A 107,662-nucleotide genomic window follows, 5' to 3' on the forward strand; every position below is an offset into this window, starting at 1 on the left:
GGCGATATTGAAAGGCAGTGTTGTGGCTTAGCTCTGATCCAGTGACTCGGTTCTCCTTCAAGCTTATTTGTTTGCAGGCAGTCGTGATGGTATGGCGCATGTATAGATAGTATTAGTACACTAGCTCAATATTGTCAATTTGTATACGTAGCATTTGGTAGACTAGTGCAGTATTATGAGTGTGGCGTGGCGTCGACTAACGCCGTATTATTATTACGAGTGCGTATATGTGTCGTTGTGAAGACTAGCGCAGTATCATGAATGTGTCTAGGTGGCGTCTCATATCACGCAGTATCATGAGTTCTAAGGCAACATCGCGTATACCAGTGCAGTATCGAGGATTAAGACCAATTGATTGCTTAAATCGCAAGTTTATCAGGAATTTAAAAGCAAACCCAAAAATTAATCATTTTTTATTCGAGAAAACATTTCGGAGCCCAGCTCCATCGTCAGTTCAAAAACCTATAACACAAGTACATACAATAAGCGAACTAAAATCATTACAATTAGCAAACATTGAAGATATTAAAACATAAATTTTCAAATGAAAACAAATACGAATGAGGTAACTTGAGCAGATAAACCTATATATTTACGATGGGATATGAACTGAAGACGGCATTTAGACTAGGCTTTTATTTAAAAATATTCCGGACTGAAAATATCTAAAATATACAGGAAAAAAAGAAATATATCTAACATCACTATCGGACTCGGCATGAACGCGCATTGCCGAATGAGAGGTATGCGCAAGCAGGTTTGCTGTTCTAAAACTCCTTCATTTATGCTCCGCCAGCCTAGTATAGGAATTGCGTGATGTTGTACCGGCATCCGCAGATGCGCACTGCGCACAACTATATTGATAAACTAGGAACGATCGCATAGGAACAGGGAATGTATCTTTATTCTTGCAAACAACTGATTTCAAAATTATTCTCCAGGAATATATGAAGATTTACATTTGGGTTTTTAGGTTTTTGAACTGACAATGGAGCTGGACTCCGAAACGTCTTCTCGCATAATAAATGGGGAATTTTTTTGCTGTTTTCTTCGATTTTAAATTATTGAGTATCGAGGATGTGTAGGCAACAGGATGTTCACTGTTGGTGCATAGGCGACATAATGGGATGTTAAACTAAGACTGGTGCAGTATCTTGTGTGTGTCGGATGTATTACGTAGACTGGTGCGGTATCATGTGAGAATGATGTTATATTAAAAAAAGTTCAGAACCAGCTTACAATAAAGACTCATAAAACCGGGGTGCTTAAAAAGACGTGGCAGAGTCAGCTTCTTTGTGCGGATGTACTGAAATTGCTCACTGACTATCGAGGCCATCGGACCTGCCGAAATTCGTTTACAGGAAACAATTTAAGGTTTCGCCAAAACTGGCCAAGTTGTCCGCAACTTTGAGGAACTTCGAACTCCTTGACGCTTGTCGGCCGTTAGTCAAGTCGACAAAATGAACCTCAATCCTTTGTAAAAAGCCCCAAAACTACCAAAGACGACCTTAAGTCAGCCGATAATGATTATACCAGCTTTATATTAGAGTGACTTTATAGGCAGGAGAGAAACGAAACACAGAATTGAAAATGGACCAATCACATGGAAGAATTCCCAATCAATTCTGCTGCCTGATTTTCACTGCAAGAAATATAATAAATATAATAGTAAAAGAGATTATTGAATTTAATAGCTTTAATTGATTTCTATTGTTTAAAAAACTCGTTTCTGCCTCCCTCGATTCAAACAATCTTAATTTTAGGTTCCCTCAATTATCATCGATTCGTTCGGGCCTCCCACAATTCAAATTGGATATTGTTCCCCTCCAATCGACACAGTCTTTATTTATCACAAGAAATTAAATATTTTTTGCATCATATTTTGTCATCTATAATTACGTCTTTCCTTTTTACGTCTTTCATACAATACGTATTTCCTAAAATTACGTCTTTTCCTGCATTACATTTAACTTGCTCATTTGTTTTCTCGTTCTCAATAAACTTGTTTTCGTACTTCATTGTGTACGTGAGTTCGTTTTAAAATATAATTACTACTATTTGCGGTGGAATATTACAGGGAAAACATTGCCCTGCGTAGAATTGTCTCTGGTCCAATTAATTTATGCACACGAGATTTTTTTTCAACTTAGTCCCAGACTATAAAAAATGTCGGGGCCATATTGGCATGCACTTACTGCAGGGGAATGAAAGTGCATTGAGAGGAAAGAAATTTAAACATGCGTTAGGTATGAGAGGCAAAAAGGTTTGATGGGTCCAATATATATATAAACGTTTACTTTAACTATTACGATGAGACTAGATACCTGCACTTATGTGAAGAAAAATGACTGCGCGTTCCAACACTCATGAATCAAATAATGATCAAAATTACATTTATTGTTGATTGAGAAATGAGATGCGAACATCTAAAGAAAAAAATTTTGGGTTGTTTTTTATACCGGTACCTTCAAATGTCAACCCAGATGGACCACTCCACATTGTTGATGGTTGAAGTTCGTAGGTACACCTTTGTAGATATAACGTAAACGCTACCGTGACATTATTATCTACTCCTATGCAGTGAGAATTACGTTATTAAAAATGTTCTTGGCAAACAAATATTAACACTGACAAATTTTCTATGGTATTATGTATCAGGAATGAAGAATGTGTTGGTGTTCATGATATAAAATTTTTAGGGTATTAAACGTGTTTGGTATTAGTTATTGAGAGCGCATGCATTTTTATGGTTGAATATCTAATGAGAATTCAGTATGTTAACAATTCAAAAAATAATATTGTTAAAGATTATCTTGACTGCAAATATCGATAAAAAAGAGCGTGTTCTTTCCGTTGAAAACCACTTAAGAGTGCTAGAAATGTTTCTGGTGTAAAATAGAAGAGTGGAATAATTGTTCCTGATTTGATTAGAAGAGTGACAATATTTTCTGGTTTAAAATGGAAAAGTGATTAAAGTGTTTTTGTCATTAAATAATGAAGTGATAGGAGTGTTTCTGGTACAAAATAGAAGAGTGAAATAACTGTTTCTTCTTAGAATAAAAATAGAAGTGTGATTTGATTTTTTCCGGCGTTATGTTAAAGAGTGATGAAATTATTTTCATTATTAAATAAAGGAGTGATTGATGTACTTCTGGTATAAAATTAAATTTTAATAGAGGTGCTTTGAACTGGGATACGAGTAAAATAGTATGAGTGATAGAAAGGTTTCATGTATAAAGAATTAAGAGTGTGGGATATTTCAAGTGCGAAGGCTCTTCATAGCGTAAACTTTCTCTTTAACGCCATGCCTGACATGAAAAAGTCTGAGCGTTACACGAGCTCTTCATATAAATTTCACTGTGTGTTACAAAAGTTTACTCTCCTAGTAATTACAGTCCGGATAATTTAATTAGCAAAATCAGACTTGCATTACTGAAACCTTGAATATTGATATAATAAAAAATGCAATTATATGTAAATTTATTCATGATTTCTTCCGTTGAGTAAAGAATCATCTCAATATTTTAAATATATTACGGAAGCGTTGAAAGTTTTCGTTTTGCAATAAAATGGTTGTGAAATTTTCAAGATTGGTTCTACCGATGAGATAAAATAACGCAAACTTGGGAGATCATTGCACCACCGTACCATAGATCGTCCTCTACCAGTACACTGTACGGTGAGTATTGAGCTGGATTATGCATGCCTTTCTTGGTGACTCATTTAGAACAAGTATTCATTTAGTTTGAATAGCGAAGGGTATTGCACACATGCATGCCAATAATTACATGCGTATTTGTAATTATTTTTTAAAATCTTAGTAACTGATTAATAACATTATATTGTTATTTTGCGACGATTGTCGTTTCTTTCAAAAGTCTACGGCTGCGTGCCTTGACGTTTTAGTTACTCTAAGTCTAAGTTGACAATACCGAATGCTTTTGCTAGAAGATGTTATACATAAATAAGCAGAATTTTATTCTCATCGTGGGGATTCATGTCAATTTTTGGTAAGTCCATCTCGTTGCATTCGTTAGCCTCAAATGGGAAGCGATCTTTGAACATGTCATCTGATGGCTAATAAAGCATAGGCACATGACCGATATTTACCTTGTACCTTCTCAAATGGCGTCTTGTATTGGCGTCTGTAAGACCGTCGAGCACTTTTTTGCTCTTAAATGTCAGTTCTCACGGACCTAGCGAGAGTTTAAAATTACAGTGCTGCATTGGCTAGCCATTACTGCTTGGTCGTAATGTGGAGGCTACGGCGCAAGAAGTTGAATATTGTCACGCTAGAATCATGCTTGTGTTGGCAGTGACTGCTGCCTTATCTTGAGTCTATATATGAGTATATATAGTGACTTGACTGTGCGCTGTGACACTCTAGCCTTCCAGCCACATCATATTCACCCTGCTAATGCCGCTCCGACACAACCGCCACGTCAACCTCTCACGCCGCTACCGCCAAATCCCCTCATCACGGCCAATGTTGTCTCTTTAACTTCACCCGACGCAGCTACCCCAACCAATCTTCACGCCACTAACACCCACTACTTTTTGGTGTCACTAACAAACTAACAAACTATAACTTCCTCACGCTACTACTACTCCCTTACTACTTACGCCACTACCGCTAACTAACTTCTCATGATCCTTTAACCTCACGCCATCACTGCCCATCAACGTCACGCATCGCTTCCGCACCACCCTTTCTTCACACACGCACCACCCCCCACCTTTCTAACAACTTTAAGTCCCCACACCGCCTACCCATTACCCTTACCTCGACTACCGCACACCACCTCCAAGTGCCGCAACTGAACACTACTGACCGCACCTTGTAAAATAATCACTAAAATTTCAACCACCCTCCCAACCTCTTGACGCCCCTACTGCTCAACTTTAACTTGTGAAAGGCAGTGAACTTACCAGCTCTGAAAATAATGTCAATATTCTAATTTTTGACAGTTTATTTTACTACAAGCGCAGAGAAATAGAGCCCCTTTTGGAAATTCAGGAAGCATATTCTTCAAAACTTTCCAGTGCATATACGATCTTCTCTAATTACAACACTTCTCTTTAACTTCACTTCTTGTTGTTTGTTTGTTTGTTTGTCTGCTACAAATCTTATAATCGATATTTAACACACTTTGTCTGTTTTCACCTGTCCAATCAATCTGAAATTTTGAACACTTGCCTAAAGTTGGAAGCAATGCTTGATCAATTGACAGGATAATTAATTTAAACAATTGAAAAACATTTTATTTTTATCTATCTATTAAAAAAAATTACAAATACATTTTTTCAATATTTAAAAATAAAATAAGGAATTCACTGTACATGTATAACATCGGAGACGCTGGCCTCTCTTGAAGTGTTGTCTTTAAAAAGTAATTTTTAAAGGCATGTTATTAAAAAAGTAATTTTTAAAGGCATGTTATTTTTCAATACAGTTGTGAGGATCAACGTAAATTTGTTTGACGTCACGCCACTTCTATACTAGATTGGTGAAATGTACAGACAGGATTTATTGTACTGCTGCACCCACCCCATGGGCTTTGTCTGTATTCACGTCAAACGGCGCGAATTCCCGGTTAGTTTTAAATAGACGCGATCAAATGACGTTAATATTTTTTCAATTACTTCCCAAAGCAGCTTCCTGACCATGACCTTTCCATGGGGAACATCCACTCCACAATCCGCTATCACAACTAGTGATCGTTCCACCACCTCAGTATCCACTTGCCATCATGGACAGTCCTTCCATAATTCCCACCATCCACTTGCCACCTTATCACCACCTCTATATCCACTTGCCATCATAGACAGTCCTTCCATTCCCTCCAGCCCAGCGTCACTATGCGCCTCTCTCCCTCCGCCACCTCATCACCGCCTCCGCACCCACTTGCCATCATGGACAGTCCTTCCATTCCCTCCAGCCCAGCGTCACTATGCGCCACTCTCCCTCCGCCACCTCATCACCGCCTCTGCACCCACTTGCCATCATGGACAGTAATGTAAGACAGCCAAGAGACGCTGCACGGGGTCACGATTCAGGGTGCTGGCGGCGTCTGACAACCACAGTCTGACAGACATGCTTACTGCTCAGGCTGACAGACATGCTCACTGCTCAGGCTGACAGACATGCTCACTGCTCAGGCTGAGGCTGACAGACATGCTCACTGCTCAGGCTGAGTCGTCCTGTCCCTTCCCATCCTTCCATTCACACCAGCCTATCGCCACTAGCGCCCCCTCTCCCTCAGCCGCCTTTTTATACCACAATAGGTTACGGATCATCCTCTCATCTCCTCCCACCCCCGCACCTCAACATCGCCCACTCACTCGTTACTCTTTCCCTCACCCGCCCACTCACCCACTCTTTCCTTCTTGACGATGTTTTGACCAAATATCTGCGCGCAAAAGTAAGGGCACTGCAAAAGTATTTGGAATCCAGCCAAATGGATCAAGTGTAACTCTAAAAATAAGTATTAGTGTGTCTCGTCTGAAACGTCTCATTTGAAAACGGAGAAAACGAGTGTCCTAGAATGGCTAAAATTTCATAATATGAAGGGCTTTAATTTTTTATCGAACAATTAGAATGATTTATCTACTAACGAAATTTTTTATCGCTCTGAAATTTTCAAAAATATTAGAATTTTATGATGTATTTTTAAGCTGAAAATTGCTGCAAGTCTTGAATTTTTTATCCGATCTCGGATAAACGATGCCATGTGATCCCACCTGTGGAAGTCGTATTCCAGATCCAGCTAATATCCAGCTCGATGCTGTGAACTGGATACGCGTTCGAAAACCCCACATTCATCTATAACACGTGGCTTAGTTGTCCATCCAGGTAATATACCATACAACTATATGATTAGGATAGTTGTCTTATTAACTAAATCCTTTTATTATCACTTTGAATTGTTCCACCAATATACCTGCAATAAACAAGCGGAAATTTTTCGACGAAATAAGTGTCACTTTTCTAATGAGTTTGCAGGGTGCAGCGAAGAAGCCGTTGAGTTTGACGTGATGTTGTCTACGGCGTACTCCGATTGCGCCGAGCTGAGTGCAGACGCTTGCCATGATCGGCGGCTGCGGCAGTGCGGCCTGCGCTCACCCGCCAGTGTACTCTCGGCTTTCGTGGTGTGATGTGCGCGCTGTAGTCGCTCCGCAATGTTGCGGCGGTTGGTCACCTGCTCACAGCGGCGTGTCCAGCCACCCCGGATAGCAGCTCGCCTGGAAACCTAACACTGAGATCAAGATATAACGAGGCCTTTTATTCGAGAGCTGCTTGATAAGCCATGACATTACCGCGAGGAATCCGATTAACCTTGCCTCCTCAAACCGTTATATTGATGGCTATTTGCGACCGATCCAGTGCTTCCTGCATTTGAATTACACAAACCGTCATTTCTCCCCGACATTCAGTGAAAGTTGTGCAAGTAGTGAAGTGAATAGCGTGGCCGTAAACTCTCATTCTCGATCTGGTTTATATGTTGAAAGCACTAGGCTGAAGTGGTATACCTATGTCTCTTCATGAGTATCATAATTGAGGAACCGTTTTGACTTCTGTCAATTTAACATTTTCACGAAAATATTATGATAAGAGTTTAAATATAGATAGTGTATTCTTCCAAAATATACTACATTTGCAAGCTTAAGTCAACCTGATAACTACTATTATAGATGTGAACGCACCATATTGCACCATTGTAGCGCGATGTCTTCCGTAGTTAATTCCCGTGTATAGTACTGCGGTATATATAATTCCTTCGCACTTCCTGCAAGAAACCCTCTCCTGAGAATTTGTACAGGGCCTTAATTTCAGCAACATTTTCTTCATAAGCTAAGCCATCGATATCGATATTTTGTACTGTATGCGATTATCTTTAATCTTATGGTTAATTGAAGCCTCTGAAGTAGCACATATCACATGGGCACCTTGAATTAATCCCCCAATTGGGGAAAGGATCCAAGAATGCCCCTAATCCAAGGATACCATTTGGTATCATTGGTACCAAAGATACTAAGTATTTTGTTGTCCTCAGCGACCGAAAAAAATTCCTCAATGATTTTATTTCTCCCCACATAAACTAGAAAGGCAGACGAACGAATAAAGCTTCGTATGGCATGCCATTCGCCGGTCCGATACTAGGCCATTATAGCGCGCATAAATCATGATTAATGTCTTCGAATGACGTCTACACAGAGACCATTAAACAGGAGCAATCCGTATAGTTTGGGCTACTGAGTTGACTGAGTTAATGATGTTATAGGCACGGAGACGAATGGTCTGAGACTCTGAGTTACTAACAAGTTACTCACACTTATTCTAAAAATGTTTATTTCATTGCTATTGATTATTGTTGATTACTGATGGCGACTAGTGTCTCGGTAGTTTAGTCGATTCTTGGGTTACATTGATACCAACATATTTCCTCTGACATTCTTCATTATTTTTTTTAATGCAAAAGAAAGAGTCTCGCAAATCAAATCATGTTGATAGTAATAAATGTGCGAAAAAAAAAAATCCGTTAAAAAAATTTGATGAATATATCAATTTAGAAGAGAGTTAGGAAAATTAAAACAATGATTTTAACATCACGGTAATGCCTTGTTCGTCTCTCACTCAACGGCTTGTGAAGGCCGTGAAATCTTCCTTTCGTTTGCGTATCACGGATACGAGCAGAGCGCTAGGCCAGAACCAGTCGACGATGTCCATTCCTGCACAATTCCTTCCCTGGACAAAGAAACCCCGTAACTGTGCTTAGGTTTTGGCTGCCTTGCGGTGACCTCAGCGCCGACACTTCCTTCTGACTCTCCTCCTACGCATTAATATTCTATTACTGCCCCTCGTGCCCATCCTGCCCCTCCTACTGCCCCTCGTGTCTATCCTGCCCCTCCTATTCACCGCCGCCTGAGTCGTGACCCCAGCCTGGCCTGCACCACCCAACCTCCACCCCTTCCACCCCCCTCGCTCCTACGCCCATCCACCTCATCCACCCTGTCAGCTTTACCCATCCACCTCATCCACCCTGTCACCTTTAAGTTTTAACCATATACCTCATCCACCCGGTCACTTTCTTTACCATCCACCTCTTCCACCCTGTCACCTTTAACCATCTACCTCATCCACCCGGTTACTTTCTTTACCATCCACCTTATCCACCCTGTCACCTTCTTTAACCATTCAACTCATCCACCCTGTCACCTTCTTTACCCATCCAACTCCTCCGTCCATCCATCCCTTCCACCCTTCAACCTCATGTATACCCCCTTAGCCTCTTAACTCCCTTGTCTCGTATCCTCTTGGCTCTATTTAAATATTTGCTCATTTACTCGCCTTGACCTCGCTGTATGCGGTAGTTCACAGTCTATAAATTACAGTGCAGCGTGACAGAGCAGTCATGACAGTGCTAACTAATTACAGTGCTAACTAATTGCAGTGCAACATGCCAGGTTAGTCGTGACAGTGCTAATTACAGTGCAGCGTGTCAGGACAGTCGTGCAGTATGTCACGGCTGTCGTGCAGTATGTCACGGCTGTCGTGCAGTGTCACGGCTGTCGTGCAGTATGTCACGACTGTCGTGCAGTGTCACGGCTGTCGTGCAGTGTCACGGCTGTCGTGCTGTGTCACGACTGTCGTGCAGTGTCACGGCTGTCGTGTAGTGTTATAAGACTGTGCAGTAGTCAGGGCAGCAGTTGTACTGCGTCAGCTATAACTTACGAGGAAGAAGTCAATCTGTCCCACTCAGCGCTTCCTCTGCTGCTGCTGCTGTTGGTGTTGCTGCTGCTGCTGCTGCTGGTGCTGCTGCTGGTGCGTTTGCTGCTATTGCTGCTCTGCTGTTGCTGCTGAGGCTTTTGCCGCTGAGGCTATTGCTGCTGCTGCTGTTGCTGCTGGGGCTGTTGCTTCTGTTGCTGCTGATGCGTCTACCGTCTACGTGTGCTGTTTTCATACGTGCTAATATTGCTAGTGTGGCTTGGCTGTTAACGCTATACTAATGCTAATTCTTATGTCGCTGAATATATCGCTTCTGACTGTACTGTTGGTGCTGTGCCGCAGTTCGCACTGTTGGCAGCACTGCTTGAGAAGCATGCATTCCTCAGCTTCGTAACGTCATTCCAATTTTTTTACGTCATTTCGCTGTTTGTATACGCGGTGACGTCATCGCATCTCTCACGCATGCCGCGACGTACGTTGCAGCTCGCGACGCACCGCGCTGTGCCGAGCAGCGATAGCTTGTTTTGTGCGAGAAAATTGACCAATTTTATTCAATCATTTGGTAAACTATATAGCTTTTTATTTTTTTACGTAAATTTTTCAAATTTTTGTTATTTTACCCCTAATAAAGGCGTTTTTTACGATTGCTATATTTATCAATTGGGAAACGTATTCGTATATTTCTACGTGACCTCAAATGTGGGAAATGAAAGCGGTTACATGTTTATTCATATTTAATTAAAAATATATTTTAAGATAGAATATATATTTATTCAATAATTTTTTCTCCCTGTTGAGCTGTTTTCAGAGAACATACGATCCAAATGCACGCAAATTTGTGTCAGTGCCGGACGAGCTCAAAATTTCCTTAATCAATTGAACTGCTGAGTTCATTCGTCACATCTTTATTGAAAATTTGCTTAAAAAGCATTAGCTATTATTATATTGCTTTATTTGTGTACCAAAGAGTTCAAGTTCAAATAATATAAGTACCTTAATACTGAATACATTACATTGAATGTTTAATTGTTTTGTATGGTTTCGTTGAGTTACAATAGAATTACGAACAACAGCAACAGTAGGTTGCGGTAATCATCTCACTATTGCATCTAACTAATTTGATTAGAATTTATGAGGGAAAATTGTCGGTAGGTGGTCGGTTTAATGCTAACAACTCTGTAATAAAAAGGCAGGAAGATGCTTATAAAATTTCATTTTTAAAGCTCTAATTGAAGTTTTTGCCGTTACATTCTCAAGTCACAGCTATAGTTTTACAATCAATCATCAATAGATGTATATAACCGAATTATCTGAAGTGAATACAATAAACTAAGTATAAGAAGCGTTAAACACACACAAGCTCGCCACAAGTTGTGCTCAATTGGCTTGACGTGTTGGTGGTGGTGGCAGCTGTATGCTCGATTAACTGCTGCTCCTAACTGAACCTCTCTGCTCACTTGCTCACTGCTCAGACGCTGACAGACATACTTACTGCTCAGACGCTGACAGACATACTTACTGCTCAGACGCTGACAGACATACTCACTGCTCAGACGCTGACAGACATGCTCGCTGCTCAGACGCTGACAGACATGCTCACTGCTCAGACGCTGACAGACATGCTCGCTGCTCAGATGCTGACAGACATGTTCATTGCTCAGACGCTGACAGACATGTTCACTGCTCAGACACTGACAGACATGCTCACTGCTCAGACGCTGACAGACATGCTCACTGCTCAGACGCTGACAGACATGCTCACTGCTCAGACGCTGACAGACATGCTCACTGCTCAGACTGAGGCTGACAGACATGCTTACTGCTCAGACGCCGACAGACATGCTCACTGCTCAGGCTGAGGTTGAGAAGCGTTAACCGTTAACCTCAGACTATTGAGGCTGAGACATCAAATTTATACAAAACGCGTTAGTTAGTTGTCCGACTGGAGTTGAACTCTTATGAGATACTCATTAAAGCTTTTGAAACCAATTTGTAGAAAACAGGTTTTGAAAGGCTGAGGCACGAGAGAAGGCTTCTTCACCATAAACCAATATTCAGCTCAGACGTCATTCAAGTGTCGACCGACATACAAAGCGTCTCACGTAAAATGGACTGCATGGCTGTGTGATTTTCTGCAGTGTGTACACGTAGATTGTATATTGTATAGTCTATATTCGGTCGTTGGTAGTTTCTGTTAATAACATGAAGAGCAATCGAAGATGTTTTTATATATGTGCATTCAACCAACTCCAAAATTAGCCCACTTTTCTCTCATTAGTAGCCGTAATGTCAGAGGAGTAACCGTGTGACCGTACTGTCAGAGGTGTAAACTCGTCCGTTATTGAAAACTGCTTATCGACTAAACCCCGTTAATCAATAACCTTCGCAAAGCGCTACCAAAGGTCGGTCGACCGTTGCTAATTGTGTGCCTGTGAATTAGGTACTCCTACAATGGGTATCGTTCACGCCTCGTTTCCATTCTTGCTCAATATATAGATTATCTTACTCATTCTTATTCCGTTTGCGAGTCATTCGTTATTTCGTTATTTCCTTGAAATTTTCTTGGGGCCTTTTTCACGGAACGATCGACTTCACTGTGATAAAGAAACAGGAATAAGCTGCAGAATGGGCATCTATCAACACGCATTTGTTTTGCTTTAGAGTTTGCATTTGATTGCTTTGTGATAGGTTACGTTCATATCATGCGTGTACCGTGCCTGGGCGTCATGCGTGTACCGTGCCTGGGTATCGTGCGCGTATCATGGTGTGTTGATGCAACACATCATGATGGTGATGACGATTGATGCATCAATCATCAATCGATCATCGTTCTGTGGCAACAAACTGATGCTATACATCCTGTTTTCATACTATATTACTATTTTGTACTTTATAAATTACTTCTCTGCGTAACCGGCCTGTATCGCTGCTCTGCCTAACCGGCCTGTATCGCTGCTCTGCCTAACCGGCCTGTATCGCTGCTCTGCCTAACCGGCCTGTATCACTAGCTGGCCTGTATCGCTGCTCTGTACAACCAACCTTTATCGCTGCTCTGTGTAACCAACCTAAATTGCTGCTCTGCATATTTGGTCCCTATTGCTGCTCTGTATATTTGGTCCCTATTGCTGCTCTGTATATTTGGTCCCTATTGCTGCTCTGTATATTTGGTCCCTATTGCTGCTCTGATGCTCCCTATCGCTGCTCTGTATAGCTGCCCTATCGCTGCTCTGTATGTCTGCTCTAGAGCTGCCATCAAGCTGTAGCCGCGACAGCTGCCTGTCGTGACAGTGCCACACGAGAGCCACGATGGCCGTGGCACACTTCTCTGGTGACGTCACTCAGCGCCTCCAATAATAACCTTTATCATGCGAGCTTCTGCCCTACAGTTTCCCTCTAGTTATAATTCTGACAGATTTCTATTCTTAAATCCTTTATTACCTATTCAGTATTTTCTTCTCCAATATTCATTTATATTGTGTTGGTTTTATACCTGGTGTTATAGGTCTGCTTTCTTTTAGAAAGTACCGTTAAATTCTTGATTGAAAAACTTAAGCTTTTTGAGAGTTACCGTTAAGTTTGGCAGTGTCGTTATCCGTCCTCGGGACAATATGCCCACCTATTGACCCAGACCTATTGAGCCCAGGTGGGTTGTGGGGGAGGGGGTATTAGGTCCCGCTGGTCTGCTCATAACAGGCGTATTACCGCCCATATTACGCCGATAATTGGCCACACCTAATTTGCTAATGGTATCTTGGATTATAAATACCTATTTCTGTGTTTCTTCATGTCATAAACTTAATTTTTATTTTCAATGACATATTTTTGTTTGCATTTCGTATATTTTCTACCTAAAAATCAAGGCTGTCGCTCTGCTGGCATACTGTCCATTTTCACTCTTTATAGGCGCTTTAAATTGCTGGATAAAACTTATTTACCTCATTACTCCGGCATGAATGTTATGTCTCCTTGCTCACTTTCCCCATTCTAAGAATTGGGCAATCAATTGCCATCAGAAAATGAATATTGTTATGTTTGCTTCTGCTTCTGATGAATTACGCTTTAAGAAAACGATAAGTGTTATGATACGTAGGTGAAATGATTGACAACGGATAGTTGCAAGATAAAATTATAAAAAGATTACTTAACACGTTGACTCCGAAGTGGTACATATGCGTACCACAAAATGTATTTCCCCCGGACGTAGTGGTTCATAATTCAGGTTGCCTAAAATCGGCCAAATCCGAGTACAAAAAAGGCCAAAAAAGGCCGATAGCTCAATATATACTAGTTTATTTGTAGGTTCCGCTATAAAAATTCCATTTATTTTCTTTTTGCAGTATTTAAAATTTAATTAGGAAGTACCCCTGTCATAAATTTTAGCCGGCCAACGCAATTGATAAAAACTAAATCACGGAATTTGTCCGGAAAAAATGACTGTCTGGCAACCCTGTTTAAAACAGTACAAAAAGTGAAATAATAGTGCAAGATGAAGCAATCGGAGTCAAAGTGTCAAAAAAAAATTCTAGGTTTAAAAGGCTCGAATGGTAGAGAAAAATTGCTTGTGCTCACGCAGTAATCGTGTAGGGTACAGACGAGCGAGCGGCTTCCGAGCAAAACTGTAGGTCAATTTTTTTCTCGACTGCCGGGGACGCGCGCTGCGCTGTAACCGCAAGCCTTCCACGTTACGACATACTCGGTACAATAAATGGGTCATATGGTCTAAATAGTGACACACTTTCTGTAGTGCTAATATGCTCTTTTACCGGGTCAAATTGGGTCATAATGACGCACAAAAGGGCGTAAGTGTATCGTTATTTGGATAAATTATCAACAATTTCAGAAAGTTTGCAAGCGTCGTTCAGTATCTCCCGAGGCCTGCAGCCTGCGGTGACCATTAAAAGTATAAGGTTGATTTTAAAAACACCTCATCTCATTTGTTATATCATGCAAACATTTGTTGTCAATAATTTATTGAATTTGGTCTACCCATAAGTAACTGAGAGCGCTGCATCAAGGGTGTATTTAGGCCGGAGAGCGACTTCCCTGGTTTGGAGTGTCTTACAAAATGAGCTCAAGTATAAATATAGCGAATATTATGCTTGTAAATTAATTTAAACGTATTTCTACAGTAAAAAAATGATGCTAAATAAGATATAAAGAAAATGAACATCTTGCCTTATTTTAAAATTTAAATTGCATGACAAAGTCAAATCCCGAATGACATTCTATTATTCAAAACGGGAAACGGCAGATGCACGGAAAACGAGGCATCAAACAGATAAATGAACAATATAATCATTAATAATAATTGAAAATGTAAATGAAAAATTATCGGCGTTTAGTAATTGCTGCCATGAGCATCGCCACTTTTCGTCAGTTTTACAATGTTCTTCTGATCGTCAATGATAATCAGTTCCCGATGATAGTCTGATCCACGATGATCGCCTGATCCACGATGATAGTCATTCCACGATTAACTTCTGTCCTCTGATGATCATTTGATCTTCGATCATTGCCATCTCGCCCTGATCGTCAGTTCCACAATGATCATCACTGCAACGATGATCTTGAGCTAGACGTGATAGACGTGACTCTACCCGTCGACGAGCGGGCGCCGCGGAGACGACTGATGGCTCGTGCGATGTCAGGTCGCTGTCACGCAAATTTATTTACGCGTGGAAGTTTTCCGCATTATTCCGACCCCATTAGAGCCAAACTAGTATTTGGGAGAGAAATGTGTTGTTTGAAATATTGTATCTAATTTTCTGACATCGTTATTAGAGTTGGTATTCACATGGCACATAGAGGATGATTGACTATAAATGTAGCAGTGCAGAACAGGCCGAATTTCGAGTCTCAGTGAAATGAGATCGCGTATCTTGAACTCGCAGGAATTTTCTACGTATTAAAATGATCTTTTATTTGTCTATTGCATTACTCAACTGGCGTTCTCAAGTATTTTTAAACATGTAATTTTATCCAACTCGAGATTTAGACACATATACTTGAGTATCTGGGACAAGTTCATTACGAACCATTGCGAGACGCGCGCGTCCATTTGCCAGCCTCGATCATTACTCTTAACTAAGCCTGACAAGCGCAGTTAAGCAATAGAAACATTTATAAATATACCGTAACCCTTGCCTAAAGTTGTTCATATTGTGTCACGCATGCAGGAAGATTCATGCTTCTTTTATCGCAAACGCAATTATTCAGCGCCTATATATGTAGGTTTTAATAGTTAGAGTAAGATCTTTTTCTTGCAATTCCAGTTAGGCAAAAATTGATAACTTAGTCGATTCTTTGCATCTCAATTGTCACTAATTGCTCCGTTATTATTTTTGTGTAACGTTTCAGCTTTATCCTCAATATTCTCTTATTCAATCGAAAACAGATCTCCATTAGGCTACACCAGACTATTAAACTTTTTACTATAATTTATCGAATTCGAAGCTCATGTAAAGTGTTCATTGATTGTGTGAAGCCAAATGGCAGACGTAGGAACAGAGCTACCTTCCTGTGTTTAACCCTACGAAAAACTACGGGTGAATCAGCGCCGGCCTTTCGTTGGCCACTTACAAACCACCTGTGACTGTCACCAGTGCAGAAATGACGACGAGTAAACGCGAGAGCTGCTACTTAGAAACGAGTCTCGATGCTCCAGCCGACGAAGCTAGAGGACGCACTGACGCTGTGCGTTTCATCGTCGGCAGTCGAGACGGTCGCACGCCATCGGAAGTCAGTAGTACTACGTTGGCTCACGTAAATAATCCTGATCTCACACGTAGAGTTAGTAAAATTTCGAACTGTAACGAGACGACCCACGAAAACGAAGAAAATAAAGGAACGGTTGATAGAGTCACTGAAGGTGAGAAGGGAATTAATTTTCCTTGCGATAATTTATCCGTTAAAGTCAATCCCTGCACTCACAGTCGCCAAGAACAGAGATATTCGCCAATAACGAGCGATTTGTCTAAACAGCCGACAAAAATAAATGAAAAAACTCTCTCTAAAAATATGTCGGACGTCCAGGTAATAGAAAACCACCAAGCTGATTCTTCCGTTAAAAATAACAACAATACCGTGCCTTTAATATGTTCGAACAGAAATGCTTTATTTATTTCTGAAATAAACATCGAACATGAGACCGCACCAGTTCACGATGATGATGCAAATTTGTCAGATTGCTATGCAAACAAAAATTGCCTCAATCCGCACTGTGGAGGCGAACTGAATGCGGGGAGTGAGGTAAAGGGCAACACTTCAAGCAGAAACGAGAATCGTGATAAAGGGGGCGATGAGGAAGGACTCTCCGCTCCCAGACATGATGATAAATCCATTAATTTTTTACATGTTCGTGAAAAGAAGCGTGAGGGAAGGCCAGGTTTCTTGCCCACATTTAAGCCTGATGAGATAAACACTCCAAAGTCCATTGAAAGGATTCCCTTCCAAAAAGAAGTTCGCAATAGGAAGACGTTGGAAAAAAAGTCTACGTCGACCATTGGAAAGAAAATTCGGTCGTGCGAGAGCTCGACAAGTGGCCACGAAACGAGCGCAGCCGAGACTACGACGGTCGCTGTGCCCAAAGAGAAAAAACGAAGTAAATTCCTGAATTCTTTCAACGTTAAAGGCATCCTAAGAAAAATGGAAAAGACTCCGAAACCTGTTGCCCCTGTCTTCGTTGAAGAACATACTGCAAGCGATGGACCTACCGAGCAAACAGACGCTGCGGAGCCTCATGAAGCCTCAGCGAATGTAGAAAGAGACAGCATCGACGAAGCTGCTAATGTTAATCCCATGAATCTTAATGATGAAAATTGTGATGCAGCCTCGTTAAATAACGATGATGATGACGTGTCCTCGTACGACGGAGGGAGTTTTTGCCTGGCTATTAAGACAAGCTACGATCACGCTGTTGGGACAGCCGTTCCACAGCGATTCAACAACGTCGCTTCTTCCAGCACAAAATCGTTTCAAACTTGTAGCAAATCGGACGTTGAGGTTGCCTCCGCGGCGCCATTAACGCAAAGTTCCGTAGGGGAAGCTCGGGGCATAACTGAAATTAGCAGACCAGTAGACATTCATGATCATCAAGCGATGTCAAGTCACAACAACTCAAGCATTTATCCTGAATATTCACAGAATATTGAAGAAGACAAACGTAATAACCATGAAAAAAACAAAATGCTTGTGATTGATGCGACCAGCGTGCCATTTTCCTCGAACATGGCTGGCGCCGACGAGTTCATGCCCAAGCTTCCTAGCCCCGATAAAAATGCCGCAATTTCGGAAGTTTCATCTCCAGGGCTTCAGCAGTCCAGCGGAAATATGCTCGGCTCTTCCGCTGTGAACGAGAAGAGATCGATTCCCCAAACAGGCCAAGCAACGAAAGGCCCGCCTGGGGCATCAACTCGTAAGAAAGTTATAAAAGTTAAGACCGAGGCTAAAGAGGTTCCTCATGCAGCATCTCAAGCAGAGCTCGGTGCGCCTGCGCGGGACAACAGCCCTGGAAACGACGCGAGAAATCCTCTGCCCGCAGCATCGTTCTCGAACGACGCAAAATTCACGAAGATGCAGAATGACGAGTCACGATCAATGTCTGATAAAACAGAAAATGAAAAATTATTGCCCATGGTGTCTACAACCTTGGCCTCCCTCACGGACGAAAAAATGTCACAAGAACAGTTGTCTTCGTCGAGACTGTGCGATGTGTCGACCACAAGTCTAGCAAATATGTTTGCTCCTTCCAGTGCCGTTTCCCGCCCCTTGATAATTCCAACACAAGTACCCACAAATAAAGCAGTTTTTTCTCAACCAAAAATTGCATCTACTGACTTTATTTTTTCTCCGAATGTTAATGAACAAATTAACCCTGGTGTGGTCACTTTTACTGAATCAATATCTTCTCATGTTACCGTTGATTCGAGGAACATTACATATAATCTGCACCAACATTTAATTGATAACGCAACTAATTGTACATCGCCCCTTTTCACTCCCGCATCATCAATCGCTACAAATGCCATAAATGATCCCACCTTGACGGCAGAACACATCACAATCGACTCTACTTCATGCCAATTACTAACTTCTTTACGGGGCTCCGATCAGACGAGAAGTATAGCTGCAAAATCGAGTTCGTTACCGCCAAATGAAGCGCCGAAAACTATTCCAGTGTCCTCTTCAATCTCATCAAACACTGTTGACACCACCGCCCTATCGAACTTTTTATCATCGAATGTCTCTGCGGTTTCGTGGCCCATGATTCCGATGGTCGACCCTCCATCAGGGCTCGAAAGCTCCCTAATAACCCTCCAAATAATTGAACATCTCAAAAGCAGCTCAAGCGATGCGATATCGCCACTTCAAAACTCCTTTAAAGCTCTCGAGACCGTAACTAATTCCACGTCACGCTTCGCTGCTGGACCTGTTACGAGTTCTGACCAGAGCACGTACGTTGGAATGCGTCCAGAAAAACTTGGAACGCTGCCAGCCCTGGCAGCTGAAAAATGTTCAGCTGATGCCAAGAACCTTGAAAATATTGCCGAACAAAATGAGAACACCGCAAATGTTCAGAATGACAGGCAGTCGCACAATTTTACAACTGCGTCTGCTCATGAAGGCAGTCATGCTGAAATTCCAGCACAACTTCTGCTCAAAAATTGTCCCGACGAATCCCACTTTTCTACAGTCGATGGTTCTGAAATTTCTCATAACGTAGTTAAAACACATGATGTGCCCGGTAACTCTTACGCCGCATTTGTAAACATCCGAAAAGAATCGTTGGTGGAAGAAAATTTTGAAACTCTTTCTAACAATGAGCCAGCAACCGAAATTTCAAATAAATGTACGCCAAAACATCTCAAGTTTGGAGCAGATTTTGCAATTTCGACAAATGAAAACAAACGTGCTGAGCTGTTCGACCAACAACTGACGAACGAATCGTTCTCGAAAACAGTAATAGAAACCAAAAAAATGTTCGAAAACTCTCATTCAGATTTGGCTTTGAAATTACATGATCCTCTGGATCATCGAATAAATGCACCTCCGATAAATTCCAGAATTTTTTTGCCGATGGAAGAGGTTTCGTCAGAAAACGGTTCTTTGGCAACGAGTTGTAAGAAATATAAAAATTCTATCGATTCCCTTTCTGGAAAAACGGAGGTAAATCCGTGCCTCAAAAATCCCATAGCATACACTGAAACCGATTCAACAGAGTGTTGCAATACTATGATACCAAATGACAGTGCGCCGCCAGCAACAAACAACGATGAGCTTAGCACAAAAGAGATAGATTTTAACGATTTATCAGTTATATCACTGAATACGAAGACGAAAGATAATCTTTTAGACGCGAGGGAAACTTCGTGTGATCAGTCGACGTTACCATGTGATGGGAGCGAATTACTTGGTGATTGCATTTCAGAGCATCGTAAATCAATTTCAGATGCTTCTTCTATGCACACACAATTTAATAACAACGATGCAAATCACACACAAGCACCCAAGAAGGACGGAGCAGATATTTCACAACGATCGACATTGCCATGTAACATTTCTGAATCTCATGTCGAAGATTCAGCTCTATTTGACTGTCCTGGTACTTTGGCACCTGACTCAGAAGTTCAAGAAAACCCAACAATACAATTTAATGAAAACCAAAAAGCCGCGACTAGAGATATATCAGACTTCAACAAAAGTGGGTTAGATCTGCCAGCACTCAGCAAAAGTGGGTCAGATCTGCCAGCACTCAGCAAAAGTGGGTCAGATCTGCCAGCACTCAGCAAAAGTGGGTCAGATCTGCCAGCACTCAGCAAAAGTGGGTCCGATTGTTCACCCTCAGCCTGCGACGACGTGCCAGTGAGCGAGTCAAACCGCTTCACCAGAGCCATGCACCGCCAGAACAAGCATCTCCTCTCAGGTGAATTACGCATCACTAACATTTCCATATATCATCTCTTGAATTGACAGCCCTTCATTAATTTTGAATAACTATGAGCTTCTTCATTCTTTCAATATTGTTAGATATTAATATGTATTAATATACCTATCGGTTTAGATATTTATTGCTATTGAATACATAAATAAATCAAATCTGAGCGCGTATCGACCAGTTTCCCGTCTAAAGAATAGGCCTATCCAGGCCTATTCTTTAATGCCGAAAATACTATACTAATGTGAGCTCGTTGCTCATACAGTGCAGCGTTCCCTGTGTCTCAAAACCAAGCCTTGCTACGCGCTCTTTGATTGCTTCATAATTCCTACCAATGCATTCAACCAACAAGAAAATATAAATGGTCGGAAAGGCACTTGAAAAGTCGCTTTTTACTGTTGCTTACTTGGAATTTTGGTTTAGAAGACTGCGTTTTTTAACACAACAATTTTTTTTTCGAGGTAAGTTGATACATGGGACGGATATTGAGAAATTAATTGCAATGTAAACGTGTCTCTTGAAGTTTCGTTTTTCGGAGACCAGGCACGGAAATTGTTTTGTCAGGTAGAGAGTTTTTTTTTTCCATGACTTAGCTTGAGTGATTTGTACATTCATACAATAATTACTGAAATGTATTCTCTCATTTTCGTAGAATTCTATTGAAATAGAAAAAGCAGAACAATGAGTAAAAGTCCTTACATATACACAAATCGAAGAAACAAATCGTTGAACAATGTGACAAACTATTAAAAAGATGTAAATTGTAATTAAATACTACTTATTTTTCCAATAGAAGGTTCTCAACTGACTGTATATTGAAAATATTAAATCTTCCTCATAGTGTGAACAGATCTAAGGAGAATTCTATCAAACTTCTTTTAGATGCTTTATTTTTACCTCTATTCAAGCGTTTTCCTATTGCAGTATAGCATAACCATTGCTTTTTCTTGTGAATTGTGTACAAATTTAGGGTTTTCATAAAAATCGCAGCGATTTCAAATTCAAATTTAACATAAGAGTATTTCAAACTTTATCGCACAATAAATGTTGCATAACAATTTTTGAGTGCTTTTGATTGAACTTAAATATTTTCAATTCTCATCTTAGGCTTCAATTCTGAAATTAGCATTGGTGTATTCATGACATTTGAAAGATTTCCTGAACATGACTGCTAAAAGCTAAATTCATTCTAAACACAACTGTTCTAGTCGATCCCACTATAAGCAAATTGCGTGGCAATTTTCTAATCTTGAATCATGCCAGTCTTCATCAGCATGCGTCGGCTTTTTAGGCTTTGATGCAGTTAATGTCACTTTTTCCACAGATGCGAATTAAAACGTCTTTTAAATTCGATTTCATTTGATCTCTTGTCTATTTAAACTTCCAGCTCACCTTTTTAAGCTATAAATTCTTTTCATTTCTAAATTATTTTCAGATTATTCTAAAACCGAACGCCATAGTTTATTATGATTTAAAACCTGTATTGAGTGCATTCACTTAAACTTATTCGCTGTTGAAATTTTTAATTATTCCTTGCATTTCTTGTATATCTTGATCTCCTTCACATACTTTACTTTCATCGTTACTTTATAAATGTCGTTGGCGCTCTCGCCGCATTTTAGTCAGATGTCAGTGTTGCAACTCACGGCACGCGCGCCCACAGTATTTACACTACATAAAACGCGCCGCCGCCGCCGGCCAACGCGTATATTGCCGGGGCGCGAAAGTCGTGCGTGTCGGCGATGCTTGCGAGGGTAGGTCTTGGGGGGACCGAACTCGCCGACTCGACGCCTCCCCCCGACACTTGAAGCTTTTTCATCTTGACATGCCCATGACTCGAGTCTTCTGCAATTCTTCAACAGCTCCACGTCTTGACATCGTCATGACTCAACACCCTTGCATCGTCTCGACACCCTTACCTGGGGTTACCTTTCCCTCAGCCCCCACCCTTGGGGTAGCGTGGGGTGTTGTGGGGATGTGTGCACCCAAGCTTGGCAGAGCGCCGGAGCAATACCAGCTTGACAGCTCCCGCACTTTGATGTTGCAGCGTCTCAGGCGTTTTATTGGCACCTTCTGCCTTGCCTAGTCTTTCCTTACCTTATTACTGCATTCCGTAGCCTCTCTTGCCTTCCTTTATTGTCAATTTTCATGGCAACGTCTTTTTTTCGCTTACATCTCTTTGACCTTCTCCTCCCATCATTATTCTGCCTTCTACATGACTTTCTCTATTTATGTTTGCCTACGTTTCCCCGAATTTTCTCTTGCATGCGTTGCTATAGCCCGCATACGTTTCCACTGACAGTTCTTCATCGTTACTAGTTCGATCTTTTCTTTGCATGACTCAAAAATGTTAATGATGTAAGTCAGTTCTGTGTATAAACGTGGGCGTGGTGGGTTCATGCGTCCGGCCATTGCGTATTTAATTGTTTAGGATTAACGGCGTCGGATTGCTTTGATCATTTGATCCCCATTTACACGGAAATATCAAACACTTCAATTTATTTCTTACTTGTACTTCGTTTTTAATTGGTTTTTGCAAATTAATTATTACTGTTACGAGTTAAAATTTGCTTTTGATCGATTTTGCGAATTCTTTTCAATTCATACTTCTTCACGATGAAGTTATTCATTTAACCTCAACTTTCTATCTCAAACCCTGAAGTTTTTATTCATCATTGCAAATGCTTTTTAATATAATCATAACGGACTAAAACTTTCATCGAGTACAAAAAATAAATTATTAAAACTACTAATATTCACAATAAAAATTAATACAAGTAAAAAGAAAATTTTTTCAGGGTTAATCTTAATTTTAAATGATTAACTGTGTTGTTCTATTCGTCGTAGATTTTTATATCGGCCAACGACCAATTTTCCCATTTTGATGTACTAAGAAATATTATGATTAGTTCTTATTAATATTAATAAAAATAATAATAATTATTATTATTATAATTATTATTTCTTAGTACATCTTATGTTACATTTCTTATTACTAAGTAATAAGAAATATTCTTCTTATTACTAAGTAGTAATAAAAAGTAACTTGCATCATACGAATTCGTCTACATTGAACAAGTAATTCAATGACATCCCTCACTTCGCCGACCAAGTAATAAGAAATAACTTGCATTATTCGAATTTGTCGACATTAATCAACGTAAATTAATGACATGCCTCTTAATCGTCATCGTACAATTCATGGTCACCGTTTTAGTGGCTACACAAAGTGTAGCAGAAGAAAATGTGGTGTCAGAGATACTAAACGCGTGGTATATTGCAATATTATCCTCAACCTAAACGCACATGCATGTTCCCAAATCCCGCTCTCACCTTATCCACGTCGCAGAATTTTACAGATTTTGTGCTACATTCCACGCAGCTTTACGTCACATGATCCTAATTTCAGCCTTTAGAAATCGTAAATCGTAGCTTATCTGCGCGCTAAAATCGCCGAGTCTTTGTCTTGCGAACTCGCCCCACATTATTCAAGAGTTTGTCACTTTGCTCCCGTTTCTGCATACTAATTATGCCATTTTACCCGCCAGTTAGCGCGACATTCACGCACATTAGTCAGGTTGGACGTCAGCTCAAAGCCTTCTTTTGTTCCCGCCTCTTCTTTAAATACGTCTTGTTGACCCAAATGTTAATTATGCACCATGCGAATTAATTGCTTTCCTGGTTGTATTCAAGTTTTCATTCCTATTGTTTCAATTAGACTTAGCATCATATGCTGCCTCCGATACTTCGGTTTTAATTTTGAATTATTCTTCTATTATATGAATATTCAGAATTACTATATCGATATTCAACCGCGAATTGAATGAATGTATGGAATTGTAAAATGAGTAACATAACTCAAAACATTTAAGAACTCCTAACTCAAAACATTTACGTCGGCTAACATTAAAAAGTCCGAGTAACCTATTGTCAGATACAAAAGCAATATGATATCCTGATTCAATTTGCCTCCGCGTATTTTTCGAACAAACTTCACCAATCGTGCGAAAAGAATTCGCCGTTATTATCAGAATAAACTAGCCATCACCCAGCAAAATTTTCAGAATCCATCTCATGTAATTGCGTTACGAATAAAAATTACAACCAAGAACTAAAAGATGGGCTTATGGCTAAAGCCGCAAGTTGTATGCACAGAAATATGATTTACGATCATGATTTACGACCATCGTGATACTTTTCGAGGTGCTAACGCCATTAAATTGAGAGCTGCGGAGTATGCGCGAGCGATCAAACGTTGACGACGTAGAGACCGTGCCAAACATTTGCCGCGAGAGTGAACTGAAGTGACAGGTGGATGTCAACCAATGTGATAGCAATCCTGTGATCTCACGGTCTGTGATCCAATATTATGATCAGAATATACATGGTATCTGCTACCAAGATCCAAACGAGAAGGTCCTGTATCATCCCATAGACTTATCCCTTTTTGATCCCGATATAAGGGAACCAATGCTCCAATAACAGGATGTGAGGGCCAATATCAATGCCCCTTCTGCCGGCCAGTGCTCCAACCTAACTAGGTATAAAGATGCTTTCACCGTCGTGCGTAAACTGCTTTTGAATGTTCTTGAGTTCTTTCAGCACAAATCACATTCATCGACATGTGGTTATGTTGTTCCAAAAACAATTCTTTGGAGCAATGCCTAATTAATGTCATATATAACTATGATCTATGTACTGATCGGTCAGTCCAATTTTCAATAATTGTTGTGGTCAAATCTTCTTTATAATTGGCGAAACAGCTGCCTCGCTCTGCCGTGCTTGCTACAAGAAGCTTAATTAGCGGCGCATTCTTTGGCTGGCAAGACGATGTGCTGCGTGGCGATCCTAATAACTCTCACGGCTGCGTGACACGCGAGGCGTGTCTAGCTTAAGCCTCGTCCACGCGTTCAAACTTATCGTCAGTCTTGCATGTCATACCAAGTTTGACATGCAAGACTGACCGTGTGGACGCTGGATGACTGTCTTGGTCCATAGTTTCCTGCAAATACCGGTCCGACCTGCAGAAAATTTATTGTAAATATTACAAACGTTTTAATCTGACGTTTATTCAATTAATACGTCGAGAATTGATACGTTAAAAGTTCTAACGAAATAAGATCTTTATAAGTTAGTTCACGGGACAAATTACCTGGCAGCTGCTTTTATATAATGACAAGCCTTAAGTGCTTCACTTTGGTGAGGATTATAAAGAAAACAGACTCTAAATTTTTGTGGAACTAAATAGCAGACTGCAGTACTCTATATATATTGAAACACAAATCAATATTTTTAAAGCAAATAAACTGCTTGACTAATTAGACACTCCTAAGAATAATGTATGAAGCTGTTGTTCTTCACACAAGTGCTATCTCACCTAAAATTTGACACCGTTACGTGGTCAAGAATAATTGCTTACAGCTAGGAAAATTTTGAGCTAAAGACTAGTCTTATGAATAAAAATTAGAGCTCATGTAACTTCCTAGTCTGTGTTATACCGACGTCTCCGAGACGATCTTCTTGAAGGGTGCAAGTATAAAAGAGGTAATAAAGATTCCTGAAGGATTACTAGAAAATGAAGTAAGAGTACACTGTAGATGGCACGGTAATATACCGAAAAAGCTTACAAAACATTATTATAATTACATTATTATATTTTATACATTATAGTTACATTATTTCATCTCGTATCGTGTCACCGACATGTTGAACAGACTCCCTGATGGCATCGTGAACGCTTCGAGTCTGAACGCGCTCGAGAGCAGGCAAGGCATGTGAGGCGGCGTATGTTTAGACTAGATGTATATCTCCTACCTTTCAGGCATGATGAAGGTTAAGTAACTATTTAGTTAGTTACTGTTAATTAATTAAGTTGAAAACTGGTCAACGAAATTTTGAGAGAACTGGTCAACGAAAAGTTTTGATATTTCCCGTAGACAAGCCCAGAACATTGCAAGAATCAACGACAAGCTATAATCCGTCAACTCCTCAACGCCAACATTTCATTACTATATTTATTTGTTCTCAAATGCACTTATAGAATACTATTAATTGTAACTATGTACCACCTATGTATCAATTATGTAACACGTGTTCCGTAAAAAGCATTTTTGTCACGATAGACGAGATGTATGGATAGGACTTTTGGTTGCATGTCAGTCATGAAGTGGTGACTTGTTGCAGTTCTGCCGATCACTTTATACCAGTTGACTTCTATTGAAATATCAGGTGTTAGCACCGCGGATTTTCTTCGCGTTTATTCCTTTATCCTGAGAGTTGGTGTGTCCGTAAACTATTTACGTAGATCACCAGGAAATCGTTGCACTTCAAAATAGTGACAGGATTTGACGAAGCGAGAAGTCGGAGATATAAAGAACTCAATACTTGTATAAGGGATTGCTGAGTTGGCTTTATGGTCGATTTGTTTATGTAAACTTCATCCCCAGATAGTTCGTATGTATAGCAACATAGTATACATTGTTCACTGATGACGCGTGTATTTCTGCAATAATTCATTCATAGGATATGGAAACTATTACATGGTATCAATTGTACTGCTGGACAATGTTTTTTTACGGAAAACTTCAATATTACTGAGAGGAGCAATGTAAAGTATCGGGCTCGTGTTATTGAATCTTGAAGAAGTTAACAAGCATGTAATAATAAGAAAGTTTAATGTATTTACTTATATATGAATTATATATGATATAAACCTTGAATTTTATATTCACGTAAATTAAAAATCCAAACGCGATGGTCGTTAAAGAATTGAAATCTCGTTTTTCACAATTCCTCAAGCAGTTTTTATCTACCCTATTATCAATTACAATACATTTGTGTGATGTTTTCTTTGTTGAATACTGTTTTTTCATATTTGGAATTAATTATTCATTCCCGTCTGATATATCACAAGATTTCTTTTTTTCTTTTCCAGCCATCAGCTGCCTTGGCGACCTGACTGAACATATCAGCCAGTTCTTCGGCTCCGGAGAGTCTCTACCCTCCAGCTCCGACAGCAGCAATTCTAACTTCACAGCCTCGTCTTGTCCCAATTATAGCTCCAAAAATACCGAATGCACCAGCAACAAAGCTTCACGTATCATCCATAACAATATATGTTACCCACAATTGAAGTTCTCGACGGATCGCAAACCTTTAATTTCTCCGAAACCTCATATTGAAGAATCATCACCTTCACCTGGAGATACGAATTATGCATTAGCTGGGCCATTAATATCATCGTCAGTTGATGCATTATCTGGGCCATCAATATCATCATCAGTTGGTGATGGTTTAGGTAGCACCCCGAACTTTGTGTCAATTATTGGGTCTAAATCATCAGCATCAATATCATCTCCTACACCTCAAAAACTATTGGCTCTTGCCTCAGCTGCACCAGCACTAGTATCTGTCCAAACTGCCTCTACACCAACTGCCTGTGCCCCTAATGCCCCTGCCACACTTGCCTTAGCACCACCTGCCTCAGCGTCCAACAAGTTCCTCCTCCCCGACGACGGTGATGGCCGCCGTCAAGCGGTGGCTGCGTCCGTAGAGCTCATGCGACATCTGCTTATCGAGACTCAGGTTCGTTCCATGTTCAATTCGCTTACCAAATCAACACATTGTATTCTTTCTATAGTTCGGACACTCTTCTTATAAAGAAAACTACCAACACGTTCCAGATAATTGCGTTGAATGCAACACAATACCTACAGTATATTACCGAAGCACGACTTACGTATTTATTAAAAAAGAAAATAAAGAAAATTTAGATTACGGAGGATTGATTTGTTTCAAGGTTCCTTCCGTCTATCTTTTTCTTCGTCTGCCGTTAAACTGCACTTAATTAGCACTGAAAGAAACTTTTGAACCGGGAACCAGTTTTTAATTGTAATGTGTTATTTGCCTATATGGAAACTGTTATCCACGATCCTACGAAAATTTAGATTCCAGATTTCGACTAAATAAACCTCATCATACAACCGAATTACCCAAGCAAAAATACTCCTTCTGAATGGCTATATTAAAATTTCCCAAGAATTAGCCATGTCAAATATACCCTAGAATTTTTTAGCAAGACTTTACTGCGATAATTATGTACTGAATCTTTAAGAAGCGGATTTCCTCACAAAATGACTGAAAAATTTTATAGTATGTACGATTGGTCTTCGATTGATGATTCATGCATTTAACTACACATTTAAGTTATATGCTAAATTGTATTTTTATCATGTTAGTCTCTCAACATTAATATGAACCACCTGCCTCGGCATCAGGACCAGCTGCGCAAGATGGTGGACGAAAACCAACAGCTGGCGATGCGAATGGACGGCGACCTGCAGGCTGCCCAGCAACAGGTGGTGACGATGTTGTGGTGATGTGGTGCTGTGATGTTGTGATGTGGTGCAGTGAGGCTGTGATGTGGTGCAGTGATGCTGTGATGTGGTGCAGTGATGCTGTGATGTGGTGCAGTGATGCTGTGATGTGGTGCAGTGATGCAGTGATGTGGTGCAGTGATGCTGTGATGTGGTGCAGTGATGTTGTGATGTGGTGCAGTGATGCTGTTATGTGGTGATGTACTGATATTGTACAGTGGTGTTGTTATGTTTGATGATATGGCTCTGTGACAGTACAGTGCAGTGATGCTGTGTTGTGATGTTGGACGATGTGGTGCAGTGCAGTGATGCTGTCTTGTGATGTTTGATGATGAGGCGCAGTACAGTGATGCTGTATTGTGATGTATGGTGCAGTTGTGATGCTTTGGCCTTTGTTATGCTTTGTTACGTAGTCTCGTTGGCATGGCATTGTGGGGTAGAGGTTGGGTGTATGTGACACTGTGATGTTTTGATGTTACACCGCGAGATGTTCTGCCCAACAGTGATGCCCTCATCGTTGTGTGATGCATACTGCACCCCTGATGACAAATATCGTGGTCTAATGTAATATCTCATCCCCCAATCCATACAAGAATTCTTGGGAAGCTGGTTCAAGAGAATTTTATAGTTTCCCACTGCGGATACCGTAATTCATAAACACATCTTGACTTTAGATAGATAGTCTCGAAAATGCTGTTAATATCCTATACATCAAGCTTCGATCTCAAGTCCAAGATTCAAATACAAATTGAATTGAATGTATTGAATTATACACGACGGCTGTATTTGTGCGCATATATTCAATAGCCCAGATCTGTTATTCGATTCAATTGCTTTTCAGGTGCGAGAACTACGACACGACTTGCAAGAAACCAAATCAAAAATCACACAAATGCAATCATTCTCTTCCTCCCCACACCTTTCTTCCTCCTCTTCCAGCTCTCAACGCCTCCCCATCTCACAGTCAAAGATCCCTAGCTCGGTCACTCGAAATTCCAGTCCTAAAAATTCCAGTAAAATCCCCGTGAATGTGAGTAAATCCTTCCCCTCTGATGGGGCTGGGCTCAAACCCAGGAGCCTCTCCGCGGAGGGAAGGCGGAGAGGAAGGGCACAGGAGAATGGGGACGTCGGGGACTCGGATCAGAGCAGTGGGAGTGAGTCCACGAATTATTATTAGAGAATTTCAGGATGAAACTTTTATTCATTAAAAATCTAAGCCTCAACTATTTTACAAAACTTGTCTTAATTTGTACTCTCAATACGGTTTTCGATATCATGATCAATTATGTGTAATGCACGAATACATTGAACCAAATCGTCTTCAATCACATGAAAACGTATCGGATTTATAATATATATTTGAACAGATAAAATAATGATAATATAGGATTGAATGGAAATGAAATAATTGTCAAACTCCCCAGCAGGCAGTGTGGAGCCGTCGTCGCGGTGTCGGGACGGCGGCAGCAGCACAGAAAAAGCAAAGGGCGCCTCCGTCAGAAAAATCAGCTCCGCCTCCACTGCGTCGGACGGATCCAAGAGCGGCATCCCTGACGCAGGTGACGCTGTGCTCCGACACTCAGAACTTGTTACGGTCACCATAAGTTCAGGGTTGTCGTAAATCTATTAAAATAACTACGACGGTAGTTATTTTAATTACTCGATGCAAAATTTGCTGCAAGAACCACACTTGAACGTTAGTAGATGATCTATTCGAAACTTAATTTCTCCTCATTTCTGAAGTTCGGCTTATGTTGCCCTCCAGGCATATTTAAAAACTAATCCAAGTTAGTGTCGGATGACGTTCGGACGTTTATCACTAATCTATTAGCATGTGAGGTTCCTTCAGAAGGTGGCCTGGGTATAGCATGCGAATCAAGGTAAAAAAGAGGTATCAAAAAGATTAATTAAAGATTCGAACGTTGATGCGGTTTAGGGGAATCATGAGCTTTCTTCAAGCTCATGAGTCCCAAAGATTGTCATTAAAAAATTTTGTACCGATTTTAATAGGTGGGGACGCCCATACCAAGCCTCCTGAAGGAGGTGAAGCTGGTGACTCTCCCGTGAAGGGGGACTCGTGTACTAATGACGGCACTGCACCTGCTAGAGCACCTGCTGCACCTGCAAGTGCACCTGATGCCCACCAAATGACTCACCTCGTCACCGAATTGTGTCATGCAAAGGAGGCACTTGCAGGTGCGTTGAAACTCAGTTGGAAATGTTGGATTTTTTGGTAATGTTTTCCATTTATTTCGCATGATTATAACTTATGATTTTAAGCAAAATATTTATGTTGCTTCATAACTTTTACATATTTTGTTTCCCGAAGTGGTGATGGGCTCAATTATTTTCGCGAGGCAGCGGCTTGAAGCCAGAGGCCTCTAAAAAGTTAATCATACCGAAAGTCTTTTCGCAATTCCCGATAAAATTTTAATCAGAAACTGCGAATTGCAGGCTTATCTTAACAAATACTCATCTCATCATATGACCTCACTGCTTGGCTTCATAGAACAAATGACATCTAGGAAAGCTCCTGTGTAAGAAACTTATGATCTCCAAAATATTGCCTCTTCCTGCAAAGCTCACGCCATGTTTCAGAATCACCGTTTGTCAGATCGTATACTAAAAAAATGTCATCGCATTCGCCCGAACTGTTTATAATTCCTGCCACCCATGCCTCACAACCAACAATTTTGTTAATTTTATCCTTGATATCATTAATATCACTAGGAACATAGTACGTGACAACAACATGTTCGTCGCTGATATTCACGGGAATCTCAACAATGGATGTATATGGATAATTCATATGTAGGACGAGAGACTCGAGCCGAAATTCGGTGGTGCGAACATCGCTGTTTATCGCACGGGAAGGAACGCCTGTTGCCGATGCTGCCACAGTTGCGACTAGTGACGTTACAGCGAATAAATATGTAAATTGTTTTGTATTTCAGCTTTAAAAGCGGACCGTAAACGTTTGAAGACCGAGAAGGTGGACTTGCTGATGCAGATGAAGCAACTTTATGCCACACTTGAGGACAAGGAAGCTGAACTTCGGGACTTTATCCGCAACTTTGAACAGGTCGGACATGGGCAAACACTGGCGAGGAAAGAACTTTGTGTAGTTCTTTTTGAACAACAGTTAATTCTAGTAACTTTATAGAAATATAAAAAGAAAACAGAGATTACTGTTTTGAAAATGAATGGAAACTCTTGGAATTTTTGTATCTGAAATTGCTTTAGTCTATTCTGATATAATGAGATTATACCTTACCGGCTGCTGACTCAGAGTTATAGGGGGCAAAATTTATTCCTTATACCTTAAGCGAAAATGTTCACTCATCATCCACTCCTGTGTCACTATTTCCTGTTGGCTTTCATGATCAGCGGATGGTGGAAAGCGAGGAGAGTGAACGGAGACTGAGAGCGGAGAGGGAGGCGGGGGAGAGGGAGAGGTGGGGCCTTCTTAACAGACTCGGAGAGGAGAGTGACAGAGCAGCGCGCTTAGTGGCTACGCTCACTGCCAGGGAGAGGGAGCTCCAGAGGGTGAGATATATTCATGAATAATGCACAACTCTGACCAATTAATCAGGAATAAGCTTTTGGGATAAACTGAGGGGAGAAAATTGAATTTATAGTACATTTTGAAGCATGCAAATTCAGTTTTCAGGTCGGAATGTCAAATGTTAAACAGTTAAATTTTCTTAACCCTTTATCTGTGGATAAATTAAATGTCGTCAAAGCTATTCGTAAGTAAAGGCCCGGGACCAAGAGGTCCCGTCATTAATCAGAGGGCTAAATTTTTTTTGACGGAAGAAGGTTACACGGATATACGAACATTCTCTGCTAGCAAGTAGTGCTCCTACACTTGTGTTTGCTCCCGACAATCCGGCTATGAACTCTCCGTAACCTTCTCTCGAAAAGGTCTTTGGCAGGGCAATGATCACTTAATTTTCAAGCATTTTCATTCGCTAATTTTTTTTGTTTAATTACATCTATTATAAGTTTAAACCCATGCAAGACCCCTAAAAGCTGATGCACGCGCTGCCCCTGCAGGTGCGTCAGCAGCTCGCGAGCCTCGGCTACCACAGCGACGGTGACGCCTCCTTCAGGAGTAACAACAGCTGTCTTGCCTCCACCACTTCCCCTCCAGTGCCTTCCCCTCCACCCAACTCCAGTGCCCTCACCCCCTCCACTAGTGCCCCCCTTCCTTTATCCTCTTCCTCCCCACACCCCATCACGTCTTCAGCCAGCGCCCCCACCACCATCAACTCCACCCCCAACGGGCGCGGCTCGTCAGCGGACTCCGGAGTGCGGCTCTCGTCCGACCGCGACTCAACGGCCAGCCATGAAGGTGTGAACCATCACCAACCTCGCTCGGGTTCTCCTAATCTCTGGTTCATGACTCGGGTTCATGACCTCACTCGGGTTCACTTTCCACTCTGGTTCATGACCCTCTCTCGGGTTCACTTTCCACTCGGCTTCACTTTCCACTCGGGTTCCCCTTACTCTCTGGTTCATGTCCTCACTCGGGCTCTCTTACTCTCTAGTTCATGACCCTCTCTCGGGTCCCCTCTACTCTCTGGTTCACGACCCTGACTCGGGTTTACTTTCCACTCTGGTTCATGACCTGAACTCTGCTTTGCTGCCACTCCGCTTCACGACCCTCACTCTGGTTCACGACTCTGATTCTGGTTCTCTTAGGAGTAATTTTCCCTCCACTTGTGATATTCCATGTTATTAGAAACCATTATGCTTAAGGTAACAGTCGCGAAAATTAAGAAAACTAACGTTGTAAAGCTCAGCACCTGAAATGCATTAATTTACGAGATGCTCGAAATTGAAACTCAACTCGTCAAACATTCACTGTTATAATGAATTTTGCTAATTTTTTCGGAGGCAACTAATGAATTACTGGAGAAAAATCTCATGTTCCGCCAGAGTATAAGAATATAATTATAACACATCGGTGGGTGATTATAACTTATAGGTGATTATATAATTATAACGTTTGGTGGGGCCAAACGTATCGTACCAGGTGCGCACTGCACCTGCAACCTGTCATCCAATGCGCCATTTTTAAATGCTTCCAGCGAAGTAAATAAATTGGCATCAAGACAAAATTTTGCACCGATAAATATGCGAATCAATCAAAATAATTAACTGGCGATTATTTTCATGAAAGAAAATTAAAGATTTCATGACTATCCTCAGGTTAAATATAATTTCTAAAGTAATTTAAAATTGATATTTCTGTCAAGAGTCTTGTCATGAGCTGCACCAGAAGTCCGCACGCGGATCACAAATCTTTCATGACTGTCCTACTAAGATCATTTGATTACTTAAATTGTAAATTCACCATGAATTTCAAAGCAAAAAAAAAAAAAAAAAAAATTCGTCCTATCTCTATAGCAGAAAACTTTTTTGAATGAAGCTCCATCGTTAGTAGTTCAATAATCTCGGATTGCATGTAAGATAAATTAGGAAATCAACATTCCCGTTCTGTGTGTTTTCCATGAATGTTTTAGGGTAAATTCTTAAATCAAAATTAACGTTCTGTGTGTTTCCCACGAATGTTTTTAGTAACGCGTACATGATTGCAGGCCCGAGCACATGCACGCCTCCGAAGGACCCGTCCTGCATATACGCCACTCCCCACATGCACAACAACAAGACGAACAACACCCACGGGGTTGCTGCTAACCCCTACCACACCACCTCCCTCTACTCGACCTCTCCTCCACACAACCTCTCTTACTCGACCTACTCCTCCTCTCCTCCTCCTCTTCCTTGTCTGCCTCGTAACGGACACCTGGCGGAGGGCGGCGTGCCTGCCTACAGCAGCAGCGCCCTCTACGGGACGGGCAGGCCGGGGGGCAGCGACACCCCGAGGTCCCTGGGGGGCCTGGGGAGCGAGGGCAGCAGTGAGGGCTGTGACTATTCCGGCCCTCGCATGGGCAGCCTCTACAGCTCCTGCAACACACCATCCTCTGACAGGTGAGTGTTGCATGCAACAGCTCCTGCAACACACCATCGTCTGACAGGTGAGTGTTGCACGCGACAGCTCCTGCAACACACCATCCTCTGACAGGTGAGTGTTGCATGCGACAGCTCCTGCAACACACCATCGTCTGATAGGTGAGTGTTGCACGCAACAGCTCCTGCAACACACCATCGTCTGTTAAGTGAGTGTGGCCAATATCATTTACCGAAGTGTTAGCATTGGACACAACACTTGTGTTGGTTACATATTTTTAAATACACCATCTGACAATAGGTAATTTATATTTAATTATTTATATATAAATTATAGCTCTTGCGAGCAACAACTTCATGTCTTTCAATAGGTGAGTATGGAGGTAGCGTCTGTAGCAGGATTCCTAAATTTTTAATGCAATGATTAGCGATGGTCAAATTCCGATTTCCTCGGTCGATCCTATGCATCAATTCATATAACAAATTTATTCATGTATTCCAAGACACTAATCTATTGCTCAAATCGCTGAACTTTTATTTTGCATAAGAATGTAATAGCACAAATTTATCATACGGGAAGATATGATACATAACTGAACACAATGTCCTTAATTTTACCAAAAATATTCGCTCTGAGACAACGAATTTTCCCTCGGGATGAGCCCTGCCATACCGCTTAGGTACACTACACATCTGTCACCCATTTTTCTCATGCAATTTCAAAAATTGTTAATGCTACATAGCTTTCAGTTCACATTCTCTGAATTACTGGAAATTTGTTGTAGTGCCCGCGTTCGTTGCTCAACAATACCTCGTTCATATTGCTACCAAATGGCCCCTTTTTTTTGCTACCAAAATTTTCTCCGTACGTCTTACTCAGAGGTGTCATCGTGAGATGTCCTTCTTTTGAACTGCTTAGAAGTAACCTTACTTCTAACAGTTTGTGTTACTCAGAAGTGTCCCCCGTTTGTGTTACTCAGAACTTCAGAAGTGTCGTTTGTGTTGCTCTGAAGTGTCCCAATTTGTGTTACTCGGAAGTGTAGCCGTTTGAGTTGTTCTGAAGAGTCCCTGAATGTTTTACTCATATGAGTATCCTTTTGTCTTGCTCTGAAGTATCCCCGTATATGTTGCCCTGAAGTATCCCCATGTATTTTGCTCAGAAGTGTCCCCGTATGTTTTACTCAGAAGTGTGCGCGTGGGTCTGAGCCAGTCGACAGAGCAGCTCTGCAACACGGTAGCGGAGGCAGCAGAGCAGGCGCTGCAGCAGGCCAGGTCTGAGAGGCTGTACGGCAACCCTGCGCCGTTGAGTCTCTCGTCTTCCTATTGCACTCTGCCTTTCTGTCCTATAACTTAGCCCTGTCCCTTTGTTCCATCCTCTGTCCCTTCCCTTTGTTCCGTTCCACTTTCCCATCTCTCTGTCTTTTTCCTAAATCCCTACCCTTTCTCACATCCTACTTTCCCGTCCCTCTGTTCCGTTCCTCTGTCCTGTTACTCAGCCCCGTTGTTCTGTCGCTCTCTGTCCTTTTTTCTCAGTACCTTCACTGTGCCATTTTCTCTGTTCCGTCCCTCTGTCCCGAAACTGTAGGAACACCCATTGTATCCAGTAAACCTCTTCTTCGATTAAACCAATCCTAAGAATAACTCTCTTAGCTTAATTGAATTAAGTTGGTGAGGTAGTGTTATCCTGCTTAGCAGGACTAATGTTATAACCTCCACGTAAGTTCAAAATCATCTTTATGGAGCGGTTTAATCAGCTTAATAACATTGGATTGTGGTCTTCTTTGCTCATTTTATTCACTCCAATAACGCATTGTACTCATTTCCGAAATACTATGCAATCGCCTGAAAACGCAGAGCCATCATGTCCATAATTGAAGATAATCTTGAAATTCCTAACTCTTGGTGGCCCCCAGCTCTGGTGAGGCCCAGCAGACGGCGGCACCGAAGGCAGGCAAGACGAAGGGCGCCTCGATGACCCTCTCGCGCAGAACGCAGAGGGCACTTGGAGGGGGAGGAGGAGGAGGAGGGGGCACCTGGGGCAGCATCTCCAGGGTGTTTGCCAGACAGAAGAAACGAAACCCTCTTGACACGACGCTCTATGATGGTGAGCCATTAGGACCCGGCTCTGGTCGTTGATGGTGATGGTGATGTGAGGAAGTGGTGGTTGTTTGCTTGATGGTGATGTGAGGAAGTGGTTGTTAATTGGTTGATGGTAACGGTGATGTTAGGAAGTGGTTGTTAATTGGTTGATTGTGATGGTGATGTGAGGAAGTGGTTGTTAATTGGTTGATGGTAACGGTGATGTTAGGAAGTGGTTGTTAATTGGTTGATTGTGATGGTGATGGTAGGAAGTGGTTGTTAATTGGTTGATGGTGATGGTGATGTTAGGAAGTGGTTGTTAATTGGTTGATGGTGATGGTGATGTTAGGAAGTGGTTGTTAATTGGTTGATGGTGATGTTAGGAAGTGGTTGTTAATTGGTTTATGGTGATGTTAGGAAGTGGTTATTAATTGGTTGATGGTGATGGTGATGTTAGGAAGTGGTTGTTGATTGGTTGATGGTGATGGTGATGTGAGGAGGAGGTGGTTGTTGATTGGTTGATGGTGATGGTGGCCAGAGCATTGATCAACCAACGCGATGGTTGTGGTGAATGGTAGATCGTTCGCTTACCGAGTGTCATGGTTTCTTGTGGCTCACAGCGATACACGGAGAGTTCTTATCCTTCTTATCATCGTCGTTTTCAAGTTATCTGATATTCGGTGGTAAGCGTTTTTGTTGAAAATGAACTGCCAAAAGTCGCTCATAGTCGGGAAATTATTCGCGTACCACGTATAATGCCCTTGTGTAACTCTAGTGAAATGCGTACCCCCAGTAAGCTGTCTTCTCGAACTTCTCCAACATATCTGAGAACTGGCTGGGTTATCACACAGAATTCTTCTTGTTCTTGAAAATAATTGACCTTCTTGACTTCACTCAGACTTTTCAATGCGATTTATTCAGCAATTTCATCATTGATTCAATTACAATTTGATAATATTTGAGCTAATATTGTTCAAACGAATTACCATATAGTATTTCCTGACGAGATTTGAATCAAGAAAAAAATTCAAGTTAACTGCCTCTTGCACACTTCAAGGGCTTAAGAAGCTAAAAAACGCGTTATATTTTATTGAACCTTGACAACTTTCGACCCCCCCCCCTGCCCCGCCAGTCAAAGAAAACCTGCCTCGCCAGTTGCATATGATGAGATCACGTGGCGTGCGATTGAGGTTATTCGATACCGATAGTACTGGAGAACTGATCGTTTTTCGATATTCTTATCGTGATCTCGCCCAGTCTTCCCCCGTGATACTGATTAGCGTCACACTTGACTGGGTCTGTTCATCCCAAGGTACCGCGGCATCCAGTCCGGAAGAGCCGGACTCGCATCAGTCGCTCTCCTGATCGTTTCCGACTCATTGAGGCTCACAGATGATGGCCTCAGAGTCTTAAGAGCCTCAGAGATGATGGTCACGAGCCCATAGTCTTTTTTTGCAAATGACTCCGGAAATGTGCACCTGTTGCTGGCAAATTAAAGAGCATGCAGACGCTTCAAGATGTAATAGCATAACAGTACTGTTAAAAAATTTTGTGTTTCACGTTATACTGCCAAACAATACTGCAGTCTAATGCTTCTAAGGCTGAGCTTTGTTGCTGTTCTAATCGACCATTTTTATTTTTTATTGTTAATGTCCTTGCTTTGTGTGAATTTGTCGTCGTAGATCGCCCGTTTAACGGAAATACGTTGAAAAAACATATTCCGGCCAAATATGTTACCCTTATAAGCTGCCAAGAATAAAACCTTTTATAAGTGGCTTAGAGCCAAGACTAGCCTACTGTTTTCACTTCCCGAAAACGCAATAGGTTATCAACCACTCACGATGAGACCCGAAATTTATGCATAGAATTCGCTTTTTATCACATACCAAGAATGTGGCGCATTATCGGTTGTTAAAAATGTGACAAGTTTTCCCTTTTGTAAAATGTGACTCATTCTCATTTGTCAAGAACGCAACGTGTTGCCTCTCAACAAGCACTTGACTCGTTCTCTTTGTCAAACAGAGAACCCATTCACGGTTTCTTCCAATTTGACGAGTGATCGCTTGCCAAAATTGTGACCCGTTACTGCTTGCCCAGGATGCGACCCGTTGACACTTGCCAGCATGGTTATCACGTCTCGTCGTTCTGACCAAATATGTGCGGCTGTACCTTCGTCAGCCCCTTCACCGAAAATATATAAGCACGTGGCTCAGCGCATTATGAAGTCGGCGTAAACTTGGCAATTCTAGAAACTTTCCAATCCGATAGGGCCTCATGTAGATCCTAGTACTTAGAATTGCAGTTAGTCATCGAAACGTCACACTCCATTATAGCCACACTAGGCATTCAACCCTGTGGCTGCCGTGCACTGCGTGAGGACACTGAATAATACATAATTCGTTCACTGCATAGTCATGGCTCTCTGCAAAGTAACTGTCTAATGCAGAGTAATGTTCTCATGCATAGTAGCGGTCCCAACAGTACGAGTCTATTTTATAGTATCAGAACATTTGCAAGGGCCGTTCATTACGTAGTAACAGCTCACTGTCTATAGCGACCATCTACTGCTGCTTATAACACATTAATACATCGCTTTAGTGTACTGTGCTGTGCACATTGCAGAGTTACACTGCGTTGTGATACAGGCTTTCGATTGGCCTTTCCAGTTTCACTCCCTTCAGTGGCGTCTAAAATGTCTTCACTTGACTTACGAAATCTTGGTTGAAGAATTTTTTTCGTTCAGATGCTAATTAATTTTTTGCTGTTTCCCTTCCTCACATTGTTGTTCACTGTAGGGGCCTAGGGGGTAACGAATTTCGATTATGGCCACTAATCCCCGTTGCCATTTTTGGCCTTAAAGTTTGCTTCGGTTTCACACTAGAACTAATCGATTGCAGAAGACACGGCTGAATTTCACTTATTACCCAGGAGTAGGAACGTGTGAAATTGTGTTAAGTTTTTAAGCCACTAACCTGTCAGCGTCTACTTCCTTTACATTAAAATGCTTCAAAGTCCCTAATTTCCCATCGGGTTACATCCTTACTAACTCAAGGTCCACAAAATGGCGCCCAACAAAACAACGGCCCCAGCAACAATGGCCTTAACTGGCCTCCTGGGGCAGCTGGGGGAGGAAGCATAGCCCCACTGTCTGAGGAGACCTACCCTCACAAGCTGCGCCTGCTGGAGGAGGCGCAGCATATTCCTCTGGAGCGATGGAAGGCCCCGACGGTGCTGGCGTGGTTGGAGATCACCCTGGGCATGCCGCAGTACGGGGCCCTCTGCGCCGAGAACGTCCGCAGTGGCAAGGTGAATAAGACTTTTTTAGAGCATTTTCTCATTTATGGAAAAAGGCGCTATTGTTATTGTGCTCGTCATGTCCGTCCGTCTGTCTGTCCGTCCGTCTGTCCGTGACTTCACGTTTTTGTCGATGACAAAATGCGCTCTCTGTCACTCACTGCAGTGAGTACTGAGTTATATTTTTTGTTCTTAAGGTGCAACTGTCAATTTTAGATGATTTGTAAGCGTTGATAATGATCAACGTCACAAATATGCTTACAATTTAATTTGACTTAATGCAATATTAATAAAATGTATCGCCCGCACATGAAAAAAAGAAAACCTCTTTTGTTGCGAGTTGGCAACAACAACCGAATCGGAAATAACTTTTTTGTAACCGTTTCAGTTACTTGCTACAGACAATCTGGCTTTGGCTAAGAAAGAGTTCTCTACATGCAACTTGGGCAATCGAATAAATTTGACACTTTGCATTCTGCTGATCAGTTCTCATGGGTATGATTCTGAGTGAAATTTTCGACAATTTAGTAAGATTTTTTCTGCCATGCTTGACCTTAATCATGAATGTATAGCTATTTAAACCGGTTACCTCATTACGGAAACGCTGAAAACTATATTCATAGTACTTCTGACTCGAATTTTGCGACCACTAGATTACCTAAATAAGCTCAAGTTATATTTTTTTTGTGTTTACTTCAACTTTTTTGAAATTTGAAGTGCGTTGCACCATTTCTGTACCAATCCAGTAACTTCAGACCACATCTTATGTATTTAGGACAAGGTTTCGCGTTCGCCGGGAATCAAGGCGCTGCGCAATGTTCAGTTTGCTCTTACCAGGCTACTTCTTCACATGACGTAGCGCGAGTTAATCGTGACCACAGGGCCAACTGGGGCATCGTTGAAAAAAATAAATCTAAGCGTGTTGCTCTGTGTGTGTATTCTCAGTCGTGCTATAATTCAATTCATCACAGTAAAATCACAAATCCAGCATTTTCTAATGCATCCAACGAGAACCTGATCGAAGCACGTTGTTTTTTATATAGCTCCATACGCTCGCTCTATTTTCATACGTTCGCTCTATTCTCATATATACGCTCGCTCTATTTTCATACGTTGTTGGTGACTGCAGGTATTGCTGGAGTTGAGTGACCACGAGCTGGAGTCAGGTCTCGGCATCGTGCACCCAATGCACCGCAAGAAGCTGCGGCTCGCCATCGAAGAGTTGCGGGAACCAAGACTTTGCCGGTACCCTGTCATTGCCACGCTCAGCCACACGTGGGTGGCTAATGAGTGGCTCACGGACCTGGGGCTGCCACACTACGCTGAGGCATTCGCTGCACAGCTGGTGGATGGCCGGGTGCTGGATACGCTGACCAAGAAGGAGCTGGAAAAGCAGCTCGGAGTGCACAGAAAGTTCCACCAAGCTTCCATCATCCACGGCATTCACCTCCTCAGGATTGTGCGCTTTGACAGACGGGTAAGAAATTAGTCATGTGTAATGGGTAAACTTCTCATACTATCTTAGTTGGCCAGGATTTCTACATTTTTCTGCTTGTAAGATCAAATGGTTAGTAAAATCTATGTATGACTTTTTAATCTAAAATATCAGCATTATTTATTTCAAACAAATTGGGACCATGCTGACCTAATCCCCAACGTTAGCTTGTGATGCACAGTTCACGTTCAGTTTGTTTATAGTTTCTTGTCACTGCCAAGAAACTAAAAATACGTCGCCTAATCAACTCATCAATCATCACGTGTATCGTTAATTTTTGGGTTCAGTATGACATGACCATTGCATTTTGACCTTGTTGACAAATAAATTAGCTAATATATCAGCAAATTCTGTTTCTACCTGTGAAACACATTGTCGCAAAAAATTATTCATTTCTAAACCTTATATTCCATCAAAATGAAATCAATCTCTCAATAAGCCAATAAATTAGGAAAGTGTAAATAAACCTTCCTCTCACGCCGTATCTCACACGCCGCAGGTGCTGCAGGAGCGTCGCCGCGCCGTCGAGCTGCGCGACGACGACCCTGTCGTGTGGACCAACCATCGCTGGGTGCGCTGGGCCCGCGCCATCGACCTGGGGGAGTACGCCGAGAACCTGACGGGTGAGGGCCTCTGCTTCTTATTATTATTATTATTATTAAATGAAGACAAATTTGCTCTATAAAATTAGTGAAACACAGTCTAAATAGCTATGCATTTTTTTCTGTCCTTACCCTCGTGTAGAACATCCAAGACGCACTTTCGTCGATTCAGTGCTATCTATGTCATTACTTGGACAATATGATCAATTAATTTTTGCAAGTCTGTTTATATTTTTATCATATAAAATCCTTGCTGGAGCTAGAGACAGGAAATTCCCGATCGATTGTTAACTTCATGATTGCTCTAGTCGTAGAGAACCCTTCGTCCGGTCCTAGACTGGTGTTTATTAGATCTTTTGTCGATCGATTGCCTGCTTGTCAAATATATTTCCAGCCTATAAAGACATAGAAAGTTAAGTCGTGACCTTATTTTGACCACAGACAGCGGAGTGCACGGTGGACTTGTTGTGCTGGAGTCGACATTCACGGCGGACACGATGGCCACGGCGCTCGGCATCCCGTCCTCCAAGACCATCATTCGCCGCCACCTCGCCACCGAGCTCGAGACGCTCGTCCTGCCTCAGCGGTATGTTTGAATTCCTTCGCTGGCTTGACACGGCGTTGATCGGGACATTTTTTGTACGAAAAAATGCCGCTGATCGCAAGTTTGAAACGCAACTGCCAAAATAGCGATTGTATAGGAATTTAGAAATTAGATATTATCAATGGAACCCAGCTTTCAAGATACCTAAGGCAAGCACGCAAAGATGCAATGAAATAAAGTCCCTAATATAATCTTTCTATGAGTTTAAAGCGAGTGTAGAATTTAATAAAGAACATACGTATGTCGTTTCTGAATGGAGTTTGTACTGCTGCACCGCATTTTTGTTGTTGCAAATGTTCTTCACGCAAAGGCTTTTGTAAACGATAATAGTCAAATGTTTTTAAGCAACTATTTTTCAAACGTGCAAACCGACCGTGTTTATCGATGGCCATTCGGCCATATTTATTCAACCCCATCTTCAACCTTGTTTTCAACTCTATCTTCAACCCTATTTTCAACCCTGTGTTCAACCCTGTCTGCATTCTTGTTTTCAACTTCATCTTCAACCTTGTTTTCAACCCTGTCTTCAACCTTGTTTTCAACCCTGTCTGCAATATTGTTTTCAACTCTATATGCAACCTTATTTCAACCCCGTTTTCAATCTTGTTTTCAACCCCGTTTTAAATCTGGTTTAAACCCCGTGTTCAATCCTGTCTGCAACTTCTGACGGTGTTGTGCAGGCGGCAGCTGGAGGAGGCCGCGCGCTGTGCTAAGCTGGAGCGTCGGCGTCAGGAAAAACAAGGCTCGGGCGGCAGCCTCGGACGCACCTTCTCCCGCAACGGCGCCGCCTGTCCAGACAAACGCAGGTCTTCCCTCAGGGTGAGGCTTGTGAGGGTCTTCCCTGTGGTGAGAGGTGTTTGGCTCCCCTCAGGGTGAGGCTTGTGAGGGTCTTCCCTNGCTTTGCCTCAGCACTGCTGTCGTCTGCTAGCTTTACCTCAGCACTGCTGTCGTCTGCTAGCTTTACCTCAGCACTGCCGTCGTCCGCTAGCTTTACCTCAGCACTGCCATCGTCTGCTAGCTTTACCTCAGCACTGCCGTCGTCTGCTAGCTTTACCTCAGCACTGCCGTCGTCTGCTAGCTTTACCTCAGCACTGCCGTCGTCTGCTAGGCATACCAGTGCACTGCAGTCACTGCTGACCTTACCTCTGCACCGCGGGCGTTGTTAAATGTAGCCGTCTGTTAAATTTAAACTCCTGCACTGGTCGTAATGAAACTGCGTCATGTAAATCTCAACGGTGCATATAATTGTTCCATTCTGCACACTGTTCTCTTCATGTCAATATCTTCATGAAATTTTTACCTACGCGTACTGCACCTATAGCTGCTAGACGCTGTATTTTTCGCTTGTAGACTTCATCACGGTTGAACTAGTATAGGGTTGACCCATCAGAATCCCATTTTTGCGGATGTAGTTAGTTGTTTGCTTGTGACGTCACTGATCTCAGTGACGTCACGGGCATTAACCAATCACCGAAATGCGATCAAACCAGTGAACCAATCCGTCGCGGGAATGACGGGTTTGTTTACGTTTCTCGATCAACGTGACGTAACAAGAAAGCTGAACTGAAAGACGGAACTTCTCGTGGGTCAACCTTATATAGTTCAACCATGTACTTCACAATCAACTTGCCTCGTAAGATTCATGGTCAGATATGTCATGAACTTTCCACTCTCTTTCATTCCTGAAAATTTTTCATCTGCCAGCAGTGACGTTGAGAGCTCGTCTGTTAAACTTCATCCAATGTCTCCAGTTAACGATGTAATTCTAATTGCATCAAATTAACGTTGAGTTTTCTTCACAATCTTCATCACCGTTATCTCCTTCTAGGCTTCTCTAATCATTCATATCGCTCTTTCTTTCCATTTTCGCGTAATAATCTTAACGCTCTCTCCGTCAATTTTCTTTTATTATTCATAACACTTTTATTTCCATTTTCTCGTCTTAATCTTAACGCTCTATCTTTCCACTTCCTCGCAATAACCTTAATACTATTTTCTCGGATCGTTCATTTCGCTCTCTTTCTCTCAGGGTTCTCTAAGCCGGGCTCTCGGGCTGCGTCTCCGCGATGAGATGAGCTCTGCAGACCTCCCTTCACCCTCATCCTCGACAGCTCCCCCACCACCCCTTCCCCAGGGTCCTTTCAACCCTTATTCACGTCGCCCCGACGTCCGGGGACTCCGACAGTCTCCTTCATTGTCATCCTGTGACAAAGGGGTCCCAATTCGACCGTCTCCTTCTTCGTCCTCATCAATTGCGACTCTTAGATCCAATAATGGGCCTCCACAACGTGACTACAACTCCTCGGACTACGGGCCTTCCCCCCAAGACTACAGTCAACTCCCCCGAGATCCCAGTCAGATCCAGGGCCGAGACTATCCCAGTCAAAGTCAACGAGACTACGGCCAGTCATATTACGGCGCCTATGGAGGGCATCCTCCCCAGAGGGAGTATGGGGGCCCTACACAATACGGTCCTCCATCGCACAGCACCTTCGGGAACAACCGTCCTCGCTCGTCGGTCGTGGCGCAGGGCCTGAAGAATGTGGACACCCACCGCCGCGTCAGGAGTATCGGCGACATGGAGCACGTCACGGTCACGCCTGTATAGCGGTGGCTCCAGTAGGTCAGCTCGATGAACAGCCGCGCTAAATAGACAATATTTCGCTATTTGGTGTGACTAGTAGAGGAGATGATTAAATTCCTGTCTGTATTTCATGGTCGAGCCTCAAATATTATTGCCAACAAATTTAAATAGAAATTCAATTTTCACCGTGGACCTTAATTGTGTGATGATAGCCGCCGTTATCGCCACCACTCCAGGGCAATTCAGATAATTTAGTTAATTCATTAAGAAATAATCTGAGGTAGATTTGAGTGATCGGAATCACCATGAAATGCAGACCTGATCTACACAATCCCGGGCTTCCCTGCTCCTACAGAACGGCAAGTCTATGCTCAGTTGTTCGAAAAGCTGTACTATGATCTCAAACTATTTATTAGATAATAATCTCACTCCCTCTGAAATAATCTCCTGTCTACCTGATGTTTCATGTTTTAACTGCGAATCAAACTTATTGTAATTGTTGAAATTTTTGTGTTTATGGTGACCCATGTTTTGCGCTTTTAGCATATAAATATTTCCACGGCATCGCCAGTCTAAGGAAACTGCTTCCTATTCTCTCAATTTATTTATAAAGGTTGCCTCTTTTCCAAGATAAGGAAGAGCCCTCTGGGCCAACCACATCATTATTTCAAGGCCATATGTGACTAGTATCTCAAATATTTCGTTATCTCAAAAATGTACAGGTAAGGAGAAATATAATACCAAATGACTGTCAATTTTTGTATTTAAATTCACCAAATCTGGACGCTCAATTTGATGTATAAAACTTCGGATCATATTTTAGAATTTAACGTTTACCTATGACTTTATATTTGCAATAAGGAGAGCAGTTCCCATACACCTGTAAGTGCTACTATATCACACCTTGCTACCATGATCGTAAGTTAACTAATAATGTGCATTGCATATCTGTGTTTGGCGGGACCAGGATAAATACGCCCGTCATCGCCTGGATTTACGTGTAAATTTATCACAAGATCGCACGTTGCGACAACTTTCGTCGTAAATTTCGCAGATATTTTGTACCCTAAAACTCAATTACAGCGCTGCACCGCCACATGCACAAACGCTGGAACGGCAGTCGTAAGTTCTACGATGGTCGTAGATTCAGTGTTACTTCGAGAAGACAGCGTAGATTTAAATGCAATTGCATCATTAACATTAAGCAATATAATAGAAAATCAAACACACGTAGCCTGAATTTACCATCACCGTAAAACTTGTGATCGGCATACGTAGTTTTGAGTATGCAATACTCCTACGTCTCCTACTCCTTCAATACTCCTACGTACATTTCGTTGTGTATTTCCTGTGTAGCCTTTCATGTGTGCAGAGTAACGTGTCGTAAAGGGAGCAGGATATCTCTATGTCGTCTACTCCGTTACCATCATTTTACGATAAGACAACAGAAACTTGCCACGCTGGGATCGCACGTTAAATGCAAACAATGGAGGACGAAAGTTCTGCGTAGATTGCGAGTGCGAATTCCCAAATTTCGGAAAATGCACCCTGAATCTGAAATATAATTTCTCTGCAGTTCATTGTCTGGTAATTCATGTACCTAGCCCTTAGCTGGTGATTATTTCAACCAGCTGGTCATTTATCCCTTCCAAGGTGGTGGACGTTCTCTGACCAGCTTTGAGGAGGGAGACTGTTACCATTATCTCTCATAGAATTCTTGGCCTGACTGAACTCTTTCTCGTGTGACAATAAGTGTTAAGAGGGACCATGCACTGTGCAGCCTCCGGCACCCAACACAATAGCCTAAGTGTCAACTCTTAAGCTGCCGAAGCTCAATTCTATCCTCAGTAGAGAATGAATGTGACGTTCATTCCGTAGCGGTTCTCTCCTGAAATTAAATATTCTTAGTGACGCTGTGCATTGGCGCACGAGATGTTCATTTTAAGTTTCAATTTTGAACGTGTAATCCAGACACTCACAAATTGCTTTATTCTCAACACTCACGTTGAGTACAGGATGCATTAGTCAATAGTCATTCCGGTCTATGATCGAAACTAACGAGTGTTTGAACAAAAATATAATTAATAAGATTCTCTCAAAACTTACGATCGCATTGAGGATGGCTGGTATTTAGCTCTGGGTTGCTGAACAGGTTGCAGGTTAGGGAGAGTTCGTAGTTCGCTTCAAGGATTCTGTTGACGTGTGTACGTCTGTTAAATTGTATATAGAACCATGTGCTAAGTTGATTGGCGTGCCGGTTGATCGTACTAGTTTCATCTTAGTCAAGCTCATCTCAAGTATGGTGTAAACTGTAAACTAATGTAGAAGCATACTTTGTGTTCTTGGCAAGACATTAATATGTAATGGAAACTTTTTACGTAAATATGGTGAACTTCGAACCGGTTATCCTCACACCAAGTTCGTTTCTTCTTCGTCCCTTCATTAGTTCATATGCTACCAAAATCCTTCTCTGCCTGGCGAATTACCAATGAGTTGTCATACATCAGAACTAATTTGTTATTAGTATTAGTTATTCAACGACTTGAGTAGAAATTACCTAAAATAAGAATGTGAGCCATTTAAACGATCAATAATTCAGGGAAGATCAGGCAGGCTGGCGGGCTCTAGAAACATGGCGCCGAGCCGCCGACGGTTGTCAACTCATAATACTACCTAGTTCTCATATTACTGTTCATTTACTAGGTAGCTTTTATGTTTCGTTAACTATCAACTAATTAAAACCTAAAATTTTTTAACTATTTACTGGTATTTGTTGATCACTGCATGGTACATGACATTTATTTTTGCTATTTGATTTGCCGATGTGGTGATTAAGCGCACCTATTACTATTAGTCTATGACTCTATGCTCCCATGTATATTTATTGAATTTAATTTATTACATTTAAAGCTATTGATTTTTAAAGGTAGCTTAAATCAGAAACTTTTTGTAAAATCCGTTTCTTCACATTTGTTGGCTTTTAAATTCGTTTCTATGTTCATATAGATACACGACAAATCCCATTCTATGTATTTTCAAATTAATTTTAAGCAATTTTCATTTATGCCCAGTCCACTACATCAAAAAAGTTACATTTTCTCTATGCATAGAATTAATCGCATATATTTTCAATCCTTCTGCCTATTGTTCTTCCGGCCTGTCAATCTCAGACCTGTGAAATGAATTCAAGCTCCTTGTCTCTCCATTTACGATCATCTAAGTAATTAATTAGCATATTCCCCTAAAATAATTTGTCAGCATATTCTTCCATAATGTCTACTTGTGAGCGTTCATGTACAGACCTCCATCTTCTCAGCCCTTCCTTACTAGACGTAATAGTCTAAACCTTGTCCAGTCCTGACGTGCTGCCATGCTTGCTACTTTTGCTCAAACTCTTTATTAGATCCTTGAAGTGTTTACCGCCCCAAATGTCAAATTTGATATTTATTATAATGTCATTTCTTACCTAAAATGAAATTTAATGTTTTTTTTTAGTCCTAGCGCTATGCTGTGTGTTGACGACCATTATTGTATGATATTTTGTCGTAATGTTTTATGTTAGCTGTTGCTTATGCAGGAAGCGAGCGAACTGTTTTAAAACCTTTGCATATCAAGCTACGTTTTATCGATTAAATGTACTCATTTACAAAGACATGATTTATGTGTGACCTCGGCCAAAAATTGAACGATTTTATATTTATTTGTTATTAATCATTATCAGTTTACTGGGATTTGACGCTTGTAAATATTCGGTTACACATGTGTACCAGAGTCAAGAAAATCGCAAACGTCTCCCACAATTTTTTCTTAGGTAAGTTACCCTGTCAATAATGTTTGTATATTGAGGATGCGTTGCCAGTTCTTGTGTGTTCAGTCGTCCAAACTAAACTCCGGTTTACTTTATCTTTAGTCGAAGAGTCGATTTACTTGAATAAATAATATTTCTCTACAAGCCTTGTCGGGTAAAGTATTAGGAAAATTGTTTAATTTTTTATTTTTACGCTGCTTTCGGAATTTGGGATCTGTGTCTATAATAAGCAGGGTAAAAACGACTCGTAAAACACAACATGGGTTTAGAATGTGAAGCTTGTTCTAGCACACATCTACCTATTCGTGCAGTAGAATGTTTTTGTTTATTATTAATTTGGTTACTTTGAGCGCAGCAATCTTAATATTCATTGTAATGCTTTTAGGCATGATAAAAATTTAGACCGTTGTTCGCAGCCTTTGAAGGGTCTCTTATATCAGTCGCAGTATGATGAACTTATTTTGCGGTGATTTCATTGTACGGTTGGGGAATCGTATCACTTGAAAATAAAACAGAGCTTCTAAAAATTTAGTTATTGGTACCTGACAACGCTTGATGCGTCTGCATTTGTAGTGAAAGTCTAAGCAAAGTTTAAGCATAGGCGTGACTGAATAAGATATTATATATTATCTTGATTAAGAGATGATATTTTGCACGCGGGAAGTTTGCATGGATAACGCGTGTGGTTGAGTGTGTGTGCATAGCTAATAGTAATATGAACAGCTTTTTTCTCGGTATGTATTTTTCTGTGAATAATTAACTCATCAATAGAAGTATTGAGGACAAATTAATAAATGAAGACTAAATGTACCATAGATAGATAGTTATCTGCTGAAGCCAGGGCTTCGCTATTGCCTATGTGCTACAGGTTCTTGATTCAGTACCATACGATAAGCTCGTAAAGTGAAGCTGGAAAAGCCTAATTTCATAAACCTGTGAAAATCACCGTCAAAAGAAATTGTACAATTTAGATTGATAATTCCTCCTAGTTGAAACCTAGGGTTGAACCTGCAAAGCTAAGGTCGGCCTCATTTATTGCACTGACGACTTCTTGCGAATGCGAAAATTAAAGTCCTAAATTTACGATTTGCAGGATCTGTTTCCGATATGGAAAATTTGTCTGAAACAGAAAGTATTTGTGTTTTTAGGTCTCGGAGACTTGAAATTTTTTACTATTTTAGAAGTGTACGAACCCTTATTTACACATTAAATTGACCAATTCCAGTCGTAGAGTCTTTATTCACTAGCACCGGGGAAATTATGGTAAATGCTGAAGATTTTAGCATCCGCTGCTCTGCAGAGATTGCATAATTTGTTTCTATGAATTCGCAGCTGTTAGCTTCGCAGTTCGGTAGATAACTTTGAACATAATCACAACGGCCAATTAAACTGTTAATCACAAGCACGATACTACAGTCCGTGTTTATAGGTGCATTTAATGCTAGGCATTGAAGTTTAGTTCTTCAGGAGATACTTTCTGAAGAAATCCCCCCAGAACTGTGGTATATTTAAGAGGAGTCGCAAACTGCTGTGTGGAGACATTCGTCTTACGTCTCAGCGGCTCGTTAATTCGCGTTATGTAAAGAGATTCTTACCCATTTTTTCATGTCTCCATTAAAGTGTGTGATGATTATTCCTCTTTTTATTCAAGTTCCTAACATCCCTTGACCGGAATAAACGGGACATAAAATGTATGATCTTGATATTAATTTCCAATGCATGCATGTTGTATTTCAACCGATAAAAGGGGAAAATTGATCAATAATATTGTAGTTTCAAATCGTTAAATTCAGAGCCTGTGGTCTCAGTACATTTTATTCAAAGATAAGAATTAAATCCGATTTTGTACATCAAATTTTTAAGACTAGTGGTTTTAGGTACTGAATGTAGTGAGACTCTGGACGAATCTTATAAGCTTAAGATTAAAACTTACGAAGAATAGACTAGAACAAACGGGTCTCAGACATTTACGTCAATAGCATTGAGATAAAAGTTATTTTTACTAAACTTAATCAAGCTTCACTTGCCATAAAATGAAATCGTTCAGCGCTTTAGTGCCTCTGAATGCTATCGACATCAATACATTTACATCAAGCTATTTCCGTTATGGCTATTGAGTATTGATTAAAAAAACACGTATGGAAGTTATGTATTGCTAACGAGAAAATACTTCAGTAAATTTACCCACAGCAATACCAATTTCTAAACTGGTATCTTATTCTTAGGACCTTAATCTAGAAGTCTCATACTGAAATATTCTGACTCGCCAATAATTCCAGTCATCCAATTTTAAAGCTCGTCAGACGAGCGAGTGTTCACCGTCCCGCCACCGGTTTGCTGCTAGTATTAACTAAGCATGGTCGGCGCGTGTTGGTGAATTTCTGCTCTTTGAATGGTAGATGAATAACGATCGGCTTTTCGATCATTGGCCGATAGCCGTAGTAATTCGTGAAAAAATCTCGCAACGCATGCTGAGCCCAACTGCTCGGCGCGTCGTCAAAGGAAGAAGCGTCGCTCTTCATAGTAGACACGCCGGATGCTCTCTGCTCCAGTTATTCTTGTGAAATTATAGAAAATAGCAACCTTTTGTGAACCACATGTATGCTCGACTTGCAAATTATATTTCAAATCTAAGAACGTCGCTCTATGCTCGATTTTCAGATAATATTTCAAATCGGAGAACGAAGCCGAAGCGACAAATTCGCGCTACACGCGGCTAACACCCCCCCCCCCCCGTCCGCAAGCGTGGCGTATCAGCAAACTATAATGAGACGTGTTGTTTTTCCAACTTTGTAACCTTCAACGCTTTTGTCCCATGTGTTTGTTCCTGGTGTCAAGATGAATGTCTATTCATTAAATACTAAATGTTCTACATCTGCATATCAAAGACGGGAGTGAAGTGATATCTTGTCGATGGAGGTCCGATGTTTTTTTTTTCTTTTGTTATCCATGAAATAGGGTGGCCATGTTTATTCCGTCATTGTTTCTTATGTAACAATGTTCTCTTGTGAAACATCGAGTAATTCCTCCAATATTTGTCTATCGGCAAGCAATTTTTAGGAGCGAGAAATTCACGGAAACGTCGCTGTTTATGACATAGCAATTTCCCCCACACAAGAGGTGCTAGAGAGGCAAGCTGTGTCATCGTGAGCGACACATCCTTGAAGATACTAGACGCAACTTGGTGGTGATATACTGCACAATGAATCTGGTATCCGCTACTAGCATCTGCTACTTACTTGAACTAAGCAGTAAAGTTGATGGCAGCTACTAGCACTGTGCGACAACACTGATTGCTACTACTTTAAGTACATAGGAATGTTTATATGAGCGCTACACTAATCTCCCTAAATAATTACGATAATCCACTCAGCCCCTTTCAGAGCCATTGTACCGACGAACAGTTTCAAACTTTCATTAAATATTAGTTTTGCGGTCAGTCTTTTTCCTATATTACGTCATCTGCCTGTTGGAGATTCAATTGTTTATCCAAACCATGTAAGCAGCGACAAAACGAGAACTTCCTAAATACAATCTTACTCAGCTCTTAACATTACTGCGAACACCTAAGTAATTTATCGCTACCTAATTCGTAATACTCTAATTCGTCCTCGGCGAATAGCGGTATATAAAGTATGGAGGGAGATCTTGGGCTCGAATATCACCTAATCAAAAGTTCATTGAATGCGCTTTTACTGCATCTGTGAAAATGTCTAACTTTAAGCAATTCTCTTCACGCGCAGACAGCTTTAGCTCTCTGCATGTCACTGCGTAGATGTGACATTTCTTGAAGTCCTGCAGTTCCACGCTACTCGCACGTAGCAGTTCTAAGAACAGTACGATGACACGGGCATTACTGCATGTCTACGGATGGGCTATTTCAATTATCATAATCAACATCACAGTACTCTAATTTTCACACATAATATCCCTCGACATGATTCACTTGTCTCTTTTGGCATACATTTGACTAGTTTCACCATCGTGTTCCAGTTCACCACTTGCCGAAATGTGGCGAGAATCTGAGACCCGAAATTTGAGGGTGGCAAAACCTCGGCTCTGGCCGGGCAAGTCGACCTTCTCTGATGGTGGAATTGGTGGCTTGAGAGATCTGGTATCTGACCGTGAGGTGGGTCAAAACCTCGGCTCTGGCCGAGCAAGACGCCCTCTCAACCACAGTGCTCTAGTGCACCACAGTGTTCAGTGAACCACAGCGCTTTAGTGCACCACAGTGCTCTAGTACACTACAGTGCTCTAGTTAACCACAGTGTTCTAGTTCACCACAGTGATTTAGTACTCAACAGTTCACTAGTACACCACAGTGCTCTAGTTCACCACAGTGCTCTAGTTCACCACAGTGCTCTAGTACTCAACAGTGCACTAGTTCACCCCAGTGCTCTAGTACTCAACAGTCCACTAGTTACAGTACTGCATATCCCTGACAGTAGTACACTTTTCACACTCGACATCGCAGCACCACTTGAAGCGGCAGTTGCACTGCTCCGTCACAGGCTGCTGGATGGTGTGGTAGCCACGGCCGCAGCACAGCAGCCGGCAACCCTCCATGCCGGGGCTGGTCACGTTGCAGAGTCGCCCCACGGTGCCCAGCACGCCCATCCTGCCCAAAGGTTCGCGTAGAGTGATGACCTACCAATAAATGCTTCGAAAAATCCCGCACCGTTCAAACACAAGTTGAAGATATTCACAGACAGTGTAATCAAATAAGCAAAACACAAGCGGCACTTAGACAAGAATGCTCAAAATTAACGGTATAAATTTGTAGAAAATGAATGACGATTTTTAAACGGCACGACTAATAAAAGAGCTCACATTTTATCAGAGATGCAGTAGTTCGGAGATTCGTCAAGAAAAACCAGGTCTCGCTTGGACGGCTTCTTGATGCGAGGGTCTGCGGGCCGCAGCTTCTTCTTTTTCCGGCGTGTCATCATCCTATCAGAACCATAAACTAATAAAAGACAGAAACACTGTGGGTTTTTGCAGCGCAATCGCCATGAGATTAGTGTGACACCGTCACTTCAAATGGCAGTTGCTCAAATCGGTTGATTAACGCTGGAATGTTGGCTAAAATTATTGCCCGTTCGTACATAATGTTGAAATCCTTAAGAACGTCCGTCCAAATGTGCAGGTTCTAATAATTGGTGCTTCAACTACGTTGCGAAAACTCACCTGAACCCTTATAAATCACGAATGAATCATGATAATTTTAATTTTACAGTTAGGAACAATAAACCTAAAGGCTTTTCACCTGACGTGCACGGCGCCATCGAACTTCTGACGAAGAAAGTTTCCGGTGTTCCGGAACGAACTGAGTTTCCTCCAGCAGATCCTCATGGAGCAGGACCCTGAGACGCCATGGCACTTACAGAGCGTCTCCATCTGCCCCCTGAGGGAGCGGCGACCCGCCTCGTTGTTGTGGAGGTTCATGAGACCCTCGGCAGTGTGGGGGTTCTCACGAGCGTCCACGAACTCCTTGCTGAAGAACTCACCGAAGCGGAGGTCTTCCGAGCAGCCGCCCCACTCGAACCTGCGCACCGAACGCAAAATCCAGCAGCCGTTCAAAAAAGTTGAAGATTTTGTTATCATTCCAACAAAGTTTGATTCCCGCGTAGGCCTACAGCAAAGTTCCCGTGTAGGCCTACGTGCCCTATTCTGCCCGCATCGGCCTAGCTGGTTGTGCTTACCTGCCCCGTATTGGCCTAAATGCCTTCACCTGCCGAGTAGGCCTACGTGCCTTCATCTGCCCTGCGTAGGCCTACGTGCCCTTACCTGCCCTGCGTAGGCCTACATGCCCTCACCTGCCCTGCGTAGGCCTACGTGCCCTCACCTGCCCTGCGTAGGCCTACGTGCCCTCACCTGCTCTGCGTAGGCCTACGTGCCCTCACCTGCCCTGCGTAGGCCGACTGTTGATGCGGTCGTCACAGCCACACTCGGCCAGGGCGCCGCTGCTACAGGCGCGTGTCACGCTGTAGGCGACGCCTGCTGCGCTCACGCTGTACACGTACGCTTTCTCCCTGCTGTCTGGGGGACAACACTCATGGTCAATGTCCGGAGGGTACAAAATTCAGTGGTCAATGGATGGTTCAAGTCATAAATTTTTAATCACGAGTCATTATGACCAAAATTGCGAGTCGTGGCACCTCGTACGGTTAGTCATGACTTCATAATCACGAATAATTGAGGCCAAACTCACGAGCAACCATCGCTTTCTCGAGCGCAGCGTGGCTCATCATGATTGCAATTCAGAAATTACTATTCATGATTGCGATTCTCTTATTACTGATCATGATTGCAATTCCCTAATTACTATTCATGATTGCGATTCTCTTATTACTGATCATGATTGCAATTCCCTAATTACCATTCATGATTGCGATTCTCTTATTACTGATCATGATTGTTATTTATTACTGATCATGATTGCAATTCCCATATTTCTAATCATGATTGCAATTCCCCTATTTCTAATCATGATTGCAATTCCCTAATTACCGATCATGACTGCAATTTTTATTACTGATCATGATTGCAATTCTCTAATTACCGATGACACAGACTCACTGATCCTGAGGTGGGTCCCGAAGACGTTGGGAGCATCAGGGAACGTTGAGCAATTCCAGCGATCGTTCCAAAACTGATTCTGGCATTCCTTGATTCCCAATCGCGCTCCTTCAGCTATACTCTGTTGTTAATTTGTGTGGTCAGAGAACAATTATTTAAAATACTTATTGAGGTTCTTAAGTGGTATTTCAGGCTTGTAAAGAAGATAATTAATGCTTAAAATAATAAAATCCTACTCACTAAAGAAATATAACTCAGTACTCACTGCAGTGAGCGAAAGAGAGAGCATTTTCTCGCCGACGAAAATATGAAGTCACGGACGGCCGGACAGACAGACGGATTGACGGACATGGCGAGCACAATAGCGCCTTTTCATAAATGAGAAAATGCGCTAAAAACGAAGTAAGCTTCGATTTCTCTTTTATAGGTGTTGATGATATATGCGATGTCGATCAATGATTAAAAATAGATGAGTGTTATATGGATAAAATGAAACAAACACCAGCTTTCATGCGGGTTTTGTGAAATAAGTCGAACTATTGTTAGAAATGTGGTTATCTCAATGAAACTGTTCAAATTGCAATTAATGTCTATTGTTTTGCTTCAGCAATCAAGATCGTAATACTTCGTCAATTAATGACGACATACTTATTACTGATCCAGAAATTTTTTCTGTATCTAGAATACATAAGTTTATTCTCCCGGATCACCTGACTTAGTCTTCAAGACGATATAACGTTTATCTATTCACACTCAACATCTGAGAACTTCAGTGCAAAGTACAGTCTATAAAGTGTCCACAGCCATTGCAATTTACGGTTATATAAAATGCAATGATATGCACATTTTACACAATATAAATGTAGACACTCAATAATGTATAACTTATTAGTTATATTGCAATTAACGATTACGTGACAATGTAATGATATGTGCATTGTACACACTATGGATGTGAACATCAGTAATGTATAACTTATTGCATTTCAATTAACGATTCTATGACAATGCGATGATATGAACATTGTACACACTATGGATGTGGACAATCAATAGTGTATTACTTATTGCATTGCAATCAACGATTACATGACAATGTAATCGCTGCAATGAACATTGTACGCACTATGGATGTGGAAAATCAATAGTGTATAACTTATTACATTGCAATCAGCGATTACACAACAATACCATGACATGTACATTGTACACACTATAGATGTGGACAATCAATAATGTACAACTTATTGCATTTCAATTGACGATTTTACGACAAGGCAATGATATGTACATTGCACACACTATGGATGTGGACACTCAATAATGTACAAGTCCCGACCCTGAGTATGTTCCACGACAGAGAGCATAGCTGCTTCTGTCTGTCGACGAGGTAGGTGAGGCTGTTGCAGTGGTTGCGGTGCTCCAGCGCACTCCATGCCCGACCGTACTCCACGTGTCCACTGAACCGTGCACTGTTCATCGCCAGCAACCTGTCAGTTGGTGGTAAATATTAGCTTAATATAACTCAACGCGTTGGTAATAAGTTGTGAACATCTAGAGATTCAAGTCAGTGATGTACGGTGGTCAACATCCGTGGACTCAACTCAGCAATACGCTGAAACCAACATCCATAGCCGGAAATCGGCTGGCCAGAGAATTAGAACCTATAGTGAAGCATTTCAACCGACGTACGTACATCTGAGTGTGTGGCAAACAACACGTAAGTGTTGCTGGTAATCGAATTCCTTTTTAAAGCGCTTGCAAACTCTGATTCCTCGCACGTAAAAATTTTTGAAACCACTGCAGCAATGAATTCGCGTGGATGAATTAACCTAACCGAAGACAACCAATTAAAGTTACAACACTGCAGCTCAGCTACAACTCATTGTAATAGGTACTAAACAGTAGCAGCTACTATACAGCAATTAACGCAGCGACAGAGTAGCAGAGCTACAACACAAAATAGCTACATAACAGCAGTTTACTGTCATAGCTGCAGCTACAACACAGCAGCAGCTACAAAACAGCAACAGCTACAGAACATCAACATCTACTTAACAGTAACAGCTATACAACACAGCAGCAACTTCATAACAGCTACAGAACATCAACATCTACTTAACAGTAACAGCTATACAACACAGCAGCAACTTCATAACAGCAGCGGCTACAATACAACAGCAGCAGCTACGAAACAGCAACAGCTACAACACAGTAGCAGCTACAAAACAGCAACAGCTACAGAACATCAACATCTACTTAACAGCAACAGCTACAACACAGCAGCAGCTACAAAACAGCAACAGAACATCAACAGCTACTAAACAGCAACAGCTACAGAACATCAACAGCTACTAAACAGCAACAGCTACAGAACAGCAACATCTACAAAACACCAACAGCTACAAAACATCAACAGCTACTAAACAGCAACAGCTACAAAACAGCAACAGCTACAAAACAGCAACAGCTACAAAACATCAACAGCTATGAAACAGCAACAGCTGCAAAACAGCTACAAAACAGCAACAGCTACAGAACAACAACAGCTACAGAACATCAATAGCTACAAAGCTGCAGCAGCAGCTTCGAAACAGCAACAGCTACAGAACGAAAGCAGCTGCAACACAGCTTAAGCAACAACATCCTGGGTTGTAGAACATCTTCCCTGTGCGTTAAGTTTATTTTTTCATGTCGAGGTCGGATTTCAACTCATGCCTGGCTGATCACCGACCGGTTCTGGCAGGGTGATGTACAGCAGAGATAATTAGCAAAGCGCTGTCTATAACTAGACTAATAAATATACTCAAATAATCGACCAGTGTAGGACACGCCTAACTGCATGAGAAAAACTTTTATCATGCCTAATATACTACTCGTATGCCTCGTATATATAGACCAATTAAAGTACATTTAATATATTTAGACCAATTAATGCGGCATTGTCTATTCAAGGTCGTTATCAAGTTTGAGAATTTGTTGGTATAATATTATGCACTGTTTGTAATTAATTGAAACAAAACAACACTTGTAAAAATACATAAGTAGAACGTTACGTGTCGAAGACGGAGCCATGTTGCCGTAGAATTTTGGCGAAGCGAGTGACATCCCGGGATCGAAACATCAGAGTTTACTACCATGTCAGGACCCCCTTCTGCCATTACTACGTCAATGATGGTCAATAATATTCATGTATACGAGGCTTTCATGAGCATCGTTATACATTTCATGTCCGACACATCGACCATTACAGCGATCACGGCGGCGTCATCCAGCCAATCTCTGCCCATGCTGTCGCATCGTATCAATGTTATATCAATCACGTATCGTAATCGGTAAAATTGCAATAGAATTCCTCACATTTTCTGTGTAGCCAAAACTGCATAGACATTTACGCAGAGTACATTAATCTTGTTCCATTCCTGGGTTAAACCAACGAAAGCAATTTAACCCTGCGATTTACCTGTTAGATCTTAAATTTGGTTTCTCTATACATTTCCTTGTTTCAGCACGAGCAGTGATAATATCTACTCATATAATTAATCTTATTAAATCACAAATTCACCAAAAATTTACAAACGAAGAATACGCCTAGTAAATTCTCCACATCCTTTATGAAAACTTGTGAATTTACTTGAAGATTCTTTATATCTATAATCTTGGCGATGCCTCCTTTGTCATAAGCTTTAAAAAATAATAACGGGGCTGTCGTTATTATTTTTTCAACTCTGGCCCTTTCTTCGTGATCAGGAATGAGCGGCAGCCTCGTATCATTTGTGGTCTTAAGTGCTGCGCTCATTTGTCCTCCGCTTGTGCATGCAAGGGAGTATGTTTGTGGGTTGCTGAGTATACGCGCTAACCGAGAACGCGGCTTGCTCTGCACACACTCCTCCAAAAAAACCTCTCCGCCCTGCATACACTCCTCCAAAAAATTTCTGCTCTGCACACTCGTCTCTAATAAAACTCCTCCTGTTCTGCACATACTCCAAAAAAATTCTCCACTCTACACACCCTCCTCTAAAAACGCTTCCTGCTCTGCAAACCCACCCTTCAAAAAAAAAAATTATCCTGCTCTGTACACACTCCTCCAAAAAAACTTCTGCTCTGCACATATTCTTGTCGACGGATCAATTATTTGACGCAGCACGACAATCTCACTGTCTGACAAAAGCGCAGCACAACAATCCCTCTGCTAGACAAAAGCGCAGCACAACAATCCCTCAGCTTGACAAAAGCGCAGCACAACAATCCCTCAGCTTGACAAAAGCGCAGCACAACAATCCCTCTGCTAGACAAAAGCGCTGCACAACAATCCCTCAGCTTGACAAAAGCGCAGCACAACAATCCCTTCAGTTTGGCACAAGTTCTACCCACGAAACATAACGATCAGTTGTTAGTTGTCATCGCATCGCTAAATCGATCGTTGCCTCAATGTGAGATCGTAACCAGAGGGCTTTCTAAGACCCTTATGTATTTACAACATTTTTATTACTATTTTTTATGTGCATAAAAGTTTTACGCACGGCAATATATATTCTTGTAGTGACGTCGCAAGTTTGTGCTTCCAAAATATAGAACATTTTTCCTCTTTGGAGCTAAGATATAGAATTTTTTTTTCACTACGCCATAAAGTTGTGAAAGATGCATAAGGTAGTGTGATTTATAATCAAACTGTTTTCAGAAATCCGTTTATAATTCTCAGGTTCTTCTAATTGTAATCTCACTGGTACTTGCTGAAAGTAATCATGTCTTTTGGTTTTGAATGACGCAGAATCTTTTACACAGGCTTTAATACTCATTAAATTTTTTACAATACGGCTGAAATGTAAATTAACAAAAAAATTAATTTCTTGGCACTGCCCTTTGGTAGTTCGTAACTTTATAACCCCGATGAAGTTATAAAAATGTCTTTAAAAAAATCACACATGAAATCATGCACAAACTTATTTTTATGAAACATTGATAAAGCACTCATCTAAATGAAGTAGCCGGTGTATTTTATCATGTCGACAACATAATGGTTCCCAAAGACATGATGGAATTATACCCAATAAATTGAGATACAAGATAGAATAATATCCTAGATGGCGACAGAAAAATGCAATCAATTTCAGTAAATTAATTTATGTTTATAATTAGTTATATCAAAGGCTTATCAAATCGCCTTAATTACGAACGCCGAATTTCGCCACCACTTCGCAAACAATATTCGTACCGTCACTCATATAATTCATTCAACAAGTATTAATAAAGCCTGTTTGCCAAAATTTCAAATTAACGAAGAATTTAAAAGCGAAGAAAATGCCTAGTAAATTCGCAATATTTTCGCTGAGAACGTTAATTGAAAAGTTGTGGGATAAAGGGACAGTCAAGGATATGAGACTGTCAGGAGCTCAAGTGTTGGCATGAGAAATGACTCAGTTAGCCCTGATCACACACCAGGGATATAGGGCTGGCAAGTGTTAAGGAGAGGAGAGATTCAGGTAACCCTGATCACATGCTAGAGATATGGGGCTGTCAAGTGTTAAGGAGAGGAATGATTCAGTTAGCCCTGATCACATACCAGGGATATAGGGCTGGCAAATGTTAATTAAGGAGAGGAGAGATTCAGGTAACCCTGATCACATGCCAAGGAAACGGGGCTGTCAACTGTCAAGGAGAGGAGAGATTCTGTTAGCCCACATCACATGCTAGGGATATATGGCTGTCAAGTATTAGGGATAGGAATGATTCAGTTAGCCATGATCACATACCAAGGATATGAGACTGTTAAGTGTTCAAGTGTTAATGAAAGGACTGATTCAGTTAGCTCTGATCTTATACCTGTGATATGGGGCTTGCACTGAACACATAAAGGGGATATGAGACTGTTAAGTGTTCAGATGTTAATGAGAGGACTGATTCAATTATCTATAATCACATGCTAAGGATTCACTCACCACCAAGCAGCGCTGGAGCTGCAGGCTGACAGCGTCAGCAACAGCAGCGACAGTTGACACTTCGCCCTCCTGCTTCTGCTGGACATCGTCGCCACGGCTCGACTGTAGGAGAAAATTTTCAGTGTCTCAATTGTCGTGTATAATCAAGCGTCACTGAACGTATCCATGCGAGGAATAAATTTCATATTGTAAATTTTCCTGATTTGTTATTGTGATTCTTATTGAATAGTGATTCATATTTATTCACATTGCCATTTATATTGGGATTTCTTTTTCACGGAGGACAGCATCAAAAGAAGACCGTGCTTAGCGGGAAGTGAGCACTGAAATCGTGATTAAAAAGCTGGATTTCTTCAAGTTAACATTGCAATCATGCTCTGATTAGCATTGAAAGTAAGCCTATTGTACACTAAAATTACACTTATTTTTCCAAGCATGTTCATAGAAAGTTGTAATCTGCATCCCTGCACAATTCGCACTGAGAACAGGAAGGCAGCAGAAATTCCCCGCGGGAAAAGTGTTCCGTCAATTTGGTTTGGCCTGACAAGGTTCTTACGTTGGCGGCGCGTGGGGGGAAAGCCAAATCCCTGAGGGAGGTTTAAGTCAATTCTAGCAAGACGTTCTTTCATTCAGAAACCGAGCTTACTTCATTGAGGCACGGGTAACACAATAGCTTTCTTTGCAAGGGCTTGATTGACTCGCTCTCATAATTCAGGCGGCAGGTCGGGCCGCCAAACAAAGCATCCATATTACAGCGGCTGCCGCGCGCCACTCCAGACTCCAACTTACTCGTGGAAATCTGGAAAATCCCGCGTCCTCTCACTGACTGGCGACGCCAGATTTCCCCTGGATTTTGCATCGCTCTTCAGCCGACGGGTTTTTCCTATGAAATGCGTGAATTTTAGTGAAGCGAAGAAGCGGATCGGGACACATCGGCGCGACGTAGCAAATATTGCGCGTCTCGCCCTGAAGAAATAAACGTGGCCCGCGGTCCCTAGGGGGAGGGGCTCTGCGCTTAGTCAGCAGTCGAGTTAAGAACGAGCGCGACAAAATCTGGTCCAACTTACCAAGCAAAAAGGAAACCTGATTGAATGCGTACGCCTGATTTGTCATAAGACAAAATACGAGCTTGCCTGGTGAGAGGCTTAGCGAGTGCACCACAGCATAGGGATGATGAAGAGAACTCAAAAATGTATTTAATTTTGTCAAATTTCAACTGCAGTGCGAGCTACCGGTATTCGGTCATGAAACAATGTATAGGTCAATATTTTCTAACCCCAAAATCTAACTTCCTTCATAAAGCAAATATTTATCTTTTGAAAGTTTAAGATCTTGTGACCTATAACGTTTTGTTACGTCACGCGTAACGCGCTGTAACGTCACGCATTTCACGCGCTGTAAAGTCACACGTTGACCTAGGCTACAAACGAATTGCGTTACTCTGTTCGATAATCGCTCACGTTTTTTGAGTATAGCAAATTTGAGAACGGTGTTTAAGATTTCAATTTTATATTTTCATATTGGCCAATGACATTATATGAGATGAATTCGGCACTCAACATACAGAAATGCATTCAATCAATCATGAATATTCATGCATATACATACAAAATACACTGCATGCATATATATACATACATACCCACATTCAAGCAATGCAGTTAATAACAAAATAGAGATTTTAATAATTCTTCACATAAAATAACATGCGTCGCAATTACCTGAAAATACTACGCGTCGTTTGACGTTTTCTCGTCCGACGACTTAGCTTCGTCATGATAAAGAATTTTGACGTCGAACAAAGCTGAGGACCTCGCAAGGATCATCCATTAATTCATGCGTCAGCTTAATAAATATTAATCATGTTTATTGCAGAATTCCAGAACGACGCAGTTATTATTGATTCAATGACTTGGCTATTTTTCGATTTTTATAGAATTGTGCCAAGTTTGACATGAACATTCCATGATTGGAGCATTTATTTAATTGAGTGGGTCGAGGGTATTTTGTTGTATGGGGAGACGAGGCCATTGAGACGAGGAATATTTTCAAGGATGAGAGGTCACTTTAGCTGCCTAATTGATATCAGGAGTAAGACCCCTGAGGCTCCATTAGAGTGCGGGGGATTGTGCGCTGTATTTTGGTAAGATCGAGTGGGGGAGGAATGGGTAAAAAAGACGGGGATGTGGGTGAGGATGGGGATAAAATTGTGGAATCAGAACAGGAAATTCCCCCAAGTTATAAGGTTGAATTTGAGGAGTGAAGGGGCTGAAAGTTATAAAAGCGATTTATATTGCCTTTTGATTATATGATGCAAATTATTATAAATGATATCATATGAGAACCTTGTGAAGGTTATCATTCATATGTCATCTTCTGTAATCTGCTTAAATGTTTCGAGAATATGGCCTGCAATTTACAAAAAATTCTCATAACGTCGTTTAATTGACACAGTTTTGGTTGTTTAAAGAAGTATACATTTTTGTATCAGAGAATAAGCCAATTTGATACCTTCCGATTCATTAAACGACTGAATAATTCATTAACTGAGAGAAAATTCCCCTCTAGTTAAGACCGTACGTGAACCGTGTCTTCGGTTATACCGTCAGTTAAAAGAGATGCGTCGAGCCCGAGAGGCTGGTCTAACGACCGGAATGGGATACAACTGCATTCTGCAAAATAAAAAATGAACTCTAACTTGCCATGGATCTCAAATTAATTGTCACGTCCTCATGAGTGCTTCGTCCGTAATTAATCGAATTTTTACTGTGATTAAATTATATTTACTTTTAATGTCTAATCTATGACAATAACGTATAGTTGTCAATAATGAAGCTTCCTGTAATCAGACGCCTGGTATAATTGTTTGAAAAATCGAGATGGCTTATCTTGAAGTTGAGAAGAAGGACCGTTTAAATGGTTTCACATAGTTGGCCGAACTAATAAAGTCTTTTTGAAACAAAAATCTGATAATAAAAATTTATTACAAATATTATAAAAGTTAGACAGATGATTTTAGTTCGTGGTCTAAATTTTCTCTTCAAATTTAACTATAATATCCTTGAAAATTATCACTCTCACATAGCATTATCGTCAAATTTACGAACGCTCATTTATAATTTGATTTCGGAATGCAAAGATGATGTCAGGCGAAAAAACACCGAAATTGTGACGTCTGTCTTTCCAGAAAATTATCCTGCAAGTCGTAAGAACCTTGCGCACTGGGAGCGACGAGCCAAACTTCACTGTGCGCACGCTGAGCGCTGAGGACGGTAAGCGCATTAGCGTTAAAAATGCAAGACTTCGACGCGATCTGCAAACAGCGCTAAAGAGGCAGCGCTAGAGTCAGGCTGCGCTATAACCGAGTCAGGCTGCGCTACAACTGAGGCAGGCTGCGCTATAACCGAGTCAGGCTGCGCTATAACCGAGTCAGGCTGCGCTACAACTGAGTCAGGCTGCGCTACAACCGAGTCAGGCTGCGCTACAACCGAGGCAGGCCACGCTATAACCGAGGCAGGCCACGCTATAACCGAGGCAGGCCACGCTATAACCGAGGCAGGCCACGCTATAACCGGGGCAGGCCACGCTATAACCGAGGCAGGCCACGCTATAACCGGGGCAGGCTGCGCTATAGCCGAGGCAGGCCACGCTATAACCGAGGCAGGCCACGCTATAACCGGGGCAGGCTGCGCTATAGCCGAGGCAGGCCACGCTATAACCGAGGCAGACCGCGTTAACATTAACCCTAAATGGTACATGTCATTTAATGCTGGAGAGGCCCTATATTTTCATGTTGGTAGAGCTTACGCGCATGAGTAGGTTCTAGTATGTACGTATACAGGGATACAGGCGTAGTACCATAATATGCAAATTATATATTTTCCTTGTGCTATTGAAAATAATCTATACGCATGCTTTGTTTAGATATATTTTCATTGAATGTTAGCAGCTACCTGTATTAAATTGGTGAAAAGATTGATTATGTCACAATTTAGGTCCTGTGGGTTTGTACGGAAAAGGCTATCGCGCCAAAATAAACTAGAAAGTGTTAAATGGCCGAAATTTTAATATATCAGAAGAAAATAATGCGTAGTAAAATTAAATCATAGGCGTCCAGATGTCGAATAAATTAAATTAAAAACATTAATTGAAATTAATTAACTTTCGAATGCATCCTAACAATTAATAGTTTGCCTTTGTCTAATAATTTTGGACAGTAAAACCTTCGATCAGACACCAAAATCCCCGTCAATTGTTGATGTCTACGGGTATTAGGTCAACAGTACTTTTCCTTAGCGTGGGCATTGAGTGTTGCAATATTCAGTGTAGTGGAAACTTATATATGACATTAAATATTTATTATTTGTAAAAAATTGATTATCATAATGAGGTGCGAGACAGGGCACAGGGCACATTATTTAACTACCAAGCTATAACGAACGGGCATTAATTCATACGATTTAAGGCGGTCGCGGCGCATGGTGTGGAAACATGGATAGTGTTATCAATGAAGTAATTTCCAACGTTAAAGTTTTCTTTGTCTAAAATTACTGCAAGAGGATAAAATTATAAGCTTCTACCTACAGTATATATCACCAACCGTCGTCTAATGATGGTCAAGTAAGATGAAGAAAGCAAAATGGCGCCCAGAGAAGACTGGGAGAGACGCTCAACAAAATGGCTTAGGATTAAATTACACAGTCTGCTCCAGTTGACGGCAGCATGCGTGTAGCTGCAGAAATAACTGACAGAATGTGCAGCAAAGAGATGTAAGAAGTAGACTCAGTCAAATCAATGCTGAAACCTTAGATTTCTATCAAGCGGCAAAGGGAAAATGAGCTAAAATGTAAGCATATTCTGCTGGAGCATTATAATTAATATATAATTAATCCCAAAGAACGCCTATGGTATACCAAAATCCAGCTAGTGGGCGAAATTGCAATTAAGATGAAACAATTTGAACGAAGATGGGAAGTATAATAAACTTATTGGACTCCATCTTCGTACCTCCACTGCAACACAAGCTCTCCTGCAACACAAGCTCCCTGCAACACAAGCTCTCTGCAACACAAGCTCTCTGCAACACAAGCTCCCCTGCAACACAAGCTCCTCTGCAACACAAGCTCCCTGCAACACAAGCTCCCTGCAACACAAGCTCCCCTGCAACACAAGCTCCCTGCAACACAAGCTCCCACAACACAAGCTCCCCTGCAACACAAGCTCCCCTGCAACACAAGCCTCCCTGCAACACAAGCTCCCCTGCAACACAAGCTCCCCTGCAACACAAGCTCCCCTGCAACACAAACTGCAACACAAGCTCCCCTGCAACACAAGCCTCCCTGCAACACAAGCTCCCTTGCAACATAATTTACTCTGTAACACCTGTTACACCAGAGGCAATTTTCTACCCAAACATGCCTGCAATATTTCTAGTAATATATTCCATATTCTTATAAATACGTACCTAAGGGTATCTCAAGTAGTCCGCTGTACTCAGTCAGTGACAGTTGCTTTTGATCACTACGCCTTGACACTGAAGATGTTTGATGACCTGCCACAACACGAAGAGTTACTACCAAGACATTGCTTTGTGATCAGCGAGGCGCATGCATTTGATAGAGACAAGATTGCACTTGATGAGCCCGACAAAGAGCGCTGCTCACTCAAATGCATTCATTGATCTTCATTACTCCACTTAGCAGCACCCAGCAAACGCAATGACTTACAAATTTACCTAGCCTGCCGTCCACGCCAGGTACTGGAAAGGGTGAGTTCCCAACCTTCTTTGGCGATGGCTTAAGACCGACTGAAGGTCACTCATTGTTCATTGGCTCGGCGTCCTCGTGACCTGTCCCTTGATTGGCTGACGTTGCTGACTCTCTGTATCTTTGATTGGACGACGACTTGTGAGATTACTTTCAAAGTGACACTCTGATTGGTTACCTGCATTTCCTTTAATTGTAATAATCTCTGATATTCATATATTTATTTTATACAATCCTCTAAAATTTATTTAAACCTGTATGGATTCTCTCCTTGAGGAATACAAATGTATCTCACGGGATAATATCATTGTCATACCTATTATTAATAATTAAAAACCATTCCATTTCCCTACTCTTGTTTTTCTGCGATATTTCAGTAAATTATCGTATCGTATTGGTTCTCAAATATAACGCCGTTTCATAATAAATTAATTCGGATGTTTCTCTACTGGAATGAATGATGAAAATTTATATAAATGTTTTTGAAGGCGGTAATGATGTCTTATCATTTGTATCAGTTGACAAAACAGAAATTATTAAGCTCATCTATAATAACTGCCGGATTAAAATAGTGCTTGGTGAAAAATCATAGGTCTCAAAATTTGAGGTCTCTAGCCCGAAGCTGACACGTCTCGGACAATTTTACGGTCGGACTCGCAGCCGGTCTCACGGAATATCTAATAAACGCAGCTCGATGAAATTGGTGCACATATTCATTAGGACATAACGGTGATGCTTAGCTCGTGAAAAATTTTCCGTTTCACATTCATTCGTGAGTTATACGGTGAAACGGGTTGAAGTTAGCAGTGACCAAGAAATTTCTTATAAACTGCTGAACAGGTTTTAAATAAAATTTGAATATACATTCCTAACAACCCAACGAGGATGTATAGCTCGTGGAATTTTTTTTTTAGATTTTGCCTTTGTTTGCGAGTTATACGGCTAACCGTTCTGGCTGGCCCATTGAGAGTATTCTTTCAAAAAACCTTGAACGAAGGAACTTTGCCGTCCGACTGGAAAGTAGTTCAAGTGAGATCCCCTGCAACAGGGGATGGTGTCACCAAAAAGGTGACAAAAGCAGCCCCGGCAACTATCGCCCTGTCAGTCTGACAAGTTTTGTTTGTAAGCTAATGGAATCTGTTGTGAGGGATAGGATTATAGATCACTTGACTGCTCACCATCTCCTATCAGATTGTCAAAATGGTTTTATTGCCGGTAGATCCTGCACCACTAACTTATTATCTACGTTGAACGATTGGACTCGCCTGCTGGACGAAAGGGAGCCAGTGGATGCATTGTACCTCGATTTTGTTAAAGCATTTGACAGTGTTCCGCATGAGCGGCTGTTGCGTAAAGTGAAGTCTTTGGGAATTGAGGGAAACGTACTCCAATGGATCAGAGATTTTCTAGTAGGTAGACGACAACGTGTCAGTATTAACGGAATCGTGCCAGACTGGACATCAGTGCGCAGTGGCGTGCCACAAGGAAGCGTTCTTGGGCATATTATGTTCGTTGCTTTAATAAACGATCTGCCAGAAGCAGTGTCCAGCGTGTGCTCCATGTATGCCGACGACACAAAAGTTTATAATTCAGTGAAGGATGCGTCAAATAAAGCGCAATTGCAAGATGATCTTGTCAGTTTAGTTAACTTGGCTGATACGTGGCAGCTGCGGTTTAATGCTTGACCGATTCCAGGTAGAAACTTTAGAAATTCCAGGCTTGAAGGGCAAGTCCTATGAAGAAAGACTTAAGATTATGAAGCTTTCAAGCCTCAGTTATCGACGTCTGCGTGGGGACCTCATTGAAGTATACAAGTATATTCATGGTTTATACAAAATCCCCGAAGGATTACTAGAATTTGAAACAAAAACCAACAACAGGGGCCACGGCTATAAACTAAAAAAACTGCGCTGCAACTTCTCCACGCGCCAACATTTCTTCTCGCTTCGAATCACTGACATGTGGAACAGCCTCCCCGATGACATCGTTGGCGCTCCAAGTATGAACGCGTTCAGGAACAGACTAGATAAAGCTATGGGAAAATATATGTTCAGATTTGAAATGCCTAGCACCATATCGAACCCGGTGGAAGTCGAGTAGCTAGTTCAAACTATCGTCAGTCATCAAAAGATCGGTCAAATGACACGTTTTAGATTTTCTGTGAACAAGGCACGAAAAGGAAAAGAATCGGCGACAGGCCACATCAGGTCGAAACTTCAAAGCCGAGATCACTATGTTATGTTATGTTATATTATGTTGTGTTATGTTATACGGAGACACGACCGGCATTTCTGAGGCCGGTTTTCAAATTTGCAGTGACCAAGAAATTTCTCCCAAAGTAATACAATAGAAGTGTCGGCACTGAAGAAACAGGCTCATTACCTGTTGCCGATTCATGTACTTTTCGTGACTAGATAACAAGGCCTTCTGAAGTAAGTAAAGGATCCGGCCTTCTGAACCCGATCTTTCCATAAAAGGCGTTCATACTCGGAGCGTCAACGATGCTTTCAGGGAGGCTGTTCCACATGTCGGTGACTCGAAGCGAGAAGAAATGTTGTCGCATGGAAGTGTTGCAACGCAGTTTTTTAATTCATAGCTGTGGCCACTGTTGTTGGTTCTTTTTTCAAATTCTAGTAATCCTTCTGGGACCTTGTATAAACCCCGGGTATACATGTATACTTCAATGAGGTCACAACGCAGACGTCGATAACAGAGGCTTGGAAGCTTCATAATCTTTAATCTTACTTCATAAGGATTGCCTTTTAATCTCGGAATTATCCTTGTTGCACGTCTTTCGGTGACCACACGGCGTTTCCAAACTCTAGGTTCGGACGCACGACATCAACAAATAACTGCTTCATCGCTTCTGCATCTAGGAACTCAAAAGAGCGTCTGATCAGTCAAAGTCGTCTATTGGCTTCATTAACTTGACATTACGCCATTAACTTCATTAACTTGACATCGAAATCATCACTCTGTCGTCGCAACCGTGTATTCTCATACTGTAATCTTGCTGATCATTATTCTTACCAAAGTGGATAACTTTATATTTGTCAGCGTTAAAACGCTGCTGCCGCTTATCAGCCCAGTCAACCAGCCGGTCAAGATCACCTTGCAACTGTATTTTTGCGACGTATTACTCACTTTATTATAAACTTTTGTGTCGTCAGCATACATCGCGCACACGCTAGACACAGTTTCTGGAAGATCGCTTATAAACGTAACGGATAAAACAGGACCGAGAACGCTACCTTGTAGCACGCAACTGCGCACTGAAGCCCAGTCTGATACGGACCCATTAATACTGACACGTTATCGTCTCCCTACTAGAAAATCTCTCATCCATTTGAATACATTACTCTCAATTCCCAAAGACTTCAATTTACGCAACAGCCGCTCATGTTGGACACTGTCAAATGCCTAGGCAAAATCGAGGTACACAGCATCTACTGGCTTCCTTTCGTCCAGCAGGCGGGTCCATTCATTGAGAGTAGACAAGAGGTTAGTGGTGCAGGACCTACCGGCAATGAAGCCATGTTGACAGTCTGATAGGAGATTATTAACTGCCAGATAATTGTCAGTCGATCACTCACAACAGATTCCATTACCTTGCAAACGACACTTGTCAAACTGACGGCGATAGTTGCACGGACAGCTTTTGTAAACTTTTTTGAACAATGGTGTCACTTGAGCTTTTTTCCATTCAGCCGGCAAGATCCTTTCGGAAAATTAGCGAACGGAGCTCAATGTAATTTTGTAAACGTATTTATTAGTACCTAACTGTTATGTTTAGCTCGAGTTAATTTTATCATTGGTCCCCCTCAGGGGGGACTTCTGACGGGTGTCTGTGCTCGTCAGAAGTCCTATGGGATTTCGCGTTCCTAGGGGGATTGTTCCTGAGCGCCCCACCGCTGAGCTCGCGGTGTCTGACTGTAGGTCTCAGTTGTGGGGTTAAGTTATTTTGTAGGTAGGATTCCTTACATTATTCGTCTCTTTGAGATGCTAACGCTGCTTCTTTCGAGCCAGCTTCAGCGGGCTGGACAATATTGAGACCTTCCGCCCCTTGTGGGTGATGAATAATTGAGACCTTCCACCTCTATGGTGATGTTCATCTTGACTTTCGGTGCGAGATAGCTTAATAGCTGAAGCGCTAGTAAACATTTGGCCACTAAACTAACTAACTAACTTATCATTGGTCATTAAATTTGGAGACCGGCCGCAAGTCCGGCATTAAAATTGTCCGACACGTGAAGGTTGCATCCCTATATAGAACTGTCTTAGTTTTGTGAAATCTATAGATTTTGTTACCGTCAAGTTTTAGGTCAAAATTTAATAATGATTTGGAAATGTTTGTCATAATAACAGCAGTTGCAGGAACTTGTTCATATACTATGAGATCTGCAGGTAAATTGACTGCAAAATGTTTGCAAATTGGATATACTGCAGAGTTTATGGAATCGAATTATCATTGCAAAAATCATACATGAAATAATGGAATAAAATTATTATTTTGTGCATAGAATGTAATAATATTGTTGAGTGAACGACTTTCATTTTTGGCGCATCCAACTCAGGAATGACGATGCAACGTCAAAATTTTACCACTACAGAGGTAAGATAAAATATTCCAAAACGGATTCTATTCTGATTATTATACAATAAAGCATTAAAGTTGAACAATCAAAGGTCAATTTTAGCTATTAGACATATTTTGCTGCATAAAATGACCTCATATGATCATCAAGAAATCAGGTGATTATGTCGGGTGCCTTCTGTTTTCCTCTCGATGCTGTCTTTTAGTGTAGTTCGTAATGGTGGGCGCGTATGTTTAAATAAGTATAAAATGCCACAAAATAACCCTGGTGAGTTGGCTGCCAGGTAACTCTTGTATTTGTTATAACACTCGTATAAAATATTTAGGTCTCCTGGAACTGTTATAACTTGGATTTATTTCCAATACATGAATGATCAATAAATAAATGTGAGTTCTCTAAGCCACAGGAAACCGACTCTCAGAAGCTCTGGTTTGCGGTAAATTAAGCAATTAAGCCAGTTACTCTTAGCATATATCATTAAATTTTATTCAAAGGTACACATGTCTTGTGATACATTTGAATTTTTCCTCTTTCCTTCATTATTTTGATTTTTAAATGAATATCAATAAACGTGAAAATTACCAAAATTTGCGTTGTAAACACTGCTAAAGTCAAAGTGCTATCGCTATCGTCTCCGTAGAAGGCAGATAGAAATAGAATTTATGGTTGAAAACGTGACTTCACAGTTTGTTTACCGTATTAAGCTTAGCTACTGACCTAATTCCTATGAATATCCAAAAAAGGTATAAAATTCATTGAGAACATAAAGGCTTCAACTTAAACTTTTTAAGTCTGTTTGTGTTAGTTCTTTTTTAGATCTATTTTCTAGAAAACAAATTTTATTAGGTATCAGCTTTACCAATCAGTTTGAATTGCTTCCCAGAGGCCAGAACCTAGACCTAGTGAGTAATGAGCTAGGGAGGAATTTGGCAGTTGGCACTCTTTAATTCCTTGATTTTCCTTCAAGGCTCAGGCTTCAGTCTCCCCCAAATTGCAAGTTGATACATTTATAGCTTATTATAGGAATAGGACTTGTATATTTGTACAAAAGCCAGTTTTCCTTTAGAAAGAAATCTTATTAATGAATCCTATCTGAAATATTGAGTAGAATTTTCCTAAGCTTGCTGCTAAAAAATATAATTTTTTGGGCGATTTTCTTAATGAATCCACTCTGAAATATTAAACAAAATTTTTCTAAGCTTGCTGCCTAAAAGAATCACTTTTGTGGGTGATTTTCCAAATTGCTGGGATAATTATAGCTAGTTGCTTACTTGATATCTACTTGAGAAATTAGGCAAGGACCATAAGATAATTAAGATTTGGTGAAATTGTCCACAAGAACTGATGTTTTCTGTCTCAGTTTTGGTGGCCACTGACTGATTTTCCAGGTTGATGGGCTAATATTTTTTTACCAAGAATGCATAGCGTCAAAGCAGAGACTTTTCTAGACTCATTCTTGAGTTTAATTTTGAGTCCTATAACTATATAAGTAGACCAATAAAGTTTCATGGATAGCAGTATTATTTTATATAAGAAATTAGTTTAAATCATGGCTAAATTAAAAATGTATAAATTCTAACAAATAGAGATCTATGGTTACTAATTCACTAGGTATGCAAGCAAGTGACTTTGCTGAATTAAACTTCAATTTACATATTGAGAGAGAAAGTAAGAAACTTGTGCTATTCTGACTATACTACCATGCTGCTTTCAAATATAAATAACACAGTATTAAGTTAAGCTGAAACTTCATTACAACATTTAGAATCATTAAATTTTTTGTCTCTGGTTCTGCCTATCTGTAGGGTGCATACCAGTCATTGAAAACCTGGAAAGTCATTGGATTTCATTTCAGGTCACGGAAAGTCATGGAAGAAAAAGCATTTTGATTTCCCTCAATAAGGATGATGTTGGTTACATGACCAGGACTGCAATAAAAAAAACAGCTTGCAGTTGCAGACACAAAGGCAAGTGCACTGCAAGTTCTCACTTTCAAGACACTAGCATGGGACTTCATGCAGGCTGCAGTCCAAAACTATTGGACAAGAGCCTTGTCAGATGTGGCCTTGGTAGGAAGCTGAGATGGCTGGTGCCAAAAGTCTTTATCAAGAAGGACTGTAAGGAAGCCAACAAGACAGTTGAAGAATTGTCTCACTTTGCTTGTTGAAAATTAAGACTGCTGGGAGTACGAGGTAAATTGCTGGCATGGATCCACAGCTTCCTAACAGAAAGACTACAAGCTGTAGTTGTTGGAGGCTCAAGATCGAGCGTGGCTAAGGTGAAGAGTGGAGTACCACAGGGAACGGTACTCGGCCCAATCCTTTTCCTCATCCACATCGCCGACATAGATGTGGCAGTGAACCACGCCACTGCATCGTCATTTGCGGACGACACCCGGATATTAATGACCATCACGGACAGGACGGACAGTGAGAGGTTACAAGAAGACCTCTCTGCATTATATGACTGGGTCCTAGTGAAAAACATGCAGTTCAACGGGACCAAGTTTGAGGTCCTGAGGTACAGAGGAACCGGAAGAGCTAGAATGGATCACTGCTACCTGGCACCTGACAACTCGGAAATCGAAGAGAAGCAATTCGTTCGCGATCTAGGAGTGTTGATGAACAATCAGGTCAATTTTGGTGATCACATACCGGCAATAACCGCAAAAGGTAGACAACAGATGGGGTGGATCTGGCGGACGTTCAGAACGAGAGAAGCTGAACCGATGATCACACTCTTCAGAACCCTTGTAATACCTATTCTTGAATACTGCTGCCAGCTCTGGACTCCGTTCACACTAGGCGCAATACGGCAACTGGAAGGAGTCCAACTAACCTTTACTTCCAGGATCAGAGGGATGGAGAATTTTAACTACTGGGGGAAGGTTACAGCGACTGAGTCTGTACTCACTGCAGAGGAGACGGGAGAGGTATGTCATTCTGTACACATGGAAAATGATAACCGGAATGGTGCCAAACTTTGAGAGCGAGACCTTCAAGATTCAGACCTATCACAACGAGAGAAGGGGGAGACTGTGCAAGATCCCTCCCCTGCGTAACAGATCCGCAGTCAGATTTCAATCCCTGCAAGAAGGATCACTCTCCGTGGCAGGACCAAGGCTGTTCAACGCCCTACCAAGGGATCTAAGAGAGGGGGAATTCACCCTGGAGACCTTCAAGAGACAGCTAGACGTGTTCCTGAGCACAATTGCAGATCGACCTCCCCTGCAACACTACCAGCGGCGAGAAGCAAGCAACAGTATCGTGCATCAGGTGGCCCAAATGAGGGCGGATGAACGATAATCAGAGGCGGCGATCCATCGTGGCCTGGGACTGCTATGTCCCAAACAAATACTAAGGATGCCAAGAGATTCCCTAACACAGATGTGGATGTTTTGCAACTCTAACACAGATGTTGTGCAATGAGATGTGCAACTTTAGAGATGAATCACAACATTGCATTAAACTGAATGCACAGTTTCAAGCATTTTCAACTTCTGATCAACTGGACATTTTTTTGGCATGCCGTTCTGTCAAAGAGCACCTACAAGAAGCTCTGGAATGTAGTGCAGATGCTCATGCTCTTGTTCATGGCCAAGCCCTGGTTGAAAGAGGGTTTTTGTTCAACAAGGAAATCATGATGCACAACATGACAGAGCAAACGGTGGTTGCCCTGCGTGCTGTGTTTGATCATGTTTCACATGTTGGTTGCCTGGACAAGATGACCATCACCAAGAAGATGCTGCTTGCAGCTGGCAGTGCCAAAACAGCCTACAATCCTTATTTGGCAGAAGAGAGAGAACAGAATGTGAATGCCCAGAAAACCAGAAGAAAAAGGAAGGCTTTGTTGGATGAGCTGATGAACTGAAGAAGAAGAAAAGGTGTACATAGGAGGGCATCAAGATGCTTGAGCAAGCAGCAGATGAATATGCAGAAGCAATGGAGAGAAAGGGAGATTTAAAAATTATCTTGATGTTCAATGCCATGAAGCAATTTTTGAAAACAAAGCTAGACACTCTTACATTGAACATAAAGGAAAAAGTTGATGAAATAGCTACCAGTTAAATGTTAGAGTAGTGGTGTTGAAGGGTGTTCTGAACTGTACTGGCATTATCATGTACAATCTTGCATGCGTTACTCAATATTTGTTGTGATGTAATGCTATTGGATTCATAATAATAACAGTGTGGGCTTGATTTTCAGATATGTCATTTTTGTTCCTCTGTGTCTACCTGCTCTGTGCATTTACAGGTTTGCTATTTATCAACTGTAGGAGATGGTAAAATATGCATGGTTAGTCTTTTCAGTCATGCTAAATCTGTTGTAGTCTTGGAAAATTATATTGATGGTCATGGAAAAGTCATGGAATTTTTTTTTAAATACCATTACGCATCCTGTGTCTGGAATATTGAAAAAAAATTATATTATGAAAATTGTAAGAAAAACTTTTGTTTCACTCCAAGTTAGATAAAAGTGGAGACAAAAGTGAGCAATTTTTATTTTATATGCAAGAAAACCAAACGGAGCTATGTATACCTACGCATGGAATCAACTGTTAGCATGAGCATTTTTGTCTCAATTTGGGAGCAGCTTTTGTTCAATTTTCTGGAATGTCTATGCGGTAGCAAGTTGTAAATTTTGATTATTTTTACATTGAATAGTGTTGATGCTGGATCACTAGCTCAATCTAAGAATATCATTTGATTTAGTAATGTAGAGGTTTATTTACAGGGTGCATACCAATCATGGAAAATCTGGAATGTCCTGGAATTTAATTTTTCATTTTCCAGGCCTAAAAAGTACTGGAATTTAATTTCAGATTATGGAAAATACTACTGGAATTTGCAAATAAATAAAAAGTATTTTTCTGTGCTGCGTGTGATAACCCTAATCGCCACGGGTTGTCATGTCACGCTACAACCTCAGGTGCAAATGATATCTGCCCTTAATTTTGTTAAGTATTTTTTAGGTGTCTTCTATTTTACATACGCTGCCATTATTTTACCAGGCATTATATTTCCTATCAAATGCAGTCTTCAAACGCACAATTGTGAACTCAAATCCATTTTTAAAAATATGAGAATGAAAGGACCGAATTTCTGGCCTCAATCAGAGCCATCTCCATGTACGACAACTTCAACCGCTCGAACTTGTGTCTATGTTACCCATGGGGAGTAGACTAAGTCATTTACACGTGCGTGTGCCTGAGATGTCACTGGTGCATGTGCAGCTTCAGCACTGGTGCACCTGCATCCTCATCACTAGGCCAACATCCTCCTGCATCCATGTTGGCGGCCTGGACAAGATGACCATCACCAAGAAGATGCTGCTTGCAGCTAGGATTGCCAAAACTGCCTACAATACTTATTTGGCAGAAGAGAAAGAGCAGAATGCAAAGGCCCAGAAAACCCAGAAGAGGAAGGCTCTGTTGGATGAGCTAGATGAACTGAAGAAGAAGAAAAGGTGCATGAAGGAGGGCATCAAGGCGCTTGAGCAAGCAGCAGATGAATATGCAGAAGCGATGGAGAGAAAGGTGGATTTGAAAATCATCACAAAGTTCAACGCCATGAGGCGATCTTTGAAAACAAAGCAACAGGAGCTAGACACTCATGAACTGAACAATAAAGAAAAAGTTGATGAAATAGCTGCCAGTTGAATGTAAGGATAGTGGTGTTGAAGAGTGTTCTGAACTGTATTGACCAGACATCATGTACAATCTTGTGTGCGTTACTCAATATTTATTGTGATTTGACACTATTGAATTCATAATGATAAAGGTGTGGGCTTGATTTCCAGATTTGTGTCATTTTTGTTCTTCTGTGTCTGCCTGCTCTATTCATTTACACGTTTGCTATTTATCAACTGTAGGAGATGATAGAAGATGCATATATGGTCTTTGTCATGCTAAACCTGTCATATACGAGTCCTGGAAAAGTCCTGGAATTTTTTTTCTCAATATTAGTACGCACCCTGTATTTATTATATATTCAATATTATTGTGGCTGGGATTTGCTTAGTGAAATAATTTCAGTTAAGTTATGCACAACTGTAAAGTCTGGCTCTAAAAGTCCTTGCTTTACATTTTGGAGTTGTGCCAAACTGTAAAATCCAGCACAAAATAGATTGGTACCAAATGCATTGCCAAGAAGATATAAAGGTAGCTTAATGATAGATGATTATTGCCATTTTGCTTCTTTATTATTAAAAATTTTTATCAACATAGCTGACAGCAAATGACTGATACAGACTAGGTGCACATTAAAATTGATAAATAGTAGCTGTAAATAAAAATAGAGACATATTTAAATCCATGATGGTCTGATGAAAAGCATGAAAAGATTACAATATTTCAATTTTGGAGGCACTACTCGACATTCTGAAAGTTTTGAAGGGATGTGGTTAACCCTTTCACGGGTAAGTTACCATATATGATCACTTGAAATTGCGTCACAAAAAGCCTCACCACGGCTTCCTGTTAGTTTTTGAGGCATCCTTATAATGCCTCAGTCAATCACTAATTATCTGACCATCGTTCTATCTATAGCATCACCAGCTGCAAAGTCCACAAATTGAAATATGAGCATTTAAATGAAGGTTTTGACTCGGACAATGGAACTGACGCTCATTCTGCATTTTCTTCAAAAAGTGGAAGTATAAATATATATATTCATTTATTTTGGCAACTTGATTAAATTTAATTAAATTAAATTTTTATGTTTCTAATTTTTCATTTGCATAAACTGAATTTTAATTATATAGAAAAATTTTGTGTACTGATTGCATTTATTGAATTCTTCAAGTGTGATTTAAACCTTCAATAGGCAAAATTTGCAAAAATTCATAGAAATAAATATATATATATTGTATAATACTTCTTACTATCTTGAAATGGTTTCTGAAATTTTAATTTCTGGATATTTCAATGCTTGCCCGCTAAAGGGTTAATCAAACCACTATTTTTACATAATTTGCAACTGATTCAGCTTATGCTATCTGTATATCACATGAATTTTGTATCTATTTCAGTAATTTTAGATTCAGTTGTTGCAATTGTCAGTTATATTTTTTATCTTAATTGTATAAAATTACATCACCTTTGCCATGTAATTTGATACAATTTTCTTCTGTGGTAATATAGGCAACATGATCATGGTAAGCAAAAGCTGTGGTGATGGCGGGGCAACAGTGGATAACAGTTCAACCAACTTGATGCTTGATGCTAACCCTTTTGGTGGAGAACTTAATGAACAAGAACTTGGCAGTCTTGTAGAGCTTGACTACCACACAACCAGCAGCAGCAACTCTTCTGTCTTACTGCCTCAGGATCAGGTCTGTATTCAATTAAAATTAAAATGTTCATTTTTACTCAACTAGGTTTTTGTCATCCTTTTCAAATTGTGATACTTTCAATCAAGTTCATGTCAAAGTGGAATTTTTGACCTTATACGTTGGAAAATATACTAACTTGAATGAAAAAAGTTGAAGCAACTTGCTATTGAATGCTCCACAGCATTATGCATGTAACAAATTCTTAATTATATCCTTAATATATAAACAGCAGCAATGAATGCTGTTGCTGTTTTCTGTATTGAATTTGAATAATACGCTGTTTTTATATGCTTCAAATTGCTGCGTTGAAAACCACTTTACCATTGTTCATTATTATTATCCAATGCATTGATACAATCACTCCTTTTAACTATATTTTGCTGTACATTAGTCAGGTGATTTTCATTAAAATGTTCTTATTACAATCTGAAAATGCCTTGAATTATGTTAAGAAGTGTGAGACAACAATGGTTTTTATTTTTCTGCACTACAGTTTGCGTCTGTTACTGGTCAGCTGCTGGACGATTCAGTGGATGGAAGCAGCTCCCTCACGCGGCCCATGATGCCCCTGCAACACCCCAGTGAAGGTCAGTCATTTGTTACTTGTATGGCCCTGCATTAAATTTGTCAGACTTGTGCTCACTTTGGATATTTTGACATCTCTCAGCAATTTAAGCTTATAAAGGTGAAAATGGCTCATAATAGATGCAATACACCTAATATTGTTGGTAAGTTATATAGGTAGTTACATGTTCTGTTATGGATAGTGGTACCTAATGCAAAAATTTTCTTGTGGTCTCTTGATACAAGCTTTCTGCTTGTCTTGGTGGCACTGATTTTTTGTGCTGAAGCCACCATAGGATTGGGTTGTTCTCAACATTTTTGCATATTTTGAGAAATATGCAAATATGCAATATGCAAAATATGCAACATTTTGCATATTTGCATATATGTAAAATCATGAAATTTTTTAAAATCTAATTTAGCCAAACTGATTGTCAATTTTACAATAGGTAATTTTGCTGCAATTTTTTTTAACTGTATATAGGTCAATGAATGTATATATAAAAATTAAAGTGATGCAAGTATCCTATTTTATGTTCAACATCTATGTAGAACACATTGGACTATGTAAATATAAATTATTGTGTAACTTGCACTGTCAGCGCAAGATAAAAAAGCATTTGCAGGAAGTACAAAGCAGTATTAATATTCATGCACTTGGTACTTGTAAATTTTTGAATGGTATATTAAGCATTGAAAGTTGAGAGCAATTATATTCACTTGTTATTAAGTGACACAGGCACATGCTATAGAATTATTGCTGCCAATCTGAGCCGTGTTATTACAATTCTTCACTTTAATTGCCAGGTGACATGGAGTCAATGTTCAGCACAATAGAAGACCAAGAAGCTTTGTGTCACAGTTCCCCTCCCTCTGCCTCCTTGTCATTCACAAGTGAACAACCATCTCTCATATTCACATTGGCCAGCACTGCTCCTTCATTCACCTCGTGTTCATCTCCCAACAACATAACCCACACAACTAATTACATCTCAAGTCCTACTGCACCTCAGTCTTCTCCTTTACCAAAAACAAATTCATCCTCTGTGAACGTGACAAGTTACTTCCATGACAGTCTGGAAGATGATGAGAGCAGCATTGGTGACATTTCTTCTTACTCTGATGTTATGACGGAGCCACAGAAACAACCACACATCATTCCTGCCACAGGTTAGCTTACCTTATCAACTGAGAAGGAACAGGTCAACAAAATTGAAGTATGTGTTTTGATCCTGTTGGATATAGTCTTTTATGCAAGATAAATCAGTGAGATTTATCTTATATTTTATGTTATATATATAAATATTATATTTTTATTTGGATGTTTTATTTTCTTGGGCAAGTTTTTCTTTGTAATTTTATTGCATTGTTACCTTCATCTGCAACGAATTTTCTTCAAAATGCATACAAAGAGGAAGTATAACATTGTAAATGGTTCTTAGATGGCGGCGGCAGCAGTTTTCAGCTAGTAGGCCTGGCAAACGCTAGTGTGGACAATAGTTGCCTTGACTCACTGGGCGTTACTACCATGATGGTGGACGAGCAGCCTCTGACTGGCTCCTCGCTGCCCCCCAGCTTGGGGTTTGGGGACCATGCAGGTGTCAAGCCTCAAGAGGGAGCAGCAGCAGGAGTTGCATTGAAATCCATTGATTTATCTAATTTCCAATTAGTGCGGACGAGCACCGGACCAATCCTGGTCAAGCAAATGCAGAACAGCAATAAGGTGAGCTGGCTTACAACCCATTAATAATGTGCAAAACTAATATAGAATATTTGTTTACTTTTTACTGCTGTGAATGCATTTCTCTGTCTTGTTATGGTTCTTATTGGTGGGTATTATTAGCTCTAAATTGTAATGTGTGAGTTCTGCTGGGACCTCGTCAAAATTGAAGCAAAATGCAACTTTTTATCAAGATCCTTATTAACTGAAGAAACACATTTTTCATTGTAGGTAATTTATTAAGTGTTACGATGTTTTTTATCTGACTGCAGACATGATTTACCAGCATACAAATCATCTTGGTAAGATTTTGAACTATCGCTTTTTAATATGCATTCAAGGCTTTTTAAGCTGCAATTCTATTTTACAGCATTGTGATCTGGATATAAAACATGCAGTTTGAAGATACACATTTTTTAAGCATTGGCCCAAAAAAATAACACGTTACTTAGGTTTTTATTTAGAATCTTTAAACTATAAGTTAATTTTGAGAATATTGCTGTTTGTGGTTCAAGGAATTGAGTTTGTAAGAGATATTTTGGTAAACATGTAGAAGCTGAGCAATAGGAGGAGGCCAAAAATTTAGTCCCTGGATTGATGCTGAGGAAATGAAAAAGATAAACCAATTAAGCATAAATCTATATTTGAAATACTGTTATAGAATATATGGCCATTTTTAAATTGGGTGCATCTCGTCTCTTTTGATGTTAAGGATAATGGCGCTAATCTCCTAAGTTGTTTTGTAAATACATTAATTCTTAATTGTATTGAGGTGCTGACTACTTATACAACAAATTACCATGAACCTGAAATCACCATGCTTTCCATTTCAAATGCGGCCACACCGGTGAATGTGAAGAAATTCTTACTGATATGATCCCACTTTTCAAGGGTCGCCTTGCCAATGCAAATTGAAAGCGTTTGATTGGTCCAACATTTTCTAAAATTTTTTATTCGTAATAAAACTATTGATTCTCTAGCATTATGTGTAGCTATTTCTAAAATAGCGGCTTTGTCATCATTATTGAAATTATTACCTTTATTCCCCAATTTATTATCTTTTCAATTTAGATTGGGCTCTGTGTTGATCCATCCAATAATTCCCATAATTAATAAAATTGAATGAACTTTAAATAGGTACCTACCGGTATTATATTGAAAAATCTTGATTTCATAAATTCAATATGAAATCTATCCAAGAATATTTACTTACTTTAATTTGCTTAAAAATCTTCTTAATTTTCTAAATTAGTTTTAGTTTATTATGTATATATTTGAAATATATATATATTACATATATAGGCAGTAATCAATATTGTTGTTATAATATAGGTGTATTATTAGTTATAAAAAAATTTTCCTGATAGATGAAAGATTAAATAAGGCTGTTTAGTTCCATTGGACAATATTTTTTTCGAAATTTTGTTATTAGACAGCACATTTTTTGTGCCTTATCACTAATCACAAGTGATATGGTAGAATGTTCCTAAAGTGTCCCACCATTATCTTCATTAATCTCTATTTAACGTCTTCTATGACGGCACTTCTTTCTTTTGAATGGTACCATCAGAAGGATACTAATATTTACCATGTATTCATTTTGCAGGTGATATCTAAAGTGGTGATCAACAACACAAGCAGCAGCAGCACGCACCAGCAAATACGCTTGTTGCCAGCCACCAGCAGCACACGCACCATTATTTTAAGTGGCACCGGCGCTGGCGGCAGCTCAGCCAGAACAACGATGGCGGCGGTGGCCAGCAAGGACACATTGGGACCACCGCCACCCAGCACCACCAAGCTCACGCTGCAGCAGGCCCAGAAACTCGGCCTCATCTCCCCCTCAAAACTTGTACAGCAGTCGCCTACCAAGATCGTCATGAAACAAGTATGCAACGGCCACGTTTATGAGACAGTGGCTTATAGGGTGACTGTAATTAGATTTAATTACCATGTTAAAGAGGAAGGGTTAGTTCACTGTCATTTTGAATACCTCTTAAGTATATAATTAATATTTAGAATGAAAGACATTCATTTCAATTCAATGCTAAAAAAGTTTGAGTATATAATGTTCATGTTAAAAATGTAAAAGTTAGGAATTATCTTGCCAATAAGTATAGTAGGTATCCAATTGTCCCGCTCTTTAGCATTTTATTTATTTGTCCTTCTATAGAGACAAGTGCTTATCTATAAATGTTGGAGAGACACGCGCCGCGTGCCATGTTAAAAATATTATGGAAAAGCGCTAACTTTATGACTCATTTATGTGTAATAAGATCTCTGGAATTGCTGCTTGTGTCAGTAACAGCATTTTTCTAACGATAATGATACGCTTGCAGTTGTTATTAGTATTGATTATCATTATTAGGTTGGAGGCAGCAGCAACAATATAAGCAGCAGCCGCATTGTCCTGGCTCCTGGTGGGGGCTCCACTCCCCACCCCCTCCTCCTCAAGTCCACCCCCAAGATTTCCCCAGCTCAGCCCCAAGTATCGAGAGTAAGTGTGCTCGGTATTTACTTACTCTGGTGTGCACATAACAATTCATTTGGGTGTTATGGTATTGTACGCATTTACTCCTTAATTTCAGCGTTATATTGGTGGTCCCTTTTGAGGATTGCACGCTAACGTTGTTTATGGTCATTGTTTTCTGTTATACATTCATGTTGCTTAAATTTCATTCAAAAGCAACAGAAGTCAACATTTAATTGCTTGTTTTTTTTTAGTTTTCATCCTCCACAAATGTTTGGAAGATGTGATTGAAAATTTTTTGGTAACTTTCTCCAATTGTTTTATTTCCGGCATCTTTAAAAGATGTAAGGATATTCTTTGAGGTTTGAATTTTGATATTCTCTGTATTTTTTACTTCGCAACATGTGTACATAAGACTTAGCTAAATTACTACTTCTATTGCAGGACTGTGGGACAGTTAAAATTTTGCCTCCACCTAAACCCGGCGCGCAAGTGCAGAAAATTTTTATCCGTAATCCCAGTGAAGCTGGCGATGGCAGAGCATTGCAGCAGCCCATCATACGCGTCGCTTCCAGTGCTGTTGTTTCTGCACCCAGTATTGTCCTTAATAACAACAACAATAAAGATAGTGCTAAGGTGAGTTACTTATGCTACTTGTTATTGCGTCTTACATTTTGTTTGATGAAGAAACATAGATTTTCAAAGATGATTTTGAAGATTGCGAGGTACTGCTAAGCATGTTGACAATGCTCGTCTCGATTTAAGGTAACATGCTCAGAATAGCGCTTCAATATTGGTTGTAGAAGGCAGAGATAAAAATGACCTTCATTATAACAGGAAAAAACTTGTTTGAAAAGCTACCTTGTATTCTGAGCAAGCAAATTGGATGGTCCAAATATTTTCGTGAATATGAGTGCATGTTCATCGATTTAAAAGTGCCGTTTTAATGGATTTGTCTTATGTATTTGCAGACTGTGGGCATACGATTAATGAGTCCCATTAGCAGCCACAAGCCCATTGCTCCCGTCCCTTCTCAACAAATAAAAATACGACCAATCTCCATTGCACCTAATAATCAGGTATGAACTTCTCCTGCCTGCATTGATTTTAAGTTCTGATTATTTATTTCTCACATCTCTAAATAGTGAAAAATGTGTTGTGGATTACGCGAGAATTTTCATTTTCGTTTATGTTTAGTCATCACCACTAAGAAGCAAATTATATGAGTGGGCAACTGTGATAAAATGTTCCTGGTAGTTAACATGTAGTGAAATAAAATGTACGGTTGAATAAATGTCTATGGAGTGTTTGTGAACCTTCTTTCTTATATTTTTTTGACCCCTGGACATTAAATTTTGTATATAGTAACCATAATGGTATATGACCATATAGTAGCCATTAGAGCCCATATTCAATGCATCGTGGTTTATGTATCAGACGCAACGCCCGTGTTCAGTTGTTGGTTATTCACGTGAATCATTTGCTATGTTGAAAACCTTAATCTGATATGACAATTTGATAGTCCGGGGAGATGTGCACTGTTTTTCAGACTAGTCATTTTTAATACAAATATTCCTCTATTGACAGATTATCAATAAACCGCAACAACAGCAGCAGTGCGTCATCATTCCTGTGTCCGGGCAGAAGCAAAACGTCGTAATGATTCCCCTTCAATATCTCAGTCAGGTAAATAAATTCCATTTGCAGGACTTCAAATACATGTATAGGTAAAAATGGTTATGTCACCATATTCCATGGATAAAAGTTGCCATTGAATGGAACTTTTTTTTCCAAGTGTTTGGTACGAGGGTTTTATAGTTGAACGTAGCCTGTCAATGGAACCAAGTTAGATTGCTCTGTCTCCTCTGAGTAATCCTGACTGTTTAGAGTGGTGGTATCTATAAGATGAAAGAGTACAAGTGTAAATTTGAAAAAGGATGTTGTTGCGTCTGCTGACATGTCTTCTCATAAAGTGTGTCGCTTTTGAGAAATCTTTGAACGCACCGACTCGCATGCTTGAATATCTTGTGTTGTGTTGCCTCTTATCTGGGTGTCATGTGAAGTATTTTGTGTTGTGGTGTTCCTTCTTATCTGGGGTGTCATGTGAAGTATTTTGTGTTATGGTGTTACTGCAGGTGTTATTTGAAGTATGTAACAGTGATGATGAAGGAATTGGTATTGGGCAACGAGATCAGCTTGTTATTTAAAGTTGTTTGCGGTATGCAAATGCTCCCAACCACCAAATTAACCGACAACATTGAATTAACATAAAAAAATATGTTACTAATAAAATGTCCGCAGTGTTTCGTATGGTAACTAGTAATCTGGGGCCGCGGGAATTTAATGTAATAACAAGCCAGTTTGGGCTTTTATTTCCCTGGAACATATCATCACGGCAGATTGTATCTTATTTCGAGGGTTAATTCTTATAATGCCTAACGAATAAATGTCTTTGAGTTGATAAACAGGATAAATTGGTTCCGGTAAAATGTTTATAATCATAATACAGTTGTTTTGATTAATAAATTTTTGATCAGTTGCAGAGCAGCGCGCCGGCACCCAGCTCTGCCCCAATTATTGTCAACACGAGCGCCCCCTCCGTTGCTCCTCCCACGCCCTCCCCCTCCACCGCCCCCCAGTCCAAGCCCCCACCCCCTCCCAAGACGCTCATAGATGCTAACGGCATCAAGAGTCGTAAACCCTGCAACTGCAACAAAAGCCAGTGTCTTAAGCTGTGAGTTACTTACTTCTTCTCTGCTCTCTTTTGAAAATATTGTTAAGGAAATCTTTTCTTCCAAGCGCAACACTTCCTGATGTTTAGAATCATAAGCATTTTTTTAGCATTTTACTTCGTATAGTAACGTAATAGACGCAATACTTTCCACTTACTGAGCGAAGAAACAGGTTTGTTGGTTGATGGAAACCTAGAAGTTAATGACGGATTTATGCTCTAGACTTACGATATTAGAAAAATTTCAAGATAATATTGACTGTGAAACATTTCTCTTTGTGATTCTAACAGGGAAAGACTATTTAGAGCGTGTCATAGATTTTTTGTGTGATTTCAATTTTCAGATACTGTGATTGTTTCGCCAATGGGGAGTTTTGCAATAACTGCAACTGCAGTAACTGCTACAATAATCTAAACCACGAGGAGGAAAGACAAAAAGCCATAAAGTTGTGCCTTGACCGCAACCCGAGCGCCTTCAAACCCAAGATCGGCAAAGGAGGAACCAGCACAGAGCGTCGGCATAACAAAGGCTGTAACTGCAAGCGATCAGGCTGCCTCAAGAATTACTGCGAGTGCTACGAGGTGGGTTCTCTTCTGATAACAGATAATAATGCCTAATGAAAGTAGTAAATCCCGAGGTGTATTATTTCTTCTTCGTGAGAGAATGTCAAGTGGAAAGTCCAACGCCCATATATACAAATAATCTACGATACCCATAATTAGAAATATTAATTTTCTATACATTTAAATTTGTTTCGATTTAAATTTACTTATGTTCTTGTATGCATTATTATTAAGCGTACATTGAACTTGTTATTTTATCTTTTTTACATTTTCCTGCCTCAATTATTTACAATTTTCAGGCAAAAATCCCATGCTCGAACATGTGCAAATGTTATGGCTGCAAGAATGTGGACAACGCGACGCTGCTGGAACGACGGAAGCTGATGCAGCTTCCCCCAGACCCTTCCACCATCATGTCGAGCGCTGCTCCTGCGCACTCCTTAACGTCCAGCATAATGGACTCACTTGGCAGCATCGGCAGCACAAGTAGCCTCATTAGTTCGTGCAGCACTCATGCTGAACCTGAGAGCACCGGTTCCTCGGGGTTCTCGAGTGGTGGCAGTTTCAGCAGCACCAACAGCGGAAGTTTCTCCCGCAACAACAGCACCAGTAGCAATAATCATGGCGGCAGTAACGCCTTGAAAAACTTCCCTGTCACTGTGCCTTCAGCCTCACCCTCTAAATTTGGTGCTCTTAAGTAAGTGCCCCTTAATACATATGTTTATTATGTTTAGCTGCAATCAACCATGAATTTCGTTTACCAATTTATGTATTTTGGGCTAAGTGTTATGTGGGGGCTTGGCTTACTAGTTCAATTATTTTGAGAATCGGACTGTATTTATATGGGTTCTAATGAAGCAAGCCTGTGGTAATTGTTTAGAGTTTGCTTAACCCCTTAATCCTATTATTATATTCACCTTGTGTTCAGGGGTGTGGGAAGCAGCAGAGGGCCGTCTCCACCGTGTGGGGCCGTGAGCTACCGTATCAGCCAAGAAGTTGTGAGCGCCACATGTGGCTGTATTCTCGCCACAGCCGCACGCTCCCAGAAACAGGGTCTTGAGAGACGTCAAACAGAAGCTGCCATCATAAAGGAGTTTCACAATTGCATACAACACATCATACAGGGATGTATGACGTCACAGGCCAGAGCTAAAGGTGAGATCTACTGTACATACAGTGGGGGGAAACTTGAAAGTGAACTTCGTACACTTGAAAAATCGTATTTTAATGTATGTAAGTACACAAACTTAACAGGAAAAGGGATTTAAATTATGTATAGAGACGCATAGTATTCAAAAATACTATCAAAAGAAATTAAATCTCAATGCAACTAAAAACAAGTTTTGTACGAATACTTTTTTGACCCGAAGAAGTTAACATGTTGCATTAATTTTTGTTGCATTGAGATTTAATTTCTATTGATGCTATTTTTGAATACAATGCGCCTCTATACATAATATAACTCACTTCTCCTGTTCAGTTTGTGTACTTACATACATTAAAATACGATTTTTCAAGTGTACGAATATTTATTTCCCCCCACTGTATACAGGGAAGCTTGATTATCATGGACCGGTGCTGGTTGTGTGAAAGCAAGCTTTAGGTATCAAGGCTAATGTTCTGCTCTAATTATGATTGGTGAATTTGGCTGTTGGAAGGAATTTTTACGAAGCTAGGCCACACTCAAGCAGAAGATAAGTTTCAGCATATGTGGCTCCAACTTAGTGGGGCTGATGAAGTACCCTACTGGAACTAAGTACCTACATCTATGCTTGCACTACTGTATACTGAAAACGTAATTTCCTTTATAAATTTCTGTGTAGGCCTGTAAATTTGTTTCGAGAGCAAGTGTAAATTGATATGATAATAGGCACTATTATCTTGGCAGGTAGGTATATATTATTGCTACTGGAAATACCCTAAAGGAATGGTTTAAGGAATTTTGAAGGGCATTTGCTACATAGTTAAAGTACCACAAATTTTTACAATAAATTGAGGCTGAAATCTTGGTAGAAATAGCATTTTTTCGTTTTTCGGATCTGATTATATTGTTGCCTCGCCCATGCAGGTGAGTATTGACAAATCTGTTGATGATAGAGATAAACTCTCTTTTTTATCATTTTAATGTTCTGTATTTTTGTTATCTTGATGTGGCTAATGAATACTTTAATGTGCAGGTAACTGAAGGCGCCGTATCCTGATGCATCCGGCAATCCGGTTACGGTCAAATCCTGAGATACGTCTTTGCTCCCTCAAATTTTGCTGCCTCTTCAGACTTCGACTTCTTTTAATTCTCGTATAATTTTACTTATGTTTTCTATTCAGAGTCTTAATAATTATTTGTCGAACGTTCGTATTGGGCTCGTCTGTTAGCATAATTTACAGTGAAGTGGACGTGATTTTGTAATACTACCACTTCCATGCTTACCTCCATTATCAAGCACCGCTCCTTCTATGCTAGTGAATGATTTTATGTCTTTGTTTTTGTTATATAATCTGATGCTTTATTTATAATTTTAAGGTTACGTTCATTGTTGTGATCGAGAAACGTTTTATTTTTCTTTGGTTTCATTTAGGCATGTATGATGAGGTCGTTCATACAAGTCGTGTTGTGTTCAGGGCTTTAGAAAATTTACTCTTGATTTATTCTCAAATGGGATGAGTCACAAAGTCTTCTTGTTTGGCCAAATCTTAACTCAAAATTTGCATTCAATTGTTGATTTGCATTGTGGAATGAAATTGTTAAGAGATTTTATGTTATTTGAATACTAGATAATTTTAGCCTTATCCATCCGGTATTATTTGCTGTGAATTTGAATGTCGCAATCTCAGTAAAGGAGGGTTTTTGAGACGATACACACTGGCTGACCATCGATGATATTCGAATTTCATCAGGGCAAATTATAAAATTTATTTCAATAGCGATTTTAATTAATTCCTAATTCTTTTTAACTGGGATGGAAACTGTCAGCACTGATGAGTCATAATAATGGTGGCTTAAGATTGTCGCTTCAGCAGTCCTGGGATAAAATTAATGATAATCTACTCTGTTAGCGCGATGTTTCTATGGCTTTCTCTGCATGCTGCTCCTTTTTAGACGCTTTCACTTCCCTATGATGATGATGGAATATGCTTTTTACCATGAATTGTTATGAAATGAGGCATTATTAATTATACCAGTCAATAATAAATCAACTAACGATTATTAATGTTCGTCTCGACTCTCGAGTGATGGCACGGTAATGCTGACGTCGTTGATGGATCTACATAACACATTTTCAATCACGCGCAGCGTGTCGGGGGATACTAAATCATCTTTTATTGATATGCAGATGATGTCTCAAAAAACTTGATTCAATGCCGTTATCCAGCAGTTACGCGAATTATCAATTTTCTGACCGGAATCAATTGGCATGCGTATCTGGCACTATGCAAGATACTGATGGAATCATGAACTACAGTTTCAAGTACTTCCGACTATCTTCAGTACCATAGGTATTGACACGGCTTTGTTTAGAAATTATTAATACTGGTTAGGTGGAGAAGAGCAAACTTCCTCTACGTGAAGCTAATGATTGTTGCAACATTGCTTAGTGATGTTTTTCATCAATTGGTCTTTTTCTTTCGTTGACAATTCTGTTGCCCTTAATGCGAGTTTTTATGGGAACCCGTTTAATCTTCTAGGATATAAACACTAGTATATAGTGTGCAATATTGTGTAACGTTTAAAGTACGTCCATTGTAGCCATGCGAATTACACAAGCCTAACACGAGAAGCAGCTTCATGTTGTAGGGTTCGTGTACAGCTTTTAATTCAGAGATTATTTTTACAGGTGTGAATGGTGGTTGTCGACGCTTCGAGTTGAGTCGTTTTCCGATTTAAGCCTGCCTCGTGATTGTAAATTCTAATTTCCTGCTATCTTCCTGTAATAATTATTTTTTAAAATAATTTCAGCTTGGGACAAAAATTAAATAATTTGATATTAAAATTATGGAATCTTCATGCGCCGGAGACATTGAAGCGTTTCACGTCCCTATTATTCCTAATCCGTTAATTTTCCCCTTGAATTAAGGATTCTTCGTGGTCTGTGGAGAGCGGCTTGTTCTTATGAGTTTGACGCAAATATACCTAATGATCGCTGCGCTGGTATCAACGGTCTCCACTGTTGGTGCTTCTCGTTCTTTTACTTATGGTATGCGCTGTAACTTTGGTCTTGGGCTGTACAAAATGTAAATATGTACACGAGTAGATTTCGTTGACTGTCCACCGGCGAGTACAATTCTTCTATCTGTAAATTGCAATTGTAGATAGCGCCTGAAAATGTAATTACACTCTATTGTCAAATAGTTTTTAATATTATTTATTGATAATAAAAAGTTCGATTAATTTTCACAGTATTATTGACATGTAATAGGGAATAGGGTTACCTAGAACAGGCCTTGTCACATAATAACGCAAGACGAGGAACGAGCAGAATATTGAACATGACAAGCTGCGCACTGACAAAAATTTGAAATACAATCGTATATAGCAAAATGTTTTAAACTGCCAGCAATACTTAACTCTGACGTAAAACGTTTGAAGTTCATTCATAATCCTAATTTCAGACGCCACAATAAATATTCTACCTTTTTGTACAGAAATGATAATCATGTGGATAATAATTAAAATAATCTCGTCCAGTTGACCACAATGATAATAATTATCGAGTATGACGTTAGTCCCTGAAATCCAGGCCTCAGCGAGACAGAATTGTGAACGTCACTGCTTAGATTTGAGAGCTGCTGAGGCTCGGTTCATCGTACGCTCTTAGATTATGCTTATTTAGATCTCACTATAAAACTAAGACTACCATCTTGTCAACCTGTGAAAAGTGTCAGGTTGTTGGGCTTACTACAGTCAACAGATCAAATTTGATTTACTTAATATAAACTTAGGAGAATTATTTACCTGTTAGTTAATAGTCATCGCGCTGAAAAACGCTGCTTCGAGCGTTTGCTCGAAGACTGGGCTAGTGTTCGCCGAGCCTCGTTATCACGCTTTTGAGATCGGACACTACAACGATTAGAAGAGAGTAGAAAAGAGAATAAAAGAATAATTTAACAAGAAGCGCGAAGATCACTGGTAAATAAACGCATAATGGAAGAAGCGATTAAAAGAATGGCAACAGCAAACTGAGTATTCACAGATTTTTCTGGAAGTTCGACTGAAAACATTAGCCGATGTTGTAAACTCCAACATCGAGGGAAAATAGCTGTCAATACCATAAGGTCTGAACTACAAATATTTTTCTTAGAAGACAACCAGCACCTTCGTCCAATGTTCATCAGCAGAGTTCAACTTGACGTAGAACTTGCCAGGTGCGATGAGGACTTCAGCAAATGTTTGAGTTCCTTTGATACTCTGCAGGTATGGTAGAGAAGAAACATTCGCGTCTATATCTTCTTTAGTAGCTAAATAAAAGCGCGTGTCTGTGAGGGGTCGCAGCATAGATATTATCTCGGCGGCTGACTGATGATAGTTGTGGCCAAACTTTTTGACGTTGGAGTGAGTGGTCTTCTCGATAAGCTCCTTGACGTACAGCCCAGTGACGTCAGCCGTCAGGTAAGTGTGGTAACTAGCTGAGAACAACCACCGAATCTGTGCATTATTTTTCACTGCAAATTCGTTCATGTAGTAAAAGTTTACTTTATTCCTGAATTGATTGATGGGAGGGTCACTCACCACGAAAAGTTTAGTGTAGCCCATGAGGACAACATCGCTCAAAGCTTCTTGAAGGTGAGACCAAAGAACCGAAGTGCTGTGATCTCGCTGATCCGACAGGCTCGTGAACGAGTACTCTTTTTCGGCTGTCCACACGTAGCCGCTGAGAATGGAAATATTCTGGTCTACTGTGATGTGGTTGCCAGGGCTGCGGCTGTAAACTTTAGGGTTCTCGCACCACGTCACGTGAACCATAGCTTCGTCGAGCTTCAGCTGGCACCTGGCAAGCGCGGCTCGCATCACGCAGTACTTGATGTTCACGCCGTCCAGGTGCTCATCAAGACGTGCGAGGGCATCTTTAAAGGAACTAATCAAGTCCCCTGCCGTCTCCTGGACACTTTTCAAGGAACGAGCGAAATTTCCCTTCATGCTTTTCATCCACGTCAAACACGACACCTGGCGGTCTGGGTCCGAAACTCTGTCCAGACTGGCCATGAGACTAGCACGCAGTTTTTTGTCTACTAGTGTCGTCTCGAAGTCACCCTTGAAATGTATCACGTTATGTTCTACTAAGTTTTCGAACAATATTTCAGCTGAGCCACAGGTCAAGCAGCTAGAAAACCCTCGAGCAATGGCTGATTTCCTGACCATTGAGTGCGGCAAACACTTAGCAAACATCTCCAAGTTGCAATCAACCGCGTGGGTCGCAAGGAACCTCTGATGGAGGAGCCCAATAAATTGATCGCGATAGAGACCGAGTTGCGTGGCTTCTTTGCCGTCACCCAACTCCGCATCGGCGCTGGCACCCTCTTCGGTGTTGCTGCAGTTGTACAAAGTTCGCTCCAGATACGTCGAGTCTTCCACAAATTTCAAGACTTTCTCACGGAGATTCGGAGGCACGAATTTGATATCACAGACGCCAAGGGTTTCAGATAAACTTTCAGCTCTACATTTTAAGAAAATATCATAGATGTCGTTGTCTCGTACCTGCACATCCTCATTTGATACCACAGGACTGGAGAGCCGTACTGACACCTCCGGCACATAATCCTCATCTCTTAATTCTAAGGGGATTTTCTTCAGATTCTGCTTCTTCTTTTCAGAGGGTGAAGTTGACGCTTTTCTCTTTGTTGAACCCTCGTTCACAGGTTGGTGAGAAGTCTTTGAGTTTACCAGAGGATTCGTGGAGTGTATTTCAGGCAATGGGTCAGAACTGAGATTCATTTTAGCACGCAATCGCGCAAATGCTTGACCTTCACGAATAGCACTTAGTCTAAGCGATTCAAGATCATCATAAGAAAAACTCTGAATGGGATTCGTATTATAGGAAGTCGGAGTTGTTATTGGCGCGTCAATCTTTATCTTCGATCGAGGTTTGATCCTTGGTACGTTTCCTCTAGTGGATTTGACGGCAACCTGCCGTTTTTTTGTGACTTCGTAAGTCACAGTATCTGACGAACAGGCAGAATTAGAAACAGTAGCCTTCTTCAACTTGACGATTGCTAAATGTACAGATTTTTTCTGAGCTTTCTTTGGTAAGGATTTAGCTATCATATGCGTTGTTTGCGGGCAGGTTGAAATTGCAGAAATCATCTTATTTTCGACAGAAGATGGGTTCTTTATTCTTTCCCCATTCACAAGTACAGGTGTCGCTCCGCATGAATCGTTCTCAATCTGCAGTGTTGAGTGGGAAGAGCAGTTAGCAGTCTGGCTTAATGTGTCTAGTGGTGATTTATTGCCGTCATCAAGACGAGCAGTGCAGCTCTCGGACTTAAGTTTGCCACTCAAGAGACTTTCATTTAAATTAGGATTATTCAAGACCTCCTCTACATAGCGTCGGTATGTCTTGTCTTCCGCAGAGTCGACGTCGATAATGACGTCTTCAGCAGGATTGTCGAGGCGCTTGAGTCGATAATCAGGAAGCTTGAACATGGACACGTCCGAGTTTTGGCCCAGTCTCTCAAGTTCTTCTTTCAAGTAAGCAATTATAGCGCGATCTCTCCTGATGACACTCTGGTAATATATGAGTTTGCTGGTCGTCCGCTTGCACATCCGTTGCGACTTTAGATATTTATCAATACTAACTGTATCGGACTTTCTTTTTATGGGGAAATTGAATCCCCTGAGGTTGTTCCCAGTACATGGTGAATCGACGTTAACGGCCTTCGGTGGAGCAGGGCGATAGAGATGGCGAAGGAGATTCATAGGTCGAGATTTTGTTGTACCTGAAACAAATTCCGTGCTTAACCTTATGACCTTAGAAGTTTAGGACTTCTTGGTTCAGAGTCACGAAGATGCGCCGCCTTAACATCACATAAAAATTTTATTTGCTTCAAGTTCCGTTTGGAAGGCAGAAGTATCATCACACTTGTCTCGGTCGTGCATGGTAATGACTACTCTGAACTCTCAGAAAGTACAGTGTAGTAATTCTAATAACAATCATAAATTTAACCTTGATAGTTAATTCAGTGCCTGCATATCAGCAACTATTTGTGATCATTTGACATCTTCTGCACAAAATTATTTGTCAGTGTTAGACTGAGTCAAAACTACGTTGTCTGGCTAACCATGAATTTAAGCCTATTTTTTCATTATAGTAAAACTGGGATCGGCGCATGCTCATCAAAAATTTTCCAGTTTTATTTGGCGACATAAAATTTCAAATGCCCTGGTCACCAGCTGAAGGTATATTTTGCATGCTCTTAATTTCAAACAAAAATTCGAAGCAAAGTATTAAAAATTTTTGAAACCAAGAATTTTTTTAGAAAGATTTTGAAGAAATAAAATTTTGAAATTTACTCATAAAAATGCCATGAAAAATTAGCTCTTAGTTACACTACTCACGGATATGGCTGCTGTTCAAAGTATGAGACCCAACCTGAAAAGATTTGTATTGCAGAATTTTAAATTGCCAGATGATATGGTAGATATTGGCTGATTAAAAAAAAAAAAATTTCTATCATACAACTTTAATGTTATGTTTCTTATTTGAATAACTATCATTTTAATAAGGATCAGAGAAAAAAATAATCAGTTATTGCCAAATGAAATTTGATCTACTTTCAACTCACCATCTTCCCTTCGGAATGCTCTAAGTGGTCTTGACAAGTGTCAGGGGCGTCTCGAGGCACTGCTGGAGTACTGCTACCTTCATGGCTCAGTCCATTCACACCAGAAATAGGAAGTTGAGCTAGGAATGTTTCCTCCCCCAATGATCCAGCATTAGGGTTAAGAAAGTGCAGGGAGTTTGACATGCTTGTAAAGGTTTGTGGGTCAGAGACTTGAGCCGAGTTTACGCCAAGTGAACTTTCGCTGCTGCTATCAGCATGCCAGACAGGAGAAGAAGTGGCGGCGGCAGCAGCAGCAGCTTTAAATGTAGGATGGCCATATGTTTTAGTAAGCAGCTTTCTCCTCATGCGGTATTTTTTCCTGTATTCAGTTCGTCGCGCTACAAAGTGAGGGTCATTTTTCATCTTATAATATTGAAGTCGTCTCTTTTCACGCCGAGCAATGTCAGCAGCAACACCTGAAACTTCAAATACAAATATTGTGATGTTGGCTTAGTTCCTACTACTGCTTGATGCCACGGCCTACAATTTGAGTCAAAATACATAATAATGTTTAAGTATCAAGTTCTGTTACAGTTGCTTGAAGATCTTGAAGTTCACTAGGTAGCTTATAACTCTCACAATTCTTATTACCTACTGCAGAAAAAACTAATGATTTTTCCAAGAATTCTAAATCAGATTAAGTGAAAATTGTTGTCAAGAAGAAAATAATCTTGGAGCCAATGAAAAAAATTAATAATTTTAGTCAATAAAAAGTGCACCAGATAAAAACATACCTGAAAGACCCAGCATCTTCCGTTGTTTCTTGCGCTTTTGGAAAAAAATTACAGGCATTCAATAACCAACACACAACAAAGAAGAGTTGATGGTATCAACAAATAACATTAAAAAGTCAAATTTGGTCTAAGGACCACAGGTTCCAATAGAGGTGACTGGTTTAATGCATTAGTGGACATTTCATTCAGAATTTCATCAATAATCTAAGGGAATGAATACAATAATTATGTATTAGCTTCAACATATATTTCAAAATAAGGTTATAGTTATTAATTTCAAGTTAAATTAATTTAGATTTTCATATCAAACAAAATATCTAGCTTCATTGTCAGACTAAACAATGATAGTGAAGCTCAAGAAGAATTACCTTGAATACATCTGAAAAGAGATGAGAATGAGCAACATTACTGATCCCAGTGCTCTTAAATACAATTCCGTCACACTCTTTGCTTACATCTTCTGCTACGACATCTGCTACCTGTGAAGAATCAATAAGCTATTAGCATGAATACAAATCAAATAATAATTCATGTAATGAAGATCTATGAATTTGATTTTAAAAATTATTTGAAGAATAGAGCATCATCAGTTTGCCACACTAGTGTAATTTAGCCAATAGTTGCTAACAAATAATTGATACATCTTGTCATCTTGTCATGGTAATATTTTGTCATTGATAGAACCACTACGAGTCATAACTGCTTACCTGTTGATCCCAATTATTATCAGAACCATTACTGTAGTTGTGAGGTTGCTGTGTCTGTAGCTCCTCTTGTTTCTCCAGCTCCTCAAGCTCCTTAGTAAGTTCTTCATCAAGGGAGCAGTTGCTGTCCACTTCCCAGATATTCTGCAAATAAAAATAAGTTTATCATGATCACACTAATTATAATTATTGCCAATTTCTAATTACAATAAAGCACGATGAAAAATATCTTAGAATTGATCAAGTAATGCCAAATAGAAACATCTATCCATCTTAAAAAAGAAAATCCAATCAATCATAACTTATGAACTGGTCCTAAATGTCTAGGTTAAAGATGCCAGGACAAAATTCTGAAGCTACAGAATTTATTTTTGAAGTGGAAGAAGTTTCAACGGATAAGTAACGCACAAAGATGCCAAATTTTAGAGACTAGAGCCAGAGAACCTCAACTGGATCATCACTAAAGTAGAAGTACCGTACTGTAGTTATTTTTTTTTCATTGCATGTGTATATTCATTCTACTGCCAAATTTATCACAGCATAATTTCAACATAGTTATTTAGTTAATTTTTCAGTCATATGCAGGCATGGAAAATATCTACCTTTTGAGCTAAAACCAGAGCTTTCCAACTATTTTTGGAGCTGCAAGATTCCTGCTAGATGTATTAGCTCCTATTTAATTGTTAAATAGAAGTGCACAATTAGGCTGCAAGATTCCAAATCTATAAAAAATTTGTCACTTGGACCCTTAGGAGCCACAAGATTTCATTCATAAGTAGGAAAATTCCAATCCAGTGTGCAAGTTTGCAAATTATTCATCTTCACTCATTTCAGCTTTTGATTAATGGTATTCTTGCTACATTATTTATTCAGTTAACATTTAAGTTCTCTTCAAGGAGTATTTTAAGGGGAGCATCTGGGTCCAAAATCGACAATTTGACTTTTCCAGTTTTTAGTTTCATCTTAAAGCTGACATTCTGACCTATCCAACGGTACCGTCAAACGGGGTAAAAAGGGACGGGCGGGGTAAATAGGGATGTGCGTCCCACATTTCGTAGAAATGTTGTAGCAGCTAAACTAATCAAAATATTGCAAAACTAAAAATAGTGGTGTAAACGTCAACATTTTTACTGTCTATTATGTATAAAGCTAGTCAAGAAATCAAACATTTACTATCCCTAAAAAATCGTTGAATAAAAGTGTGAAAAGTGCGATTTTGGAAAAGTACCCCTTCTAAGGTCTGGAGCAAAAAAAAAATATTTGCCATATTAAAAATTTTACTTACATAAAAGTTGCACCCAAGTGTCGGCTTGAAAACGTAATTGACACAATTTGCCTATCTCATTCCCAAAAAATGGCAGCCATTTCTGCGCGATGGGGTAAAATAGGACACCCCCCCGGGGTAATTAGGGACACCCTTAAAAATGCATTTACAGTAGAACATCAGTTAGCAAAGGCTCCAGTTAACCAAAAAATTGATTAACAACAAAGAATTTTGATTACATTAACCTTGCTTGGCAAAAAAAAAATTCACTTATTGAAAAATTAGTACATCATCAGTCATCACAAAATTGTACATAGAATGCTATATATAGAATTGTGCAGCGGGCATCATAGAATGAAAAGTAATTGACCTAAACTATGATTTATTTCTTCAAAATATATGATGGTTGTCACTAAAACATTATTTTCTGTTCCAGGTATGTTTTTCATGATCTTTTTTGTTATAGTGAAATCACTAGACTCGATTAAAATTGTGCGAAATTACAAACCATCCTGCAAGCTTACAGATACAGAAAAAATGCTACATGGCTGCTGATATGAAGCTTGCAGTGGAGAAGGTTGTTGTCAATGCTCAATGGCATGTCCATGGATACAGTAATATCACATTAATAATACGGTACTAATTAATGAATATGGTAATATATCAATAAAGGAAAAACAAGTAAAAATCACAGAAAATGTCATTCATTTTAAATCTACATCATCTACAATGAAAGAGGAGGACTTCAGAGTACTGTTAGTAATGGATGAGTACACTCTGCATGCTTCAAACGTTTAAAAATTAACTTTTATTGCAAGTGTCCCGGATTACCCCGTTCCCAGGGGTAAATTGGGACGGTTTTATTTTGCGTCTGGCACCTTACGAATAGCATATGGAATTTTTTGAAGATACCATTTGATAGCCCTTGCAAAGAGCTATAAAATGAGCCTAAACTTGTTTCTGAAATGTTTTATGATAAGAAGATATTAACAAAAAACGCTCAAAACCATCCCTTTTGACCTCGTTTGACGGTACCAAAATCATCTCTGTACGTTGATTTATGCGTTCACGACAGATCGCGAAAGTGCAAGGGTTGGTGGAGTTCTTTAACATTTAACATAGGAAGTAAATGGCTCAGTGCACCTTAAATAGCTACCGGTAGTCTTCACACTCTCCAATCCAGTAACCCTTCAACAGTTCGCTCAGTTGTTCCCACCATCCTTGACGGAGATTTAGCTCCAGTATCTTCTGGTCTTGCATCCTAGCAACCTTGAATGCTAATTTCGAGATGCCCGGAAATTTGTCGGGCTCTACTGAACAATCACACTTATTGTCACTGGATAACTATCTCCTACAGTTTTGAAGCTACAGCAATGAGAGATATACCATTTGATTTGCAAATGAACGATCTAGAGATTGGTCGTAGCTTTTTTTTCAATTTCATTATAGTTTTGAAAATATTTCAAAAATAAGGGGGGTCAGGGAAATGGGAAAATTCAAAATTTTTTGAAAATTTTACGAAAAATGCCCCCACACCTGCAAATATTCGAATTAAAAAAAACTACAAAGAATCAATAGATATGGTCTTTACGCATTGAATGATATGCGTCTTGATGTTGTAGCTTGAAAATCCTAGGAGATTTAGGTCCCTAGGATTTTCCTAGAATTCTAAATCCTAAGAGATTTAGAATCCTAGGTTTACTACAGTAGTACCCCCTTTTTGGCCATTTTCTAAGAATTTCACATTTTCTTTTAAATTTTACATGAACAAAAAAAGTCTTAGAATTACGTTTTACATATGTGTACCAAGTTTCAAAGTGATCTGTCCGTAAATAAAAAAGTTTTTCTGGGACCCAGATGCTCCCATTAAAAGAAATGTGCCAGCAAGATCTTCAAATATTTGCTCACTTTAAACCTTGACATGCAGCTCAACACAATTTCTTGAGCTCTAACATACTGTTAAATGGGGTAAAAAGGGACGGTTTTGAGCGTTTTTTGTTAATAACTTCTTACCATGAAACATTTCATAAACATGTTTGGGCTCATCTTAAAGGTCTTTTGCAAGGGCTATCATATGGCATCTCCAAAAAAATTCCAAATGCTATTTGCAAGATGCTAGACGCAATATAAAAGGCTCCTGAATTAATCTGGAAATGGGGTAAAAAGGTACCTACACTTGAAATAAAACTCAATTTTAAACATCTGAAGCATGCAGAGTGTACTCATCTATTACAAACAGTACTCTTAAGGGGACCGACTACCCTCCAGAAAAACTTCTACAGTTATTATCCGATCATCATGAAACTTTACATACATACGTAAAATGTAAAAATAAGAACATTTTGTTTTTATAAATTTTTCGAAAAAATTGATAGAAAACGTGAAATTCATAGAAAACGGCTAAAAAGGGGTACTTTAGAAAATCTATCTCCTCCTACAAATATCATCCTACAACATCGAGACACGTATCATTCTGTTCGTAAGGACCATACCTATAGATTTGATGATCATTTTTCTCATTTTCAACTTATTTTTTTTATGTGCGTTTTATCCCATTTTTCTCATTTTTTTTCATTTTTCCCCCCTCCCCTCCCTTCCCTTCTCCCCCATATAAAAAACGAACCAGACAGAAATTCAAAAAAATGATCATCAGTTCGATAGGTATGGTCTTTGCGAGTCGAATGGTATGTGTCTCATTGCTGTAGCTTGAAAACTGTAGGAGGAGACAGGTTTGCCGTGCGACCAATCGGAGGTTTTCAGGACGCCCAAAAAACAACCGCGCAACACGTAAAATGACGTAAAAGAGTCGTAACGTAGCCAACATACCGCAACCAAGCCTTAAAACTAAGTGAGGAAGGCATAGAGCGAGTGGCTGCACACCTTTCACCTCACTGTCATGATGGGCACTGAAAGACCTGGCTGCATCTGGCAGTATATCAAGTCATGCCCCGTAATTAATGCCTTAGGAATTTGTTAAGGCCGCCCTCCACCGCCCCCCGTTCCATGGGGCGTAGTGAACGTAAAAATGGAGGTAGAAAGATGATTCTGCCACCAATGGAATCGTCAGAAAGTAAGCTTTAAGATGAGTATGAGCACCGGATAATGCCATGATTGACCGCTTTACGTCAGACGTTCCTTTTTAGTGTGTCCACCCTTCTAATTAATCCCATAGGCTTTACTGAAGGGCTCTAAAAACTCCCTCCCTTTGGGGGGCTGTTACGAAATCATTTTTTGACGTAGAGGGATGATTCTGGTACGGTTGGATGCGTCAAAAGAAAGCTTTAAGATGAGCACAAAAACCGGAAAACGCCAAAATTGAAAATTTTAGGGTAGTCGGTCCCCTTAAGTCCTCCTCTTCCTTTGTAGATGATGTACATGTAGTATAAATGAAATTTTCTCTGATTTTTCTTCATTGATATGATATTACCTTATCCATACATTACCATATTATTAAATTGATATTACTGTATCCATGGACATGCCATTGAGCATTGACAAACGACCTTGTCCACTGCAAGCTTCATATCAGCAGCCATGTAGCATTTCTTCTGTATCTGTAAGCTTACAGGATGGTTTTGTAATTTTGCACAATTTTAATCGAGTCAAGTGATTGCACTACCGTCAACTGGGGCTACTCGGGACGATTTTGAAAGTTTTTCATTCATAACTTCTTACCATGAAACATTTTATAAACAAGTTTAGGCACATTTCAAAGCTCTATGCAAGGGCTTCTCCAAAAAAATTCCATATGACATTTGTAAGGTGCCAGAAGCAAAAAAAAAGAGACACTTGGAATAAAACTTAATTTTAAAACATTTGAAGCATGCAGAGTGTACTCATCCATTACTAACAGTACTCTGAAGTTCTCTTCTTTCATTGTAGATAATGTAGAGGTAGAATAAATGAGATTTTCTGTGATTTTTACTTGTTTTTCTTTATTGATATGATATTACCATATATATCAATTACCGTATTATTGATGCAATATTACCGTATCCATGAACAGGCCATTGAGCATTTCAACTACCTTGTCCACTGCAAGCTTCATATCAGCAGCTTTATAGCATTTTTTCTGTATCTGTAAGCTTACAGGATGGCTTGTAATTTCACACCATTTTAATTGGGTTAAGTGAATTTACTATAAAAAAAAATCATGAAAAACATACCTGAAACAGAAAGGAATGTTTTAGTGACAACCATCATATGTTTTGGAGAAATAAATCACAGTTTAGGTCAATTACTTTTCATTCTATGATGCCTGGTGCACAATTCTATATATGACATTGTAGCCGGGTGGTTATTTCAGTATTTTTCATCGCAAACCAAATCTGTTATTCATTTGTTTATTCAATGTATATGTTCTAATTCAATACCAAATATTTCTCTTTATTTTCAGGCACGAGAAAAATTCCAATAATTATATTATTCATGCATGTGCTTGATCAGTGACATTGTAAAGTTCTAATAGAAGCAGGCAGATTAATGTCCAATGCTCTGACGACTGCAATTGCCTTGGTGAGTGCTTGTTAGAATCCATATTGTATAAAGCTTTTAAAACCAGGTATGTTAGTGTTCATTCAGCTTAGTTTCAATTCAAGTTTAATTTAGCTAGTAAAAAAATGGCATCATTTATAAAAAAAAAGTGGTCTAAGTTACCTCATTTTACGGTAGTAAAAATGTTGAACTTTACACCACTATTTTTAGTTTTGCAATATTTTAATTAGTTTAGCTGCTACAACATTTCTACAAAATGTTGGCGGACTGTCCTGTATTACCCCGCCCATCCCTTTTTACCCCATTTGACGGTATTTATTTGTGGATATTTGAATTACTTCAAGATTTTTACTAGAATATTGCAGCTTCAAAATCATAGGACTGTTTAATCTCACAGCTACTAAATCATATATATAGGTACCCTATATAGGGTGGTTAATGAAAATAGAAGTTATCGATTGATTTAAATTTTGGGGGTCAAACAATTTTTCAGATGATGTTGGTTGATCAAAATGAAGGTTTTAGGAAGTAATTTCAACTTATTAACAATGTTTCAAAAGTGACAACATTCATTTTCAAGTTATAGAAAGCATTGAATACCAAAATTTTGGCAGAAATAAGAAGGTAACGGTACATAAAACACATAAATGTGATGCAACATGAAAATTTGTAACTGTGAAAATAATTCCTATACAATCGCAAGGTTCAAAAAATCTGGTGGCTATGTGATGTATAGATTGAGTCTAATCCATAGAGATGAGGGCTTCAGCTATCATCAGTTGGATGATGTTGGGCCACTCCATGAAGACAATGCTGGTGAGTGACTGAGTGGTGGGTTCCTCCAGCACAGTGGGAGTGATGGTCTTGTTGAGTTTGACATTAATATCAAGGGTATCATAGAGCTTTTTGAATTCATCACAGAACTTGAGATGAAGCTGCTTGATTCTAATACTTTGAGACCTGGTATGGTCGTAAGCTTGTTTCATATGGCAGAATAAAAGGCTGCTCAATGTCATAGTAATTACTCCAATGTAGTCCAATTAAGGGGAGTGTCTAGGGTAAAATTTTGGATTTCGGCTTTTCCGGTTTTTAGTCTCATCTTAAAGCTGACATTCTGATCTAGCCAACGGTAGAGATGCGACGTAAAAAAAACAAGTTTTTTATTGTTTTTTTTTTAGAAAAACATAAATAAATGCAAATAAATCCATAATCACTTTACCTGAGGGCCACAGGATGATAGGTGACAGGTCTATGCTGTATCTTAAAATTCCTAATATCATTGAATGACAGCGAAGTCATTTGTATTGCATCATAGCTACTTGCCTATTGCATCATCTTTCAATAAACAAGTGCAGCTGTTGCAGCTGTTGAACGCTCGTTCAGCAGGCACTCGCACGTGCACTCAGCGAAGCGGAATAGATTGACAGCAGAGAGGGCGGGCAAATTGGTGTATATAGGGCATAACCTACAATTGATCGACGATGCCGATAATCTGTCTCTTATACACATCTAGATGTGTATAAGAGACAGCTTCTTGAGGACNTTTGGCCGTTTTCTAAGAATTTCACGTTTTCTTTCATTTTTTCGAAAAATTCACACGAACAAAAATGTCTTAGAATTCTATTTTACATATGTGTACCAAGTTTCAGAGTGATCCGTTTGTAAATAGCCGAGATAAATTTTACCCTAGACGCTCCCCTTAATAAAGAAGTCTACAACCTACTTTGAAGCAGATTTACAGATTACACCAGATTCTTGAATAACTCCTGCTGTTTTGCTAGGGATGTTGCTGCATATAGTTTGAGATTTGATGTCATGGTTGAGGTTGTCACAGCCTATAAAATAATTGTGAATATTGAGATGAATTGGCTTAACTTTTATGCTTTGAGACCAGGTCTGGTTGTGAACTTGTGAGCAAGCATGGAAAAATCCACCTTTAGGGCCACAACTAGAGGTTTCCCGCCATTTCCGGAACCGCGAGATTTCCGCCAGATAAATTACCTCCTTTCCAATTGTTGACAAAAGTGCAGAATTGGGCCGCGACATGCTGACATTCCAAATTTGTTAAAAAATCCTCACATTGGAGCCACAACTCCTACAAGATTTTAGAAACAAGTACAAAAATTCCAATCCTGGACTTGTGAGCTTGTCCCATGTGGCAGGATAAATCATTAAATGGCTGCTTGATGTTGTAGTTACTCCAATTACTCTGATGTAGTTCAAATAATTAAAAAGTTCATAACCTTCTTTTAAGCAAAATTTTAACATCAAATCCCAAACTATACACAGCAATATCCACAGCAAATGAGGTCTTTTTCAACAATCTGGTGTTATGACTGTTATCTATAAATTTTGCTTTAAAAACATGGTAACTGATGCCTGTGTCTGTCCAATGCGGACTCAGGACTGTCCTAAGGCTAATTGGACTGTCTAATTAGGAATATTTTGCAGAATTGTCCATTAATTGCAGGTAAAACCTATTGATTTATGGGCTAGCCTATTTTTGAAAATTGTAGGTAGGCAAAAATGTTTCATTTTCCTTACCTTGTATTAAAGAAATTGGACAAGGCTACAAGACCCATGGTCAGGAAGGTGCAGCGTGTACGCCGGAGGTTCGTTTTCGGATGTACGCCAGTGAAGAAAGTTGCCAATATGCTTGCTAAAAACGGAAGTGTAACCCTCGCCAATGCTGCATGATCGACACAGGCACACGTACTTTACGATTGATGCCTGGCGATCGTCACAAACACATGTGCTTTACGTTTACGATCTATATAGCTGATGCCCAATGATCATCACTGATGCGCGCTCCTTGCAATCAAAGTGGCCGATGCCTAATGATCAACACAAGCGCGCGTGATTTACGATCGGTTTAGCCGATGGCCAATGATCAATACTGATGCCCGCTCTTTGCGATCAAAGTGGAAGATGCCTAATGATCGACACAAGCGCGCGCGATTTACGATCGGTTTAGCCGATGCCCAATGATCAACACAGAAGCGCGCTCTTTGCGATCAAAGTGGAAGATGCCTAATGATCGACACAAGCGCGCGTGATTTACGATCGGTTTAGCCGATGNCCCCCGGCCTGAGGATTGATAAAGCCAAGCTTTAACTCAAGACCAATTTTCAAGACTGCAATCTTCTCTTGTGTATTTTTGATTAGATTTAGTTCACTCATTATCCTGGCCCAGTTTTGATCATTTGCTAGTTATCCTTGTTTATTCTTTCCTGTTCAACCAGTTTGGGCTGCTGGTTGTTTATGTTCTCATGCTAGGTTCACCCCATCACTCACAGCCCTGGGCTGTCCCATCTTCACTAACCTACTAACCATCATATTTCACCGTCATGTACCACTGATTCTATTTAATATATTGTTGCCTGGTTCTTCCTTTGTTTGATCTCCTGAGTTTGTTTTTATTCTGTTCCCTGTGCTGGTACTATACCGGCCAGACCGTCGACCTTTAGAGGGGCTGACCCCCAACAATGTAATAAAAATTCTTTATTGTTAATTGATTTTTCATTAACTGGAGCCTTTGCTAACCAAGGTTATACTGTAAATGCAATTTTAGGGGTGTCCCTTATTACCCCATTTTGCGGAAATGGCCACCATTTTTTCTTGGAATGAGATATGCAAATTCTGTCAATTACGTTTTTTGAGCCAACACTAGTGTGCAACTTCTATGTAAGTAAAATTTTTCAATACAACAAATATTTTTTCTGCTACAGACCTTAGCAGAGGTACTTTTCCAAAATCTCACTTTTCACACTTTTTTTCAGGGATTTTTCAGAGGTAATAAATGTATGATTTCTCAACTTGCTTAGATACCGTAAAATGGGGTAACTTAGACCGGCGGGGTAACTTAGACCACTTTTCGTTTTTTTAACAAAAACCCCCACAACTCAAAAACTATTTGA

General features: G+C 40.2%; 4 protein-coding genes across 8 annotated transcripts; 2 read left to right on the plus strand and 2 right to left on the minus strand.

Moving 5' to 3' along the window:
* The first annotated feature begins 3,622 nt into the window (after positions 1-3,622).
* LOC108683000 (liprin-alpha-3) lies at positions 3,623-51,110 on the plus strand. 2 transcript variants are annotated; one of them, XM_018172273.2, is made up of 18 exons: positions 3,623-3,679; positions 27,595-28,244; positions 28,937-29,017; positions 29,877-30,189; positions 30,460-30,594; positions 31,046-31,231; positions 31,990-32,117; positions 32,423-32,581; positions 33,092-33,389; positions 34,639-35,032; positions 36,197-36,313; positions 36,925-37,115; positions 40,143-40,396; positions 41,514-41,861; positions 42,379-42,502; positions 42,923-43,067; positions 43,766-43,904; positions 45,115-51,110. In XM_018172273.2, the coding sequence occupies exons 2-18, from the start codon at positions 28,218-28,220 to the stop codon at positions 45,691-45,693; spliced, it is 3,618 nt and encodes a 1,205-aa protein (XP_018027762.1). In that variant the 5' UTR covers positions 3,623-3,679; positions 27,595-28,217; the 3' UTR covers positions 45,694-51,110. The 2 variants fall into 2 exon arrangements, with proteins under 2 accessions (XP_018027762.1, XP_047739221.1); XM_047883265.1 differs by lacking the exon at positions 3,623-3,679 and adding an exon at positions 20,441-20,648.
* Positions 51,111-53,893: 2,783 nt separating this feature from the next.
* LOC108683001 (protein Wnt-4-like) lies at positions 53,894-62,048 on the minus strand. Its single transcript, XM_018172274.2, has 7 exons — positions 61,996-62,048; positions 57,396-57,546; positions 56,057-56,177; positions 55,381-55,516; positions 54,744-55,022; positions 54,308-54,427; positions 53,894-54,095 (listed from the first exon to the last, which is right to left on the minus strand). The coding sequence occupies exons 2-7, from the start codon at positions 57,534-57,536 to the stop codon at positions 53,894-53,896; spliced, it is 999 nt and encodes a 332-aa protein (XP_018027763.2). The 5' UTR covers positions 57,537-57,546; positions 61,996-62,048.
* Positions 62,049-72,570: 10,522 nt separating this feature from the next.
* On the plus strand, positions 72,571-90,654 carry LOC108683003 (protein lin-54 homolog). 3 transcript variants are annotated; one of them, XM_018172276.2, is made up of 15 exons: positions 72,571-72,622; positions 79,496-79,686; positions 80,180-80,273; positions 81,058-81,420; positions 81,693-81,973; positions 83,577-83,858; positions 84,339-84,467; positions 84,885-85,076; positions 85,412-85,519; positions 86,028-86,126; positions 86,978-87,174; positions 87,516-87,753; positions 88,035-88,432; positions 88,664-88,890; positions 89,913-90,654. In XM_018172276.2, the coding sequence occupies exons 1-15, from the start codon at positions 72,604-72,606 to the stop codon at positions 89,918-89,920; spliced, it is 2,826 nt and encodes a 941-aa protein (XP_018027765.1). In that variant the 5' UTR covers positions 72,571-72,603; the 3' UTR covers positions 89,921-90,654. The 3 variants fall into 3 exon arrangements, with proteins under 3 accessions (XP_018027765.1, XP_047739219.1, XP_047739220.1); XM_047883263.1 differs by having other exon boundaries at positions 80,201-80,273; XM_047883264.1 differs by lacking the exon at positions 72,571-72,622 and adding an exon at positions 72,633-72,741.
* A 1,464-nt stretch (positions 90,655-92,118) lies between these two features.
* On the minus strand, positions 92,119-98,267 carry LOC108683002. 2 transcript variants are annotated; one of them, XM_018172275.2, is made up of 6 exons: positions 97,991-98,267; positions 97,652-97,762; positions 97,284-97,317; positions 96,511-96,965; positions 96,284-96,317; positions 92,119-95,664 (listed from the first exon to the last, which is right to left on the minus strand). In XM_018172275.2, exons 3-6 carry the CDS (start codon positions 97,297-97,299, stop codon positions 93,029-93,031), a joined length of 3,141 nt encoding a protein of 1,046 aa, XP_018027764.1. In that variant the 5' UTR covers positions 97,300-97,317; positions 97,652-97,762; positions 97,991-98,267; the 3' UTR covers positions 92,119-93,028. The 2 variants fall into 2 exon arrangements, with proteins under 2 accessions (XP_018027764.1, XP_047739218.1); XM_047883262.1 differs by having other exon boundaries at positions 96,511-96,971.
* Between the last annotated feature and the right edge of the window lie 9,395 nt (positions 98,268-107,662).

The sequence above is a fragment of the Hyalella azteca genome, unplaced genomic scaffold, assembly GCF_000764305.2.
Source record: "Hyalella azteca isolate HAZT.00-mixed unplaced genomic scaffold, Hazt_2.0.2 contig12403, whole genome shotgun sequence".
Classification (NCBI taxonomy): Eukaryota; Metazoa; Arthropoda; class Malacostraca; order Amphipoda; family Hyalellidae; genus Hyalella; species Hyalella azteca.

What these genes read in the sequence shown, in the direction of transcription:
- LOC108683002 (XM_047883262.1), bottom strand. An exon ending in AGCATTCCGAAGGGAAGATG is followed by an intron (nt 96,318 to 96,510) that starts GTGAGTTGAAAG and finishes AAATCTTTTCAG; the next exon opens with GTTGGGTCTCATACTTTGAA. An exon ending in TTTGAACAGCAGCCATATCC is followed by an intron (nt 95,665 to 96,283) that starts GTGAGTAGTGTA and finishes AATTTGTTTCAG; the next exon opens with GTACAACAAAATCTCGACCT.
- LOC108683003 (XM_018172276.2), top strand. An exon ending in ACAATAAAGATAGTGCTAAG is followed by an intron (nt 85,077 to 85,411) that starts GTGAGTTACTTA and finishes ATGTATTTGCAG; the next exon opens with ACTGTGGGCATACGATTAAT. An exon ending in ATTACTGCGAGTGCTACGAG is followed by an intron (nt 87,754 to 88,034) that starts GTGGGTTCTCTT and finishes TACAATTTTCAG; the next exon opens with GCAAAAATCCCATGCTCGAA.
- LOC108683001 (XM_018172274.2), bottom strand. Translation starts at nt 57,536, where the DNA reads ATGAACAGTGCACGGTTCAGTGGACACGTGGAGTACGGTCGGGCATGG. An exon ending in TGTCGTGGAACATACTCAGG is followed by an intron (nt 56,178 to 57,395) that starts GTCGGGACTTGT and finishes AATTAACAACAG; the next exon opens with AGTATAGCTGAAGGAGCGCG. An exon ending in TACTGCATCTCTGATAAAAT is followed by an intron (nt 54,096 to 54,307) that starts GTGAGCTCTTTT and finishes ACCTTTGGGCAG; the next exon opens with GATGGGCGTGCTGGGCACCG.
- LOC108683000 (XM_047883265.1), top strand. Translation starts at nt 20,618, where the DNA reads ATGCACCGCCAGAACAAGCATCTCCTCTCAG. An exon ending in TTATCCGCAACTTTGAACAG is followed by an intron (nt 32,118 to 32,422) that starts GTCGGACATGGG and finishes TTTCATGATCAG; the next exon opens with CGGATGGTGGAAAGCGAGGA. An exon ending in GGGAGAGGGAGCTCCAGAGG is followed by an intron (nt 32,582 to 33,091) that starts GTGAGATATATT and finishes CTGCCCCTGCAG; the next exon opens with GTGCGTCAGCAGCTCGCGAG.